Source organism: Ceratotherium simum, chromosome 3 (assembly GCF_057802395.1).
Source record: "Ceratotherium simum simum isolate JZ-2026a chromosome 3, ASM5780239v1, whole genome shotgun sequence".
NCBI lineage: Eukaryota > Metazoa > Chordata > Mammalia > Perissodactyla > Rhinocerotidae > Ceratotherium > Ceratotherium simum.
Window position 1 is genome coordinate 28,449,004 of NC_141902.1, and position 120,877 is coordinate 28,569,880.

At 46.5% G+C, this 120,877-nt stretch overlaps 8 protein-coding genes and 1 long non-coding RNA gene across 12 annotated transcripts; 4 read left to right on the forward strand and 5 right to left on the reverse strand.

Moving 5' to 3' along the window:
• Window positions 1-10,339: 10,339 nt before the first annotated feature.
• Window positions 10,340-17,009, reverse strand: LOC101406615 (purine nucleoside phosphorylase). The gene is made up of 6 exons (XM_087424315.1): window positions 16,873-17,009; window positions 14,299-14,468; window positions 12,287-12,390; window positions 11,910-12,085; window positions 11,606-11,796; window positions 10,340-11,011 (listed from the first exon to the last, which is right to left on the reverse strand). The coding sequence occupies exons 1-6, from the start codon at window positions 16,881-16,883 to the stop codon at window positions 10,794-10,796; spliced, it is 870 nt and encodes a 289-aa protein (XP_087280441.1). The 5' UTR covers window positions 16,884-17,009; the 3' UTR covers window positions 10,340-10,793.
• Window positions 17,010-27,403: 10,394 nt separating this feature from the next.
• PIP4P1 (phosphatidylinositol-4,5-bisphosphate 4-phosphatase 1) lies at window positions 27,404-31,166 on the forward strand. 2 transcript variants are annotated; one of them, XM_004421309.3, is made up of 7 exons: window positions 27,404-27,683; window positions 27,988-28,178; window positions 28,544-28,650; window positions 29,105-29,210; window positions 29,420-29,472; window positions 29,577-29,667; window positions 30,157-31,166. In XM_004421309.3, the coding sequence occupies exons 1-7, from the start codon at window positions 27,521-27,523 to the stop codon at window positions 30,298-30,300; spliced, it is 855 nt and encodes a 284-aa protein (XP_004421366.1). In that variant the 5' UTR covers window positions 27,404-27,520; the 3' UTR covers window positions 30,301-31,166. The 2 variants fall into 2 exon arrangements, with proteins under 2 accessions (XP_004421366.1, XP_004421367.1); XM_004421310.3 differs by having other exon boundaries at window positions 27,404-27,662.
• APEX1 (apurinic/apyrimidinic endodeoxyribonuclease 1) lies at window positions 31,083-33,698 on the reverse strand. 2 transcript variants are annotated; one of them, XM_004421312.3, is made up of 5 exons: window positions 33,610-33,698; window positions 33,176-33,301; window positions 32,783-32,970; window positions 32,028-32,220; window positions 31,083-31,888 (listed from the first exon to the last, which is right to left on the reverse strand). In XM_004421312.3, exons 2-5 carry the CDS (start codon window positions 33,231-33,233, stop codon window positions 31,371-31,373), a joined length of 957 nt encoding a protein of 318 aa, XP_004421369.1. In that variant the 5' UTR covers window positions 33,234-33,301; window positions 33,610-33,698; the 3' UTR covers window positions 31,083-31,370. The 2 variants fall into 2 exon arrangements, with proteins under 2 accessions (XP_004421369.1, XP_004421368.1); XM_004421311.3 differs by lacking the exon at window positions 33,610-33,698 and adding an exon at window positions 33,485-33,600.
• A 97-nt stretch (window positions 33,699-33,795) lies between these two features.
• Window positions 33,796-42,861, forward strand: OSGEP (O-sialoglycoprotein endopeptidase). Its single transcript, XM_004421314.3, has 11 exons — window positions 33,796-34,358; window positions 35,852-35,971; window positions 38,637-38,812; window positions 40,694-40,789; window positions 40,926-40,975; window positions 41,123-41,201; window positions 41,743-41,808; window positions 41,916-42,006; window positions 42,244-42,319; window positions 42,416-42,514; window positions 42,662-42,861. Exons 1-11 carry the CDS (start codon window positions 34,244-34,246, stop codon window positions 42,699-42,701), a joined length of 1,008 nt encoding a protein of 335 aa, XP_004421371.1. The 5' UTR covers window positions 33,796-34,243; the 3' UTR covers window positions 42,702-42,861.
• Window positions 42,862-47,111: 4,250 nt separating this feature from the next.
• Window positions 47,112-49,396, reverse strand: LOC106800099 (solute carrier family 12 member 3-like). Its single transcript, XM_014780543.2, has 6 exons — window positions 48,863-49,396; window positions 48,515-48,626; window positions 48,282-48,368; window positions 47,749-47,890; window positions 47,583-47,650; window positions 47,112-47,468 (listed from the first exon to the last, which is right to left on the reverse strand). The coding sequence occupies exons 1-6, from the start codon at window positions 49,023-49,025 to the stop codon at window positions 47,279-47,281; spliced, it is 762 nt and encodes a 253-aa protein (XP_014636029.2). The 5' UTR covers window positions 49,026-49,396; the 3' UTR covers window positions 47,112-47,278.
• Window positions 49,397-50,186: 790 nt separating this feature from the next.
• On the reverse strand, window positions 50,187-54,297 carry LOC101406864 (solute carrier family 12 member 3-like). The gene is made up of 6 exons (XM_087424362.1): window positions 54,111-54,297; window positions 53,650-53,780; window positions 53,484-53,568; window positions 52,993-53,144; window positions 52,066-52,189; window positions 50,187-50,578 (listed from the first exon to the last, which is right to left on the reverse strand). The coding sequence occupies exons 1-6, from the start codon at window positions 54,232-54,234 to the stop codon at window positions 50,559-50,561; spliced, it is 636 nt and encodes a 211-aa protein (XP_087280488.1). The 5' UTR covers window positions 54,235-54,297; the 3' UTR covers window positions 50,187-50,558.
• Window positions 54,298-55,668: 1,371 nt separating this feature from the next.
• Window positions 55,669-58,412, reverse strand: LOC147917496 (uncharacterized). 2 transcript variants are annotated; one of them, XR_015550021.1, is made up of 4 exons: window positions 57,831-58,412; window positions 57,110-57,366; window positions 56,005-56,285; window positions 55,669-55,834 (listed from the first exon to the last, which is right to left on the reverse strand). It is a non-coding gene; the product is annotated as an uncharacterized LOC147917496 (long non-coding RNA). The 2 variants fall into 2 exon arrangements; XR_015550020.1 differs by having other exon boundaries at window positions 55,669-56,285.
• KLHL33 (kelch like family member 33) lies at window positions 57,774-64,675 on the forward strand. The gene is made up of 4 exons (XM_004421315.3): window positions 57,774-58,592; window positions 62,069-62,993; window positions 63,109-63,276; window positions 63,386-64,675. Exons 1-4 carry the CDS (start codon window positions 57,848-57,850, stop codon window positions 63,936-63,938), a joined length of 2,391 nt encoding a protein of 796 aa, XP_004421372.3. The 5' UTR covers window positions 57,774-57,847; the 3' UTR covers window positions 63,939-64,675.
• Window positions 64,676-76,897: 12,222 nt separating this feature from the next.
• On the forward strand, window positions 76,898-113,487 carry TEP1 (telomerase associated protein 1). The gene is made up of 55 exons (XM_004421317.3): window positions 76,898-77,006; window positions 80,401-80,991; window positions 82,125-82,307; window positions 82,612-82,746; window positions 83,511-83,672; window positions 84,081-84,242; window positions 84,555-84,629; window positions 86,039-86,163; window positions 86,377-86,534; window positions 89,462-89,571; window positions 89,987-90,077; window positions 90,306-90,492; window positions 92,902-93,070; window positions 93,565-93,723; window positions 93,903-93,983; window positions 94,757-94,887; window positions 95,213-95,272; window positions 96,189-96,347; window positions 97,015-97,191; window positions 97,422-97,542; window positions 98,133-98,257; window positions 98,540-98,653; window positions 98,748-98,865; window positions 99,024-99,218; window positions 99,347-99,522; window positions 99,620-99,776; window positions 99,887-100,066; window positions 100,545-100,637; window positions 100,940-101,072; window positions 101,224-101,374; window positions 101,628-101,761; window positions 101,971-102,059; window positions 102,342-102,456; window positions 102,901-103,141; window positions 103,334-103,457; window positions 104,341-104,465; window positions 104,595-104,694; window positions 104,887-105,042; window positions 105,154-105,366; window positions 105,612-105,765; window positions 105,857-106,069; window positions 106,379-106,539; window positions 106,802-106,915; window positions 108,196-108,303; window positions 108,653-108,785; window positions 108,868-108,944; window positions 109,051-109,183; window positions 109,322-109,458; window positions 109,580-109,704; window positions 110,969-111,112; window positions 111,252-111,348; window positions 112,389-112,494; window positions 112,600-112,805; window positions 112,935-113,039; window positions 113,258-113,487. The coding sequence occupies exons 2-55, from the start codon at window positions 80,425-80,427 to the stop codon at window positions 113,378-113,380; spliced, it is 7,887 nt and encodes a 2,628-aa protein (XP_004421374.1). The 5' UTR covers window positions 76,898-77,006; window positions 80,401-80,424; the 3' UTR covers window positions 113,381-113,487.
• The last annotated feature ends 7,390 nt before the right edge of the window (window positions 113,488-120,877 follow it).

The window sequence follows — 120,877 nt, forward strand, 5'->3', positions numbered from 1 at the left end:
GGAACTTCTAAATTTTGGGAATTGCTTCCCTGGAAGCCACCACTGCTCAGGAGTAAGACACTGGCTCAGTCTTGAATCCTGAGTCAGGAATGTTTCCCCACCCCTATCCTGGCCTGAATGAATCTCAACACTACTCACCAGCCCTGCTCACTAAGGAAACGTTTCTTCATAGTTTGGTCTTCCACTTAAGTCAGGGAGAGAATGTGTGGGGCAGGTTTATTTTCCACTGCACACATTTTTCACTGTAGATCTTGTCTACAGTTTTATTTTGGGATTAGTTTGTGGGAGTCAATCCTGTGAGACTGAAAAACTCCAGATGCACAGGCGAAACTGAATGTGGACCTGTGAGATGAGGACAGGACCCACTGTGTTTGGATAGTTGTGCTGCCTCCACCTCCTGGAGCCATTCCTGGGCGGCCATCTGACCTTTCTGGATGATTTTGTTTTCTCAGTCTAAGCAAGAGAAATAACTGTAACTTAACAAATGTAATTTACAGGGACCCAATGGGGCTGGGAATAATAAAAAGTGTCCTTCGTGATTGAAAGATTAGAAGCCACGAGTTTAGCTGGTTTATCTTACATTGACTTCAGAGGCTTTTTGCCAGTTGAATTACATGTGGTTCCACTAAAACCTGTTTGACGACTACCTCAAGTTGAAATACTGCATCATGACAATTGTTTGAAAGTCTTTTTCTGTGAAGTTCGCTGTTTCAGCATTTTGTGGCCATTCTAAAAGAGTTGTGTTACTATTACCTATCAACCATTTCACAAATGGTCATCTTCCACTCCACCAGACACACAGGCACACACACACATGCACACACACACACAGACACATTTCTTTACCAGTGTTCTCTCTTTCTCACTCCTAGTGTCTAGGACCATTATGACCTCAGGGATTGCCAGCAATCTCTCCCTGACCTGACAGTCTATCTCCATACTTTTTCCTGTCCACACTGGAACTTCCAAGAACATGGATTTTCAGTCAGACAGATCTGAGTTCAAATGCTGAATCTGTCATTTACTAGCTGGATGATCTTGGGTATTTTAACTGAAGGTTCCTAATGCTTTGTTTCCACATTTATAAAACGGGGATATCATATCAGTCACCTCACAGTGTTCGATGAGAAAATGTAAATAAAGTGCTTAACACAATTCCCTGGCGCTTAATCAGCACTTTATAAATGCTGGCTATTATTTCTTTACATCTCCCCGAGGCAATGCAGTCCATTATAGGAAATCACAATAAATCAATATGGACTACAAGCTCAATTAAACGTGTCAACCTTTTCAGGGATAATTTCATTTGAAAAAAAAAGACAGGGAAAGGAGATGAGTGTTAAAGGAATGTTTCTCAAACAGTGGAAGCTTACACAGTGTGAATCTTACACAGCTAGTAAGAGAGAATTTTTTTGGAGTGTACTGGCAAGAAACCTCAAGAGTCATATGTCATTAGGTGATTTTTATCCTGTGTTTACCAATAAGGCTGGCCCTGTGTGCAGCCATGGAGACCTGAAGATGGTCTGAAGGATGGTTTGTAGTCCAATGCAAGTAAGCAATGCCCATCTGCCCTCCTGCTTCCTCACACCCAGGGCCAGGCTGACTCCACTTCTCCTGTTTCCCTCCAGTCACTGTTGGGGGTAGGGGATAATGAATAGAGGGCACAGTGCTTCCCGCCTTCCTAGGGTCTCCAGCACTGATTCCCCCTACATACATACACCCCTCTCCTGCTACCTCCTGAGTCCTTAGAGCCTTCCATTCCCATTCTCCCTATGACAGTATCTGGCAGCTGCTCAGCCTTGGACCTGATATGGCTCAGACAAAGGACCAGTGTGTGGAGTGAGGCTTGCCAGCACTCAGGGCTGAAACAATGCCAGTTGAGTGCATCCCTCTCTAGGTTTTGTATTCCTGGAAAATCTGCTGTTTTTGCAGATCCTTTCCCAGAACTGGGAGGTCAGAAGAGGAATGCAGATGCGAGTCAGGGAGTAGTTTGAACCACTGTGTTTGAAAAACTACTGTGGGTGCAAAATCCCAATAACAAAATAAAAAAATGCCTGAACTTGCTTATCCTTCTCTTCCTTCCTCACCAAGCCCTCAGATTTCCTTTTTGTAATTTCCTTCTCCTTTAAGGTCATTTTATAAAACGTTTTATTATGGAAATTTTCAAATGCGCTGAAGTAGAGAGAAGAGTATAAACCATCGCCACGTGCCTGCCACACACAACTTCAACAACAATCAACATTTTGCCCAACTGGTTTCATCTCTCCTCCCTATTTTATTATTTTTTATGTGTTCATTTATTCCTAGAGTATTTTTAAAGCTAATTCTGAGTTTATTTTTAATGAATTCTCCCTCTCTCCCGAGTTAAAGCTGGGAGTTGGGCAGAGGAGACACAGCTTAGTTTGTTCAGCCCCTCTCCCTGCTTCCCTAGCTCTCCATCACTGCCTCACAGTGGAAATCAGGCGCAAGTACAATTTCATAGCTTGGTGTTTATTCTTCTGGTATAATCTTGACGACCTTCTTTAGGCCAGACACTGTGCTAGGCAGTGAGTATAAGAAGAGCGCTAGGATAAGAAACTCTCAGATCAGTGGGAAAGAAAAAAAGCAAAAAGCTGTACTGTCTGTTTGGCCTGATTATTTATACAGTAGCAGCAAGAGTGTTAATTTACTGTATAGGCTTCCTTAAGTTTGCTTTGTAAGTCTAGAGCTATGTATTATTGACAAGGCCACAAAACTAACTTCTTTCTGGAAGTTTCCTTAAGGAATCACAGGTTGGACTTTTAAAGCCTCTATTATTTGCTATCTTGAATTTAGAAAAACCAAGCCAACGAAACTCTTTCCACCAGATTTCACCCATAATACCTATAAATTTGGGTAAATTGCTTTCTTCTCAAGGTCCCCACAATTTCCTAAATTTCCAGGCCTGTAAGGTGCTGATGTTCCCCACCTCCTGCAAAGCTGCGACCCTGTAAGTGAGGTCCTAGGCAAGTTTTCCTGAGAGGACTTTGTAGACATTGGTTCATCATACGGGATTAAATGAGCACCATTCTCAAAAATGACATTCTGGGCAAGGCCTTGGTTGCATAACTGATTTTTCCATCATATCCCAGTAAAAAGGAGGACAAATCCTTACTGAACCTGTGCAAATCACTTACTGTCATGACAAGTAAGGGAACTTGGTAAGAGTTTATGAATTCTTGCCTGGGATATGTGAATCAGAGAGAATCAGATATGATTTAAAAATGTTTATTTCACTTCAAAAAAGCAAAATCTAGTAATTTATTATGGATTACATGAGTTTAAGAAGAAAGAAACATTCTTTATATATTCAAAACAGAACATTAAAACAACACCAACATTAAGGTAGAACATTAAAACAATATGCCAAACAAATAACCACAAATTTCTCCTAGCAGTTCACTCAGTCCTACACAACTAATTCTTGTTCTGGTGGATCTTGATTAGCAGTCTCATGGAGCTGTCTGCTTCTTGACTAAAAAGAGTTCTGGAAATCTGGACTCAGTCTACTGGTTTGGTATAAAACTTGTCTAAGTGACATTAACTGAAAGGCCTTTATTTAAGAATCCACGCTGTAAAGCGTCAATAGCTTGAAGTATCTGCTACAGTCTTTTTTACGAGGCTCTGCGACCCTCCTTCTTTATTGAAGACACGAATTCTGGCCTGTAGTGTATAGCAGAGCCTGCAGGCAAGTTTAGAGTAAACCGAAAACTACCTGTAGGTGACAGAGCCTTAAAATGCCTGTGGTCAATTTATATCTGATAATTTTCAAACGTGAAAATTTATGAAGGTTCATAATAAGAATAATGCAACTTACAAGGAAATTTCGTTGTTTAAAACCAGATAATAAAGCCATTTCAAAAAGGTTTTTAGACAAAATGTCTCTAAAGATCATTATTAAGCCTATTTCAAAGAAGTCAGTGAATGTTACTTATGCCGCTTAATAAAAATGAATGAACATAATTTTTTTTTAAAGATTTTATTTATTTATTTTATTTCTCCCCAAAGCCCCAGTAGATAGTTGTATGTCATAGCTGCACATCCTTCTAGTTGCTGTATGTGGGACGTGGCCTCAGCATGGCCGGAGAAGCGGTGCACGCCCAGGATCCAAACCCAGGCCGCCAGCAGCGGAGCGCGCGCACCTAACCGCTAAGCCACAGCGCCGGCCCTGAATGTAATTTTTATAGAGAATACAACTCAGAATGTCAGTGAGCTGGCATCTTTCCTGGCAGAGGTGTAGGTTGTGAGAAGACAGAGAACTTGGCAAGAGGGATTCGTAGGTTAGATGTGATTTCTGGGAGCTCCTTCTGTAGAATTTGTTGATTCTGGAAGTTCCTGTTGCACCAGAGTCAGGTGGTTGTGATCTATTTTATTGATCATATGTTATTAACAAAACTCCTCCAACGTTACAGAAGCTGCCAAAATCACTCAGTTAGAAAGAACAAGACATAGTGTGGTAACTCCCCCAGAGGGTCGTCTGCCAGGTGGACCCGGGGCTATGCAGGGCCTGGACAGGTAAGAGCCCAAATCAGGGGAACTGCAGTGATGAGAGAGGGGATGAAAGGATTATAAGAGGAAAAGATCTGGCAGAGGTTAGAAGGGTCAGGTTCTGTGGGTTGTCAGATGGTTTATGTTAGTTCATTTTACAAATATGAATTGTTATGATTCTTAATAGTAACTAAAAAATATCCATCTTATATATGCAAGATTGTTTTGGGCATCAGTGGTAACCAGTTGTTCTCTAGATCCATGAGAAAATGACCTCAACTGGAACAGACTATCAGGGGCAAGGAAGAGAAAAGGAACAGTGTGTGGCAGTCAGTAGACCAGGGTCCCATTTCTGTTCTGCCACCCAACCTATGTGGCCTTATGTGAGTCGCTTATCATCCTGAGGCCTCAGATTTATCGTAAAACAGGAGAAGTAATTCTAGTTCTTCTTACTTGGTGGAGAAGTTTAAGGGTCATATGAGGTCATTTATGTGAAAATGAACTAAAATGTAAAGCCATCTATTTGGGTCCCTAGAGAGCTTAAGCACCACCTGTGTAAGGATTGGAAGAAAAGCCCCTTCCTCTGGGGGAGGTCAACTCTGTGCGAGGTCAACTCTGTGCCAGTTTGTACAGTTTGTTGAGCAGAGCATGGGTTAGGTTTCAGCCTCTACTGGGGTGGAAGAAGACTGCAAGGATATACACCAAAATGTCAATAATAGTCTCGATGAGAGTCTTGTATGTGTTTCTCTACACTATTATGTAAAACTTCTGTAATGAGCGTTAACACTTTAAGAGAACTTTTTAATTTTGAAATAATCAATGATGCAGAGGAAGTTGCAAAGGCAGTACACAGAGGTCCCGTGTACCCTTCACCCAGTTTCTCATAGTGGTTACATCTTACTTAACTACGGCATAATATCAAAACCAGAAAATTGATATTAGCATAGTGTGTGTGTGTGTTTGTGTGTGTGTATGTAGTTCTATGTCATTTTATTTCTTGTGTGGGTTCATGTAACCACCACTGCAATCAAGATACTGAACTATTTCATCACCACAAATATCTCCCTTGTGGTACCTCTTTTTAGTCATACTTGTATCCCTATCTGCACCATCCTAACCCTTGGCAACCACTACTATGTTTTCTGTGTTACATAAATGTTATATAAATGGAATCATACAGGACACGACCATTTGATACTATTTTCAAGTGACACTAAAGCAGTTAGCCATCACTTTAAGTTGTTTTAAGTATATACATCAGAATACATAATTATTGTTAAAAACTTCTCCCAAAACTTTTACCTTTTTTAATTTATCTTTTTTATATCTATTAGTTTACCTGTTTCCAACAATTATTTAGATTGTCTATGAAAACTATATGAGACATCAGACAAAATCAGCTATTAAGTTATTATTTTTGCCGACAAATTTTGTAATGGAGATAATATAAGTTTATTTGACTTATTAAGGCTGTACGTTTACATCATATCCAATGTTGATAACTCTGAGGACATGTCTATTTTAATTAACCCAGCAAACTTAAACAAGTTTTATTTACCAAAGATCATTTTACATCATGTTAACTTGAAAGACATTTGGGCTAGTTTTTATTACATTTAGAAATAATTTAGATAAGTGCTTATTTTAAGTCAATTAAATAGAGCTTTCTTTAAAATTTATATCATCCGGACACACACACATAGACATGTAGACAGGGTCCAGCCTGGTGGCACAGCGGTTAAGTGCACGTGCTCTGCTTCAGCAGCCTGGGGTTCGCAGGTTCGGATCCTGGGCGCACACCGATGCACCACTTATCAAGCCATGCTGTGGCGCCGTCCTATATATAGTAGAGGAAGATGGGCACGGATGTTAGCCCAGGGCCAATCTTCCTCAGCAAAAAAAAAAAGAGGAGGATTGGCATCGGATGTTAGCTCAGGGCTAATCTTCCTCACACACACACAAAAAAAACAGAAAAAGAAAAAGAATTAAAAAAAATTAAAAAAAAAAAGACATGTAGACAAACATGAACAGGGATCTTTAAAATTTTAGCCATGTATTAGGCACAAAACGCAAAGAATCTGGATCCAAATTAGGGACTGTTTAGATGGCTAAAGATTTTTATTAAAGTTTTTTTTCTTCTTTTTGCTGTAAGGATCATTTTTATAGCTGTTTTTAAAGTCATTTTATCTTTTAGAAACTTCCGTATATTAATCAAAGAATGCATTCCATTGTGAGAGGTTTTGAATCCTCTTTTTTTCCCCGAAGGTGACCCTTAGGGTGAAAGTATCTGAAACACAGGTTCCCCAAAACGGCCATTACAATTTTAAAATAGTTTGAAAGTTTACTCATTTTGACTTGCTTAATTTTAGATCTGGAATTTTGAGGAAGTTGAAGTAGGGGAGTTCAGCAGGAGAGGAGTGAGGAGCAGCAGATTTGGTTTCTTTTCTCTAGCATGTTTGTTTATTTAAATATTTTTTTCTTAAAGAGACAGTTTGGGATTTCTGATCTTGTTTGGAAGTCTCAAAAATTAAAATAGGCTTCCTAATGGTTGTTTAATTTTTCTTATAGCCAGCTTTTTTTCCAATTACATATGTAAATAGACCAGTTTGGGTAAACTGAAATGGCCCATTTGGCCCAAACTGGCCCATTTTGGCCATTTTAAAGTGAAATCTCTTTTAGTATGTTTAATTAACATTGTCTGAAGGGTGGATTTATATGCTTTCATAATGCCCACAATATATTTAAAATATAATTAGGTAAAAGAGATGTAATCATTTTACATAAAATCCATCATTCCTGGCCAGTCCTATGGAAAAGGTTAGTGCAAAGACAAAAACAAAAAACTGACAGATCCAATATCCAGTAAAAGAAAAATCAGATCAGTGCTTGAAGGGCAAGTACCTTGGCACTGCTGTGCGCGAATTCTGTTACTTACCAAAGACATCTTTTCAAGTGCCAAGTCTAGCTTCTTTCACCAGCAAAAGCAAAAGCAACCTCTTGAATGTGGATGATTAGGGAGACTAAATGACACCAGGAAGATTTTAGGAGGAAATCCGGAAGGGGAGAGGTCAATGGAAATCCTCGAGCAGAAAGTGTGAGGGAAAGAAGAACAGGGGACGTTGAGTTTTCCCCAATGACTGCTGGCAAAGAAACTGAGGAACAGAGAGAGATCTGAGAGGTCTAGAAGCAGTTTGTTAAGGAAATGGAGGAAGAGACCATGATAAAGTTTCTGTCACTTTAAGGCCAATCTTCTCTTGGGCATCCCTGACCAGCACCCCCACAAACCACAAACACTCAAAACTCAGCTTGCAGGGATCTAACCCTGCCTTTTACCATAATTGCAAGACAAGACTCAGAGACAGACTCTGTAACTTCAGAGAGAATTAACCCCAACCACAGGAGATCAGCTCTTTCTGTCACAGACACTACACAAACATACACTCAGTGGCTCCTGGGGGTGGTGGTGCTCAAACCCACCTCTTGTCACTTTCACAACACAGACACAAAAGGGCCCTCAGATGGGCATCAAGTCCCAGCAGTGACAAACTCAAACGGGCCTTGAGCCCTCACTGCCCAATGACTAGTCAACAGAGATTGCTCCTATTTGCCAGAGTCCAGCATCGGCTCTTCCAGAGTGGCTGGGTCATGCAATCCTTCCAACCAAATGGGGACTCTCACTCTCCTGAGCCAGGGTACCTCCAGAAAGGGATCTGAACCCTGAAGCCAGGCTCTAACAAGCAAACCTTGGGACTCGAACCCAAGGCTAGGGCAGCATTAAACCCTAGGTTCAGGTAGCCTGACTTAGTGAGACGACTTAAAGAAATAACTCTTATAGTTGTGCCATGGGGTTGGTGCCCCTTACCTCCATCAAGAGACCCTCTGAGCAAAATGCTCATTGTGGCCACTGGGTCCCCCAACGGGGAGGCGATGTCAGACCAGCAGCACCAACACCAAGAAGAAAGTCCCTCCCCGTGAGGCTTATCCCTCAACCTCTGGTAGCGTAAACCAGATGGTGGGAAGAACAGAGCCTCAGAGGGACAGAGGTTCCATCTAGGTTGCTAATTTGTTACTGGACCAAACGTGAGTCCCCTTCTTGGCAAGTTAATCAAACTATACCAGAAGTAGTTGTCACACAAAGCAGGAATTTTATTTGCAGCATGCAGCAAAGAAAATAGAGACTATAGGGAATAATTTCACAAAGCTACAGCTCCTCTAGCACGGGGAGGTGGGTACCCTTACTTGGGGTAGGGAATGAATATTCAAAGGGGAAGTTTCATCATCACATGTAGAAGTTGGCATAAGTTTGCACTTGTGTGGTTTGAAATCATGCCTTTACATACATTGCATGATCTAAAAACTGCTGCTTCTCCCCTCCCAGAAGAGAATTTAGGAGGTTAATGAGGGCAGGTTACTTAAGTACAACTCCCTCCCTGTCTGCGCAGGTATCATTCTTCTGGTTGCAGTCTGGACCAGTCTGGCCCAGTTCAGAACGGATGAGTCCAGGGCGAATGTCACTTAGAGCTTCTTCCTGGAACATAGCTGAAACCACATAAGCTCAAGACCCCAAAGTCATTAGAGAAAGGAATATCTGTACCTTTAAACAAGAGAATTAGGCCAAACACAAAAAAAGTTTAAAGTTTAGGCAAGACAAGAGAAGCAAGTCCATGGCTGGTGGCAGGTAGAGTAGTGGAGAGAAGGAAATCAAGAGGAAACATAATTAGGGCTTAACAAAGAAGTGGCAGCTATGAACAGAAGCTGAGATTGAAATCGAGCCAGGGCTCAATCTGCTCACTGCAAGATAAAAGGCCAAGCAGGTGGTGGTAGAGAAAGAACTTTAATAAGCCATAAGCCTGCAAATCAGAAGATGGTGGACAATCATCCTAAAAAAAGAACATCTTAAAGGGAACTGATTTGGAAATGACTTATATAAGCAAACAGGGTTAGAGGGGGACTCGGAAATGTCAGGTGACAGATGACCCTAGATGGTTGGGCGCCTCTCTGTAGCGGATGTGCTGAATGTGACATTCCTGAGGAATCTAAGAAAACCTCAGTTCCTTCATCATCTGGGACAGAAGGAACACTTTGGGCAGAGAACATAAATTTTTTGCTAACAAGTTATTCTTTCTACCAGTTACAGATTAGCTTGCCTAGGTATAGTTCTAAGCATTTTTCCAAAGCATATTGTGAGAATAAAATGGGAAGGGGCAGCATGTCATCTGCAGAGTGGCAACTGTATTTCACACTTCTTCATGGGTCACCTGTGCAAATTTGGGGGGGTTCTATGTGTTGCATGCAGTGGATCTTTAGTCTATGACATGTCAAGCTTACAATAGGTCATTTTAGCTTCTCAATAGTCCTGCATGATGCATAGTCAGGTGGAGAGCTGTCAGCAAGCTACTGTCTTATCAGTGGTCCTCCTGCTGTTCTGCAAGGCAAGCTCAGAAACTTTAATTACTGTTTCCTATGTTAACCTTGTGAGTACAGGCACAGTTTCATCCTAATCCAGAAAAACTTTAACTCCTTCAACCTCAGTTTCAAGATCCGTGAACCGAGTTTCAAGATTCATGAGAGAGCAGACAGGGGGTGAAACAATCGGAAGGCAAGTGACAGAAGCAGACTGGTCTGAGGGAAGTGGCCACGACGTGCCAGAAGCTAGCCATTCCTTCCTTATCATCTTCTAACATCTTTATCTTTCATCACTTTGCCTTACCTACCTAAGAACCTCATCTCAGTTCTTAGCTACTTGTCTGAGACACAGATAGTCACACAAGACATGTGGTCCCACGGCCCTTCAGACTGGTCTTTGCCTGTGTCCCAGCATTATCCCAAATGACACAAAAATGAAGACATTATTTCATCTTTCTCTTTATTCTCAAAGTATGATAGTATTAAAGTCCAAGAGGCATTGGGCTGGTCCTCACATGGTCTCCTGTGCTTTAGGGGACTCAGAACCGAGCCCCCAGGAATGTGAGAGCATCATCTCAAAAAGCTAGAGCAGTTACTGTGCCAAGTTCAAGGGTGCAAGTCACATCCTGGGCATATCCATGGATGTGTGGGAGGGCTTGGGCTCCAGCTCTTGGGGAAGAACTGTTCTGAGAAGATCGTGGAGCAAAAGAGGACCCAGCACCAGAAGGTCTGCTGGGAGAAGCGGGGAAAGTGAACGATAGGGGTCTTTCTTTCTGGTCTGCTACTGCCTAAGGGCAGAGGCACAGGACACAGCAAAGGGACAAGGCAGGTAGCAGCTACTTGGATGCCATGAGGGGGAGGCCAAACCACTCCAGGGCTGGTTAACTGGCCTTGCGAGGAGGTGGAACGCTGGCCATAAGAATGGAGACGAACCGTTCCAGTTTCTGTGCCGCTTGTCTCCCGGTCTCTAGTACTTCCTCGTGACTGGCCTTCTCATGGGTTTCATAATCCGTAATGACCTTGTTGGTGATGAGGGAGAAGCCAAAGACTCGAAGTCCACAGTGCCTTGCAACTAGCACTTCTGGAACTGTGCTCATGCCTGATGGGGAGAAAGAGAGACACCAACCGTCGGGATCCTCAAGAGACTCTTGTCCTCACCCTTTGGCCTAACCTCTATGCATCACCTCACTGACAATTTGACATCTCACAAAACATCCAAGGAAGCAGCTAAATTAGAGTTGAGCTTAGGTTGTTCAGTATTGCTTGAAGGAGTGGGGCCTCAGAGGGCCTTACACTTTTCTTACAAATATTACCAGTGCAATACTTTATTTCCATATCTGTCTGCGGCAATTGTGAAGCCAGTTCTAATGATGCAGTTCCATCTTCCAGCCAAGGTATGGAAGTGGCTATAATAATATTCATTAGAATAATCCTTAGAAACAATTATCAAATCAAGAGTAGGTCATTAGCATTACAGCTGTTAAAGCCCTTGATGCTGGGTGGGGAGGTCTGATGGGACAACACACCAAACCTCACTACCTTAGTATCTTTCTACAAGTCAATTTAATTCACTCTCCCTTCAAGTCAGATCCTCTCTCAATCCACCATCAGCTCTACAGTCTCTTACTTCTGCCCATCCCTATTTTACCAGATCCCTCCCTCTTCAAGCCTCCAGCCACATTCCCCTTCTCACCAACAGCATCCGCCCCCAGCTTCAGCAGCAGGTGACACTCTGCCACAGTCTCAAAGTTGGGGCCTGCCAGCGTCACATAGGTGCCTTCCTGCAGCTCTCTCTGCTCCCCCATTTGTTTCCAGACAACATGAGCCTTCTCCCTCATATCCCGGTCATAGGCATCAGACATGGCAGGGAAACGAACTCCAAACCTAGGGTATGCGTTGGATTATCTCAGATTAATGGAATACAATGAGCTTTCTGCTAATTCCCAGGCAAGTCCTTACAACCTACCCATCTATAAACAAAGGAACAAGATCCGCACCTTTCATCATTGGGGCCTCTGAGAGGGTTCTGACCAGAGAAACCAGGCAGGTTGATGTGATCACGGATCAGCATGATATCACCAACCTCAAACCTGGGGTTGAGCCCTCCAGCTGCGTTGGTGACCACTAGGGTGTCCACGCCCAGAAGACAGAAAACTCTCACTGGGAAGGTCACCTTAGAAGTAAAAGATGAAAGATCATAAACTGTTCTTTAAAATTTCACTAATCCACCCACACAGAGATGCACGATATACATCATGAAAGAGAAAAGAGGGGACCAAAAATCTACCTAGACCAGGTAGCTAGGTAACAAAATAGGATAGATGGCTCTCTGCCCCTTGTTCCAGAGTCATCTAGACTCACACCCTTGATTTACCTTCCAGAGCGAGTAGCCTTCGTACATGTGGAACCTGCCCTGCATCATCACACAGGCTCTGCCATTCAGGAACCCGAACACCAGCCGACCGGCGTGACCCGGCACTGTGTAACAGAGAGAAAGGGGAAACAAGGGGACGACCCTTTCATACAACGCATAGCCCCTGAGCACCTACTGTGCACCAATGCACTGTGCTCAACATGTGAGGGTACAATTAGGCAAAAGAAGACATTATCATCTCTGCTCTCAGAAAGTTTGAGTCTAGTGGGGGAGATAGAAATTAATCACAAGCTTACAAATAAGTGTATAAGTACATCCTGAGATTAGAGCTATGGAGGTAAGGATGTTCAACGTAAACATCTATCAAAGGAAGGACAGGCTTTTTAAAGAAATTTCAAAAGAAGGAGAAAGCCATACCATAAGAGAAGAGGAGTAAAAAATAGAATAAATGGGTAATAATGAATACAGTGAATATAGTAACTATAGAACTCTTTCTCAAAATTTTCAAAATTCTCAAAATGTATTTTCTTATTTATTACCCTAACTATATGCCTCCTCATTCCTGAAAGGGAGCTCATGGTGTATTCTAGCTTTCTAAAGAGGCTACTGAACAAGGGGGAAAGGGGCTGAGTTTGGATCCCTGCAAGTCTCTGTTATGACCCACAAAACAGTCCTGTGGGAATACATGCCCACGATGGGGCACGCAGGGGATGGGAGTAGAAAGATAACTGCCATCCAGACATAATAACCATAATTACCATTTCCCTTATCTGGCATTTCTCCTCTAATGGACATGGTCAACCTCTCCCTTAGGGAATGAATGGTCTGGGAGAGGGACCAAAACCAAGAGGAAGAGTTGAGGGACACACGAAGATACAGGAGCTTATAAAAAAAAAGTTACCAGTAATAGAGCAGAGGTCACAGAGTTAGGAAAACTCAAGTGGAGTATAAAAATAGGTTGATAAAATTTAAAAATTAGTCCACTTATCACTAAGTGCAATGCCCTTCTCGCTGGGGGTAGGAGTGGCAGGTGGAGCCAATGTCACAACTACCTCCCTTTGAAAACTTTGCCCTCTTTCTCTCTTTTTAGTATTTCCTTCTCCCACCCACCATCCCACCTCCCCACTCTAGTCTCCTAGTCTTGCTCCAAAGGATTTGAAAAACGTCTGTTAAAAGTTGTAACTCTCCAGAGAAAAGAGGAAGGTAGAAATTAGAAAAATTAATAAATAAACCAAGAGAAGTTAGTGATCTGAGAAATTAATCAGTAAACCAAATAAACTACCTTTGTACTTCACTTGCCCCTATTTCACCTGGCCCTTTTCTAAGCCTTAGCCTCAGAGTTTTCTGGCTGCTAAAAGGATGCTGGATACGCTATCCTCAGATCCCTCTGAGCTCCACTCTGCATGGGGGACATCTGCCCCTTTCCTCCTTCAAAGGGTCAGTGTGCATGAGGTCTGTGTATTCATGTGTTAACTGGGTATTTGTCTGCAAGAACACGGCAGTCTGTCTGCCCATTGTTGCTGCACACCAGCGTCTGCCTCATCCTAGGACTGGTGCTGGAGCTGGGAGGTTGGGAGTGGCAGGAGGACAAGGACGGCCTGACCTTGTCCTGGGAGGTTACAGGCACTGCTTTTTCCATGAATGCTGCATACTGAAAGAAATGAGGGGGGTGGGGGGGGTTTGTGTGCGCATGTGGTGACCACGGTGTGTGTGGGGGAGGAGCATTCCGGGGAGGTGTTGTAGAGCTTTAAGGAGCTCTGAATCATTAAAGCACAGGAAACATGTCATATAGGACCACTGACACTCATGCCCTGTCTATTGTGACATTCTCACCGGGCAAATTTCCTTCTCAAGCCATTCTGATTCCTGGTGGTTTTTTGACCTCTCTCACAACAGTTGTCTTTAGTCAAGTGCTATAGAGAATAACCAGGTCCAGGCACAGAAGCATTGCCCTCCCATCAGAATCGCATCAATATCCCTCAGTCCCCTCCCTCCCTCCCCCTGGCCAGTACCTGTACTTCGGGGGAAGTTTGGTATCTCACTGTAGTCAAAGCTCTGGGCCTGAGTTACTCGATCAGCCAGACCTCCCAACCCAGAACCACAGATCACTGCCACTTGAGGCCGGTGCTCGGTGTGGGACAGAAGCCACTGTGCCGTGGTCTGATAATCTTCATATGTGAATCTAGGAAAAAAGGAAACTCAAGGTGAGTTTCGCTCCCCTTCCATGGGCATCACAGACTAATGACCAGAAAGGCTGGCAGGTGTACCAAGGTGGCAGGAGATAGAGAAGCTGGCCAAACAGCTGCCCCAGAGGGGAGGCTCTCTCACCCAGGAGAGGCCACACTAAGCTCACCCACCCACCCACCCTCTCCTCCTTCTGTCAGAACCACTAAAAATAGACATGAAACGCCCTCCTCTCCTGGCAAACACTGATGATGCCTATGTCTCCACCACCCGCCCCCCAACTCCAGTTCTGTTACCACTGGCAGGTTTAATATCTCTCCTTCCGACAAAGATGAAGAGGAAGGGACCATCGAGTACAGACAAGTACAGTGACATAATCGAATCAAGGAGGGTAAAAGTGCTGGGCCTGAGGAGGCAGGCCCTGCAGTACACTCAGAACCGGATTAAGACCTTCCTTAGGGCAGAGACAAACCCAATACAACCCTCATGGTACCCTACCTGCCTGCTAAGGACATTCAAAGTGTAATTAAGACTAACTACCCTGAGGGCAAGGGATAAATCCAACTGCCTTCTGGACCCTCACCCTCCAGCTCCTCCCTCAGACAAATACGAAGGGCTAAATGTTTTGATTGAAGAAGTGATAGGAACACTCCTAGTGGAGGTCTATGTGTCAGTTCGCCTGGATCCTTCTTTCTGGGATCCCCAGACCCACACAGAGCCCTGTCAGATGGAATTGCAAGGGGCAATTCAAGCCTGGAGACTAGACAAGCTACCCCACACAAAAGCAGACCCCGTTCACACTCTGGTTGTCAGTGCTGGAGCAGAATCGACGGCAAAAATTTCTCACAGCATCTTCTTAAAAATAGATTCTGGAGCCCACCCCACCAGATTCATAATTCTGCAGAGAGGCCCCAGAATCTGTATTTTTTACAAAAGTGCCTCAGGTAATTCTGATTCAAAAACGAGGTTTAGGAATTTCTGGTCTAGATGGAAGCAGAACTCAACTTGGAGTCTAGTCCCAATTTTGCCTTTTTAGGCAAGTAACTTGTGCTTCAACTTCTTTCCTCAGATATAAAGCAGGGGAATATAATCAGCCCTGCCTATCTTACAGGGTCAGTATGAAAATGAATTAAAAATTTGCTAACAAGCTCCAAAGATTTTTGACTTCATAGATCATGGTTCATGTCCCCAGCACTTGAACCTTTCTTCCACTTTCCCCTCTTTCTCTGTTCTCCTCCCAGCCTTCCCCCATCTTCCCTTCTCTTCACCAACGTTCTTTGCCCTTCAGACCTAGGGACATACACTTCCCCAGAACCCATACATTCAAAGAATCAATCTAGAATTTTTCTCATAATTCCAGTCAAATTCTCTTACACCTATGAACACAACCAACCAGCGAAAATTCTTTTCTTCAAAAGCAGAACCTTTGAAACCAGATGACTCTACAATACACTGGGTTTCCCTCAGGGGAAGTAGCTGGGTAAGGGACAGGGGCGAGGGCAATAGAGCTGGGGTCACAGGATGATGGAGAAGAGAAGCAACGAAATGGTAAAAAGTTAATCAAATAACATCCTCAAGAGGTGCAAAGGAAATGAAGGACATGTGAAGCCTTGGCCACCTAGCATTTCTGGCCACAACTTATAGGAATTCCTCATTGGCCATTATTCCCCCAAGAATACCTTGGATCCCTGGCAACCAAAAGCCATTGTGACCCCTAACAGTGATGTCTTGGACAGGGATTTCCAGGACCAAAGCAGAGAAGCGTTTTCAAAGGAAGGGGGAGTGGGCAGGGTCTGCTGTCCGGTTCAAGGAATACGAGTCTCCTTCTCTCCTTGGAGACTCCATCCCCAACTTCATTGGCACTCCAGTTTGAAGGGAAGGGTGGTGTTGGCGAGGAACCTGAGCAATCTCTCCTCTGAAGGAGGAACTCCAGATATGGGCACCAAAACTCCCTCGCGGCTTTACCTAGACTCTAGGACAGGAATGTGTGAAGAGCACTTGCGGTGGGAAGACCTTTTCCTTGTATTGGGCGGCGAGGGGTACGCCTCCCTCCACACTCACACCCCCATCACGGGCGCGCGCCAGCACACAAACACACACACACAAACACACTGGCTCCTTTTACGAGTACACTACACTCTACCGACCTGTCCCCTTGCTGCTCCAGTGGCGCCATCCTGCCTCGATTCCCGCGTGCGTCCCTGCCCGCGCCGCCCGCCCCACTGCTCCGCCGCCTTGGCCCTGACAGCGGGCTCCTTGCCAGGCCTCTCTGCAACTCCAGGGCGCCCCCTCCCTCTCCCGGCTCCTTCGGGGCCCACAGGGCCGGGTTTCCAGGTCTCGGGGACAGCCATTCTCCCTGCCCAGGGCTCTCCAGGATTCCCTGGGCCTGGTGCCCGCCTTACTCGGTCTCCATGGTGCCGCCCCCGCTCTCTCGACGAGCCCACCCTTCTCTGCTCCGCTACACCGAGCTGCCGTCGTGGGTAGCGTCAGCACAGTGAGTGCACTGCCTGCCGTGTGCTGGCTTACATCCCCAGCCGGGAAGTCCCCAGCCAATGGCAGTCGAGCACGCGGGCCGGCCCTGTCGCCATGGTGACACACCCTGATCCAATCCCCCCAGGCGTGGCGGTAAACCCAATCCGAGTTCTTCCCCGGGCTGGATCCTGTCTCGCGCCCCACCTCACCCCGGGAGGGTCAGCATTTTCAAATGCTTGAAATCAAGCGTTTCATCCCTGCACCCATTCCGGTCCGCAGGGCCCCGTGTTTCCGGCAAGGAAGCTTCTGGAGGAAGAGAGCTAGAAGCCGGGAGGAGAGCCCGGAACCATCTGTCTGCAGACCCATTACGGTTGTGTCTACAGCAAACTGTGAGAGATCTGAAAAGAGAAAATTTGAAACCTTAGATCGTGCAACGCCAGAATAAAATTAAGTGAGCCTGTGTCTGAGCTGCTTCCTTGCAGGGTCGACCCAAGCAAAACTGCTGACATGGAGGTTACAGGATTTGTGAGAAGACATCGGGGGACTAAATCCAGGCCCAGATGGGGCGTAGAAAAAAGTTCTAGGGGCAAGAATTCCTGGATCCTGGACACTGACAGAGAAAGGATGGGGATGCAGTGAGGATGACACTGAAAAATGCAGACAATCCCTTGATTTACACAAAACTGGACGGAAGCAATTCACATAGCTGGAGAAGGACTCCTCCCAAGATGGAAATTCCTGAAACAGAACGACACATATAACGTCGTCGTAAGAATTCAGCTGTTTCTTCTCCCTGCTTTTACAAGTTTAACCAGCCTCACATAAAATCACAAATCAATGGCCCTTGCTTAGCTGTTGGAATCCTCCCTTTTCCACTCTCCTGAACTCTCATCTTTGCTGCTTGCCATTTTACCCACCACCATGGCTCAAGCCACTCTTTCCCAACCCTGTTTCTATCTGATTCATGGGAGAATTATTTATTGAGCATCAACTGTGTACCTGAACTGTTCTAGTGCTGGGACAGAAGAGTAATGACAATATATGTAAAGAAAAAAAAATAACTATAAAGAACTGAGCCCAGTGCCAAGTGAACGGTTTATTCTGTCATCATTATTGTTATTATTGGTTTATTCTTATTACTATCCTTTTTCATCCAGTAGTTTTAGCAAAAGTAACAACAGGGTGATCTAAATAAATCTTCGTGATCTTAGTAATGAGACTATGAACAATTGAAACATTGAAAACATGATTTTAAATGATGGATAAGATCAGTCACAAGTAAAAATCAGCCCAAGGAAATATCTAACTCTATTTGATTACCGAAAATCCAATCCCGTTTACACAAAAGACAAGATTAGAATGTGATTATATCTTAAAAAGTGCAAACAATTAATTTTAATGGAATCTGTCTAAAGTAGTGTATGTAAACCAAAAGGAGATGATCTGCAATATATTTACAACAGGAAAATTGGAGGACAATGTTTAATCTTCTGTAGTGTTTCTCTGGTGTCGTGTGGGGAAGAATCTGCAGTATGTATATACATAAACATTCTGGTCACCAAAGAAATTATGTGACAGGCAAGGGCAGTTTACCAGACCATACCTTGACCTCGGTGACATAACGTTCAGAACTACACAACATGCTTTATTCAGAATTCGAATTCAGCAACCAACCTTCCTCATAATCACTTGGATCCCCAATCTCTTTAATCTCGGATTTATCAGTGGTCCAGAGGGGAGTCTACCCTACAAGGCCCAGCAGGCCTCCTGAGACCACATCTTTATCTTGTGGTCTATCCAACAAGAGGGCCCAGGCTCCAGGTTACATCTAAGCCTACCCTGGGTCCCGTCCTAACCCTAACGTTGGTTTGTTTACATCTCTTACTGCTTTCCTCACAGGTTTTTGACCTTTGAAGGGTATGGATTCAGGTGTTGTGTGTGTGGATCTGCTGTACTGTGAACACTGGTAAACAGCACATTCTTAGTGGTCAAATATATGACATGTCTTAAATGTCTATTATATCTCTTTAGGCCATCTCAAGGCAAGTCCCCACACTCTATTCCTTTATGACCATTTTGATCTGTTTTCAACACCCCAGTCCAGAGGACTCCAATTTCTCAGTTTATACTGTGCCTAGTATCTCATTTTGATTTCAAAAGAAATACCTAACAGTTTTGCTTTTTAAGTAGTTGGTTCCTAACAACTTAGTAACCATCTGAAAAAAATAATACATACAAATTAAAAGAAAAGATATTTTTTAATTTTTTTCTTACATAGCCACAAATAGTTACTAATGGGATGTATGCACCTGTTGGGCACTGCACAACCTCTTGACCCTTGGAATCCAACACTGCTCCCTCATTTCCTGTTCTGTGCTGATTTTCACACAAGACTTACTTTTTTATCCGAGGGACCTCCTAAAACCCAGCTTCGCAAAGATATTTTGTCATGGAAAGCAATGTAGCACAATCCAATGTTCAAATTGTGAATTACCTCCAGCTAGCAGTTTGCATGGTATACAAGAGATGTCGAATATCGCTATGTTTCCCTTAAAATTTTAAGATAACCCATGGTACCCCTGTGAATTTACACCTTAGCACAGAGTTTGGAAACTACGGCCCTAGTTACTGCATGCTACCTCATTCCTGCATCTATATAGTGTAAATGAGTGGACTGTGTAATCAAACTACCTGTGTATGAATTCCATCTTCCCCCATTACTTACCAGCTGTGTGATCCCAGGCAAGTAAAATTCTTACTATGCCTCAGTTTTCTCACCTCTAAAATGGTGACAATAATAATACTTCCTGCTGTTGCAAGGATTATATAAAATGCCTATGAAGTGTTTAGATAAGTGCCTGGGATTATAGTAAGCACACAGTAAATATTGGCTACTATTATTCCCCGTTGTCTCTTTTTCTTTTTGACTTCTCTACGGCCACCTAACCATGAATTGGATCAGACGACAAACTAGAAGTATACCAGCCCATCAGCACCAACTCTAATCCTGCACTGTTCAAAACAGTAGCCACTAGCCACATATGGCTATTTAAACTTATTGAAATTAATTAAGGTGAAATAAAAATAAAAATTCAGTTCCTTAGTTATACTAACCTCATTTCAACTGCTCAATAGCCACATGTGGCTAGTGGCTACCATATTCATAGCATAGAAACATTTCTATCATCACAGAAAGTTCTACTGAACAGCGCTGCTTTTATCTTTTCTAGTCACTGCTACCCTGTATCCACATAAAAGAAGCTGAAACTTGTTTTATTCCATACTTTTAGAGTTCCTGTAGGCACGAGTCAAACAATCAACAACCTTAGAGTGATTATAGCTTATCACTGCCTTAGTACCCTTTCTTCTTTCTTTTTTAAATTTTTTGTTTATTGCAGTAACATTGGTTTATAACATTGTATAAACTTCAGGTGTACATCATTATACTTTTATTTATGCATGGATTACATCATGTTCTCATGTTCACCACCCAAATACTAATTACAATCCATCACCACACACATGTGCCTAATTATCCCTTTTGCCCTCTTCCCTCCACCCTTCCCCTCTGGTAACCACCAATCCAATCTCTGTCCCTATGTGTTTGTTTGTTGTTGTTAGTGCCCTTTCTTCTATCTTCTTATCACCTCTTGTAATTTCTGAGGGACTCCCATGTCCAGGCACATACTCAGTAACACACCCATCCTCCATGCTCAAGATCGAAGAAACTGAAGAACAGAAGCGACAGGTTCTAAGTCACTCAGCATTGCCTTCTGGAATGGGGAGATGTCTCCAGATAATGACTCCCAATGTCAACATTTATAGAAACAGTCTCAGCTTCTCAGGATTTTTTGGGCGAGAAATCTATTTTATTCATGCTCTCTCGACTGAAATTTCTCATTGTCTCTAGACCACAAGATAGATGTTCTCCTCTTTAAATACCTACCCCCCACCACCACCTAGAATCTTTGACTTTCCATTTTCTCCAATTCCTGAAATTAAAATCTTATTTTAGTTTAGTTCCCCCTGCCCCCTGGTTAAAAGGATCACTTTCATTTCTCTTTTCTAAGAGTGAGATCACTATATCCCTTTTTGTGCCTCACTCAGAGGCAGGAACAGAGTACAGATAAAAAGATTAACCTAACAGTCTCAATTCCAAAGACTTTGGCTCCCAGATAGGGAAGCTGACTATACCCTAAAGGAAAGGGCAAAGAACTGGGGCACAGGACAGGCATGGAACACAAGGGAACAAAGGCTCAGTGTAATAAATAGAAATTAATCCCTTAAAACTAGAACCCACTCTACTCTACCCTACCCATCTAACCCCCCCACACTACTCCTCAGCTTGGTTAACTTACTCTGCATGTTACCAAAAACATTCTCCACCCTGGAAATGGAGTAAGGGATTGTTCTGTTTTCACACAGGGTAAACCACCACTTTAGGAGAGGGGAAAGAGGAAACAGGGCATGTGGAAAAGAAATCAAATTGGGACACTGTGGGCCATAGAAGCCAGGCAGATGTTTCCCACCCCATTCTCTGCCCATCCCTGCAGAGGGGTAGTTACCGTCTGCTTGGAACCTGAAGAAAAAATGCTTCCAAATCTTTGCAGTGTCTTTCATGACATCCTCCTGTTATGGACTGTTATGGACTGTCCCCTCAAAATTCATGTGATGAAACTCTAACACTCTAACCCCAAGGTGACTGTATTTGGAGATAGGGTCTTTAAAGAGGTAGTTAAGGTTAAATGAGGTCATAAAGGGCCCTAATCCAATATGGCTGAGGTCCTTATAAGAAATGGAAGAGACACCAGGGCTGTGTACGCACAGAGAAAAGGCCACGTGAGGGCACAGTGGACGAGGTGGCTATCTGCAAACCAAGAAGAGAGGCCTGCCAACACCTTGATCTTGGACTTCAAGCCTCCAGAACTGTGAGAAAATAAATTTAAGCCACCCAGTCTGGTATTTTGTTATGGCAGCCCTAGCAAACTAATACACCTCCATAGCCTAATTTTTCTCAGTCTAAGTGAGAAGACTCCACCCCATAAGTAAGATACCTAGCACCAGGGGCAATATTGAAATGACTTACCTGTACAGTACAGGTACCAGCCAACCAAAACCATTGCCAGCCATAAACAACTGATGCCAGCCACAGTGGAGTGCCCTGGCTGAATATCCGCCCTGCTTAGGACTGCAGCTGACAATATTTCTTAGTACACAAATTTACCTCAAGATGGGGTTTAAGTTAATTAATTAATTGATAGCCATTTATCAAGCAACTTCTATGTGCCAGGCATTGAACATAGGAAGGGCTCCATTCCAAATACCGTGCATTCTGCCACCTCTGTCCTGGCCTTGTCAATCAGCCTAGCAGACGATGTGAGTGCAAAAGCATTAAACCGTAAGTCAGAAGACCTGGACTTTTAGTCCCATTTTGATCTCTCACTTAGCTTAAGTGACTCGAACTTACAGAGCCTCAGTTTCCATATCTAAAAAATAAGGAGTCTTGCCTTCCCTGTCCATCTCATAGTGGGTTTTGAAATAAATGATTACAAATATAAAAGTGCTTTATTAACTGTGAGAAAACTATATATATTATTGTTACTTTTTGCGTGTCTCTGCCAATTGACCTACTTAAGACACAGCTCAAATCCAAGTTATCCCCATGCACAGTAATATAATAATTCTTCTTCATTTTTAAAGTATTTTTAAAGTTTTATCTGGCTGCTCTGGCTAGAAGGGATTTCTTCTTTCCCTGAACTTGTATTACATTGTTTAATTCATTTGTTATGAAGCATGTGTTCCATCATAAATTTCTAGTATTGCTATTTTTTCCATGTAGTAAAAAATTACTAGTGCTGATATTTTAGACTGTGTATTTTTACATTATTATCTCTCCCTACCCAGAGTTTAATTTCTTAAGGAGTATCTTTCACAAAGAGTAGATATGTAGCAAATATTTGTAGAGGTATTGATTGCTGAAATTCTACCATTTATAGTAGGTTGGAAAACATGGCCACAATACTTTGCAGCTCCTCTCATCAAGGTTTGAAGTCCATTTCCCCACACCTTGAATCTGTGCAGGCCTTACGACTCGCTATGACCACTAGAGTGTGGTAGGAATGAAGGCCTAAAGACGCCTTGCAGCTTCTCCTTTCACCCTCTTGGACCATTGCCCTAAGTACCACCATGCTATAAAGAAGCCCAGCCAAGCCAGCACACACAACTGCCAGACATGTGAGTGAGGCTATCTTGGACTATTCAGTTGTTTCCAGTCACCTTGGACTGCATGCTCATAATGAGCCCAGGTGAGAGCAGTAAAAGAACCATCCAGCCAACCCACATAATCATGAGGAAAAAACATCACTTTGGGTGTTGTTCATTATGCAGCAATAGATAACCGAAGACCAGAAGAGATATTCCTCTCCTCCACGCTGATAGGGTTTTATGGCCTCTTTCATGGCCCTTCTCACAAATGACCTTGCTTTCTGGGCATGTATCTTCTGACCACTACCAGATTCTAATGTCACTGAGAGTGAAACAGAATTTACTGATCTAAGATTTCTCCTGAAGTACTCTGCCCAGATTGTAGGTAGTGGGTGGATGAGTCCATTTGCATAATAAGTAATGGCTCTTTCCAAGGGAGTTTTGGAACTCAAGTCCCACAGGAATATATTATAAGGCAGTTTCATCACAAGATCACTTGGAGAGTCACTGTGCTTCCCTTAACCGTGTCTCACACCTACGTGGGCGGAGGTTAGTCTGGCACTAAAAGGGATCTAGAACAGGACATATTCATGGATTATTCCATCACACTTTTCCTTCAGTGCCTCACATGCCTGTCAGAGAAAACATTCTTCCTATTGGTTAACATTTTCTTCTCTAGCCACACATCTCTCTATTTAACCTACAATGAAAACATCACCAAGAGCCCACACTACTAAAAAAATGAGCCATTCTGCTCATCTACCCCTCTAGGATCCTTGGTACTGTATCCAATTCTCCATCTCTCCCACATTTTTGTTTTCCCCAAAGCCCCAGTAGATAGTGGTACGTCATAGTTGCACATCCTTCTAGTTGCTGTATATGGGACGCGTCCCCAGCATGGCCAGAGAAGCGGTGCGTCGGTGCGCGCCCGGGATCCGAACCCGGGCCGCCAGTAGTGGAGCGCGCGCACTTAACCGCTAAGCCACGGGGCCGGCCCTCTCCCACGTTTTTATACAGATAAAACTAGATTTAAATGAACATTAAATATGGCTTTGGTGAGGGTGGGAAGTGTCTCAAAAGGACAGGTTTTGGAATGTATGTGTAACCAGGTGTACACAGTGAATGCACTCTGCCCCAGAGTGTACACTTGAGCACCTGTGTGCCAGAAGGAGCAGCACACTGGTCTGTCCCCCTGGAGAACTACAACCCCTTCCCCACTTTGTATCCAGAGGTTCCTTGGTTCTTTAAGTGTCTGTGGGCCCTAACTGGTGGAAGGATGTTTGCTTCTGAGAAGAAGCTGGTCTGGGAAAGCTGTGTGTGAAAATGAGAACCCAGGTGAAGTCTCCAGTCCCTGTAGCAACCACAAGTGCTAGATCAGCAGCAGTTTATTTATTATTAAATATTTGGGGTGGGCTGCCCTTTCCTCAATGTTAGGCACAGTGGTGAGGCTTCTAGCTACACTAGTCATGGTCCTCAGAGCTGTTTCTTCAATTCCTTGTTGCCTTCCAGATGTGAGGGCTACAATATGTGGAAAACCCAGCTGTGGTTCAGGCTCCATAAAGATCACATGAGCTTGAGGAAGTGCGCTGGCAGGGTACTCTCCCCAAAGGTTGGGTTCAGTGGTTACTGATAGACTCTCAGGGTTCTACTTTGGTTTTGGGGAAGGGGTAAGATAGAATTCTCATCTGAGGTGTTCCTCAGGAAAAGCCAGCCATCTCAGCATTATTCTCAGTCAAGGAGCCGTTACATTTTACAGACTTGAGCTAAAATGTTCCCATTCATAGCAATTAGATATTTCCCAAGAGCATGAGCTGGAACCATCTCCCCTGGACGTCCTAGTACTCCCTCTCTTATGACAACAGGGCCTTCCCCATCCTGTACTTGCTTAATTAAAGGAAATTACTTCAGTAACACTGGAAAACAAAGAAGATCTCTTTAAGGTGACTCAATTTTACTCTATCATCCACCATTAATCCCAGAATAATAGTGTACTCACGCTACACTTACATAATTAAGGAAATCCTCTTAAATTATCCTTTCAAATAAGGGACCATTCAACCTTAACTGTTTGTCCCTGCTCTACCCTGAAACACTCAACATAGTCGAAACAACTGTAGGGGAGGAAGACGATCCTCTACCCACTCTGAGTCCTTTCTGGCTGGGCTACAAATTAAATTGACATAAGACCGAATAGTAGAAGAAAATCAAACAAAGCTTTATAACATGTATACATGGGAGAGACCCAGGAGAAACTGGGTAACTCTCCAAAATGGTGGAGGTTTTCATCTTAAATACTATCTTCAGCTAAAGACAAAGGAGGATGTTGGCGGTGGAAGAGTCAGCTATGGGAGATTACCAGAAAAGCACAGTAAACAAGAGTAAGGTTAATATGCAGATTTAAGTCCTTGCCTTCTGCACTGATAAGAGTTTCTAGAGATAAGGTCATCCCCCCTTCTTCCTGGTACAGAGAGGGAGATGATACCTTTACAAAGGGAGATTTCCCTCATAAATATAAATGTCTCTTACAAAGCATAACTTCTATTTTTACATGGTTTTCAGAGCTTTGATAAGAATGGGCTTAGCAAGGATCCTCACAGTCTATCCATACCCAGAGTTATCTATGGTGATGGCCTGTCCTAGGGACAGGGCTTCTATCTTAAATTCTTTTAGGCAGTTTGGGGGAAGGCCAAATGTTCTTCCTGAGTCTTCTGAGCCTTTATTGTATTCAGCTAGAAATAATCCACACAACCAAGTGGCACATCTTGGGACAGCCTGCCCTGAGCCACATCACAACAAAGAAAAAAGTTCCCTTCAGCTAACAGTGGGAAACCTCCACATTTCATCTCTGTCTAGGTACCCATTTAGTAGAGCACCCTGAAAGGTTTGAAAATTACTCTTATCTGTTGTGCAAGTTGAGTCAGATGAATATGGATTAACAGGAGAGTGGCTAGGTGGATTGGTTTAACCATCTGAGTTGCTTAAGATCTTTTCCAATACTTGTCAGAATAACCTCCATCAGCAGTCTCCTGGGTGAGGGCAAAGATGAGACAAGTCTGAATACTGTCTCAGCTACCAAACAAGGTTAACTAAAATATCCTTGGACCTGATTGGTTAAGTCAATAAAAAACAACTTATCATATACAATGTGTTTAGGATGGGGGGGGGGCTCATAAAATTCAGTAAAACGATGAGATTTCCTTGCAGTGGTAGAGACAGACGCATAAAAAGACAATTTCATAACTTAATCAGGTGTGGAGGGGAGGGTGGAGTCTGCAACGAAGCTTCCTGAAGAAGCCAGTCTTGTGTCCTAGCCCAGAAGAGACTCCAGCGAGAAAGGCTGGGGTGACAATCTGAACGTTTTCATCCATTTCTTCCTAGAACATCTTTACTTTGACTTTTTACAGGTATTTCTTTTTTTTTTTTTTTTTTAAAGATTTTATTTATTCACCCCAAAGCCCCAGTAGATAGTTGTATGTCATAGCTGAACATCCTTCTAGTTGCTGTATGTGGGACTCGGCCTCAGGATGGACGGAGAAGTGGTGCCTCGATGCGCACCCGGAATCCGAACCTGGGCCACCAGCATTGCGGCGCGCGCACTTAACCACCAAGCCACAGGGCCGGCCCTACAGGTATTTCTTTGAGTAGAGCTGCTAACTGCTGCCTACCGTTCCTCCTCCTGCCGCTCAGAACAGCCCAAGCTCCCGCCTTTTTTCATTGCTCACCCTTGAGCCACGCCCCCGGGTTCTGGCGCTAAGTTGGGGCCAATAAAGCTGCGCCCCAAGGATCACAGGAAGAGGGAAGGGAAGCCTCCAGCCAATGGGAGGCCAAGTATTACCCCAAAGAGAGAGAAAAGTCTTTTAGTGTTGTCTTTGGACCAATGAGGAGCAATGATTGTGCGCCCGCCCTAGGCGCGTAACAGAGGACGCGCGGCTTCCCCAAGCACGTGACCCGAGACCTGAAGCAGCCTCGCCCCACCCCCTGGTCTGGAGGTAGCGCGATGGGCCACGCTTCCAATGGCTCGCAGCGCTTCTCGTCACGTGCAGTGTTTGCAGCCCGAGCAGCCTCCGGAAGGTCATGTGACAGTTGACGTTGCGCGACGCTCCCCAATGGAAAAGAAGAGCTGCCTTCACAGGACCAGGAATTGGTGTATCTCTGCGAATAATAGCCCGGCGGAGGCGGGGACCGCCTATCACGTGCCGCGGGACGGAACGGGGCGGGGCAGGCCACTGGTTGCGGGGCGAACTGGGCGGGCGGTGCGCAGGCGCCCTGGGGACCCGGTAGCGGCGGCGGCGGCGGCGGCGGCGGTGGTTGCGGCGACAGCAGCGGAGGAGGGAGCCGGATCCTTGGCCGAAGCGGAAGGTGGCGGTGGCGGCCATGGCGGCAGATGGAGAGCGATCTCCGCTGCTCTCCGAGCCCATCGACGGTGGCGCCGGCGGGAACGGATTAGTGGGGCCGGGCGGGAGTGGGGCTGGGCCTGGGGGAGGCCTGACCCCCTCCGCACCACCGTACGGAGCCGGTAAACATGCCCCGCCCCAGGGTAAGCTGGGGCGGGTCCGAGGTGTTCCTGCGGGAACGCTGAGAGGCGGGGAGGGGGCGGGTCCCATGCGCAGGTGCGGAGCTGTTGCACCTGTGACAGGGTGAGGCTTCCTTCCCTCCTTAACCGCGACCGGAGCTTGGGAACAGAAAGGGGTTCTGAGGAAGCTGATCGAAGCACGGATTATAAGAAGCCCGCCGAGCTTGGTCAGAAGGGTTGAGGACCAGAAGGAGTTCCTTGACCCCATGGAGCATCAGTGGGGGTGTCTGCAAATGATGCCGATTCTTCTTTTTACCTTCCTCTCCAGCATTTCCCCCGTTCCCCGAGGGGCACCCAGCCGTGTTGCCTGGGGAGGACCCACCCCCCTACTCGCCCCTGACCAGCCCGGACAGTGGGAGTGCCCCCATGATCACCTGCCGAGTCTGCCAGTCTCTCATCAACGTGGAAGGCAAGATGCATCAGCATGTAGTCAAATGTGGCGTCTGCAATGAAGCCACTGTGAGTTACACCTATCTATGAAATGGGCCCTGTTTCCTGGATCCTCTTTCTGATCTCTTAATTCTAGACCCTGACTTTCAGACGGTAGCCAAGTGCTCTTCATGAAATCCAGGTTTCAGTTCCAGGAGTTTCACACAGCCATTTCCCCAGAAGCCACTCACCAAAGCTAGTGTTGACCATCCCTCACCTTCATACCTATCGTGGATACTGAAGCCTAGTTTTCATTTGCAGATCTCATGTTATATGCTTTTTGCACATTTCTCTGTCCTGGCTAAGACCTTTTCTCTCCTCAGAAGGTGTTTTTGTAGGAAATGGAAGAGGTTGGGATTAGAGGTTTGCTTACTGATGTCCCCATTATTCTCTAGCCTATCAAGAATGCACCCCCAGGGAAAAAATATGTTCGATGCCCCTGTAACTGTCTCCTTATCTGCAAAGTGACTTCCCAGCGGATTGCCTGCCCTAGGCCCTATTGGTAAGAGGCATAAGGTGGGGAAGGGCATTTTCCCTAGTGAGGAAAATTGGAAAGCTAAAAAAAAGGATGAATGTTTATAGAGAAGGTAAAGGTGAGAGAGCCTGGTGTTTTTTTAGAAGGAGAAAAAGCTAAGGACTATGGTGCCTCTAGAATGTCATAGCCATCTTTCTCATCTCTCAATAAAAAGATTGGGATGAAATGGTTTCCTTTAGGAGAACGGAGAGTCTCGGGGACTGGGAGAATTATCCTAAAGTAAAAGAGGAATTAGAGACCTGAGGTTTAAACAGTGCTCTTCTTCAAGGATTCTCTGGGGTAGGGTTGGTGGGCAGAGCCTTAAATGCACAGAGAAGTAGATGAACTCAGAGAGGCAGGGAGTAGGGGATGTGAAGGAAGGATAGTGTGGGGATCCTTAGGATTAAGAATTTTTTGAACATAGTCTTTTTCTCCTGTACAGCAAAAGAATCATCAATCTTGGGCCTGTGCATCCAGGGCCTCTGAGTCCAGAACCACAACCCGTGGGTGTCAGGGTCATCTGTGGACATTGCAAGAATACTTTTCTGGTGAGGAGAGATATTGGGAAGCCCTGGAAAAAAGAAAAACAAGAGTAATCATGAATATATTTCTGAATGATGATAATGAATCCTGAAAAGGTCTGTTCTATGAGGACCTATTTCTCACCCTCTCCCTGCCCTAGGGCTCTTATTGAAGATGACTTCTACTATTAAAGCTTCTACTATTAATTGCTTTCTCCCTTTTTCTTTCTCCATAGTGGACAGAGTTCACAGATCGAACCTTGGCCCGTTGCCCTCACTGCAGGAAAGTGTAAGTGATTAAAGAGTGGCATCGTTGGGCTGGTAATGGGGTAATGTGTAGAGTGAAAACTACAGGGTCATTACAAGCGTCTATTTCTGTTTGGCTCCCCACAGGTCATCTATTGGGCGCAGATATCCACGAAAGAGATGTATCTGCTGCTTCTTGCTTGGCTTACTCTTGGCAATCACTGCCACTGGCCTTGCTGTGAGTAACCTTGATCAGACCCTTCATTCTTCAGCCTCATCTCCACAGGCTAAGATTTGGGAAATGGCTACTCCCCAAAAAAGTGAAACTGAGGGCTGGGTTGTTTTGTCTTGTTTTAATGTGCAGATGAGCTGAAGTTGAACTAACTGATAAACAGTCCTCACTGTTACTAAAGGAGTAAAAACCAGGCATCTTTTTTATGCAGAGGATAGGACAACAGAGAAATGGCTTAAATTAAAGAGTTGGTATTAGGAAACCTAAGATATTGAGAAAATCTGACAGTTGTCTAGGATTGTATGAGTTATGTTCCTGCCTAGGAGGAGGGAGATGAACAACTGGGCCTTTAAAAAGGTCCCTGAAGGTGCCTACATGTGGATAGGGAACAGGAACTGAAGCTTGAGTTCTGTGTTACTGTTACCGGGGGCTCCTAGAAAGTGGTGAGAGATCAGCAGTAACCCCATCTTTCTTTTTCTTCTTCACCTTCATCAGTTTGGCACATGGAAGCATGCACGGCGATATGGAGGCATCTATGCAGCCTGGGCATTTGTCATCCTGTTGGCTGTGCTGTGTTTGGGCCGGGCCCTCTATTGGGCCTGTATGAAGGTCAGCCACCCTGTCCAGAACTTCTCCTGAGCCCCATGATGACCCACAGACTGTGCCTGGCCCCTCCCTGGTGGGGACAGTGACACTACAGAGGGAGCCGTGGTAAAAGGCTCCCCAGGGCTTCTGTAAGAGGAGCCGAGCAGCTGCCTTCCTTTTCCCTGGGGAGAGGTAGGAAGGAACCAGGCCCTCACCTAGGTTTGGAAGGGTAGATAAGACCACTGCTGGCCATCTGCTTTCCCCCAGGGGTTGCTGTGTTTAGAGTGAAGTAGGTGAAATGTTGCCCTTAAACCTGGGCCCTAAAAGACGGTTCTAGCCTTGTTCTTCCTATGTGCTCCCCGAGAGCCATTCCTGTCCCTTACACATTCCAGGGCAGGGTCGGGGTGGGTAGCCCTGGGGGTTTCCCTCCCTCTTGTGCACTCTTAGGACCTTGCTGCTGCTATTGCACTTCACCAGGGGCTGGCTCTGGCCTCAGTACCCTCAGTCTCCTCTCCCCCCATTCTGTGTCCTGTGGGGGTGGGGTCAGCTGCTGCTCTGTACAGAACCACAGGAACTGATGTGTATATAACTATTTAATGTGGGGTATGTTCCCCTAGTCCTGTGTTTTCCCTCATTCCTCCTAACCTTACCTCTCAGTTGCAGTATTTAACTGGGCTGGGTAGGGTTCTTCTCTGTTGGGGGAGGTTAGGGACTCATCCTGTGCTTGTAAATAAATAAGGTTATGACTGTCCTTTTCCAGTTGTTAATCTATACGTATGAAAAGATGAGGGGAATTTGTAGCCCTACAAAGGGGTAGAATACAAAGACAGCAAGGCTGAAACTATGGCTCTTTATTTTCACATGGACAGGTCAAGGAAGTCATCAGTAGCTTTTGTTTAATGTAAAAAAAAAAAAAAACCCATCAAAAACAAAACCAAACCTCTGGCTTAAAACCTAAGTCTGTCACTAGGAGCCTGGTTGAAGGATTCATATTTTCACAAAGAAAATACAGTGCAGATTTCTCTAGAGAGCAGTTTTTAAAGAAGTTTGGGAGTGGGGGTAAGAAGTTTTAAAGCTAGTTTGGGGGGCTTATTTCCCAGGCTCAAAGTGATTTGGGGGAGGTGTCACAGTGCTAGGTATAGGGTGATGGGACAGTGGTCACTGCCCAGGGCCTTGGAACGGATCTTGCTGTCACACAATGCAGGTAACAGAGAGTGAGACAACAAAAAATAATCAAGGCGCCAACCAACATTTTTGGAGCGTGCATTCATCATATAGGTCCAAAAGGTGTAGGCATAGGCCGTGTCAGGGTAGAGATGCCGGAAACTGTCAGCCAGTGGCACAGCCTGCAGCAATTCCCCAAAGCCCTGACGCTCTTGTGGAGTGAAGCCAGCATTCTTTTTGTTTCCCTTGGGGTTACGAAGGTCAATTTCTTCATGAGCCACATTGAGATCCCCACATAGCACAAGGGGCTTGCGGGAAGCCAGGCCCTTCAGGAACTTGCGAAAGGCTTCGTCCCAGCGCTGCCGGTACTCCAAGCGCACCAGACCCCGGCCTGCATTAGGTACATAGGCTGTTACCAGCACAAATGCATCAAATTCAGCCACAATCACTCGGCCTTCCTGATCATGTTCCTCCTCACCTACAGAAATGATGAAACAATCAGCATAAAGAGGTATAAAAGGGAAAACAGAGAATAAAGGAATGAAGAATTGGGGCTCAGTGGGGTATTAGCAATTGGTTTGAAAGAGCTCAGGCGTTAGGAATCAACAGGGTCTCACCAATGCCATAGGAGACTTTGAGTGGGCACTGGCGGGAGAGCAGGCCCACACCACTGTACCCTTCCTTGTCTGAAGGAGCTGACCAGTACTGATGGGATAGTCCAGACAGCTCTTGAAGTTCAGCTGGTAGTTTGTTCTCTGAACATTTGGTCTCTTGGAGGCACAGGATATCTGGGGCTTCTTCCTTTACCCACTGAGTGAAATGACAGGTAGAAAAAGTATCATCAATTCAGCAGACATTTATTGAAGTTATGTTCTAAGTACTAGAGATACACAAGTGAGACAGTCCTTGTGGAAAAGGAGTGTAACAGTCTAGGCACAATATTTAAATAATTTAAACAATGATAAATTATGTAACTGCCACTGATGGAGGGAGGTAGGGAGAGTGGTACAGGCAACACTGAGATGTGGTTTTCTACAGGCAATGGATAGCCAGCTGAGATTTTTAAGCAGTAATTTAAATGGAGGATATGCTGGAGATAAAATGGAGCAAGTCCAGTAACAAGGTTTTTGCAACATGCTGGGGAAGAGATGAGGACATCAAAACAATGCTAAGGGAATTGAAGGAATGGACCTTTAGGAAATACAACTGGTATGAGTTGGTGAAGGCCCTCCTTGTGCCTCTCCCACAAGAAAACTATCAATAAGGGAAAAATAAAACCTACATGCTTGGGACTAAAATGAGAAAAGGCAATTAAACCCGTAGATCATTCAATACTAAAGGCTGTCTCTTCCCCTCCTTGAATTGCACTCACATCTAAACCTTTCTTCTTAATCCAGGCTCGAAGCCCATCCACATTCCAGGAGCAGATCTTGAGTGTGGCTGATTTGCCACTGGGTGAGGTTTTGTGATCTGGGGGGTCCTCATACAGGACTGGTCCCTCTCCCGCTGCCTCTTTTTCGTTTTTCTTTGCTCCTGCCTTACTCTTCTTCGCCTCTGGCTCTGTAAATGAGTAATACATAGTGATAAAACTTGGCGGTATTTAATTTTGATCCAGAGTTAACTACAGACCCACAGCCTGCAGTTGCCGCGCCTTTTTCAGAAACTCGGCAAAAATATATTTAGTCTGGCCTACTTCCGTTCATCGGAGCAATTAGAAACACCCCATCGCAGCCTCTAGGGAGACGGGCTCATTTCATTCTCTTACCAGTCTTGGGCCCTTCTCCGTCTTCTGCCACCGCTCCCTTTTTCCCACGCTTCGGCATCACTGTAACAAACGCCCTTCGGCACCCGTTCCACGTCGCCCACCGAATCAGTATTTTTACCGCGTTGCCTACAGACGCAAAGAAATCATGAAACCAGCTGAGGCTGAGGAAAAAACTCCTCCCTCGGGCGCCCTCGCACTAGGTCCCGCCTTTGAAACCATATTATCTCAGAATCCTTTCCCCGCCTCCGTGCACTATAGGCCCTTCAGCCCCTCACCCACAAGACTAGATCATTCTATACTGCCTTGTACCCTCCTCCCGAGATCTGCCCTCCGGCCAATCCAGGGCCTTAATTAAGGGTGCCGATTTAGGCTGGCCGATCAGACGTCCAGAGAAGCCCCTCTGATGGGCAAAGAAGAGCAACCCCGTATCTGACCTCCCCGAGTCCCAGCCTGGCTCCTCCTCACCCGAGCACAAAGAATGCAGCACGTTGTGGCCCCACGTGGGTAACTGGCGTGGTCACGTGTTCTGAGGTATGTATTAGGTGGCGGAGGAATGCTGGTGATTGGTTTGTCTGGCACCACATGACGGAGCAGCTCGGCCTTCCCGCCCTTCGCCCTGTCTCCCGGAATCGGAAGGACCTAACCCTCCATCCTCGGGCTGTTTATCGGTGTGCCAGATGCCCGACTCATTCTGCCACCTTGGCCGAAGACCCCAACACTGTGCAAGAGGGAGAAAATCAGTGGAGAAGCCTGGGCTGAACCGCGGGAGAGAGGCAGAAGAACGGATGGGAACGTACGGAGGAGATGCCGGCTCAGCGTCTCTGGCAGTTAGGAGGACAGGTCCTTGAAGGGGCCTTGACGGGTCGCCGTGACACGGGGGCGGGGCCGGCGCGGGCGCGCCACCGCAGGAGTACTGTAGTGTCTGTCTGTGCGCGCCGCTACCTAGCGGCGGCTTGCTCGTTGTCTTTCTTTGCGCTCCGGAATCAGCGACCTTGCAGGGCCTGGTGAGGGCTCCGCGGATCCGTTGGCAGCTAGGAGCCCTGCCGGCATTTTCTCTCAAGCTTGGCCATGCCTACGGTGCTGGGTTTTGAAGGCAGCGCCAACAAGATTGGCGTGGGAGTGGTGCGGGATGGCACGGTGCTGGCGAACCCGCGGCGGACCTACGTCACGCCTCCGGGCACAGGTGCGTGAGTAGTGGATTTGTAGTTTGCGGCGCGCTTCTCTGCACAGCATGACCTTCCTCCTCCTTAAACACTAGTGACGTAGGGAGTGGAGCGCATTGTCCGCTTCGTAGAGTTTTGATCCGAGTCTCTGAGATTCCGACAGTATTAACGTCACAAGGCTGATGGATAGAAGAGTCGCAGGCACTTGGACCTGGATCTTTTGGGTACATTCAGCTTTTATTGAGTGCCTTTTATGTGCTAATAATCAGCTGGCTGCTAGATACAAAAATAGGTCTTATGAGCCTGCTATGGAATCCGACATATAAACAGAACTTTACAGTATGGTAAATAGTGTAATATAGATGCAATCAAAATATTCTAGAATGAGAAGGAGTTTAAAGACTCTCAGCTTAGGTGTCAGACAGAACTGGCTGGCTTTGCAGTATTCATGTTCAGTATTTGTTTTTGGACTTCTGTTCCTTACTCTTAAAATGGGAATAATAATACAGTACCTGGGTCATTGGGTCTTGAGAATTAAAAGTACCAGGCACATTACAACTTGTAATAAATGTTATTTGTAAGTTATGATGTTACGTCTTGGCTATCCTCCTCCAAATTACCTGCATACATAGGAAAAGGTAATTGACTTGCATATACCTGAAAAGCCTCCATGAACAGGCGATGTTGTGACAGGTTACTCATTAACAATACATATGGGGCCGGCCCCGTGGCTTAGCGGTTAAGTGCACGTGCTCCGCTACTGGTGGCCCGGGTTCAGATCCTGGGCGCCCACCGACGCACCGCTTCTCCGGCCATGCTGAGGCCGTGTCCCACATACAGCAACTAGAGGGATGTGCAACTACAACATACAACTATCTACTGGGGCTTTGGGGGAGAAAAAAAGGAGGAGGATTGGCAATAGATGTTAGCTCAGAGCCGGTCTTCCTCAGCAAAAAGAGGAGGATTAGCACGGATGTTAGCTCAGGGCTGATCTTCCTCACAAAAAAAAAATAAATAAAATAAATAAAAAATAAAAGTAAAAAAAAAAACAAAAACCAATACATGTGTATGTTTAGCACTCACTCGTCTAAGCATTTTGGCACCAGGAATACAAAGATAAATAAAATAGCCAGTGCTTTGAGATGCTCATGGTTAAAACTTGGGAAACCACAGATAATTATAATGCTATAATAGTTATTTGTTAAATACAATGATGTGATCATGCACAAGGTTCTGTAGGCTTGCAGAGAAGATCTCCAAAGGCTATGAGATAGGTGTCACTTGAATTAAGTCCTGAAGGCTGAGTAGGAGTTGGGTATGAAGAAGGGCATTTCTGAGAGCTGTTCAGCATGGCGCAACAGGCTGGAAGAAGTATATCTGAAAACCTGGAAGACAGGATGCATGAGGAGAGTGAAAGGGACTCTTCTTACACTACTAAAATGCCTGTTTTTTACTTCTACCTACCTTTGCTATAGAAAAGCCCTATGATCTCTGACCTGTGTCCATCTCCTAGGATTCCTTCCAGGTGATACTGCCAGGCACCACCGAGCCGTTATCCTGGACCTGCTGCAGGAGGCACTAACAGAGGCTGGATTAACCTCCCAGGATGTTGACTGCATTGCCTACACCAAAGGTATGGCTGGGAGCATGGTCGCCAGTGGAAGAATATACAGGCATACCTCAGAGATATTGCAGGTTTGGTTCCAGACCACTACAATAAAGCTAATATCGCAATACAACAAGTCACACAAGTATTTTGGTTTCCCAGTACATATAAAAGTTATGCTTACACTGTACTGTAGCCTGTTAAGTGTGCCATAGCATTATGTCTAAAAAAAACAATGTACGTACCTTAATTAAAAAACACTTTATTGCTAAAAATTGCTAACCATCATCTGAGCCTTCCGCGAGTCATAATCTTTTTGCTGGTGGAGAGTCTCACCTCAATGTTGATGGCTGCTGACTGATGATGGTGGTGATTGCTGATGGTTGGGGTGACTAGGGCAATTTCTCTTTTTGGGGGGGGTGGGGCTGGGGCCCAAGACAAGCCCTGGCCAGGTGCTCACTGTGGTCACCCTGGTTCTGCCCCTTCTCTCTGAGGGGCAGTTTCTTAAAATAAGACCAACAATGAAGTTTGCTGCAGCAATTGACTCTTCCTTTCATGAATGGTTTCTCTGTGGCATGCAATGCTATTTGATAGCATTTTACCCACAGTAGAACTTCTTCAGAATTGGAGTCAGTCCTCTCAAACCCTGCTGCTACTTTATCAACTAAGTTTGTGTAATATTCTAAATCCTTTGTTGTCTTTTCAACAGTCATCACAGCATCTTCACCAGGAGTAGATTCCATCTCAAGAAACCACTTTCTTTACTCATCCATAAGAAGCAACTCCTCATCTTTTAAAGTTTTATCATGAGAGAAGCAATTCAGTCACATCTTCAGGCTCCACTTCTAATTCTAGTTCTCCTGCTGTTTCTACCACATCTGTAGTTATTTACTCCACTGAAGGCTTGACCCCTCAAAGTCATCCATGAGGGTGGGAATCAGCTTCTTCCAAACTCCTGTTGATGTTGATGTTTTGACCTTTTCTCATGAATCACTAATGTTCTTAATGGCATCTAGAATGGTGAATCCTTTCCAGAAGGTTTTCAATTTACTTTGCCCAGATCCCTCAGAGGACACTATCTATGGCAGCTATAGCCTTACGAAATATATTTCTCAATGAGACTTGAGAGTTGAAACTATTCCTTGATGCATGGGCTGCAGAATAGATGTTGTGTCAGGCATGAAACAACATTAATCTCATTGAACATCTCTATCAGAGCTCTTGGGTGACCAGGTGCATTGTCACTGAGCAGTAATATTTTGAAAGGACTCTGTTTCTTCTGAGCAGTAGGTCTCAACAGTAGTCTTAAAATTATCAGTAAACCATGTTCTAATACAGGTTTTGGATCATCCAGGCTTTGTTTTCCATTTATAGAGCACAGGCAGAGTAGATTTAGCATAATTCTTAAGGGCCCTAGGATTTTTGGAATGTAAATAAGCCTTGGCTTCAACTTAAAGTCAGCAGCTGCATTAGCCGCTAACAAGAAAGTCAGTCTGTCGAAGCTTTGAAGCCAGGCATTGACTTCTCCTCTCTAGCTATTAAAGTCCTAGATGGCATCCTCTTCCAATAGAAGGCTGTTTCATCAACATTGAAAATCTGTTGTTTAGTGTAGCCACTTTCATTAATCATCTTAGCTAGATCTTGTGGATGACTTGCTGCAGCTTCTACATCAGCACTTGCTGCCTCACCTTGCACTTTTATGTTCTGGAGACGGCTTCTTTCCTTAAACCTCATGAATCAACCTCTCCTAGCTTCAGACTTTTCTTCTGCAGCTCCCTCACTTCTCTCTGCCTCCACAGAATTGAAGAGAGGTAGGGCCTTGCTCTGGATTAGGCTTTGGTTTAAGGGAATGTTGTGACTGGTTTATCTTCTATCCAGACCACTAAAACTTTCTCCATATCACTAATAAGGCTGTTTTGCTTTCTTATCATTCATGTGTTCACTGGAGTAGCACTTTTAATTTTCTTCAAGAACTTTTCCTTTGCATTCACAACTTGGCTAACTATTTGGCTCAAGAGGCCTAGCTTTTGGCCTGTCTTGGCTTTTGACATGTGTTTCTCATTCAGCTTAAGCATTTCCAGCTTTTGATTGAAAGTGAGAGACATGTAACTCTTGCTTTTACTTGAACGCTTAGAGGCCATTGTAGGGCTATTAGTTGGCCTAATTTCAATATTGTTGTGTCTCAGGGAATAGAGAGACCTGAGGAGAGGGAGATGGGGAAGTGGCCAGTTGGTGGAGCAGTCAGAACACACACAACATTTATCAGTTAAGTTCACCATCTTAAACAGGCACAGTTCATGATGCCCCAAAGTAATTACAATAGTAACATCAAGGATCACTGATCAGAGATCACCATAACAAATATAATAATAGTGAAAAATTTGAAATATTGCAAGAATTACCAAAATGTGTCACAGAGACATGAAGTGAGCAAATGCTGTTGGAAAAATGGCGCTGGTAGACTTGCTTGACACAGGGTTGCCACAAATGTTCAATTTGTAAAAAAGACAATATCTGTGAAGTGCAATAAAATGAGGTATGCCTGTACCCAGGGTTTGGCCAGGTCAAAACAGCTTCTAGCTCACCGTTGCTACCACCACTACCCCTAACCCACCTCTCACATCCCTTACTTCCCCCAGCTCTGTTTTTCCCAATCTCTGTAGGATTCTAACTCCCATTTCTATCCCCATAGGACCCGGCATGGGTGCCCCACTGGCATCTGTGGCTGTTGTGGCCCGTACTGTGGCCCAGCTGTGGAATAAGCCATTGCTGGGTGTGAACCACTGTATAGGCCACATTGAGATGGGCCGCCTCATCACTGGAGCCACCAGCCCAACTGTGCTGTATGTCAGCGGAGGAAATACACAGGTATTTACAGTACCCCACCATTCCTTCTTAATTTCTAAGGCACTGTACCAGCAACTTTCATGTTCTGCCTGAGTAGCAGGAACAGCAATAACAAAGTGGGGCTCAAATGAACCTAAAATGTTATGCACTAGAAAACCCACAATAAAGTTTGTAACATTGCAGATTTGGGCAGGATGATCAGAACAATATGTGGTTATAAAGATTAAGAATTTCCAATTTGAAAAAGGAAAGAATGGTAAGGATTGAAGCCTTCAAAATAATGAAAGGATTTTCACTTTCATTATTTTGAGCTTATTTCTTTGATGAATCTTAGCAATTAAAAGTAAGGGACACTACCCAATTTGTTTCTTTAGGACAACTACATGTTTTGTTTTACGTTACTGGTGGTAAATGTATAAAAGTTGTTATTCTAAGAGTAGGGAAAACAAGGGCCAGCCTGGTGGCACAGCAGTTAAGTGCGTGCGCTTTGCTTCAGTGGCACGGGGTTCGCAGGTTCAGATCCCAGGCGCACACCGACGCATGTCTTGTCAAGCCATGCTGTTGCGGCGTCCCATATAAAAAGTAGAGGAAGATGGGCACAGATGTTAGCCCAGGGCCGGCCTTCCTCAGCCAAAAGAGGATTGGCATCAGATGCTAGCTCAGGGCTAGTCTTCCTCACAAAAAAAAAAAAAAAAAAGAGTGTGAAAACATAAATAACTTTAAAAAACACTTTATAAATTATAGATGGTATTTTAAGTTCATAAGTAAAGCCAGAGTTGTTTGAGATACCTGACAAGACCTTTTTAGGTTGGGATTGGAAAACTCCAGCCTTCCTTTTCCTACAGAACACCTGTTGGGGTTAGTGTGAGTAATAGGCTTTGTCCCCAGCTTATGAAAGGGTTATGTTCTAATACTTCATTTTGTGAAATAGTTATTAAAGATGAAGTATACATTCCCGTGAAATCGATGTGGGAGCTTTAACAGGTAGAGGGCTAGTAGCTGGTTGAGGCCTGAAGGATGACATACAAAGGTAGAGACTTGGGGTGTGGTGAGCTGCAGCAGAGGCTTACAAGAGTTAACTCAGAAGACCAGTGATAGAGGCTTCTCTTCTCTTCCTCTTCCGTTTTGAAGCCTGCCTAGGTGTAAAAAACAAGGAAGATGATTAGGTAGAGAGAAGTAGATAACAGAAGTGGAAACGCAGGATTTTGTCCTTCCCCTTTTGTTGCCAGCCTTTGCCAGCAGAGTAGGATCTACATCAGAAGGGAAGGAAATCCCCAGCAGCACCAGGAAGGGAAGGGGACTTCTTAGGGTCCCTAGGGAGCACTCATTGTCAGAAGCATGGAGCATATGTGTCAGTGGGTGATAACTATTCTCTGTGCCAGAAGGTGATCACATATGAAGATGAGCATAAGTTGATGACCAGTGCTGAGCTGAAGGGGCCATTAGTCTGACCCAGTATGAGATTTTTGAGTTTTCCAACTCTGCCTCTTCTCTTGTTTCCAAATACCACTGCCCTGGTAGGATAATCTAGAAGGACTCTGGTTCCCTGCCTCCAAGCAAGAAAGCCTGTTCCCTAGTCCATGCTGTCAAGACTGCTTTTAAGGGATAGGTCAGGAACCTCCAAGCTAGAAAAATGTATTTGAAAGGACAGTTGGCTTCTGCCCTGACCTAGACTATCTTCTGTGGATTAGGAATCTGCCCTGGGAATCCTCAGGGTGTATATGGGCTTCTTCTTAGATAAAAGCTATAAAAAATTACCCATTTAGGATTTGGGAAAGTACTTTTTTCTGTTTCTTATTGGAAGCTCTGGTGGCCCTGTTGATCCTCTGCTGTGTTCTTCCCCAAAGCCAAATGCTCCTCTTTACAGACTTGAGCTTTCATGGACATCCTCATCACCCTTAGGTGATTGCATACTCAGAACATCGCTACCGCATCTTTGGGGAAACCATCGATATTGCTGTGGGTAACTGTCTGGATCGTTTTGCTCGAGTGCTGAAGGTAAGCCATTGGGGCTGCAGAGAACATGAGATGTGGGTGAATTTCTGGGGAGTCATGGAAATAGAGGGAGAAAGTAGTAAATTAGCCTCTTATGCTTCCTGGATATCTGACTTCATCCTCTTTTTCCTTCTACTAGATTTCCAATGACCCAAGTCCAGGCTACAACATTGAACAGATGGCAAAGCGGTAAGGAGATACAAGGTGGAAGGAGGCTGACTGGTGGGGATTCAGGGATTTCCCTGTATATATATTAATGAGATTTGGGAGGGGCTTTGGACAGTGAGCAGCCAGCTGACTACAGGCTTAGCGCCTCATATACTCACTCCCACATAGAGGCAAGAAGCTAGTTGAGCTGCCATACACTGTAAAGGGGATGGACGTCTCGTTCTCGGGGATCCTGTCTTTCATTGAGGTGAGTGTGGGGGAGGGGAGGAGACGGGAACTTTCATGCTTTTTAATGAAGCATATCTGTTTTGCTCACCATTGTATTTCCTGCATATAGCATAGTACTGGCCCATATTAGATGCTGAATAAATTTATTTAGCAAATATTTATTGAACATCTGTGTGCCAGGCAACAGCGATACTGCATAGAGCAAAATAAAAATCCTTGCCTACGTGGAGCTTGGGTTCTAATGGGGGAGACAAATAAAGAAACAAAAAAAGGAAGAAAGAGGGAAATAATCAAATATAAAGGGTCAGACAGTGGTGAGTGCTAAGCAGGGTAAGGGGTTGGAGGTGCCAGGGCAGGCATTCATAATTATTGACTCTTGAATGAATGCTGCCCATTCTGTAGCTTCATGCCAGAGAAGGGCAAAGTGTGGTACTGGATGTCCTGGTCAGGTGAATTGTGGTGAAACACGGTGATCCTCCAAGTGCACTAATTTTTGCTCTCATGTCATCGCCCAACCAGTATTCGCTGTTTCATCTGTTTGTTTTCCCTCTTAATTACAGGATGCAGCCCAGCGGATGCTAGCCACAGGCGAATGTACTCCTGAGGATCTATGTTTCTCTCTGCAGGTAATGGACTAAAAAGCTAGGACAGAAAGTTGGGCTGAAGAAGCTTTTATATAGTAGAGTTAAGCTGGGATCCCCTCTGATGTTTTCACCCTGTCTGCCACCCACAGGAAACTGTGTTTGCCATGCTGGTAGAGATCACAGAGCGAGCCATGGCACATTGTGGCTCCCAGGAGGCCCTCATCGTGGGAGGTGTGGGGTGTATGTATCATTGAACAGTGCTCCTCTTTCCTATCATTGGGCATGTGCGTCTTCCTCCTGACATTCTAAATCCTAAGGGTTTGGGGAAATTATTAGTCTCATTTCTTGTCCTATGTTTCCCAGTCCTTGCCACCTAGATCCCTACTTCATTTTCCTAAATAAATGCACATGAGGTGTACAGCTGGACCGTGGAGAAATGGCTAAAACTAAGCTAACCCGACCCCTACCTCTTCATAGGTAATCTGAGGCTACAGGAAATGATGGAGACAATGTGCCAGGAACGTGGAGCCCGGCTTTTTGCCACAGATGAGAGGTAAAGGCCCTTCCCCTTTCTGGATTTCTTTTTTTTTTTTCCCAATTACTGTGATTTTCCACTGTTAGACCCCAAATTTCATTATCTCTTTCCCAGATTCTGCATTGACAATGGAGCCATGATAGCCCAGGCTGGCTGGGAGATGTTTCGGGCTGGACACAGGACCCCCCTCAGTGACTCTGGGATCACACAGAGGTGAGTACCCCTGTGGAGGGGCTGGATTGGATTATATGGGAGGTAGGCAAAAATCAGCAGGGAAGAGGGTCCAGAATCATGAGGGCAGAGAAGGATGGATGATGCTCAGGGATAGCCGTCCACCAGATTTCTCCTATTATTTCACAGATATCGGACAGATGAAGTAGAAGTAACCTGGAGAGACTAAGAAGGTTAAGAGGATCAAGGTGGATAGTGCCTAAGAGGAGCCCAGGGGACTCTGGTCCTAATCTCTGTCCTGAGATGGGAGTCCTAGCAAGGCTGTGGACTCCCCTCTCCCATCATTTGAACTCAAGATGACTCAGCAATAAAATATTTTGGAGTTTGTATGTTGGTAATCAGCTTGTGTTGTTCAGGAACAGTATAGAGTTGGCACTGGATAAATCCTTGGTGATGAGGTGAATGGATAAAGAGGCAGGGATCAGAGCAGCATCCTCTGCAAGCTGACTGCAGGTCGCCTTGGGGGCTGCTGCTCTGGAGATAAGATTGAGGGGATCTTAGGTACTATTGTAACATCCCCTTAATAATGGTATTATAACTAATATTATTTTAGTATCAGGCCTTGTGCTAACTGCTTTACAGTCATCATCTCATTTAAATTCTTTGAAGTAGATACTCAGGACTTCCCTCAAAATAGCCTGGAACCAGGTCTAATTTCACACTAATTTATAACTCAAGAGTAAAAGTGTTCCTCCTCCGTATACTTACCCCTACACACACTTCCGTTGGCAGCCTTGAAGGGAAGGCCAGGCCTACCCTACCACAACGACCAGAACTAATCTCATCATGCCCTTATCTTGTTTATGTCAATCACTACACAAAGCCCCGAACCACCAGGCCACCTCCATCTTTTACACTCTAATAACCCTTATTCTCCACCTCCCCGTCTACCTCCCTCTTCCAACTTCCTAAATTCTTTGCTCTCTGAACTAATAGCCAGTCATTAGCAAAATTTCCTATATCCTCAACCTCTTCTCTGAATGTTCCCTTTACATTTCTGCTCTGAGCCCTGGTTTCCCCTGAGGACTCTGCTTTTCCTACTGCCTCTGGTGGTGCACATTGTACCACTGGGCCTGGAGGCAGTGTGGGTGTCCTCATTTTTCCTCATATTATTTTCAGACAGTTCTCTTTTTTTTTGGTGAGGAAGATCAGCCCTGAGCTAACATCTGCCAATCCTCCTCTTTTTTGCTGAGGAAGACCGGCCGTGGGCCAACATCCATGCCTATCTTCCTCCACTGTATATGGGGCGCCACCATAGCATGGCTTGCCAAGCAGTGCGTCAGTGCGCGCCTGGGATGCGAACCCGTGAACCCCTGGCCGCTGCAGTGGAGCAGGTGCACTTAACTGCTTGTGCCACCAGGCTGGCCCCCAGACTGTTTTCTCTTATCCCTAACACACCTCAGCTTTGAAACGTATGTCATTAGACTATTTCGTGCCAATACCACTTCTCTCAGAAATCTTGGTGATTTTAATATCCATGTAGATCATCTTTCTTACACTCTGGTCTCTCAGTTCTTTGCTCCTCTGGTGATCTTGTCCTCCAGACACTCATTCCCTTGGTTATATTCTAGACTTACAACTGCTCCATATCCCAATCTCAAAACATTCCACTCTTCTACCATTACCTCCTGTCTTTCCAGTTCATTCCCTTTAGTGCACTGAATCCAGCAATTCATCCCTTCACCAGGACCTACAATCCATCCATTGATCTTCTTTCCTTTCCGCTGACCTCATCTTCCACATGTCTTCATGTCCCCCTCCAGCTAAATTCCAATCACCAGCACTTCATTGCAAACACGTATCTCCCTTGCCTCTCTTTTGCTTTTGTCATACTCTACTCTTCACCTACTTTACGCCTAGACCCATACAGCTGAAAGGGCTAGCGAAAAACAGCCAGGCTGACTTGTCTTTAAATTCATCACCATGAAACTTAAGTGATCCTTTATGCTCCCTAGCAATATCCCCTAGTCCTTTCACTTGCCTTCTTTTCTGATAACTGTTTCATATGTTCTGACCCCTCAAATCTCCACTATCTTCACTCATTCTCATCTTTCTTTGGTTCCCATTTCAGTGAAAAAATGGAAACAATCAGAAAATGTTCACAAGCTCCCACCACTACATCTAACCCCCTTCCAGCATTTATACACATATACTCTGCTTTCCCTCCTGTTTTTATAAACGAATGGTTCTCAACTGGGTCTGATTTTGCTCCCCAGAGGACATCTGGTTGTCACAGCTGGGAGGCAGTGCTACCAAGTAGAGGCCAGGGATGCTGCAAAACATCTTACAATGCACAGAACGGTCCCCCACAACAAAGAATTATCTGGGCTAAAGTGTTATTGATGTCAAGGTTGAGAAACCCTGCAATAAACAAACTGTCCGTGCTCCTGTACAAATACTTGTGCAGTAGATCCCATCCTCTAGCTTTTAAAGGACATTTCTCAATAATTTTCCCTTTCTTGTAGAGTCAGAATTTCCCTTTCTCTCCTGGATCTTACTATCAGCACACAAATATGCTATCATTTTCCTCATCTTACAAATATATAAACCCCCCAACACCATTTCCCCTTCCATTGTTTCCCATTTTTCTGCTCTATTTTATAGCAAAACATCTTAAAAGAGTTGCCTCCAGTTCCTCTCCACCAATTCCTTATTAATTTCACTCCACTAAGACTGTTCTTACCATGGTCACCAATGGACTTGCAGAAACCTAAATCTAATGGTATATTCTGCTTCATCTTTTTTTTTTTTTTTTTTTAATGAGGAAGGTTGGCTCTGAGCTAACATCTGTGCCAACCTTCCTCTGTTTTAGTATGTGGGATGCTGCCACATTGTGGCCTTGATGAGCGGTGTGTAGGTCCACGCCTGGGATCCGAACCCTCAAACCCCAGGCCGCTGAAGTGGAGCACGTGAATTGAACCACTACGTCACCGAGCCAGGCCCTTGCTTTGTCTTACATAGGCGGTCAGCAGCATCTGACACTCCCTCTTTGAAACATTTTCTTTACTTGGGTTTAGGACATATTCTCTGGGTGTTTGCCTTCTAGCTTGCTGGCTGCTCTTTCTTAGTCTCCTGTGCTGGTTTCTCCTCATCTCCACAACCTGTTAACTCTCTAGAGTTCAGTCCTTGGACTGCATCTATATTTACACACATACTTGCAGTGATTTCATCCAGTCTTATACATTAAAATCATTTCAGTGTGGATGACTCCCAGTTTTTCAGCTCCAACCTGGATTTCTGTCCTGACTAGCTGCCCATTGGCATCTCCACTTGGATGCTTAATAATCATCTCAAATTTAACATGTACAAAATTGAACTTACTTTCGCCCCAGCTTACTGCTGCAGTCTTTCCTATTTCAGTTAGTGACAACTCCATCTGTCTAGTTGTTCATGTCAAAGCACCTCAGTATTATCTTTGTCACTTCTCTTTCATCCCCTTCAATTTATGAAATCACGTTGACTTTACCTTCAGAATACATCCAGAGTCCCATTTCTTCTCACTTCCACTACCGCCACCCGAGACCAAGCCAGAATTATCAGTTTCCAAGATTATTGCAGTAGCTTGTCTTTCTGCTTCCACCATTGTCCACGTATAGTCAGTTCTCAACATGGCAGCCAGAGTGAATAGTGTTAACATGGAAGCCAGGTTATGTCACTCTTCTGCTCAAAACCCTCTGTGTTCTATATCAGAGTAAAAACCAGGGCCCTGTGAGACTCTCCTCAATCTGCCCAACCCCGTCCCACTTACTGCTTTGACCTCGTTTCCTGTGACTCATCTCCTTGTTCACTCTGCTCTAGCAACATTGGCCTTGTCTTCCTTAAACACTGAAGGTGTGCTGACCCTCAGGGTCTTTATACTTGTCCCTTCTACCTGGAAAGCTCTTCCCTCAGGTTTAGCTCACTCCATCATAGTCTTTAAATCTTTGCTCAACTTTTTTTCTCTTTAGTGAGGCCTTCCTGACAATGCTACGTAAAACTGCATTCCTCTAGCACTTTCTAGGCCCTTTCCCTGTTTTGTTTCTCTTCATTGCACTTACCACCTTCTAATCTAATACTTTTATTTATTAATTTATGTTCATTGTTTGTCTCCTCCCATTAGAATATAAACTCCATAAGGGAGGGGATTTTTATCTTCTTTTATTCATTGCCATGGCATCTCCCAGTATTTAGAATAGGATCTCACACATAATAGACCTTCAATTAGGGTTCACTGAATGAATGAATAAGTTAATGGGGAAGTAAACCAAAGAGATAATCAAAGGACTATAAAGTAAGACTTGGGCCAAAAGATAAAAGAATTGAGATTATATGAGCTTGGGAAAAGAGTAAGTTTCTGATGTCTTACTAAGTAGATAGTGATAAATACTTTTCATTTATGAAGGATAGACACATAAATGTGTTGACAATGCACAAAGACGTGGAGGTTTCAAGTCAGAAACTTTGGGATGGAAGATAGAAGATAAATTCCTCCCCTTGAATGTATTTGAGGAGAAGAGCAAACTCTGTTTCTGTAGGCTTGGAGAGTTAATTTTATAAATGGGCAGCAAGTATGTTACATTAGCCTCAGGGTTTTGTTTGTAACTTTTTATTAATATTAAGGGGTGAAATGGATCTTGGAGGGAGGACCTTCTTTAGCACTGTAGTCCCAGTTGGTATTGCGTAGTAGGGAAGTTCTTTCCTCAGGGAGTTTTGGGCTCTTGTCTGAGGCTTCCCAAGGGTAGCCTCAAAGTTTGTGGAGCCAAGAAATCATGGCTCCTTGAGTCCTAAATTGTGGGCAACTCTTCCTAGCTCAGTCTCTCCTGAGTCGCTTACTGCCAAGTCCTGCTGCTTTCCATGAATGAAGGCAATGGGGCATGTCAGGCCCCTGGACAGCATCTCCAGCCAGGTCATGTGGAGGGCCCCAGGGCAGGCTGACCAAGGGATGACAGGTAGGCTCCTGTTATGGAAGGCAGTGTGAGGCATGGAACATGTTCCTCAGTTTTTCTAGCCATCAGACTAGCCCTGCCCCTGGGATCTACACCCCTGCAGTTTGGAATTTTCCCAGACTCACATTACTATGAGGGCAGCATCCTGGGAATATTGCCATAGGACTTCATGAAGACACATGTGCCACTCCATCTACGTGGTTAGGAAGAACGGGCAGAAGACAAGGTGAGTGCCATTATCAGTTCCTACTCTGGGACAGTTGCCCCACTGCTGGCCCTGTTCATGTGTACCTGCTTTTGGTTCCCCTGTAGGTCCTGCTCAGAGATGTAGCCCGAAGGATCAGGAGTGTTGAGAGAGGTAGATTCCAGGTCCCCCTTTGGTGGTGGCTTCTGCAACCAGTGAAAGGCCACCAAGTCTTCAAAAGCCTTTTGGCTACAGAGAAAAGAAACCTCAGATTCAGCAAGAAGCAGAGAGTGTCTGTCGTCCCCTAAAATTTCTGTCCTGGGGGATTTAGGAAAAATAGGGCTTCTTCACTCTTCAGTTTTTCTCTATTTTGCTGCCTAAACTCTTGGGTTTCTTTCAAACTGGTAACCATAAACCCATTCAGATGTAGGTAGAGACTACATCTACTCTGTTGCAGCCAGAACTCCCCACTGCAGTCCTCTTTCATCAGACTTCAGCTCCTCCTCTCTCTCTCCCACTTTGCGTGCCAGAATAATCAGTTAAGTTATAGCTTGTCTCACACTTGCAACCTTACGTTCTTAGCTCTGAAGAAGGAAGACAGGAAGGGAAGAAGTGTATGGGGTAGCGGGCTGGTCCTGACCTCGTCTCTTGAGGTTTGCCCGTGAGCTCAGGTAGTACAGTCACATGTTGGAAGCCAAGCCTGAACCTTCTGAGGAGGGAATGTATCCTAGGGCAAGACAAGAGAGGAACTGGACATTTTGCCTACATTTCCCAGCTCCTTTCCTATCCCTCCATCTGTAGCAAGTGACCCAATACCCTCCCCTCCCCTTCCTGTCTTTAGGCCATAACCTTGGGTTTTCTTGAAGTGCTCACTCTTTGTGTTTCTCCTCCAGCTGCTCAGGGGGACTGCTCACAAAAACTCGTACAGGACATCGAGCCCATTTTTTTGTGTGTGTCAGTACATAGGGGATCAGCATAGTCAGCCCTGTGAAGATAAGAGGAGAGGAAATGGGCAGCCTCCCTGCCCGCCTTCTCTTCAGAACTGGGAAAGGGAGCAAAGTGTGAAGGCCTCTGAGGTGGGAGGAAGGCATTGGGTACTTTGTAAATGCAGAGTTTGTTCTCAAGTCCTCCCTGGTTTTTATATCCCCATCCTCCCTTTCCTCTTCTCCTCTGGAACTTGGAGAAGAGTTGGGGCTTTTTAGGGAGCCACAGAGTCTCTACCTCCATTCTCACAGAGCCCGTACACGTCCAGTGTCCGCCAGCCCTGCTTGGACTGGAATGAGGTTTGAGGCTGCCGGTGTAAGGATACTGCCCAAGAAGAGAGAGGAAAAGAATGAGACAGATTCCTTATCCAGCTGAGCAATTGCTCCCAACTCAATATCATACCTTCCCCTCCCAGAAGAAAATTGTTGCTATCCCAGAGAAATGTCACGTGGCTTCTCTCTCCATTGACTAACCACACACCCTTTTCTGTTCATTTTACTGGGTGCTTATTTCTTCTCTTCCCCACTGCCTAACTCTGTTTCAGGATCTGTTTTAAGATTGGTCTCCTCTTCCTTCTGAGTATCCATTCCTATGGAATCCAAAAACCTTGGGTTTACTGGGAAAGGTGGGGGGTATAATACAAAACAATGTTGTCTTTTTGCATCCTTCCTCGAGCCACCCATTCAGTGTGGACACCCCAAGTGCAAGCTAGTTAGACGTGAGGTAGTATCAGAATTGGGGTAGTGCCAGAAAGCTTGCTCTGGAATTAGACCACCCCCTCCTGGCACACCCATCCTGCTACTTTGTATCTCTTGATCCACATTTCTCCCACCTGATTAAGATACCTTTAAAGCTTTCCCTCCTCCCCTAAGGTTTCAGGAGAACTAAATATATAGGTAGGGTCTTCAAAGAAAAATTTATTTTTCTCACATTCTGGTACCTGATTCTCTTCGGTCTCAAGCCTTGGTAACGAACCAAGTGCACTTGCCTCCTGTGTCTGTCATTGACAGCCAATTTCTATACCTCCTACACCTTATCCTTCTCTTAGGCCCATCCTTTTCAACTCACCTAGAGCTTGATGTTGGGTAGCCAGGCTTAAGCCACCTTGCATCCTTAAGAGGCAGATGCCATAGTTGTAGTCAAAGGCATCACTTTATGGGGGTAAAAAAGAGATTAGGAGCAAGAGCTGAAGAGAGGGGAGCTCCCCTTCCTGGTAACACAGGTACTCCTGGGTAGCTGGAGGGAACAGGGCTTCACCATAAGGATATTTCCTCTTCCTCTGGTTCCTGATCATCTCTAAGCCCATCTTCACCTTTCTCCCAACACTTACTGAAGAATGCTGACATAGTCCTTCACAGCTGATATCGGCACCTCCTGCCAATTTTGCTTATATCCCCAAACCAGCAAATTGGGCTTCAGCTGGCCCAAACCTGCAACCTGAAAGGAGAGGCAATGAGGAAAGAAGGGGATGTAGTACACTGGGCAGGGGTGACAGAAGTGATGCAGTTTGGCAGGCTGACCTGCATGAGGCTCTGGGCCCCAGAATGTAGCCTGGGGGCAGATGTGACTGTGTAGCACGAACGAATCTTCCGGACATTTACTCAATTGACATGATTCTCAGACTCTTGAATGGCTTGGGGACCCTCAGAGGAGGAGGCAGAAATGTAGGCTGGGGACTGTCCCTCCCTTAAGGCATCCTTCTGCCTGCCCCTCACTGCTTTCCAAGTTCTCTGAGCTCCCTGTTGATCAACTTACCTATTGATCTCCCTTTTCTCTTCCCTCTAGTATGGAGCCTCGCACCTCAGTCCCTTCCCACTGAGAGTCCATTCCCACTTCACTTACCAAGACCACATTCCCACAGGTCATGAGACTCATGTTCTTGGTGAAGTCCCCCACAAAATCCACCAGGGTTGGACGCTGGTTGGGGGACCACTTAGCACCAGGCACCGTGGCCTATGGAGAAGAAGGCAGGGTTAGTGTTCAGAGCTGTCATCAGCTCTTCCCCACCCATTGGGGGATTTTAGGGAGAAACCAAGAGTATTAGAGAGGCTTCTCCGTCTCACTGCATGATGAGGGAAGCTGGGAATCCTGGTTCCTGTGGCATCTGTCCTGCTATGGAGCACCCCTTTCTCAGTCCTACTCTCTCTATCCCACTAGAATTCTGTTCCCTTCCTTTGCCTCCAGGTTTTAGGAAGCTGGTTTCCTCTTATATCCACAGCAGGGACTACAAACTCAAAAGCCTGCAAGAATCAGTCATATAATATCAAAGAATAAAGTGGGCCAGGTGGGAATAGTGGAAAATTGGAGAGAACCTTCCCTGTCCTATGTGACAGCAACTAAGTGTGTTATGTCGGGTGGAGGCCCAGGCCTACCAGATGCATATTAAAATTTGGCAATTAATTTTAAAAATTGTAAACACTGTCCAATCTGAACAAAAATCATTTGCCGGCAAAATCCAATCCAGAGGCCAGTTTTCAACCTGTGTTCTAGAGACTACCTCACCAGATGTTCCTGACGTGGTCCTGCACATTGGTCAGGCTCTCTAAGTAGGACAGCGCCACATGATAAGTACCCACCTGGAGAGCCCCAGTTCACATCTGTGCAGAGGAAGGGGTGGTGCAGAATGGTTAGAGGTGGGGCCTCACTTGTCAGGTAAGAGAGGAAACAAGATTTACTGTTGGTAGTTCTGGGTTTCTTACAGGGTCAGCCTCTTGCTGTAGGTCACTCCCTTACCCACCTGCCCACTTAGTCACCAGGTTTCCTGTGGAATGTATAGAGAAGCAGCAGGAGGATAAGCAACACAGCAATGAGTGCTGCCCACCAAGTGAGGAGGAACATGATGAGCAGGCAGAGCAGAGAGCCCAGGAGGGAGAGCCAGGGACTATACCAGTGGAAGGAAGGGTGCCAGCCTGCAGGGGAGAGTGAATGCAGCCCATCCCTTATCCAAGCCTTGGTACCACCCACCCTTGCACCCCAAGGATGTTCCTCCAGCCCTGGGCCTGACCCTAACACCTGCCTATACTAACCAGGCAACTGGCTAAGGGAGGCACAGAAACAGCCAAAGTTGACCAGGGCATAGGAGCAGAGGAAAAAGTTGGAGATGATGGGAGCAGTGGTGTTCAGATCAGCTTTGGGAGAGATGAAAGGTCAGACGGTCAGTCTCCAAACTGGAGCCGTGGGATCTGGGTCTGGAGAGTCAAGGACATCATCTTCTGGCTTCCCTTTCCCCACAGTTTCTATTCCCTACTCCCCACTCCACCTTCCACACACACCACCACCACCACCAAGTTAGCAGAAGTTTCTGTCCACTTTCAGGACTAGAGAGAGAGAAAATAGGCTTTAGGGTCAGGCCCTAAAAGCCAAAGCTAGGGCAGTGGGGGGAGTGTGGGGACAAGTGACTTAATGAAGCCCGATGGAGGGGGCGAAGGAGGAGTACTCACCAGTAAGGATGAAACCTACAGCAATGAGGAAGGTGAACAGATAGCCTCGCAGAGGTTCATGGTTCTTGACATAGCCTTTCCCGAAAAAACCAATGACTGGGTATAGTTTATCCTGGCACAGCCCCTATAAGAAGGCATGGCGATCATCGGGGTAGGGTCCCAGGAAGAAGGAGAATAATAGCCCCCTAGTCCTCTAAAGAGGTCGAAGGGAGCGGGAAGCACAGAGGAAAGAGTTGAGGGAGCTTAGGGGCCTTAACAGGAAGAAACGATAGAAGGAGTAGAGTGTGGTCAGACCCCTTGGAATGTGGGATGGAAAAAACAGAGGAGGCAGATGGCAGAGTGACATCTTTCCCAAACTTTGCCTTGATTTACGGGCAGACTTTGAATTTTGCTGTGTGAACTTGGATCCTCTCTTAAACACCAGCCAATTACAGTCATCTCCATCTCCCTAAGTCACCATCTAACTCCTGGTTTGCTGAGACTGAGCCTTCTTTTGCTCGTCCCCAAAAATTATCCTCTTGGGATGGCCCTGTCTACTTACATTCTCTCCTTTCTCCCCCAAGCCTCTTGGTAAGATATTAACCTGGAAGACTTTGGGGGCTGAAACAAAGCAGAAAAGGGCAGAGGACAGAGTGGCACTGAAGACCCCAGCAGACGTCGGGGGTCTCAAGGCAGACACCATGCTCATGGCCTGAGGAGAAGGGCAAGCAGAGGCAGAAATCAATGCATTCCAGAAGCAATGCGTTCCACCCATATTTTCACCTAGCTTTCCCAGAAGTTGCAGGGCATATTAAATTTTATCCCATTTTTGAAGGTTTTACCTACCCACATGAATCCACTTATGTCATTACTGGTTTTTGAGCCTCTATGCCAGGCAATGGGCTAGGTAAGATTTATCTGCCTGCTCTTTCCCTCTGGTTCACTCACCTGGTAGTGATTAGAGAGCCCATGGAGGCAGGACCCTTCCTCTCGACAACTGCTGAAATCCCAGCCGTACTGGCGCTCTGGCCTCAGGCAGCTCCCATTCCACACGCCCATGTCAGTCCTATTTCCTGAAGCATCTCGAATCATACAGGAGCCTGGAAATGAGATTGAGGACACACACTTCTTCATAGGGAGAGACCCCCATTCCAAAGCAGTAGGACTATCTAGGTACCACCAGTGCCAAAGAGGGGAATGGAAATGTGTGTGCATGAGTGGGGGACCAAATTTAATAGTCAAAGAACACCATAAAATTTATTAATGATATGAGGATGAGGACAAATGGTGAAGGAACGGGGGTGCTACTAGTAAACTACTTTTAATGTGATTGATGAATGCCTCTTGCTCATTTCATCACCTATACCCTAGCCCCTCAGAGAGGCACAAACCAGAGCTCCAGGTCACTCTGCACAGAAGGCAAGAGTAGAGGGCCTTACCAATGGTGGCATAGATACCCAGGTAGGAAAGTGTGGTCCACATGATGGCAAGGAGGGTTCCTTTGGGGATAGCTGTAGCAGGGTCCTGAGAACAAAAGTTGAACCATTAATGGAGAGAGAAGAGAGGAGACAGAGAGTGTGCTCTGTGCCTGGACATCCTTCTCACCTTGCGGTCCCCAGAAATATTGGTCCCAGGGAGTATCCCAGTGGCTGAGGAGAAGAAGATGGAAAACATACCAAAGAAACTACCCCCTGGACCACGCCGCTGTGGGACCATATTTTCCAAGAAAACGCTTCCTACGTAAAAGAACAGAGAGAAAAGATGGAGTTTTGAGGAGCACTTCCTGGCTTCCCTTCATTCAGCCAAGATCATTTACCCAGTTTGGTGTCAGTAATTTAGGATAGGCTGGGAAGAATAAGGGAATTTTGTAAACTGGCCACCCCAGGGACTTAACGGGACTCTGAATGGTCTGATGTTCAACTTGCAAATGACATACAGAATCAGAAGTCAAGGGGTCTTTTCTGAGGAGCTTTGGGCTAATGATGTCCCCTGCTCCAAGGGGAGGTGACATTCTGAGGCATTCATTCCCTTTCACACATTTCTCAGCCAGGTTCCCACTGTCTCACCGTGGTACCCAAAGAAGCCAGTGGCTTGTCGGCTGGGGTGTGTGGGGGGGAGTGTCCCCAGCCGGTAGTTGATAAAAGAGAGGAGGGTCAAGAAGAAGAAGATCATCTGGGCCTGGAGTACCATGGGTGACAAAAAAGAAAAAGAGAAATGTGAGTGGAAGGGGAGGAGTAACTGCTCCTCCGCCTCCTCATTCCTCATTCTCCTTGTCTCATCTTCACTCTCCTCTCCAATCCTCCCGTTCCCTCTCCCACCAGCCTCTTCCCATAAAAGAGTCTGGCTAACTGGATGTCTTTTTCCTTCTTGCTTCAAACCGCAAAGTGTCCCTTCCCATGCCAGAGGGGTGAATCTCAAGATTGTAAATATCTGGGAGCAAGAAACAGGGCATTTCTCATCTGGTAGTCTTGTCTAGTGCTCATCCCAGCAGATCCTCAGAATGAGTCCTCCTTACTTTCCCTTTGAGGAACTGATATGTGGAGTCTCTCCCAGCAGAACCGTCTAGCTTCAGGTCTGGGTTCCTGAAAATCTGCTCTACCGGCTACATACCCACACACTCCTACAATTCCTCACATTTGGCCCCTCCCAGATCTGTTCAGCTGGCACCGCCACCCCCTCAGCCTTCTCACCCCCACCTCGATTCCCCTGCACCTGCCTTAGACTCCCACTCCACACCGGCCAGCGCCACACCCAGAAGGATGGTCAAGATCACCATGCCCACCACCCGCAACTCATTTTCCAGATCCGTGTTCAGCAGCTACACCTCATGCTCCTGGAGCGGCAGAACACAGAGCTAGGGGGTCACAGAGACCTTATTGGCTGATTTGATGCCTCCATCTGATGCTTAAAATGAGTTGCCCAGGCTGGAGTCACAAAAAGTGCAAGCTGAGTGGTCAGCGAACTTGAGTAAATGGTGCATCAAGGGAGAGGATGGGCATTACAAGGGGCAGATCCGAAAGGGTCTCCACGAAGCCCACCGTGTGCATAGCCACAGCTACTGAGTTGGCAAAAGCGAAGATGATCCCTAGGAACCGCCAAGCTCCGGACCCAGGCTGCCCGAGATAAGGAAGTACTTGCCACCTGAATGGAGAGGAAAGAGGAGCCAGTCTGAGGTCTCAGCAATTCCTGACAGGACTGGGAGTCCTGAGAGAGAGGGTTGTCGCAACAAACTCACCAGCCTTGATTTTGCTGTTGGTGGAGATGGCTGCAATAGACAGGCCGGTGATACTAGTGACTGAAGCCCAGAGCAGGATAATGAGCCATGTGAGCCCTGGAATGGGTATGGGAATGGGGCTCCTTTAATTCATTCAGGCTGTGGCGGGGAATCCCTTCCTACTGCCCAGCAGAGTCCCAAACTCATACCTATGCCCGCCTGAGCAGTGATCCAAGGCAGCCGCAAATAGAGGACGACGCCCCAGATGTTGAGCATGCAGCGGATCTGGGGGAGCAGAGTGGTGAGGGAGGAACCGAGGTAACTCTCAGGTCCCTCCTCTCTCCCTCAGCTGCTACCCTCCGAGAATTCCTCTGGAGTGAAGTTCTGTCTCCCCCACCTAGATCCCCACCCTTTGGAAACCCTGAGCTCCCGATCCGTTACCATGACTCCCCTGACCCAGTCGAAGTACAATGGGGCCTTGCCAGGCCTGGCTCCAGAATTCTCTGGATCATCTTCTTGGGAGTGCGGCTGTGCGCAAGGCTCCTCTGCAGAGGCGGAAGCCGCGCCATCCCCTGGCTGAAAGAGACAGCACAGACGCAGCTGTGATTCCAAGACCCCTCCCCATCCCCTTGTCAGCAACCAGGAGGACGGCTAACAGACCTGGAGGTGCTATGGGGGGAGATCAGACCCAAGGCTTTAATGGAGGGTGGACGGACGATGGCCCAGAACAGCGGGTTTTATCCAACCTTCAGGGGTTCACTGTGGGGAATGGGTCTTTCGGAGGCGGAGCCCCGCAGAGACTTCAGAGACAGGCGGCTGCGGCGGAGACATCCCAGGACCATAGAGTTAGCATAGAACCCAGAACGCGGTCCAGTGTCCTTGTCCTCGTCGGCGAGGAGAGGGCAGAGGCTGCACTGGGGTGAGTCTCCGCCAGACGGCTGTTCCTCCTCTTCCTGGCGGAGGCTCAAGGTGCTGGCCTCGTAGTCTCTCTGCCGGGAGGCCATAAGAAGAGGCCGAAACGTCTGAGCTGGGAGAGACGGTGCAGACTGGTCACTATCACCATCGCACTATTTTGGAGAGTGCAGTCCGCGGGTTGGGCTCGCCCGGAAAACGCTATCCCGGGTCGGAGAGGGTACCCAAGCGGCAAATGGAGAAAGAACGGGGACAGCTCCGAAAACCAGAGGCGTGCTGTGCGGAGCAACCCACCTTCCCATTCCTCCCCAACGCGAACGCCGCCTCTCTCACCTGAGCCGTGAGGAACAATCTTGCTTCGCTCCCTGGTTAAACCCGCTTGTTGAGTCAATCTATCCAGCCTGGACTAGCCCTTTTATAGGCCAGGGAATCCACCCTAGCAGCCCTTGGCCCGTCCTACCTCCCGGGAGAGGGGAGGGAAGGGGCATTGCTGCGCTCTTTCCTAATTTCCTTTCCCATCAGGATACCTGGAACTGCAGTGAAAAGTGATTGCCCGGATTTAGGGGGTCTCAGAAGAAAGGGGTGTGGTCCCAGATAGAGGAAGTGGCCGTTGGTGTGCTGCCTCAAACAATGAGAATGCTTGCGCGCCCCCAGCCCATCCATCCAGTCCAGGACCCCGGTCCCCGCAGCAGCTGAGATCGCCTGCACGTTCCGTTGTCTGGGCCTCATCCCAGCGACCAAGGTGAGGGTTAGACTCCTCCAGACTCTTCTGAAGACCCAGGATTGCGTTTAGCTATCTCACCACCGACCCCTCCTCGGGACAGGAAGGATATTCTGAGCTGGGGTGGGTCACCTAGGGTCCGTAGCCCTGATTCCTGCCCCTTCACCTTCCCCCACCCTCACCCCCGCCTTAGGTGGACCCAGCCAGGTTACGTTTACCTTTATGTCAGCACTGTGTTGTTCGCTTCAGGGTCCCAGCTTCATTGCACAGAAAAATCGACAGTCAAAGCCCAGGACTGACCCAAAACACACACTTCACTCTTCTCGCCCGGTTCTCGAGGGTCTGCGCAGTCTGGACTCTCTTTACCCGCCCCCTTCAGCCGGGTCAGGTGAACGAAGACTTTCTGGCCTGGCTCACTCCGTCCGATCCGCACATCCTCCTTGGCCTCCGAATTTGCCTCGTTCAGCACCGTGACCTACAGGTGGAAGAGGGGACGAGGTCATCTCGGGACCAGGCCCAGGGGATTGAGTGTCAGAGTTCGGGCACCCGGAGCCCAGCTCCTAGCCCGCCAGCACCGGCTATAATTAGCCGAGCGAGGCTCCTGACCCGGATGCGGAGCGAGTTCCCTCTGCCTCGCGGTGCGAAGCAGAGCAGGCTCGAGTGCGAGGGCAAGCGGAACGACGGTGACTATTGGGATGGGGGCAAGATGGGAGGGGTACGGCCCCAGGTACGGGATCTTTACACATGCTACTTGAATTCTTCGCTGCACCTCCTGAATCCCATAGTTGCGCAGTATAGCCTAGCTGCTCGACCTTGGAATGGGGGGTGGGGGGGTAGACTTGAAGTAGGGAGAGGGACTGACATGTCGCTGGGCTGGACGCAGGGGTTCCTCGGGCCTCCAGGTCCAGCTCTGCCCACCCCCCTCTTTCCTCTGCTCACCTGCAGCAACCTGGGCCATGAGCGTCTCGGACTCCGCACATCGTCCCTCGGACCCGGCGCGCGTCTCTCTTCCGGTCCAGACAGACGGCCTTGACCTCCCTTCGCCCGCCGCAAGAACCCCCTCCTGGCCTCCGTCCCCGGACGAGGATACCGGTTTGCCCTCCTTTCCTCTGGAAGAGCCTGGCTCCAGTCCCATGGCCGCAGGGAACCTTCCCTTTCCAGCCTTATCCCTGGAAGAAGAAGAGGATGAGGACGAAGAAGACGCGGAGGAGCCCGAGGGGCTGTGCAGCGACGAACATCCGAGTCAGTTTTTCGCGGAGGCACAGCGGCTGCGGGAGCAGAGGTTGTTGCTGGACGAAGAGGTGTCAGTCGGGGGGCGAATATATGGGGTGCATCGCGTGATTTTGGCAGCAGTTAGCAGCCTCTTCCGAGACAGGCTGCTGGGCAGCGGAGGTCCGCGACCCCCCTTTAGCCTCGATGTGGACCCCGGGGCCTGGGAGGCCGTGCTGACCTTTGCCTATGAGGGGGTGCTGGGCCCCGCCCCGCTGGGGGATGTGCTGGTCGCGGCCGAGGCCCTGGGAGCGCCCCGGGTGAAAGCCGCTGCCCAGAGGAGACACCAGGGGGCTGGAAACGCCCGGAAAGATGAAAAGCAGCCCAGCCAGGCAGAGGAGCTGAGGGAGAACCTGCGCAGCATCGAGCTCCTATACCAAGAGGGCGCCGGGTGTGACCTGGAGCTGGAGGCAGGCGGCTGCCGGCTGCGGGGTGAGGGCCTGTGGAGCATTACATTACCGTAGGTGCATGTGCTACGGGAATGGTGTGTGCAAGCAGCAGGTGGTTTGATCCCTACCATAGTGGTTTTGATCCCTCTTGCAGTCAGAATTTCCCTGGGGTAGCCTTTGATGTCTCTCCTGACCCACTGAGAGTGGGGCATGCGCAGTCGAGTTGTTTTCCTCAGAGCACTGACAGAATTAGGCTGACCCTCCGCGCTGTGGCTTTTCCTGTGCCCAGTAACAAGGGATTTCCAGCCAGCTGGCTGGAGCTAAGGGTATAGTCCGCGCCAGAAGAAGCAGCAGAAAGTGATTGACTCAAACAGGGATTAACCAAAGGCTCTTCTTGGCATCTCCTATTTAGAACACAGGAAAAGCCAGGGGAACACCGTGGAAAAACCTTAGAGCTATGCTTTCATCTAAGTGTGCTTGACACCATGGCAGACATGGGCCTACTGCTAATGAGCAAGGTCTGGTACTGTTTTGCCAAAATCTTAAGGCTACCAGGCCATTGCACTTTGAAGCTAATTCAACTCATCACCAGGAAAGCTAAGGAAGGTTTAATAAGTTGAATATTATTCAGATTCTCCTAACATTTAGTGAGGTACTGGCTACCAGGAATTTTTACCCATGCCACATCTTTTAATTCTCACTAAAACCTGTGAGGTAGGTGCCATTATCCCTAGGTGCAGATAAAGAACATTAAACCCAGAGATGTTGACTGGTGAGAACCAGGATACAAGCCCAAATCTACTAGCTTACTACTGTTTTCAGAAAACTACTGTTTTCACTAAGCCATGCATTGCCTCCTATGCAGCCAAACCAAAGACACATAAGACCTGGCAAATGGAGTTGAAGTGCAGACATATAATAGTTTAACATTAAAAGAGATTAGTGTAGAGATTATCTAGTTCAGCTCTTAAACTTTATTGATAAAGAAATCAGACTTGAAGACATGTCCAAAGTCACACAGCTACTTCCCATTAGAGGAATGACTGGGGCCCAAAGTGCCTCTGGGACTCCCAGAAGGAAAAGCATCCTGTCTTAGGCAGCTTGGGCTGTTCTAACAAAAATACCATAGACTGGGTGATTTAACAGCAGAAATTTATTTCTTACAGTTTTGGAGGCTAGAAGTCCAAGATCAGAGTGCCAGCATGGTGGGGTTCTGGTTAGGGCCCTCTTCCTGGTTTGCAGAGGGCCACCTCCTCACTGTATTGTCACATGGCAGAGAGAGAGAGAGCATCTCTTTCACATCTCTTCTTATAAGGGCACTAATCCCTTTCATGAGGACTCCACTCTCATACCTAATTACCTCCAAAAGCCCCACCTACAAATGCCATTACATTGGGGATTAGGGCTTCAACATATGAATTTTGGGAGGATACAAACGTTCAGTCCATAGCAGATCTCTGTTTGTTATCTGATAGCACTAGATGGAGGGGGAATTTAAAATTTCATAGTTATAAAATTCTCACTAGGGTTTGGAATTTACACATACTTATATCACTCCTTTCATTTCCCTAAGAAGCATTCCACTTAAAATTCCAGGGAATAATGATGAGTAAGAAGGGGAATACAAGTGATTGTGAGCCTTTTCACTGTTGGCTCTGAGCTATAGGTTGATTGATGATATGGAAGATGAGACGGCTTACCTGCTTCAAAGAATGCAGATTTTCTCAGGCAATGTATATGTGAAAGCTATCACTGATGTTTACTACTTGGGAAGCCCCGAGCCACCTACTGCTTAAAAAGACAACGGAAAGCCATATTGACATCACCTCCCCTCTGAGAGGTGAACGTGCCACAATTGGTCAAAGCAGCCTGAGGTTCATAAGCCTCACTGAGAGCTTGGCCTTGTGTGATCTGCCTGAGAGGACTTCTAGAAGCATGTTCCCCCTTTTTTAATATGAAGCATTTCAAACACATAACAGAGTACAGAGAATATTAAGATGAACACTCACTCAAACACTCATCACCCAGAATTGACAATTAACATTTTACTATATTTGCTTCATCTCTTTATTTAATTTATTTTTTGCTGAAGTTTAAAGTAAATCTGTGACATTTCACTCATAAATACTTGGGGATGTGTCTCTTTAAAAAGAGGACATTTTCTCATAGAACCACAATATCTTTATTATATCTAATGGAGTTCACAATAATTCCTTAATATTGCCTGGTCCACTTTGAAATTTTCCCACTCATCCAAAAAATGTCTCTTAGAGTTGGTTTGTTCACTCCAGGAGCCGATCAAGGACTCTGCTGTACTCAGATGTACGTCTCTTAAGTTTCTCTACTCTTGTATGGTCCTCTGTCCCCATTTTTATGACTTCACTTATTGAAGAAACAAGGTTAGTTATCCTATAGAACATTCCATTTTCTCGATTTATATGAATTTTCCCTCATGGTTTTGTTTAACTTGTTCCTTTAGCCTCTCAATTTCCTATAAACTTGAATTTAGATCTAAAGGTTTGATTAGATTTAGGTAAAGTACTTTGGTCAGAATTCTCCGTACTTGATGCCAAGTACCTCAAACTGAGTTACATTTGGAAGCATATGAGGTCTAGCTGTTTAACAGCCTTTGTTAATAGGACAGTTTCAGTGTCATGAGTGCCAAGCAGATGAGTGGGGTACTGATACACAAGTGTGCTCATTGCAGCCTGACACCAGTGACAGTGGATGGTGAAGATCTGCCCAGACAACCTCTGCATGGGAAGAGAAAATAGATCACTTCCTTTCTCAAGGACTCAGTTTCCTTATCTTAAAAGGAGCAGTTGAACTAGATAATGTTGAAGGTTTCCAGTTTCAAATGTCATGATTCCATGAACTATACCGAGATGAGGAGGCGGATGTGCAGAGAAAAGCTGGAATACATGGGAAATCTTAAGCACTCAATCTTGGACAAGAGGAGATGGCAGTTAGATGAGGTTGGGTCACAGCCATTCCCAAGTGTGGTACCACTTTCTGAGTAAAAGCTAACAAAATGGCTGATGTCAGTGGCTCTTACAACTGTAAAGGAAAGGACTTTATTCTGTGCACAATATAGAGTGACCGACCTATACAAGTGGCACATTGGTCTTTGCAGTTTATTTTGTGCCCCCTTTAGCAAATACTGTCTATAACATCTTCTCACCTTGATCCATCAAGACTCTTTTTCTAATTGACCTGGATCAAAAAGACTAAAGCAATGTTTATCAAATTGTCTTCAGGCCACTAGCATGAGAATCGTGCAGGCTGCTTGAAAATGTTAAAATACAAATTCCCAGGGTCGCCATCCAGACCTACTGAATTAGAATCACGGGGATGGGTCCCTGAAACGTGCATTTGAACAAGCACCCCATGGTATTCTGAGGCACACCACAGTTTGGCCTGTGGTCTTGGGTGGTTGGCCCAAAGTTGGGGTTGTGAAGTTGGGATAGTGCCTAGCAGTTTGCAACACTCTGCATCCCTCTCTGCTTCTCCCTCTTGCAGTGCACCGAGCAGCCCTGGCCTGTGGCAGCGAGTTCTTTGGGGCCATGCTCCTGAGCGGGATGAGGGAATCCCAGGGCACAGAGGTGTCTCTGCACACCATCTCTGCCCAGGACCTGCGACTCCTCGTCTCTTTTGCCTACTCCGGGGTTGTGCGGGCAACGTGGCCAGGACTGCTGAGAGCTGCCCAGGCTGCTCTACAGTACCAGAGCTCTTCCTGCTTGGCCCTGTGCCAGAGAGCCTTGGCACGGGGCCTCAGCCCTGCCCGGTGCCTGGCCCTGTTCCCCATGGCTGAAACCCCTGGGTTGGAGAGGCTCTGGAGCAAAGCCCATCACTACCTCCTCACCCACATGCCCGCTGTGGCTTTGTGCCCCAGTTTCCCTTCTTTACCGGCTGCCTGCCTGGCTGAGCTCCTGGATAGTGACGAGCTGCACGTGCAGGAGGAGTTCGAGGCCTTTGTGGCTGCACGGTGTTGGCTAGCTGCCAACCCTGAGACCCAGGAGTCAGAAGCCAAGGCCCTGCTTCGATGTGTCCGCTTTGGCCGTATGTCCACCAGAGAGCTGCGGAGGGTACGGGCAGCCGGGCTGCCTCCGCCCCTACCCCCGGACTTGCTGCATCAGCTGATGGTGGAGGCTGAGGTTCCGGGTCAAGAGAGGCGGAGGGAGCCTGACCAGGCACTGGTAGTGATTGGTGGGGATGAGATGAGATCAGACATGGCCATGACACAGCCATCCCGAGGAGTGTGGTGGGCCCGGGCCTTCCGCTGCGGCGTGGGACTGGTTCGAACTGTGGAGTGGGGGTGGCTGCCTGCCCTGCCTGCCCCAGGGCGCTTCCGACATGGGGCTGCGAGCCTGGCAGGAAGTGAACTCTACGTGTGTGGGGGACAGGATTTCTGCAGCCGTACCAACACCCTGGCTTCAACTCTCAGGTATGGGCCCCCGAGAGTGGCAGGCCCCAAGGAGGGCAGCGGAGGGAAATTGCTGGTCCGGGCAACCACAGACTCCTAGGGTCAGTCTTCCCATTTCTTGTCCCGCTGTGTCCAGGTGGGACCCCAGTCAAGAGGACTGGGAGGAGATGTCACCTCTGTGCCAGGCTCGGAGCTTGTTTCCCCTGGTGGCACTGGATGGACTACTTTATGCCCTGGGTGGACGAGACAATGGTGTTGCCCTCAACTCTGTGGAGACCTATAACCCTGAGCTCGATGTGTGGAGGTGAGCAGGGAAGGGGGTGTTTCTAAGCATCAGGGAGAGAGTAGGGGACTTGGAAGAGAAGGAGAGTTGAAGATGATTGTTGCCTGATCATGTGCCTGTTCTCCCTTAGGCTAGCACCTGCACTTCCTGCACCACGCTTCGCTCACGCAGCTGCTGTTTTGGAGGGCCGATTGTTCGTGAGCGGTGGCTGCAGCGGGACTGGCCAATACCTGGCCTCATTGCTGCACTATGACCCCAAACTTGAGAAGCCGGGGACATTTCTGAGCCCAATGGGGGTACCTCGGGCTGGCCATGTCATGGCTGCTCTGGGAGGGCGGTTGTATGTAGCAGGTGGGCTAGGTGAGACCGGGGACCTGCTGAGCTTTGAGGCCTATGAACTAAGGACTGATAGCTGGTCTCACCTGGCCCCCCTGCCCTCCCCCCATGTGGGGGCTGCAGGTGCCGTGCTGCAGGGGGAGCTACTGGTGCTGGGGGGCTACAGCCACCGTACTTATGCCCTCTCCCACCTTATTCATGCTTACTGTCCTGGCCTGGGCCGATGGCTCTGCCTGGGAACTCTGCCAAGACCTCGGGCTGAGATGCCTGCCTGCATCCTGACACTGCCCACTGTGCAGCACACAGCTTTGGTTCCCACGCGGCACCAAACCAAACCTGCAGGGTGAGGGGGGAGTGGCAGTGGATGAGGGGAGGAAAGGATGAGAAACATCATGAGAGAAGGACAGAGCTTATGGGAGGAGGAAGAGAAGGCTTTATTCATAATAGTATTTTATTCTAGCACAGTGCTTTACAACTCGTAAACTGCCTTTCTATATGATCTTCATTGAGGAAAAGGTGGCTGCAGAATTCCTGGGGAAAGGGCATGGGGGAGGAGGATGCGGCTGATTACTTAGGCAAGGAGAGGAGACCCAGGAGCAGCTCTGCGACGTTTAGGGAACCTGGCATGACTCTTGGTGGGGAAGGTACATCTGGCTAGAAAGACAGTCAAGAAGCTCCAGTAGCCAAGGTGTAGGGGCCATGAGAGGATAGTCAGAAAAATGATGATTCTGACCCGTGGATCAAGGAGAAAAATGTGGAAAGGCCATCCAGGAAAGAGTTTGAGGAGTGTAGAGGGAAGGACTGCACTTGCTGAGCCCTTCCCTTTTCCAGGACTCGCTCCTCTCTGCTCTCCCATCCCTGGGAGGCCTAAACCCTCTGGACAGTATTCTTTCTCAGGTAACTCATAGGTCCAGTCTAGGATTTCCTCAGCGCAGACCCCGCAGGCTGCCCCTAAGAGCCTCTTGGTTTTCACTCTGAAGCAGAAGTTCCTGTCTGGTCGTGGCACAGCACGGGGACTGAGATGCCGGAGTGATGAGGTGGGAGCGCTGCATGTGGGGAAGACGAGGAGGGTGGAGGGAAAGGAGGGAGGCATCCATGGTGGAAAACGGGTGATACAAGGTTTTCGGGGACAGACTGGAAGAAGTCAGAAGCCTGAATGGCTTCTTTCCTTCCCTTTGGGGTGAATTGAGGGATCATGAGTGAAAACAGGGCAGTTGTGGTGTGAGGCCCTAGGTTGTGAGAGGAAGTGGCAGAGAGAAGAGTAGGAGGCAGAGAAGATCCAGAAAAATGGTTTTCTCCCTCTCTGTCCCTTTCCTCCAGAGTTTTTTTAATCTATTTCCCTTTTTCTTGGCTGGGGAAGATTGAGTCAGATGCTTCCTCCATCCTGCTCTTCCTTTTCTTCTTCTTCTTCTTCTTTCTTTTCTCCTTTCTCCCTGACAGTTATTAATTTCCTACTATTCAGGCACTATATGAGGCTCTGAGGATACAAAGTTCAGAGAGCTGCTGATCAGCAGACAGACTTGTAAACAAATACAAGTCCTACAGTGGACTTAGAGCTGTGGACACTCACCTCATACCTCTCATACCTCAGATTTAGAGGTTCGAGAGCCCAGAGGATGGTGGAGAGAACTCTGCCAGGGAAAGCTTCTGGGAGGGAAGGCATCATCAATGGTTGTCGTTTGAACTGGCTGTTGAAGGCTGCCCAGAAACTCTCCAGTCAGAGAAGGAAGAAGGCATTCCAGTAGGAGAAAAGAAGCAAGTGGGGCATGTAGTGCCCTGAGTCTCCATAGCAAAAAGGAAGTCAGTATTCCAGAGGCTCTTCAGAGAATTCTGCTACTGCTGTCAGCCTACTGTCTTCTCTGGGGCCTTTCTGAAGACAATGGCTTTCACTTAACAACGTTAAGTGAACAACTCCCCTAAATCTTTCCTATCTGGTAGTTTCATTGCTGACCCCTGAGCAGCCCAGGGCAAAGAAAGGCCAGGTCAATTTGCTATTGCTATTGTTTATTAAGATCCTCATGCTCTAAATATGAGATGAAGGAGACTCCCTTGCAACTTTCTTCTTCCTGTCCCGCAGGTACTTGACATGTTTTTGTTTATTTTTTTGAGATTTCATTATTTTATTAAGTTTTGTTCTATATTTATTTAGGAACATAGTTGAAAATGAGTAGGGGTAACTAGGATATATAAGAGAAAAGAGAAGAAATATTGAAGAAGACAAAGAAGAAGGAAATTAGAGGCACTGAGAAACTACAGGGATTGAGTCTTTAGGGTGAACTTCGGTGAACATGTTCTTTGTGATTTGTATACAAAGACAGGCTTAAATAAAGGTTTCACCATGATTGAATCCTTCTTTTATGACTCTCTGTATTATAAAAATCACTCAAACTCCCCTGTAATTTGGCTTCTATCTTCACCACACAACCGCCCTCCCTCACTGTGACCATGACCTACTTCTCAACAAATCAAATGATCTAAGGCCATCTTCATTCTCCCTCACCTTTCTGCGGGAATTGACTGACTTGAAAACGGGTGCTTACCCTCAAAATTTCTCCTCCCCTGACTCCAGAGGTAGCACGCTCTCTTGGGCTTTCTCTTCTTTCTCCAATGCAGAGAGGTGGCAGAAAGCCAAATCATCGTGTCCACGAGGGTGTGGCTCCATCTCAGGTGAAGCTGACAGCCCAGCCTAAAAGTATGCAGATGGGGGTAGTTAGTTGCAGAAGTCTCTAGCTTTCATTATTTAGTTTTTTGTTTTTTTGTTTTTTTTGCTGAGGAAGATTCACCCTGAGCTAATATCTGTGGCCGATCTTCTGCTATTTTGTACGTGGGTCACCCGCCACGATGGCCACAAGTGGTATAGGTCCACACCTGGGAACCAAACCCAGGTCCCTGAAGCAGAGCACACCAAACTTAACCACTGCCACTGGGGCTGGCCCATTATTTAGTTTTTAAATTGAGGATGGAGTGAAAAGAAAGGAGGAGTTCTCTGATTTGAAGCAAGACACTAGTCGAGGGTCTATTCTTCAGTGAGAGGCGCCTGATGTAGGCCAAGAAACAAGTTGTGGCCCTCGTCCTAGCCATGTGGACTGAGATTCGGGGTAGTATTTTGACCCCAGAAGGGAAGTGGAGTGAGAATCAGGAATTGGGACAGAAACCATTTCCTACAGAATGGACAGTCATGGCAATCCAGGACTTAGGCTATTGTGTGGTGAATGTTAGAGGCCCAAGATTCTTATCTTTGGTCAATCAGATAATGAGCCAAGGTGTTTTATATACGTAGCTCCCCCCACACTCTTCCTTCAGCCTCCTTTGTAGGTGAGGGTGGAATTTCTACTATTGCTCCCATCTTTTCAAGACTGACTCGGGAACTGGATAGGACTCGGCATGCAGGTTAATGTTTAGTACCAATAAGTGCGTTGGCTATGTGGGTCCTTTATCTATCCCGCTTTACGCTCCTCTTCAGAAAGTCACCTCTCCTCTAGCTCAAGCCTTAATGACTCACCTGGGTTCTAGTTTTATTTTTTTCATGAGCCCTCACCTCCACTTGGATGTACCACTATCCTCAGTTCAGACTCATCCCGCTTTGCTGGCACCATCATTTCCCCTTCTTCCTAGTAATCATCTTGAGCTTGTTCTCCTCTTATCTTTTTTCTTCACTTGACTCATCATGTAATTCTGACCTATTGAAATAGAAACCTAATTGGTCTCTTCTCCCAATATTTTCTCTATCAGATATATTATATGTATTATATCCTGGACACCTGAAAGATTGATAGCAGAAATATTTAAAAATGAAAAAAAAAATAGGAAGGTAAAAGTCACATGAAAATCCTACTAGCTGCAAAACCAAGCACCATCATTTACCCAGAAAGATGGTCCGGGCTGTAAAAGCAACAAAGTCCAACCAAAAGAGTGAAAAACTGCACAGACATATTGTTTAATAGAATCACGGTCTTTCAGGTTCAGAGATTTTGGAGATCATGTAATTAAAACTCTATTTATTTATTTATTTTTTAACAGTTTTATTTATTTATTTATTTATTTGTGAGGAAGATCAGCCCTGAGCTAACATCCATGCTAATCCTCCTGTTTTTGCTAAGGAAGACCGGCTCTGAGCTAACATCTATTGCCAATCCTTCTCCTTTTTTTTCCCCCAATGCCCCAGTAGATAGTCGTATGTCATAGTTGCACATCCTTCTAGTTGCTGTATGTGGGACACGGCCTCAGCATGGCTGGAGAAGCGGTGCGTCCGTGCACGGCCGGGATCCGAACCCCCTTAGCGGGGCACGCACTTAACTGCTAAGCCACAGGCTGGCCCTCAAACTCTTCTTTATACAGTGTAGGAAGCCAAGGCATGTGGCACCGTCTGGATAATGAAGAGGAAGGCTTTTCAAGAGAGCAGTCTCTAAGTGTCATATCTGTACCTAAGGACCAAGAGTGTTATTACAGTCATGAGCCCTGGAGTTTGGGATAGTCCTAAGGACCTCTAGGCACATTTGGAAGAGTGTGCCCTGGTAGTCTGTAAATCAAGTTCCCAGGCCACGTCCTTTTAGATCAGGTAGCTAGATGATGCCAAACAAGGTGGGCAATGTGCTGTAGTGACAAGCCCCTGAGACCATGAGTGCCATACAGAGGATATAAGGTTTATCCCCAGCTACTCCAGCCTGACATTGCTCCTGAGCTAGGGATGTGGGTTCATCTGGACTCCAGCTGCAGCCAAGGCATTTAGGGGGCTAAAGGTCTTCTAACTGTATACCAGCTTGACTCATCACCAGATGGGCAATCTGAACCCCAATGCATACTTTTTAAGCATACTGTTACTGACGAAAGCCAGCTCTCTCTTAACAGGGGAAGAACTGATTGCTTGAGATTATAGCTGACATTGTTTAAGTGCTTGCTATGTACTAGGCAGTGTGCTCAGTGCTTTATATACATTATCTCATTTAAATGCCAATACGACCCACAAAAAGTAGGTGCTATTATTATCCTCATTTTATTTATTTATTTTTTTTGGTGAGGAAGATTGGGCCTAAGCTAACATCCGCTGCCAATCTTCCTCTTTTTAGCTTGAGGAAGATTGGCCCTGAGCTAACATCTGTACTAATCTTCCTCGATTTTATATGTCGGTTGCCGCCACAGCATGGCTTGACGAATGGTGTGTGTATGTCTGTTCCTGGGATCCGAACCAGGGAACCTGGGCTGCCAAAGCAGAGCGTGCTGAACTTAACCACTATGCCACTGGGCTGGCCCCCTATTCTCATTTTAGATAAGAAAACTGAACCTCAGAGGAGTGAATTTACTCACCCAAGGTCACACTGTTTGTAAGTGTTGAGCATGTATGTAAACTCAGGTAGAAGGACTTCTGAGCCTACTTTCTTTATTATGCCACCTCTTCGATGTAGATCCACCTCCACAGAGTGGCAGGCTTTATTCCTGAAATTCATACTTGAACTCTACAAGTGGGAGCAGTTAGAGGGTATAAATGGCAGTGGAGGCTTAGAGACACTGTCCTGAGGAGTCTAACATCCAACTTCTGTAACACATCCTAGCTGTGAATTTCAAAGAGGCTCAGCCAGAGCAACGGATTCTTCCTTCCAGTAATCTGTTTCATTTAGTAGGATGTGTTACAAGTATGATACACCAGGTGAAACTTTTCAAATGGAGGCCCTTGACTGGGCCCTTTACAGTATCAGCATCATCTGATCTTACTGCAGATTCAAGCACCAGTCTCTTGCTGCATTCAGGGTTTATGAGATTATTTACCTTATTTTCTTCTGCAGCCTACGTCACACAGCTCATCAATAGCAGAGCAGGATTTAAACATAGATCTGTTGGACTCCAGAGTGCACGTTGAATTACTATACTATATTATACCATCTCCACCCCCATCTTAGATTACTCTAAATGGTGGCCAAGTATTCCAGGGACTATCCTAGTTCCCATATTTTGTTTCATTCTTCCTCCAAGCCATTAAAATGTTCCCCCAAGTCCACTATTTTGACATCCAAAGTTTCCTTCGAAATGCCCTGTCCACCCAGAAGCAGCACTCAAATCCTTTGTGAGATCAGGTGTCCTGATCATGTTTTAATATGATTACTTTTTTGACATGAGTCTGTACTCCTCAGGCAGGCCCCATCTTCCAAGATGTGTGGACTGCTGACACACTTTTTAATGTGTTCATGAAAAGGGCAACAGTTCATTTTAACAGTGGCCTTCTGTAGGCAATAATGCTAACAAAATGTCAGAGGGAGCAGGTGCTATTGTGGCCATCGCTGGACTGGGAATCAAGAGATTTGTGTTCTAGTCTTAGCTCTGTCTCTGACTGGCTGTTTCAACCTGGGGAAGTCATCTGAACCCTTTGAACTCACCATCCAGCAAGAAATGAATGAGCAGTTAGGAAAGTGACGATAGCTGTTTGTCTCCAACTGCTAAATTGTGACTAGCAAGCTACAGGCAGGATTGTTCAGGCTCTGTTTAGAGCCTCTAGGATCACTAGACCACAGCATGGAACTCCCCTTCCCAGGCCCTCACAAGAGGCAGTCTCAAGAGGTTATCTGATTGTAATATGTGTTCTAGCCCCTCCCCTATAGACCAGGTGGTTTCACGTTTTCTCTTTATGGATTTGCCAAAAGCTAAAGTAACAATGCCAGCCCCTCATCACCTAAATGGCTGCACCGGTCCAGCTGGTTTTACGGCAGCCTCCAGAGTGTGCCTAAGAAAGGGAACTCACAGGCTAGTGCTCTGATAATGAGGTTGGCTAGTGCCAGCCATAGTAACTTCTGTAGTTAATTTGCGTAAGTTTTTATTGTGGCTACAAATGTAGAATGTTGCCACCAAAAATGGCTTCTGACCACTTAGTCCATTCAAATATGTTTGCTAATATGCAAGGAGCAAGTACTGAAGTTACCCGTTGACTGAATTTTAGACAGCAGGGGTTATTTAGTGCTAATACTCTTTAACAAATGTCCCAAGAGGGCATGGAAGTTGATATTAAAGTTTTATGCAAAAGACAGAAGAATATACAGGAACAACATATTAAATCTGTTCATTGTCTTGTGTCAAGACCTCTTCCCAATACCTCTGTAGGCTGAGAAACAGGGCTGTTTCCCAGATTACAAAGACCAGATGTTAGGGCACAAGGGTGGGAGGGGGTGCTGAACTTTACAGATCACCACAGAGTTTCCTTGTAGTTGTTGACCCTAACTCTGGGGCTGGACAGCTCTTAGGGAAATGTGACCTTACTGCATACATCCCAGGGGTTGGTTTGGATGTTGATTAACTTGATGATACCAATTAACAAATATTTCTTGAATGAATGATGAGGGAGTGTAATCGATTCCATGGGTATGAGTCTCCTTGTCCAGGTAGATATGTTTGTCCATAGGTTGGCATCTACCTTAGCTAATCCACCTCCCAAGGTGAGCAATTCCATACATGGAACCATTGCACAGTACCAGTGTGTTAGGAATTAGGTGATTTAAAAGGGTTAAGGAGAGTGAGATGACCACAACACAATCCTATGTAAACTAGCCTTAAACATTGCAGATCTAGTGTTCCAGTTATCTAATGCTGAATAACAAACTTCCCCCAAACTTAGTGACTTAAAACAATGACCATTTTACTGTAATTCTCATGGTTTTATGTGTCATTGGTTTCACTTAAATTTAGGCAGGGTTCAGCTACATGATTCTTCTGTTCCATGTTCATTGATGGAAGTTACTTATTTGTATTCAGCTGGTAGATGGGCTGGTCTGGAGGATCCAAGACACCTTTGTTCATGTTTGGTGCCCTAGGGGGGATGGCTACGAACCTAAGCTCAATCAAAACTGCTAACTGAAGCACTTATATGGCTTCTTCCATGTGGCAGTCCATGTGGACTTACTGCTCAGGGCCCTCAGAAGGAGTATTCCAAGAGTTCTGGGTAGAAGGTGCAAGGTTCCTTTGACCTAGCCTTAGAAGTCCCAGAATATCACTTCTGCCACATATGTTGGTCAAGCAAGTCACTAGATCATCCCAGATTCAAGAGTAAGAAATCAGACTCCACTTCTCAATGGGAGGAGAATCAAAGAATTGGTGGCCTACTTTAATCTACCATACCTGGTAAGGGAGACAAGTCAGGGAAGGAAAGCTTACAGTGGAAATGTCCCTTGAAGGAAGGTGAACAGAGATGTTAGTACATGTCAACAGGCTGGAGACAGAATGCAAGGTTGTTTTGAGTCAGAGGAGTCAGAAAGAAGAAGGCCCTGTAGTTCTTGTAACCTGCTGATTGGTTTCTGCAGTTGTCAGATGGCCCAGAAGAGCTGCTCTAGGAGGCTGAGTGCTCCTGAGTAAGCACTTGGCCATGTATCACAACTTGTGTGATGATTTGAAGTTGGCAGTGGTTAGACTGAGCAGAAACACAAGCTGTGAACCTAAATGTAATTATTCATAAAGGAGAAAAAAATTAGGAGAAATCAAGGCCTTTATGTTCCCCGGGTGCTCACACCCTCTCAGCTTCTTATCAGAGGCCTGGCCTTCCCAGTTCAAAGTCTATTCCCTCCAGGAAGTTACTCAAGGTCCCTCCCCCACACAACCCTGTATTTCCTCCCTTAGTGGAATACAGCACTTCTCATAATCCGCCTTGTATTTTTGTGCCTTCTGCATGTGTCTGTCTCCTTCATAAGACCATGAAGCCTTGAGAAGAAGGTATGTTATATACATTTTACATTCTACCCTTTGTACTTGATAGGTGCCTAACAGATTTTTGTTGAATCAAAGTGGGGGAGGACAAAAAGTGTGCAATAAAACTGACTAGAAGAGGTGAGCAATTTTAATAATCATAGGGCCGTTAATAAAGGGGCTCCTAAGGGCTGAGGGGATGGCACTCCTTTACCCCAGAGAGGAATAAGTCTGGACACTACACTAATCAGTTGGACACTGCAGCTCAATGTCGCTGATCAATAGTTAGGGGTGTAGTCTGTATATGGAGGACAAAGGGAGTCGTCTTCTAAGAACTTGGAAATAAGGAAAATAAGATAGCTCCATGCGAGTTAACCCAGTGGGGAACAGAATGCCACCTCAGCTCTGGTATAGTTATTTGACTGGCAAAACTCTCTGATTTAATCAATGACAGTAATCTGAAGAAACATTGCTTAAACTCAAGAGATTGGCTAGGGCTGGCCCCGTGGCCAAATAGTTAAAGTTCCACATGCTCTGCTTTGGCGGCCCAGGTTCACGAGTTCGGATTCAGTTCGGATCCCATGCACGGACCTACACCACTCGTCAACCATGCTGTGGTGGCGATCCATAAACAAACTAGAGAAGGATTGGCACAGGTGTTAGCTCAGGGCTAATCTTCCTCAAGAAAAAAAAAAAAACAAGGAGAATGTCTAGTTTAGAAAAGCAGGACTCAAAGGAACAAATAATGGCAATGTGCATTTAGCACTGTTCACTGGAAAGAAAAGCTGAATTTTGACTTTGTAAACATCTTGCCAATTGAGAGATTTTCTCTGTTGCAGGGCAGAAATAGTTTATCTGGCTCCCTCAAAATCCAACTGAAGTATACTTTAGGGATCAGTCAGTGGCTCTCCGACTGAAACAGAATCTTTGGGAATTGGGCCCAGTTATATATATAATTCAGGTGTGGCAGGGCATTCTTATTAAACTGCAGTGGGGTAGGTAGTTACTGTCTCTGTCTGGGTAATCATTCTAGACCAGCGGTTTTCAAAATTTGGTCCCTGGGTCACCATTATCAGAGAACTTGCCAGAAATGCAAATTCTCAGGTCCTATCCCAGACCTACTGAATCAGAAGTTTTCGAGGTGGGGTGAGCAAGAATCCTAGTTTTACTCAGGGGTTCTTACACTTTAGCATATATCAAAATTGCCTGGAGAGCTTGTTAAAACACAGATTGCTGAGCAAGCCCTCAGTATTTGGAAATGCAGACTCCAGGACCCGTCCCGCGGCCTAGATCAGTGCTTCTCAAAGTTGAACATGAGTGGGAATAATGTGGGAATCTTGTTAAATTACAAATTCTGATTCAATAGGTCTGGGGTGGGGCTCAAGAGTCTGCATGTCTAACAAGGTGATGCTGACGTTGCTGGTCCACAGCCCACACTTTGATTAGCAAGACCCTAGGGCAGAGGTTCTCAAACTTGTCTGAATATTAGTATCATCTAGGGAGCTTCAAAAACTATTGAAGTCTTGGTCCTGCTCTGGAGATTATGATTTAATTGATCTGGGGCATGGGCTGGGTTTTGGAATCTTTTAAAGATCTCCAGCAGTTCCAAAGTCCAGGCCTTGCTCTCCTTGAATTTCTTTGCTGCTGCAGCCAACCAGAAAGTAAACTCTAGATCCTCCTCGTCAATCAGGAAGTGGTGGTCACAGCCTGCATCACCGGTCTCTTCAGATCAGATGCTTCAATGTTCATTGGACTAGCATGGAAGTGCTTACACATGCTGTTCTTTCACTGGTGGGGCAGGGAGTTCCCACAGAGAGCTACAGAGCAGGAGGCCCTAAGGTTGGGACATTTATCTAAGGTGTATTCCAAGGGAAGGAGGCCTTATAGATTTAGGCCTTCGAAGGAAAGTCCTATATGGACTCTCCCCTCTTCTTACTTCCTTCTCAATATATCCCCACTGTACTCTCCCTGCACAGCCTCTTCTTTCAAGTTTCCTAGGGCTTGTGTTCCCTCCTCAAACTCCTCCCCTTCCCCTATATACACCCTAGGAGGTGGTTCAGAAATTTGTGGAGGCTTTTTTTTATTTTGGCTCTCACAATGGTTAGGGTTATCCATAGACATTTAATGGGCAGGGCCCAAGATTGCTAGACATTCAGCAGCTGTGCAGGGCACTCCTACACTATGAGGAACATTCTCGCATCTCTGACAACTTTGAATGACTTGCCGGTCACTCAGGTAGTTGGAAAACTCATTGTAATTAGGATCTAACCTTATCTTAAACATAAACACAAAGCATTTTATGCATAGTTTAATATACACTGAACTTTTCAGGAATGCCACGACCATGAATATCATAGAATGACCATACCTTGCTTTGTTCAAAAATTTGCCAAAAATTATTCGTCATTTTGGAAAATCATGCCACATCAGCAACTATGTTCATGGTATTTGACTCACCATCATAACATCCCTGTATAAGCTGAATTTGTAGCTGTTACATTCAAGGTGGATTCTTTATAGAGAAGCATGCCTCTGAGTACCACATTATGTCTTCTTGAATGTCATGCCCAAATATTTACATAGATAAACACATAGTATTTTATAATAAATCACCTTCCTTCTACTATCTCTTTATATCTCTTTATACATTTTATAAATTTTTAAATTGTGTGTGTAAATGGAATACTACTCAGCCATAAGAAACGATGACATCCAGCCATTTGTGACAACATGGATGGACATTGAGAGTATTACGCAAAGTGAAATAAGTCAGAGACAGAAGGTCAAATACCGTATGATCTCCCTCAATAAGTAGTAGATAATGACAACAACAAACAAACACACAGAGACAGAGATTGGATTGGTGGTTACCAGAGGGGAAGTGGGGAGGGAGGAGGGCGAAAGGGATAATTCGGCACATGTGTGTAGTGATGGGTTGTAATTAGTATTAGAACATGATGTAATCTATGCAGAAATAGAAGTATAATGATGTAGGGGCCAGCCCCACGGCATAGTGGTTAAATGCATGCGCTCCGCTGCTGGTGGCCCAGGTTCGGATCCTGGGTGCGCACTGATGCACCGCTTGTCAGGCCATGCTGTGGCGGCGTCCCATATAAAGTGGAGGAAGATAGGCACAGATGTTAGCCCAGGGCCAGTCTTCCTCAGCAAAAAGAGGAGGATTGGCATGGATGTTAGCTCAGGGCTGATCTTCCTCACGCACACACACACATACACACAAAAAGAAGTATAATGATGTATACCTGAAATTTATGCAATGTTATAAACCAATGTTACTGCAATAAACAAAAAATTAAAAAAAAACAAAAAAAAGAAACTCTTCACTAAAAAAAATAATAATAATAAAATAAATAACTAAATGGTGTGTGTAGGTAAAATACATTATTTATAAATTGTAGTTCAGGATTGTAAAGGGGACAAAAACATTTGTTATAAAAAAGGAGTGTTGGCTCATATTTGGAAGATAAACAAACACCTAGATAAGGAGAACAGATTGGTGGTTACCAGAGGGGAAGGAGGTGGGAGGAGGGCAAAAGGGGTAAAGGGGCAATGCGTATGGTGATGTATGGAAACTAGACTTTTGGTGGTGAACACAATGCAGTCTATACAGAAGCTGAAATATAATAATGTACACCTGAAATTTACACAACGTTATAAACCAATGTGACCTCAATAAAAAAATAAAATAAACAAAAAAGGAAAAAAAAAAGAGGGAGAGAGTGTTGGGACTGATGGGGTAGGTGGTAAGGGGGCCATCTAAGGAAGGAAGGTGGGATCTGGCTCAATAAATGGAGAAGATAGGATGCCCCTCATTCTGAGCTGAAGCTCAGTTGTTACCTGAGAATGAAGGGACCCTTTCCAAGGAAAGGGATATTTTCCAGAAGACAGATAATCTGTCTTACCCCAGATAAGCATATTTCTCCTGCTACTCTCTGTTTGACCTTGCTCTTTATGAAATAGCACCAGCATTACTATCCTACAGGTCACTTGTCACTTTCCTGAGCCTGGTCCCACCTTCTGGAAAACAGTCCGCATTAGCCATTCAGGATGGCTCCAAATAGATTCTTCGTAATCACGGATCTCTCCCAGATGGACATTGGCCATGCTCTCAGTTCCCTCTGCCTCAATTCGATCGATATCTGCACCTGGTTACAGCCATTGCTGTAGACTTGCCCTCTCCTTTTATTTCTATTTTCACCAAGTGACTTTCGGATGAATTAAAAATTCAACTATCTTTGATACCAGGAAAAAAGGTGTCCAGTTAGGCAGCGAACATGCCAAAATCTTTTTTAAGAAACGGTTATGGAAGATATGACAGGAGAAAGGAGATGAAATTGAGCCAGAGAGGGGAATTGGCAAAGAGGGAAGCCTGAAGGGCAGGAGAAAAGAGCACCAGGAAGGAAAAAAAAAAAAGGGAGTGGGGAGAGACTAAACTCAGGCCCCAGCAGAAGCTGCAATGCCCTCACCACAGTCGCACTGCAGCCGGGCATCTCATCTCCCCGCGGGCAGCCCCAGGCCCTCGGCACCCAGCGGCCCCGCGCCCTGCCCGGACCTGCGCGTCTCCGCCCGCGGGCAGTCTCCTCCCCTCTTCCCGGCCGGCTCCTCCTCCGGCTTCCTCTCTTCCCACTAGCCAGGCGAGGAACCCGGGTCCGGCATCCTGCTGCCGAGAACCGTGAAGCCCCGCGTCTGCCAGCCACCTTCTCCAGCCCCGGGTGGCTCCGGGGCGGGTCCGAGCGCAGGTAGAAGCTGGCCCTGGCCCTGGGTCTAGGGCGCTGGGCTCGGCAGCCGGGAGCCGGGCGCAAGGGCCTGGCGCAGCCAGTTGATAACCTCCGGAGACTCGGGTGGGGCCGGCGTCGGGCGCGGTGCATCTGCCCGGTTCCTCCTGGCAGTTCGGGGAGGGGTCGTGGTGTGTGAAAGGGAAAGTGAAAAGGCAAAGTGAGAAAGCTAGAAGAGCAGGATGAGGGAAGGGGAGGGACAGTGGCTAGAGGGACACAAGCAAAGGCGGGAGGAAGAGCAAAGTGCAAATGAGTCTCTGCTCTGTGTGCTCCTTGGAAGGAGAGTAGCTGCCATAAGCACACGGTGGGACGAGCACCGTTTGTAATAAACGAAGCCTGGGGTGTGCTTAAACAGGACACTAGCATACAGCCAACTTCAAAGGGAGGTGGGTATTAATGTGTTAACACGGCGAGGTCTCCAAGACATACTAAGTGCTGAATAGTGTCCAAAGTATGTTCCTCTTTGTGTAAAGCAAAAAAAGGCAGGGGGTGGGGGCATATACATATATTTGTATATGCGTAGAAAGTGTCTGAAGCTGTTCATATAAAACTGTTAGCAGTCGTTATCTCTGGAGAATGGAACTAGAGATGGGGAGGCAGGGACTTTTACTCTTCTTAAGTCAATTCTGAAATTCCCCACTCCTTTCCCTGGGGGCTTACATAGTGCAAAGACATGAGTACAGGGCACAGAGGCCATCATTCTTGATGTAATGTGTCCACACTGATGTCCAATGAGATATCCACTGTCCTTTTCCCGTCCTGGATTGTCAGTCTGTTCAAGTCTTCTTGGAAGTATTCCACATTCCTGTCCATAAGCTCTTGCATATTAAGAATGAAGTGATTGACTTAACAAAATACTTATTCCTAAAATACTTAAATGTAAATAAGAGAAAACATTTGCCCAAATAAGTAAATACATTCCGAATGATATAAGTTCAAGCATTCTCTCAGGCAGAGGTTCTTAATTTGCAGTTAGTGGAGAGTCTACGAGATCCATGGATGGACTTCCTGAAAATTCAGTGCAAAATAGTATATACTCATGTGTTTCTGTGAAAAGCTTCCATAGCTTTCACCACATTCTCAAAAGCCTTTGAATCCCACAGACTAGGCATTGTAGAAACAATGACTAACAAGGCTAAAAGGGTCTCTGTCCTCAGGAACTTGTAGTCTGGTGGGACGAAAGACAAACAGGGAATTACAATACAGGGGATGTGTACTATGATAGAAGAGGTAGGGTGTTGTGAGAACGGAGAGAGGGCCACCTAAACCAGCTGGGTGCTGGGTGTCACCAAAGGCTCCTTCAGGGAATTGTCTATTAAATTGAGGCCTGCAGAGTGAGATGAAGGTAGAATTTGACCTGGCAAAGGAGGGGTTAGGGAAGAGAGTGGTCTTGGTGGAAGGAAGAGTGTTCCAGGCATCTGCCTGTGATAAGATCCAGAGTCAAGAGATACCTTGGTAATTCATAAGCTGAGAAGAGTTTGTGTGGTTGAAGCTTAGAGTTAGATGGGAGTAAGAGATGAAGCTGAGAGATGATCAGAAGCCAGGTTATGTGCGTGATGCTGGGCATACAGAGGTGAACAAGACAAAGGAGCCCTGACCCTCAGAGATTTTATTTTAGTAAGGAGAAACAGTGAGCAAGTAGGCAAATAAGCAAACAAGATAATGTTTTTATCATGATAAAATATGCCAGGTGATGTAGTAAATGGTGGGGTGTGTATCAGGGCGCTCCATTAGGCAGACCTACATTCTCTGCGCCACCTGGACTGGAGGGTTTCATTTTCTTTTTTTGGTGAGGAAGATTAGCCCTGAGCTAACACCGATTGCCACTCCTCCTCTTTTTTGCTGAGGAAGATTGGCCCTGGTCTGACATCCATGCCCATCTTCCTCTACTTTATGTGGGATGCCTGCCACAGTGTGGCTCAACGAGTGGTGCGTGGGTCCATGCCCTGGATCCAAACTTGTGAACCCTGGGCCGCCAGAGGCGGAGCACATGAACTTAATCACTACGCTGCCACCAGGCTGGTCCTGGAGGGTTTCAACAAAGGTGGTGGCCGGCAGAATGGAGAGAGCTGGATAGATTGGAGATACATTGAGGGAGTAGAATCAATAGGATTTGGTAGTTTACTGGATGATAATAGTAATAACAAATAACAATAACTTCCATTTATTGAATACTTACTAAGTGCCAGGCACTGCTCTAAGTGCTTAATATATTTTTCCTCATTTATTCCTATATCAACTCTGTGAGGTAGGTATTTATCTCAGTTTTATAGATGAGGAAACTGAGGCATAGAGAGTTTAAGTAACTAGCCCAAGGTCCCATCAGGATTCAAACTCAAGTCTGTTTCACTCCAAACCCCTGTAAGCAGAGGGGGCAAAGGAAGGGGAATGGATTTGGGGAAGAGGTATGAGTGGGTGAAAGATGATACATTTGGGAGCTATGGAGTTTTGGGAACCTTTGAGGTCATCCAAGTGCAGATGTCCAATGGGCAAATGGATAAATGAGTATGAAGCTCAGATAAGATCTAGGTCAAGGAATAAATTTGTGAGTTGCCTGCATAAAATGTTATTTGGACCACAGAGTAAGTGAGACCACCCTGGGAAAGTATATAGGGAGATTAGAATAGAACTCTAAGGAGCATCAACATTCAAGAAATGGCAGAGAAAGAACCCCCAAAAAGGTGTTGTCAGAGTTGTAAGAGGAGACCAGGACAGTAACACCATGGAAGCCAAAGGAAAAGAGTTTCATGAGAGAGTGATCAACAGTGTCATATTCTACTTGAGAGATGAAGTAAGAAAAGGGCCAACATGTGTCTTTTCCTATAGTAACAAGAATTCCATTAGTTACCTAAGAGGACAGCCTTGGAGGAACAGTGGGGGTAGAGTCCCATTTAGTTGGTTGAAGAGTGGGTAGGAGGCAAGAAAGTTGAGGTGGTGAATATAGACAGCTTGATCAAAATGTTTGTTCCTCTGGAGCTAAGAATCCAGAGTCCAGATTACAAGTGTGGCCCCTGTACTATGTTGGGGTCTCACCAATAGCCCTGGGCTCTCCTTTATGCCTTCATGAGAAGACATGTCCCTTTCCTCTCCAGCCCTTGGTTTTTTCTTTTTAAACTTCCCTGCTCTTAAGCTTCTGCCTTACCTTTTCCCTGCTCTTCTCCCTTAGAATACTCCTTGTGTTCTCTCTGTAGAGTACTCCCTGAATACATCCTTAGAGTGAACCCAGACCTGGAAAAAGAAACACTGTTTGTTCTCTGCCTGCAGGTCACTGGCATTACCAGGAGGGCTGTGAGAAAGATAGACTCCCAGTGCAAACAGTACAGCCAGGTGCTCATCACCTGTCTTTCTCTCCTTCTAGGCATATACCGGTGGGGCTCCAGCCATGGAGAAACTCCATGGGCGTGTGTCTGCCCACCCAGACATCCTCTCCTTGGAGAACCGGTGCCTGGCCACACTTCCTGACCTGAAGACCATGGAGAAACTCCAGGGGCATGTGTCTGCCCACCCAAACATCCTCTCCATGGAGAACCGGTGCCTGGTCACACTTCCTGACCTGAAGACCATGGAGAAACCACATGGGCATGTGTCTGCCCACCCAGACATTCTCTCTTTGACGAATCAGTGCATGGCCACACTTCCTGACCTGAAAACCATGCAGAAACCACATGGGCATGTGTCTGCCCACCCAGACGTTCTGTCTTTGGAGAACCGGTGCCTGGCTACACTCCCCATTCTGAAGAGCACTGTGTCTGCCAGCCCCTTGCTCCAGTGTCTCCAGATATCTCACCCAGTGCACGCTGATCTGTGCAACCTGAACACTAGCAACCACCTGCTCTCTGAGCCTCCAAGCTGGAGGGTTCCGTGCCTCTCAGAGGGCCTAGGCCTTCTGACCTGCCCCAAGGCCTTGAAATCCATCTCTGCCACAGAGACAGTTCAGGAAGCGGCTGTGGTAATAGTTCCAGGCACTCGTATTGACTCTAGCCATGTCTGTTGCATGCTTCAGTCCCTAGCTTTCAGTGCCACAGTGTCTCTCTGTGCTTCTCTGTGTCTGTGTACCTTCTCTCCTCAGAGCCCCTTCCTGAGGTGCCCTTTACCCCAGGGCTGTCTTCATCAGCATCATTACTCTTATTGAATATCTAGTTCAGAGATTCTGGACAATAGAGAGAAAATAGGCGCTGTCCTTAGAAACCCTCTGCTCAGGAGGAAAGCCAGCATGATATTGCAGTAGCAGAGTCAATCAAGTGCTTTTGAGGTCTTGACACATCTGCTACACCCTAGCCCACTCCCCTCTATGTGCATGTGCAAACACATGTCCACTTGTACACATCTGTATAAGCACATTTACTATATGGGTCAGAATCAGTAGAGAAACACACATTCCTTCTGTGTAGACTTGGGATTTGGACTGAGGGAAAGGCTAATCTGAGCCCTATACTGTCTCTGCCAATTGCAAGCCATATAACCTTGAGCAAGACTCTTAACCTTTTGAAGCTTTAATTTTTTCACCTTCAAAATGAGCTCTACCTCATTGAAAATCTACCTCACAGTGTCATTGTCAGGATTACAACTACTGCCATCTGACATCTATTCAGGGCTTTGCAATTTGAAAGAGTGATACATACATTATCCCAGTGAATCTTTTAACGACCCCTTCAGGTAGGTAGCAGGGAAGGAGGAAGCTGAGACTCAGAGGTTAAGCACTCTAAGGTTGGTGGAGGATTGATCTGGGACTTGGCCCTTTTTCTTCTGACTCCAGAATACCTTGATAGCATCATAGGAAGTGTGTTGTGAGGGTCCTCAAGCTCCTAGGCTGTGACATCAATAAGGAGATGAAAGCAGGGGCAAGATCACGAAGCACCCGAGCAAAGCCTCAGAAGGTTGAGTTGGGAGAGGTGGTGTGTGTGACAATGAGAGATCACTGTGTCCCACAGGACAGATCAGTACTGGGGTATGACGGGAAAGGAGTTTAGGTGCTGGGAGATAGATGTGGACTCTTCCTGTCCCAGGGAGCTGCTTTCAGATCTGTCTATGTTTGAGGGGCTATAGGTGCATGCTGTGATTAATAACTGCCACCATCCCCAGGGTCGCTGGTCCTCTTCAGAAGAGAAAAAGCCAGAAGAGAAAGAATGGGCAGAGGCTCCAATGCCTTTTTATAGTCTAAGCTTGGGAGAGGAGGAGGAGGTGGAGGAGCTGGCTCTGAAGCTTACCCCTGGGGACTCTGAGTCTTGTCCTGAGCCCACTGACCAGGCCCTTCAGGAAAAGAAGGTAAAAGTTCCAGAGTTGGGGAGAGGCTGATTGTGGTGGAGGGGGGATTGGGGTGGGGTCGGAGGAGTGGTGACCAAGGGCTGAACCAGATCCCCTCCACAGATGGAAGGGGAAGGAGGGGGCATCACCCAGCTCTTATTTCTGACTTTCTAGTTCCCTTTTCTAACTTCTTGGTTGGACAAACGTCTTCTTGAATCTGGGGTCTAGTCCCTCTGTCTTGATTTTGTAAGTCAGCCTGAGTGGGTTCTTAAGTTGGTCCATATCCCTCTCTCCTCCTTTCTTCCCTCTCGTTCCCAATTCCCAGATGGCTCTAATGAGCTTGCTGTGCTCTACTCTGGCATCAAGTGTAAACATGAAAGATGCAGCTGACCCTACCCAGGCTTCCCTCTTCGAAGTCTGTAGTGAACTTGCCCCCTTGGAACCTGAGTTTATCCTCAAGGTATTGTGGCCTGAAGGAGGGAATGAGAGTGGGAAGTGAGAAGGTAAGAAATGTGGTTGTGGTATGTGAGGGGGATAGTAACCAGCCTCATCTTGGAGGTGGAAGGAGCTTCACTTAGGAAGGGAGTGGGATCTCGAGGTGAGCCTGAGGCCTGGTCCCTGGTGTTGTCTGAGGAGTGGGGAGCATGGGACTGGGAAAGAGTATACTAGAGTTCATTTGTTTAGTAAGTACACAGGCTGAGTACACAATGCTAGGCCTTGAGGGTCATACCAACAGATATAATGAAACTTGGATCCGGCTCTTAAGGAGCTTATGATATTGTTAGAGAAGCAAAACACTCCCAAATATTATATAAATGCAAATACAGTAGCTGGATAGTGAATGTTTTGGAAGCAGAGAAGAGAGGAAAAATGTTTTCTATGAGGCTTTGGAAGATGGCAGGTTATTCAGCAATTTGAACCCTGGGTAAGTTTTTGATGGACATTGATGGCGAGAGGTCTTCCAAAGAGGGAGGGAAAGGGCCTGGTTGACTTTGGAGGTGCTCAGTAGACTTAGGAGAAGACATGCTACAAACGGGAATAAGGGTTAGATGCTGGAGGATGTGGTATGCCAAGCCCAGAGGCTTGGACTTCATATTTTATAGACAATATGGAGGGCTCAGGAAAGGTTTTATGCAGGCAGATTAGATAAGCAAGTTAGTTTAGGGCATGAGGCTGTGGGAGAAGAGGCTGAGATGCTGACCCCCCCCCCACCCTGTGCCCTAGGCGTCTCTGTACACCAGGCAGCAGCTGAACCTCCGGGATGTGGCCAACAAAGTCTTGGCCATTGCTGCTTTCTTGCCAGTCTGCCGCCCCCACCTGCGACGATATTTCTGTGCCATTGTCCAACTACCTTCTGACTGGATCCAGGTAGCTGAGTTCTACCAGGTATGGCACTCACTTTCCTGAGCTTTGGTCCTCACTTGGTTCCCTCTCCTTTGCTCGCTGCATCCCTGGAAAACGTTCTCAGATAGCTTGGCCTCACCTCTGGCAGGACAGACAGGACAGCTCCTCCCTGTACAGGCTGGGTTGCCCAACAGGGAGAATATGATGGAGAAGGGCTGGGCTGCAGTTTGAGAAAAATTGGTCTTATTCTGGTCCTCGTGTTTACAGTGAAGAAAACAAGAATCAGAGAAGTCTGCTGACGGGCCCAGTACCACAGAAATTGTAATTTTAGAGCTAGGTTGGGACTTGTTCCCTGTTCTGTGCTCTCATGTAACCCCACAGAGTGGTCTTGTTTTGTTTTGGAGGGTTTGTTTGGGTCTCCCTCCTGATGGTCTCTTCTCTCTCTGACAGAGCCTGGCTGAAGGAGAGGAGAACAGGCTGGTGCCGCTGCCCGCCTGCCTGCGTGCTGCTATGACTGACAAGTTTGCCCAGTTTGATGAGTACCAACTGGCTAAGTACAACCCTAGGAAGCACCGGGCCAAGAGTCGCCCCCGCCGGCCTCCCCGCCCTCCGGTCAGTCCCTCCCTCAACCCTGGTCATTCACAGCCCAGGCCCCTTTTCTCTGGAAAGGGAGGGATGAAGGAACATGCTGACCCCCAGGGGGTCCCACACTAAGCATCTGACGTGTTCCTACCACCCGGAACAAAGGGAGTCAGAGAAAGGCAGAGGACCTGGGTAGAGCTCAGGGGGCAGAGAGGGCAGGGCCTGCCTCTTTCCTGGCTGGCCCCCTTTTTGGTAGAGATGGGCCTTTGGGGCTATTGGAATGGGTCTCTCCAGGGACAGCCTCCATTTCTCTTTTTGAAACTACTTCTCCTGACCCTGCAGAAGACAGAGCATCCATTTTCTGAGACACGACATTTGCCAAAGTGCCTTGAGCCTCTTATAGATGAACAGAAGAAGGTGAGTGCCTTATACTGGGCTTCTATATGTGCATGTGCAATCTTTCTCAACTAATATTTGGAACAGGAATTCTGTTAGGTTTAGAAATACTAATAGTATATTGTTACTAATAGCACATGCCTGGGCACTTCTCAGCTGTGATTATGGGGTCAGGTTTTGAGACCATTTGGAAAGGCTCCTTTTTTTTCCCATTTTGCTCCTCTTGGTATTATACTTTACTGACAGGTGGCATGTCCAGCTGGACAAGTGAGATAAAAACATTATGAAATATCTACTTTCCATAGGAAGTTTTAAAAACACACCAAACAAAATTTTTCTACATTAATGACAAAGAAGGCACTGCTCTTAGTGGTTAAGAGCATAGAATCTGGATTCAGATCACCGGGGTTTGAATCCCACCACAGCCACCACCACCACCTGCTGGCTATGCAACCTTGGCCAAATGACTTAGCCTCTCTTGCCTCAGTTTCCTCAGATACAAAATGTGGGCAAGGGCAGTACTTACTTCATTGGGTTTTTGTGAGAATTAAATCAGTTACTATATTTAAAGTATTTCTAACAATACCTGGCACTGAATAAGTGTTAGCTGTCACCATCATCGTCATTAAAATAGATTATTAGAAAAATGTATATTAGTATTACAAGAAAACACATTCTCTGGGCCGGCCCCATGGCTTAGCGGTTAAGTGCGCGTGCTCCGCTGCTGGTGGCCCGGGTTCAGATCCAGGGCACGCACTGACACACTGCTTGTCAGGCCATGCTGTGGCGGCATCCCACATAAAATGGAGGAAGATGGGCACGGTTGTTAGCTCAGGGGCAGTCTTCCTCAGCAAAAATGAGGAGGATTGGCATGGATGTTAGCTCAGGGCTGATCTTCCTCACAAAAAAACAAAAAAAACCATTCTCAGTTGATCAACTGATGTTTTCTCTTCTTCCTTAATATATCCCACACTTAGCTCTTCTACCATAGAAGATTCTGAGGGGCAACTTCTTGCAGTTTTTAACTCCTCACAGCCTGCATTGTGCTGATGCCTCCACTTACCTATTCCAAGTCTCAGTGACTTAAATAAGAGCTTCTTTTCCCTTTCCCTCTCTCTAAGAGCAAGGTGTTCTCTGTTGGTTCTATCCCCATCTTGTTCTTCAAAAGCCAATCATCCTCTGTTAACCATTGATAGCTCAGTCTTGTGTAAATGAAACACAGTGACCACAAAGAGCCACTATCTTATGCTTACCACAGGGGCTCTTGTTACTGGATGTTTTTACCTCATGTTCCTACTCTTCACCCAGATCTACTTTGGGGAAAGAAATTACCTCATGGGTATAGGATGGTCTTAGGTTCTGCTTTCTGAAGAAAGTGTTCATGGTCATAGATTGAGTGACCCTTGTGGGACTTGGGGATATTTCTGCAGTTTGAGGCGTCCTACAATGCAGTGCCAGAGAAAAAGAATCAGCCAAGGTTCACCCTGAAGAAGTTGGTACAGAGACTGCATATCAAGGAGCCTGCCCAGCACGTGCAAGCCCTGCTGGGCTACAAGTGAGAAGATACACCTGAACGTACATTCCATCTGGGTAACCCCTTGACTTTTCAGCATCCATGGCCCCAATCCCTGATGTTCTCAACCCCAGCAACATTAGTTTGGGCAGACATGGCCTGTAAACATGACTGACTGGCATTGACTGACTCACCTTTCCTTTTCTGTGTTATTTTCAGCTGGCTTTGAAGTGATAAACTTTTCCTCTGTCCCAGATACCCCTCCAACCTACAAGCCTTTTCTCGAAGTCACCTCCCTGGGCCCTGGGATTCTAGCAGAGCTGGGAAGCGGATGAAGCTCTCTCAGCCAGAGACCTGGGAGCGGGAGCTGAGCTTGCGGGGGAACAAAGCTTCCGTCTGGGAAGAGCTCATCGGTAGAGTAACCTTGACCATCGTACTCCCTTCCTCTCTTTGCCATTCATGCCTCTACATTTTGGACCCTGACTAGAAGATTTCCATGGCATGATGCAGTTATTCTCTTGCCTGGTAGTTACGTCACTAAAAGTGATTGGATTTATGAGGTCTACCATTGACCACAGCAAGTGGACAGTGGTGCCTGTGTTGAGTAGCATTGGCATCATAGGTAGATCATTAGTCCAGATGTGGTTAGGTGGTACACAAACCTTCATCAACAGCATGGTGACAGTGGTACCTTCTCTCTGATTGTATTAACATCTGTGTAACTCATCCAAACAAGGTAGGACTGGCCCATGGCATATTGGAATCTCCACAGAAACAAATATTTAGGATATAGACATTTTCAGTCACTTGCCCACACTGATAAAGAAAAACAAAATTCAAATTGGGCAGGACCAAGTTACTTTCAATCTTCTTCTCTCTGTGTTTTCATTAGTTTATTTTTAACTATAGAAGTCTCTTTCTGTTCCATTTTGTTTTCTTTTACTTTCTCTTTCATCTTTGAAAATTTAAAGTCAACCTCTTTATGTTGAAAAATGTCTAATTGTAGACCTTTTGACCGTTTGAGTTGTGTAGACTTCGTGTTCTGGAGCTTCAGAAGCTCGATTGCTCAGAAACCCGAATTACGCAGCTGCTTATTACTGCTCTCACTGTGTGGTTGTCGCTGGGGATGTATGCGTCAGAATCACCTGGGAATTAAAAACACACACATACGGGGGCCGGCCCGGTGGTGTAGTGGTTGAGTTTGCGTGCCCCGCTCTGGCGGCCTGGGGTTTGTGGGTTCTGTCCCGGGTGCAGACCTATGCACCCCTTATGAAGCCATGCTGTGGCAGGCGTCCCACATGTAAAGTGGAGGAAGATGGGCACAGATGTTAGCCCAAGGCCAATCTTCCTCAGCAAAAAGAGGAGGATTGGCAACGGATGTTAGCTCAGGGCTGATCTTCCTCACCAAAACCAAACAAAGAAACAAAACACACACATACGCACACTGACGTATGCTTGACAACCTCTTCCCCTGTATTTGATTCAACATTGGGTGGAGGAGGATCAAAGGTCCTGGATGGCAGCCAGTATGTGTGGATTATTCTAGTATGCATCATCTCCACTTCCTCCTTCTAAAAATTAAAACTGTGTCATTTATTTTGGCTGAGACAAATGCCCATAGTCTAATGCAGTGGTCTCTAATGCAGTTTTTTGATCATATATTAAAAAAAATTTTTGGAATATACCAAAGTATATGTATATGTATTTTAAAAAATTTTATACATGCACTAATAAATTATGTACTTTAGGGAATACATAAAATATAATAATGTAAATATAAATATAAAGTAAATATAAATGAAAAAATATAAATATAAGCATAAAATATAAAGTAAAATGTAATTAGATATACAGACTTCTCTTTGGAGACCACAGGGCTCATTAATAACTCATCAACAATTTTTTGGAATGAAATCACTGAATTTCTCAATCTACAGGATAAAAATTTAATTTATTTTCTAGTATCATAAATATGATATTGGACTTAAGTTCTTATCAAAATGATCTAGAAAACCTTTCATACATAGCAACGGTTGAGAAAAACTTTTGAGTTGACAAAGGACACAATAATTCATCAGTTGTCACACCTCATTTACACTCTGTACACAACCTTGTTGTTCTACACAGTTTGCAAATCAGAATCATGACTGGAGAACCCCAGGGCTTCCAGAAGCCTGAAGGCTTCTAGCTATAATTCAAATAAGACTTACATTGTCTTAAAAAAAGGCCCCACTGCTCTCCTGATGAAAGCTGCTGATAGTGTAGGCTAGTGCCTGGGATGTGTGTCTGTGTTGGGGAGCTGACAGGCCTGGTCTCCAAAGTGATCTGAGTGAACCACTGGGGGTACCCAGGAAAAATATCCCACGTTCTATTTACGTTTGCCTTTATCTAAAGAAAGAAAGAAGTTTTCCAATATTCACTCTACAGATTGAACCCCTCTAGTCACTTTGTCCATATGGTATATGGTTATGTGTCACACATATGATAGTTGAGCTTTATTGGGTAGGAGTTCCATAATATGAGGCCATTGGTGGTGCCTCCTCACTCTTTTTGGTTTCTGCATAATGTGACTTATTGCAACTTAACTTCGAATTGTAAATGGATTTAGAATTATTATTCAGTATTAACCAAACTAACCCTCTAAAGTTGACATAAGCCTTAAAAAGATTATTTTTTAAAAACTATGACATGAAGATAATACTAATATCACAGGGACAAGCAAACAATAAGAGAGTGACAGGTGAAATTCTGCTTCAGTGCAAATCTTTTTCACCTATATTTAAATGAAAAATAATGGCTATTTAATCATATGTTGCGAGAAGTTTGCTAGAAAACTTAAAAAGTATCAAGAAGACTATTTGAAATATGGATTTACACTCACTATTATTAATGGTGAACCTTACCTTAAGGGTGTATTCTGCCTTGAAATATTAACTTATTATTGTACTACATGTATACAATTTATAGATAAACTTACACTAGGAAATTTGTCTTTTAGCCATCTAAAAAGTTTGGAAATCACTATTCTAGATTAGAGAATATATTTTGCCAGTTGAGCCCAATCTCAGGACTGGAGCCGACAGAGAAAGTTATAACCTAAGTTGTTTTTTGAAACAGCCATCCCATAGACGGTGTTGTATAAATTTTGCTCCAAACTTCAGGCCGCCCTGTTTCTATTTTTTCAGACCTTTAAAACATTTTGAGTAGGGTAGATCGTATGTAAGCACCTCACTCCCTCATCTTGAGTTTTCTACATGGCCTCTGAGCTTCTTGCCCGGGTTCTGACCTCCCTCACTCATCCTCCATCTGCTTCTCTCACCCTACGCCTGACCTTCCACAGACAATGGGAAGCTTCCCTTCATGGCCATGCTTCGGAATCTGTGCAACCTGCTGCGGGTTGGAATCAGTGCCCGCCACCACGAGCTTGTCCTCCAGAGACTCCAGCATGCGGTACGTGTGAGGGGCAGGTAGCCAGGCTTTTCCTAGTGGCTGGGGAAGGTCATGGCCGCCACGCTGTTTCCATGTGGGCTGTAAACAGGTATGAAGATACAGGTAGAGTGGGGGATGCAGGTCTACGGGTTCATCAGCTCTTTGAGAGATTACAGTATAAGAACTTTCCTTTATATTTTCTGAGATCAGTGACTTCCCAAGAAGAGGCACTTCTGTGATTTAACTGACTTCAGAGGGACTCTGATATAAAAGAAACAGGCTCTTTCTGTTACTTCCTCTCCTTTCTTCTTTACCTCTTCTCATATTCTCACATGACGACTTTCTTTTTTCTTTAATCTTCTCCCCCTTTCTCTGTATCTCTTCTCTAATATCCATTTTGTCCTTCCTCACCTCTGCTTTTCACCTTGCTTTTCAGAAATCGGTGATTCACAGTCGGCAATTTCCGTTCAGATTTCTTAATGCCCATGATTCTATCAATGACCTTGAGGCTCAGCTCAAAAATAAAGGTATTATCGCTCTTCTTCCAACTCCTGTTTGTCTCTCTTGTCTGAGAATAGACGAGACAGCAGCGCTGGGATTTTTCAGCCTCTTGCCTTCCTGTGTCGGGGCGTGGGGTGGGCAGAGGTCAGACACATGTCAGCCCCAAGGGTGGGGGCGCAGGACGGGTACTGATGGGAAGACAAAACGAGGGAATAGAAGCTGCCTGACTCAGATATTTACCTCTTGCCACACAGCATTGCCATTTCCTTCCAACACAAAACTGATGAGGCGGATAATGATTAGAAACTCAAGACATGTCAAGAGGCACGCCTATCAGAGGCAACTTTGCAACCCAAGTCGTCAGGAACTTCGGGCAGCAATGATGATGCCTGTCATGTACGAGCAGCTCAAGCGGGAGAAGTGGAAAATACACAGAGCCAGGTATATGCGTGTGTGCGTGTGTGCTGCCTGGGAGCAAAGGGTGGGCACAAGAGGCACCCTGACAGGGCTTGGGAGTCACCTGGGAACCCCAACTTTTATTCCATTAAGGCAAGCTTGTCAGTCATCCCAATGGCTCAGACTTGCCTGGTTCCAATCGTCTCTTGCACAAGAAACCTTGTCTTTAACGTTGTCCTATAGAGAGATCATGAAACAAAATCTATGTTCGGGCCTCCTGTCTACTGTCTGTGATTGTTTTATTGGTTTCCGTGGATTCCGTGAGTCTGGGTAGCGTCTCCCTTTCTCTTTCTTAGTGCATGCTAGTGTCCTCTCTGCTTCTACTCGGGTTCGCGTTTTTCTTTCTTTTTCTTCTCTGTGTTGTGTGTTTGTTTTTCTTTTGGTCTCTCTCTGTGTATTTTCTGCCCCATTCACTTTCTTTTTTCTTTTGATACATATAAAGATAGTTATCATCAAGCAGGCTCAAAGACAGACATCACACCTGTTCTGTAAGCTTAATGAAGTCCCCGTACTCTATCCTTTCAGATGCTTCCACAGTATCTTCATTCATTTTCATTCAAGACAAAAGCAGGGCTCCTCTAACCTTCCAGAAGGACTCAGTGGCCGGGAATCTCCTGAATCACTGAGTCAGTGACTGAACACAGGGCCATTAAGAATCAAGCCCAGGGCACAGTCCAAACAGTATACCTTTGCTGCCAGTAAAGTAGCCACTAGCCACATGTGGCTACTGAATACTTGAAATGGGGCTGGCCAGAACTGAGATGGTGCTGGATTTTGAGGACAGAATCAAGACGGTTGTAAAATATCTCGTTTATAATTTTTGTGTTAATTACCAGTGGAAATGAAAATATTTTTGTATATATTAGGTTAAATTAATGTAATATTAAATTAATTTCTCCTGTTTCTTTTTACCTTTTTTAATATGGCTACTAGAAAATTTTAAATTACATGTATAATTTTAATTTAACTTAATGTCATTAATTGTAATTTAATTCTATTGGATGGCACTGGTAGAGACTACTGAATTCTCTAGATTAAAAAAATTTTTATGAAAAATTTAACATGCACACAAATAATGAGAATAGTATAATGGCCACCCATAAAACTGTAATGGCCATATTCAATGATAATCTAGATTTTACCATACTTTCCTGATCCCTTTCTTCTTTTTCTTTTTTCCTTTTTTTTTGAAGATTTTTTAAAAACAAATACCAAATAATATGACACATTTTATTTCACCCCTCCCTACTTCTCTTGTGTCTCTTCAAGCAGACATTTTCTTTTATAATCAGAATGTCATTAATATACCTAAGAAAACTGAAAATAATTCCTTGGTATTATCATTTATTATCTAGTCTATATTCTTATTTCTCAGTTTTGTCTCAAAAAGTATCATTTTTACAGTTATATTCAAATCGAGATCCAAACAAGGCATACACATTACATTTGGTTATTAAGTCTCTTAAATCTTTTTTAATTTTTGAATTGTTTTCATGCCTTTGACTTGCTGTGGAAACCAGGTTCAGGGTTCCCACAGAATGTCCCACATTCTAGATTTGTCTACTTCCTTGTGGTGTCATCTAACTTGATTCTCTGTTTCATGTGCCCTGAGCATTAACTCTAAAGGCTTGAATAGATTCAGATTTAACTTTTTTTCCTGCAAGAATATTTTATAGGTGATCCTTTGTACACTATGAGTGAGACCACCAGACATTTTTTGCCTCCTAATAGGATACAGGATGAGGAGTCACAAAAAGTCTGGTGGTCCCACTCATAGTGATGCTAAGATTGATCAGTGCTCTTAGGTGATGATTGCCTGATCTCTCCACATAAAGTTAATGGTTCGTCCATTGATGATCTTTGCCTGAACCAATTGTTTCATTAGCAGTTGCAGAATGGGGGATTTCTGTCATTTCCCACATTTATTAGCTGGCGTTCTAAAAAGAACCTCCCTAATCAACTAAAGCTATTTAGTTACCCTGACATAGAGATTGTATTGGAAAGATGAGATGAATGTTCAACTCTTTCTCCTTTAATTGCCAGTTTTCAGAGTAAGGAGTTAGTATTTGTTCTTTAAAATACAATTTAAAAATATGTAGCAGTAAAATCTTGCCTCATGAAGTAAGCGTGGATTGATATGGTAAGCATGGCAAGCGATTTCAGAGAGTGAGTCTACAGAAGCCTTCTCCTCTCCAGCCTTGAGAATGGAGGAGTCCCATAGAGTGGGGACAAGGGGAAGCTCTGTCCCAGTTGTCTCTACCAGCATTGGAAGTGGGCTGTGGAGAGGGGTGAAGACTCAGTCCTTGAGTGGCAAGTTCTCATCTTCCTACCTGCCACAAGATGGCAAACAGAGAAGCCCCTGAGCCCTTCTGTCTCTGTCTTTCCTGCTTACAGACAGTGTAAATATGACAGTGAGATGCTGGCTCGGTATCGACAGGCCCTGGAAACAGCTGTGAACCTCTCCGTGAAGCACAGCCTGCCCCCGCTGCCAGGACGCACCCTCTTGGTCTATATGACAGATGCTGATGCAGACAAGCTCTGTCCCAAGAGCAACCCACAAGGGGTAAAAAAAAATAAAAAGGTGGGGTGTTGGTAGGATGCTGGGGATCCTGAGAGGTATTATTCGCAGTCCTGGTTCTTACAAACAAGCATGCAGAACTGAGATAAATGACATGCATTTGCTTCCTAGTATCAGACCTTGGTTCCTAGGAACAATTCCTAGAATGTGGTCTCAAGCCTGTTCATGGATTATAGTACTAACATTGCACATTTGGCTGGTATTTAATCTTCTCTAAATTTCTGTCGCTCAAATATGTCTCACTTTCACCTCCATACATCCCATTGTTGAATTTGGGCAGAATTTGGGTTGAATCTGGCCCCTTTCCACCTCCCTCCCCATCAGCTCTTCCTGAGGGCTGCTGAAGCTGTCCCCTCGTAACTGAGGATTTTGTCCCCTTTTCTCTAGCCAATGGAGGTGTTTGGCCTCCAGGGCTGGATGGGCAAGAGTGGATTCCAAAATAGGGGAGCCTTATTGTATCCTGATGCTTGTCCAATCAGCCCCCCCTGAACTATGTGCTGCTGTTGATGGGAATGATGATCGCGCGGGCAGAGCACGCGGATCTCTTGCTGTGCGGAGGCGGCACTCTGAAGACCGCTGTGCTTAAGGCAGAAGAAGGTATCCTGAAGACTGCCATCGACCTCCAGGCCCAAGTCCAGGTCAGGCACCCACCCCCACTGGGCAAAATATATGAATGGACACAGGCCTGGGAACAGCCTGAATAGTCAGGAAAGGCCTAGATGTACACAGTTCTGAAGGTTTCCCAAGCAGACTATGATATTTGTTGCTTATTGATCATCTTCCATGCAACCACGTAACCTGAGCCTCTTTCCTTCAGGAGTTGGATGGAAATTATTATGAATTTTCCCGGGATACTTTTGGGAAGTACTTGCTGTCTCTGGCTGCCCAAAGGGTCCCTGTGAGTACTGCCTAGTCCCCCAGAAACCCTCCCTCCCCCACATTTTCCTCCACAACTGATGTATCTCATTTCTCAAAGCTAACCTTTCAAACTCTGTGCAGTACCCAGGTCAGCTCCCTGCTGCCTGCAACTCCCTACCCTATGGTGTGCTGGTAAATGTTAATCAACCAGCAGTCTGGAAAAATAAGTCATCGTTAATAGCATTTGCTAATTTCCATGGTGTAAATACTCCTTCCATGGCTGATTTCAAGTGACCAACATGATGTCAGTGAAGACAGAGTGGGGAAGAGATGCCCAGTAGTGCACTTTTATATAGTAGTTCCACAATACAGATAAAGTAGATGTTAATAAGATCAAGAATAGATAATGGTAAAATGTGGTAAAATAATTAGGAAGTGATGAGTTTTGACTATTTATTACCTTTGCTTTTAATAGAGTTTATTTAATTGTCAGTTTATACAATTTAATAGTGGCCACATTTAACAGCTAGCTCACAAAATTCCTAAAGATTTGGCAGTCAGCTCTTGTGAGCCTGAAGGAGCCAGCTATAGCACCTGGCTGCCCCTCCCTACCCTCTGCTCTGATGGCCCTCCAAGTCAGGGTGAAGTGGCTTCCCCCATCCTGATGGTCTCAGGAGAGGCAGTTTCCATCCCTCTCAGAGTTCTCTCAATCCCCCAATCCTCAGAGATCTCTTCTCTTGATGTCCTGAGCTCTTTAGCGTCTCTTTTATCCCTCTGTCCCCCTGTCTCAGCCCATCCCCTTTCATCTTACAGGTGGACAGGGTCATCCTCTTTGGCCACATTTTGAATGACAGACTGATAAATGAGGCCAAACAGCTTTTCTGGCAGCATGTGAATTCCAAGTGCCTCTTTGTTGGTGTTTGCCTAAAAAGGATATATTACATGTAAGGATGCTCACACTCCTTGCTCAGTGCCAGACTATAGTGATCCGTATTTCCTCTCTACCCTACTGAAGCGTGGGACACTCCCACTTGCCAGGCACCTCCGCATCTCTGCCTCTTAGGTCTATTGCACTTTAAGTGCTAGAACCTTCTCTGAAGTCTTCAGCCTAGCTCTAAACCCCTGTGGGAGGTCCACCCCGGCCCCAGCCTAGCACATATCCCTATTGAAAGTGCAGAGGTGGGGTGTCCGTCCTAGGGTGTTAGGGGGCAGTGACTCTGTGTTCCTGGCACTGTTTCTGATGGAGAGTGCTGCTTCTTCCTTTGCCAGATTTTCAGATGCCAATCCCAATGATGTGACACTCCTAGGCTGTACTGATGGGATACTGAAGTGAGTACAGGACGAGCACCGAAGGGGTTTGGGGCTTTGTTAGAACATCTTTCAGAGATTATCTGTGGCCTCTACTCCATTCACTTCCTTTTTTAAGCAAGATAAAAGTTTATTCCTCTTTTACCGCTGTCTAGGCATAGCAACAACACAGTGTTACAGGGACCTAGACACCTTCTATTTTATCGCTCCACCATCCTCAAACATTTTGCTTCCACCTCGTGGTTCAAGATCGTTGCTCCAGCTCCAGCCATCATTTTTATATTACATCTAGTAGGAAAGAAGAAAAGGAGACCTGGGAGATTGCACTGTTTGCTTTTAAGGGAACAACTCAAGGGTTGGTCACATTACTTCTATTCGTTCTCTGTGGCCTCTGTTCCATTCTTGATCCAGAGAAAACCCCATGCCAAATTTATTTATTTATGCCAAATTTACATAAATCTTTTTACTTTGTCTTTCTCTCTACTGCTAGCCTTCCCATTTACTTGTGTTCTCCCCTGTCTTTTCATTTGGATGCCACCCATTGCCCCCGATTCCTACTAGGAAGCCTCGTGCACATTCCTCCTCCTCCAGGGAGCTTTCCTGGCTAGTACAGAGCTGATCAAGCCCAGACTAGGATGGCCTTAGTGTTTACACCTTCACCCAGCCCCGTTGCCCCTGGCCCAACAGAAAGCCTGTGATAACCATGCACAGCAGGAGGGGCTAGAGCTGCATTTCTTCTCTGTTCCTTCATTCCTGTGGCTCTGCACCCTCGTTTATTTTAAGTCTATAGTCACTGCTTATGGTGCCCTGCTTAAGGAGCTCTAGTTGACTGGGTGATGTAACTGAGCCATACCTTTGTCCCTTGCCCCCTTGGAAGACCTTCCTGATTTTGACTCTAGTATTCTGCTCTCATTTATTTTGTCACTATTTATGTCAGGTTCATTGCAGAGCGTGGGGCTTCCCGTCTTCTAGAACATGTGGGCCAAATGGACAAAATAGTCAAGATTCCACCACCCCCAGGAAAGACAGAGGCCCCATCTCTCCGGCCACTGGAAGAGAATACTCTAAGCCCCTTGGCTCCTGTTTCCCAGCCTGGGTCAGTCTGTGTTTCTTTGCCTTTGTGAAATAGGAAGGGCTGGGGTGCTGCCAGAAAAACCTGGAAAAACTCAGGTGACTGAAATTCTGGCTGTTGAAATGCTGCTTGTTCTATTCACTGAGGTGTGCTTCCTCTTTCTCAGGCAGGGGTTTCTCGGACACAGGAAATTGTCAGATTGTGAGCGTGCACCTTTCTCTTCTGAGGAAAGGGATTAGAATGTGAGGCCGGCAGCAGGCACCGTGAACATGTAGCCAGGGCTCAGGCAGAAGGCTAAGGAGTACAGGCTCTGGCTTTCTCATCCTAGCTTTGCCAAATAGTAGCTTGAATCTTGGGCCAGTTGCTTAATTTCTTAAAACTGTAGTTTCTTGATCAGTAAAGTGGAGATAATGATTGTGCTTACCTCACAGTGTTTGCATGAGCGTTCCATGGGCAAATAGTATGTGCATAATAATTATTAGCTGACAAAGGAGGGGTGCATGAGAAATGGCAAGGGGGGGTTAATTTCCAGGGCTCTGCAGTTGAGGCTTTGAGCAGGTTATTCTCTGGAGGCCTGCTAGCCATCCTACCTGGTTTGTGCTCAGTGCTGAAGGGCAGTCACAGCCATGTCTGTGGAATTGGGTTGTGGGGCTGATCCTGAGACCGAGCCCAGCCCTCTACATCCCCCCAGATGGCGCAGCATCCGGCTTTTCATTTCCTCCACTTTCCGGGACATGCACGGGGAGCGGGACTTGCTGCTGAGGTCTGTGCTGCCAGCTTTGCAGGCCCGGGTGGCCCCTCACCGCATCAGCCTTCACACTATTGACCTGCGCTGGGGCATCACCGAGGAGGAGACTCGTAGGAACAGGTGTGGGGGCCACAGAGAGGAGGGGCTGAGTCAGGGATGAGGGGCTCGAGTGGTAGAACTGAGGTGGGCAGGGTTGGGGCTGTGAGAACGGCTGAAGGCCGAGGGCAGGGGTGCTCCTTGGATGTGAACAAGAGCAGCCTGCCTTCACTTTACTCAGTTGTGAGCAGGGCCCCACCTCCCCATTCGTGCCTATAGTCCCTGATATGGTGTCCCCATAACCGTGCCTGCAGACAACTGGAAGTGTGCCTCGGGGAGGTGGAGAACTCGCAGCTGTTTGTGGGGATTCTGGGCTCCCGCTATGGCTACGTTCCCCCCAGCTACAACCTCCCTGACCATCCTCACTTCCGCTGGGTAAGGCAGAGGCCAAGGTTGGAGCAGGGTCTGGGGAGGAAACCAAGGTTGGGGCAGGGGTGGTGAGAAGCCATGTCTGTCAGGAACTCCGGGACTGTGAGCGGGCAGGTCCTTGAGACTTCAAGTGAAACACAAGCAGAGGTTCTGTGAGTGGCCAAGTACTAGATGAGAGAATTCCTTTGTGAAATACCTCTGGGTTGGCCAAGGATGCAAGAGGTAGGAGGTAGGTCTGTTTACGTTTTGCCATCAGAGGGATCTGGGTTCTGATCTTCTTTCTGTCATTTACAGATAGTGTGGCTTTGTGGGAAATGGCTTATCCTAACCTAGCCTCAACTTCCCCATATATTAAAGAGAAAAGTGATGTCTACCTTGCAGGGTTACTATGAGAATTAGAGATCTATTTTTAAAAATGCTCAACACATGACAGGCATTCAATAAATGTTAGCTATTAGCTACGTTTTATTGGCTCGTGTCTGGAGGGAAAGAGGAACGTTACTGAGATGAGGGAGCCCTGGGGTCTTGGCACGTCTCGAGGGAGGGGTTAGCGTGACCTAGGACTGGACGTGCCTGTTCTCTGTCTCTTCCTGCAGGCCCAGCAGTACCCTTCAGGTCGCTCTGTGACAGAGATGGAGGTGATGCAGTTCCTGGATCGGGGCCTACGCCTGCAGCCGTCTGCCCAAGCTCTCATCTACTTCCGGGATTCCAGCTTCCTCAGGTACCTTCTGTTGCCTCCGGGCCTTGCTCTCCACAGAAGGCCCGACAGGCTCAGTGGCCGTGTCTTCTCTCCCCAGCATTCAGAGTATAGGGGTGGGGGAGCTGGAAGAGAGAAACAGGGCTCAGAGAGCTTGCCTTTGCAGCACCAAATCAGCCCTGCAGCTGAAGTCAGGCGATCTCCACTTGAGGAGTTTCTGGGACCTACAGCCAGGTCTGTGCTTGGGGGTAGAGAGAGGCTGGGGTCTGAGTCCAGCCCCACTCTTGGGGTATCTTTGGTGTTCAGCTCTGTGCCAGATGCTTGGAAATCTGACTTCACTTCTGAGTCTGAAGAGGCTGCACATCGAATCTCAGAACTGAAGAGCTCCCTGAGCAGACAGAAAGGGATTACCTGTCGCAGGTAAGCTGGGAGAGATAGAGAGCCCCTGCACAGAGAGATGTGGTGAAGAGAGCCGGGTCTGCTGTGACTCTGCTTGTACTTGCTTTGCCCACAGATACCCCTGTGAGTGGGGTGGTGTGTCAGCTGGCCGGCCCTATGTTGGGGGGCTGGAGGAGTTTGGGCAGTTGGTTCTGCAGGATGTGTGGAATATGATCCAGAAGCTTTACCTACAGGTCAGCTGGAGCACTGGTAGCCAGGGGAATGGAGAGGGGTTAGGGTGGTCTGTGTAGTTCTGGGTGGGAAGTAACTTGGTGGGGGCTCTGTGAGTTTTAGGCCTGGGGGTCCTGAGGAGCATGGAATCATGGATAATCAATGCCCCATGTGTCCTCAGCCTGGGGCCCAGCTGGAACAGCCAGTGTCCATCCCAGATGATGACTTGGTCCAGACCACCTTTCAGCAGCTGCAGAAGCCATCGAGTCCTGCCCGACCACGTCTCCTTCAGGACACAGTGCAGCAGCTAATGCTGCACAGAGGGAGGCTGAGCCTGGTGACCGGGCAGTCGGGACAGGGCAAGACTGCCTTCCTGGTACAGAGTCTCAGAGGCCTTGGCAGGAGGGAGGAAGGACTGTGTGGGCTAAGGAGGGCTGAGGAGGTGGGGCACAGGGAGTTTGTGCACATAAAATGTGACTGTGTTTTCTGTTTCCTTCCTTGCAGGCGTCCCTTGTGTCAGCCCTGCAGGCTCCCGCTGGGGCCAAGGTGTTCCCCTTAGTCTTCTTCCATTTTTCAGGGGCCCGTCCTGACCAGAGTCTTGCCCTCACCCTGCTCAGGCGCCTCTGTGCCTATCTGCATAGCCAACTGCAGGAGCCGAGTGCCCTCCCCAACACCTACCGGTGTGTATCCCCCATTAGCCGAGCCTTGTGGATGCCACGTGACACCACCCCTCCCCTCCCTCCACCACTGACCCTGGTCCTTCCCCTCCCCACGCAGGGGCCTCGTGTGGGAGCTGCAGCAGAGGCTGCTGCCCAAGTCTGCTCAGTCCCTGCAATCCGGCCAGACCCTGGTGCTGATCATCGATGGGGCCGACAGGTTGGTGGACCAGCATGGGCAGCTGATCTCAGACTGGATCCCCAAGACCCTTCCCCAGGTGAGTGTGAGAAGGAGGTGGGGGTGGGATGCAGTAAGGAGGAGCGGGGCCTCTCCAACATTGCTCTCCTATTCCTTCCTACCTCCCTGCCCTTTTCCCAAATGTCACAGCGGGTGCACCTGGTGCTGAGCATGTCTACTGACGCGAGCCTAGGGGAGACCCTTGAGCAGAGCCAAAGTGCCCATGTGGTAGCCCTGGGCGCTCTGGAGCCGTCTGCTCGGGCCCGGCTGGTGAGAGAGGAGCTGGCTCTGTACGGGAAGCGGCTGGAGGAGTCGCCTTTTAACAACCAGGTTGGATCTAGGCCTGGGCTACTGGGTGTTGGGGGAGAACCAGGGAGCTGTGAGGACCCAGGGTGCTGAGGCTGCCCGCTGCCCTACACAGACCTGCTCCTTTGTTTTCTCAGGAACTCTGTGCCAGGGGAAGTTGCTAACAAGATAACTGTGATTCCTTATAATATCACCCAGCCTTTTTCCCCTGGTGAACCGCCTCCCAGGGCCTGTCTGGCTGAGGGGAGGAGTAAGCTGTGGTTATCGTGTTGTGGGGGCTGAGCCCTGGGGGTTTCCCTGAAAGAGGGGCTGGCTGGGCAGAGCAGTGTAGGGAAGGGATGGCTGGGTCCTAAGGTGATGCTGTTGGGTGATGCCTGCTGGGGACGCTCAGAGGAGGAGGTACCTTGCAGTGGTCCTGGTGCTGGGATGGTGGGCAGGGGGCCAAGGGCTGGCTGTAGGCAGGCTCTCTGGTCCCCATGCTGAGTCCCGTGAGTCTCTTCAGATGCGGCTGCTGCTGGTGAAACGCGGGTCAGCCCTGCCGCTCTACCTGCGCTTGGTCACCGATCACCTGAGGCTCTTCACACTCTATGAGCAGGTCGGTTGGGGGTGTAAATCCTCACTCCCCATTTTCTAAGTCCTAATCACATTTCCCATTCTCCATTCAGCGTCTTTCCTGTCCATCCCTCGCCTTCTCCCCCTCATCCTTTGCCATGTCATGATCACCTGTTTCACATCCTCACCTTGCCCGTACCTGCTTCTTCTCTCTCACCCGTTTCTCTTTCCTTTTTCTTCGCCTCCCAGGGCTTCTCCTGCTGCTCCCTCCACTCCCCACAACCAAAGCTGGCTCTCATCCTCCCCCCACCCCACTGGCTGAAGCCCATCTTTCTCCTCTGCCAGGTGTCTGAGCGACTCCGGACGCTGCCCGCCACTGTCCCCCTGCTGCTGCAGCATATCCTGGGCACCCTGGAGCAAGAGCATGGCCCCGATGTCCTTCCCCAAGCCTTGGCCACCCTTGAGGTCACACGTAGCGGTCAGTGTTTGGGGTGGTTTGGAAGGCTAAGGGCTCAGGGTGACCTTGGTTCAGTTGGGGTCTCAGTGAGCAGTGCAAGGAGGGACCATGTGTCACAGGGATGGGTATGCTGTGTGGTTTGGCGAGGACCTCGGAGAGCTCTGGTTTTCAGGTCTGACTATGGACCAGCTGCATGGTGTGCTGAGTGCATGGCGGATACTTCCCATGGGGACCAAGACCTGGGAGGAAGCAGTGGCTGCTGGTAACAGCGGGGACCCCTACCCCAGGGGCCCATTTGCCTACCTTGTCCAGAGTCTGCACAGGTACAGGTGCCCCCAGCTGAGCTCGCATCGACCTCCTGTGCTTTCCGTCTTTGAGGCTGGCCCCCATGAGATCTTTCTTCATCCCACCCTTGCATTGATATAGCCCCTGACACCTGTCTCCCAGATTTTGAAGGGGCTGTCACTCAAGTTACCACTGTTTGAGGTGGGAATGGAGCCCACAGCTGTGCCAGGATGCTCACTCACAGGCCTCCTCCCTCTCCCCTCCTGCCTTCTTTCCCTCACACGAGGACAGTTTGCTGGGGGAGGGCCCCCTGGAGCGCCCTGGTGCCCGGCTCTGCCTCCCTGATGGTCCCCTGAGAACAGCAGCCAAATGTCGCTATGGAAAGAGGCGAGGGCTGGAGAAGACGGCACATATCTTCATCGCAGGTGATTGCAGTCCAGCTTAACCCTGGGGCACTGAGTGTGGGGCCTGGACCTGGAGGCCAGGACCACCCACTGGTGCTCCCCATCAGCTGTCTCCCTCGTCTACCACCCCAGTGGGTGGATAGCTCTTGCTGTACCTGAGGGGTGGGATCTTTGAAGATGCTTCGGCACTGAGCCTGTCTCAATGTCTGTTCCTATAACCACACCTGCAGCTCAGCTCTGGAAGGCATGTGACCCCGATGCCTCAGACACCTTCCGAAGTTGCCCTCCTGAGGCTCTGGGAGACCTGCCTTACCACCTGGTGAGTCCTCACATCCCATAGGCACCTTCTCCCGAGCAACTGCTTTGGCTGTTCTGAGGCCCCTCTCTGCCTTGACCACCACTACCATCACCACTGCCATTAATTACTCTCCTCCCAAACTCCCTCTATGCTTCTCCTTTCAGTTTTGCTGCCCTTCTCCTTCAGGTCCTTTGTCCCAGCTCCTAGGTCTAGGTCCCAGTTGCACAGGCAGGGTCTAAGACAAGACTATCCCTCCTCATCAGCCTGTTCACGTCCCTAATGAATTCCATATGACCTTCCCAGGTCCAGAGTGAGAACCATGGCCTTCTTGCAAAGTTTCTCACCAATCTCCACGTGATGGCTGCACACCTGGAACTGGGTCTGATCTCTCGGCTCCTGGAGGCCCATGCCCTCTATGGTGAGATGAGTCACTGGATGGCTTCTTCTCTGAAATATGGGGCTCTTGGTTGTGTTCACGGGGGGCCTGCTCCTGGGGAGGTGTAACAGAAAGAATAGTTGAATTTCCATTCCAAGTTGAGAATGCCAAGTGTGTAAGCAAGTGACTCCCAGGAGACCTTTTGCCTAGATTTCTTAGACCAGAGGTTCTCAACCTTTATTCAGTGAGCATAAACATTCCTGGGAAACTTCCTCAAATTGCAGATCTCCAGGTCCCCAGATTCTTGTTCCCTAGGTCTGGAGTGGGGCCCAAAGCTTTGTCCTTTTAACAGCTGTTCCTCATGTGGGGCCAGAGGGCCATACTTCGAGACTTACCGTGTCAGACATGCCATATAATTGTTTTTGGTGCTGGGGTTAATGGGGGTCCAGGCTGGCTCCCCAGTGATACTCTACATCTCTTCTATAGCTTCCTCAGTCCCTGAAGAGGGACAGAAGCTTCCTGAGGCTGACGTTGCTGTATTTCACTCCTTCCTGAGGCAGCAGGCTCCAGTCCTCAGCCAGTACCCCCTGCTCCTGCCCCAGCAGGCAGCCAACCAGCCTCTGGACTCACCTCTTTGCCACCAGGCCCCCCAGCTCTCCCAGCGATGGCACCTCCAGCGCATGCTACGATGGCTTAACAAACCCCAGACCATGAGGGGCCAGCAAATGTAAGACCCTTGACCCCAGACCCTGATGACCCCCCAGAGAGCAAGCGGCAGCTCTTTCTGAAACTAGAGAATAAAGGACAGACCAGAGTCACAGTCAAGTGGAGATTCAGTCACAGAAATGCAAAAATGAATTCCTGTTCACTTCCTTCCCCTCATTCTTCATTTCCTCCCTTTCTTCCCATTTTTCTCTAGCTCCAGCCTGTCTCTGGCAGTTTCCTCATCCCCGACAGCGGTGGCCTTCTCTCCCAGTGGGCAAAGAGCAGCTGTGGGCACTGCCAGTGGGACCGTTTACCTGCTGGACCTGAGAACCTGGCAGGTATGATATTCAAAGCAGGGCAGAGTTTACCTTCCGAAAAGCCTCGCGGGATGCCCTCAGGCTCTAGACCAGCCAAACCCACCTGTTATCACCCTGATTCATTCAGCAACTTGACTTCCCTCACATCCGATCAAAAGCTCTTGGTCAAAAAGTTAATCACACGGCAAATATTTGCCGCCGGCATTCCATTCAAGGCATCTTACTAAGCATTGCAAGGAACACGGGGCTTAGGACATTGTCTTTGCCCACCAAGTGATTGGTTTTGTTGAAAGATAAGACATATAAGATACAAAGAAACCAAAACATAGCCATGTGACATAGATAAGAGCTGAGTGAGTTGTGCAGTTACAGGAGGACATAGGATGGAGAAGGGCAGGCAAGTGGGTAGAGTGAGAGATGTAGGGAGAATGTTTCCTGTAAATTGCTAGGAATGAGAGCAGCAGAGGATACCTAAGGGAGGTAATAGTAGATTAGGCTGGAGAGGTGGGTCCCACAGCAACAACCACTCTCTCTCCTCTTCCCACCCATATCACCCCTACCCATGCATATACATGCATGTATATATGCATGCACCTCAGACCCATCAAAATCTTCTGTGACTTGGGGATATGTATGGGGTTTGGAGGAGGGGGGATGTGGCCCCACTTGGATCATGAGGCCCCACTTGACCCTGAGCTTGGCCTAGGTCTGGAGTGGGGCCCAAAGCTTTGCACTTTGAACAGGTGTTCCTGGTGTGGGGCTGGAGGGCCACATTTAGATTTATGTAGAGAGCCAAGGGCTCCAGCCCTTCTCACCTTGGCCTCCTTTTTGGTTGGGGGTCAGAGTGGCTGGACAGTGGGGTCAGGGGAATGTCCTGAGCATGCTTCCCCGCTCGCTCCCACAGGAGGAGAAGTCTGTGGTGAGTGGCTGTGATGGAGTCTCCTCTTGTTCATTCCTCTCGGACAATGCCCTCTTTCTTACTGCCTTTGATGGGCTCCTGGAGCTCTGGGACCTGAAGCACGGTTGTCGGTAAGGGAGCCTCCCCCATGTCTTGGAGTGAGGGCCTTCCCTGGTTCTCAAAAGCCCTGGAGGGAGGGGAACAAAGAGGGAGCCAGTGGCCGCGAGCCCGGGGGCCCTGATTTTGTCTCCCTGGGATAGGGTGCTCCAGACCAAGGCTCACCAGTACCAAATCACCGGCTGCTGCCTGAGCCCAGACAGCCGGCTGCTGGCCACCGTGTGCCTGGGGGGATGCCTAAAGGTAATGACCAGGGGGCTCCAAGTCAGCCCAATGAAGTTGTTCTCTTAGCGTGGCAGAGGCTGCTGACTGCTTGGCTTGGGGAGGCCTTCCCTGCTGAGGGCAGGAGACTGGACAAAGTGGCCCCTGGATCTCTGGGACTGGGTAGCTCAGGCATCTGTATTCAGCACCCTGATGTTCTCCACTCTCCTCCAGCTATGGGACACAGTGCGTGGGCAGCTGGCCTTCCAGCACACCTGTCCCAAGCCCCTGAACTGCGTTGCTTTCCACCCAGAGGGGCAAGTAGTAGCCATAGGCAGCTGGGCTGGCAGTTTCAGCTTCTTCCAGGTGGACAGGCGCAGAGTCACCAAGGTGAGAAGATCCTGTGTAGCCCTGGGGGAGGAAGCACAAGAGGGTGGGAGTGCCACTTGGGCCTGTGTTGAGAGCAGGCCCTGACATTTCAATTTCTATCTCCCCGTGTAGGACCTAGGGGCCCCAGGAGCCTCTGTTCGTACCTTGGCCTTCAATGTGCCTGGGCGGGTTGTAGCTGTGGGCCGGTTGGACAGGATGGTGGAGCTGTGGGCCTGGCAAGAGGGGGCACGGCTGGCTGCCTTCGCTGCCCACCATGGCTTTGTTGCTGCTGCCCTTTTCCTGCGTGCTGGGTGCCAGTTACTGACGGCTGGAGAGGATGGCAAGGTCAGGTTACAGAGGGCTGGTGGCTCACAAAGAGAGGGCAGCAAAGGCAGGGAATATTTGGGTGAGGGTGGGGCCTTTGTTGAGGAGGCTGGAGGAGCTTGGCTGGTGCGAGGCACAGGGAGAGGGATGTCAGTGTGTGCATGGGCGGCTTTCAGAAGAGTCTCTGGAAGGAGGCCTTTAATGGGGTGGCTGTAACTCTGGGGGTGGGAGTAGGGTTATCTTTAAGTCCTTTTCTCGGCCCTCAGGTTCAGGTGTGGTCCGGGTCTCTGGGTCGGCCCCGGGGGTGCCTAGGTTCCGTCTCTCTCTCTCCTGCCCTCTCCGTGGCTCTCAGCCCAGATGGTGATCGGGTGGCTGTTGGGTACCGAGCAGATGGCATTAGGATCTACCAAATCTCTTCAGGTATGGAAGGGAAAAGGGATGGGATGTTTGAACCCCCTCCCCTGACCCCCTTTCCAAGTGTCTTCCTCTCTTGTTTTCTCTCATTCCCTAGGTCCCCAGGGGGCTCAGTGTCAAGCTCTAGATGTGGCAGTGTCCGCACTGGCCTGGCTAAGCCCTAAGGTGCTGGTGAGCGGTGCAGAAGATGGCTCCCTGCAGGGCTGGGCGCTCGAGGACAGCTCCCTTCAGTCCCTCTGGCTCTTGTCCAGGCACCAGAGGGCTGTGCTGGGGCTGGCCACCTCCCAGGAACTCTTGGCTTCTGCCTCAGGTACTGCTGGACAGTACACAGGGTAGTGAATCATTGTTCCTTTTAAATATGCTAATACTTTCCTCCAATTTATGTGTGTATGTATGCATGAGAATACACAAACGTACGTAATTTTTTTTTTACAATTTTCAAAGTGCTTTTAAATGCGCTTATATTGCATGATCAGTCTAGACTGGTTCTTCTCCCTCCCTAACCCTGATTCCCTTAGACATCACCCTCAGCCCACATGATTGCTTTTGCCTTTGGCCTCCCAGGCCTGTCTTACTTCCTCTTTCAGGGAATCTTCCTCTCTCCCTGTTTCCAATGCAGAGGATTTCACAGTGCAGCTGTGGCCAAGGCAGTTGCTGACGCTGCCACAAAAGGCAGAAAACTTTCCCTGTGGCACTGAGCTCCAGGGACACGAGGGCCCCGTAAGCTGCTGTAGCTTCAGCACTGATGGAGGCAGGCTGGCCACTGGGGGCAGGGATCAGGTGAGCCGCAGAAGGATGCAACCCCTGGCCCTCCTCCCCTGGCCCCAGCACCCCCAGGCCCCACAGCCCCTCTGGTTCCTAGATTCCTGAACAGCCCATTTCCCAATTCTTCCTTGGCTTTCTGCTTTGCCAAACCTCCTGCACTGGATGTGTGCGGCTCCCTTCCTTGATAATTTCCTTGAAACGTCTTGCCTGAAGTGGCCCTGGTGTTCCTACCTTCCTTCTATGGTCCTGACGGCTCCCTCTCTTGGGACCTATCCAGAATCTTCTCTGCTGGGACGTGAGGACAACCAAAGCCCCTGTTCTGATTTGCTCCTTCTCTGCCTGTCACCGTGACTGGGTCACTGGCTGTGCCTGGACCAAACACAACCTACTGGTGAGTGAAGGGCTGGGGGGGTGGCACAAAGCTCAGCAGGGTTCCTGGGGGAGGACAACACTCGCATCTCATCCTTTTCCTAACACCCATTTATAATAGCGTTAGCTAACATTGATTGAGCATTTAGTATGACCCAGGCATTGGAGTAAAGTCTTTGCATACATTGCCTCATTTCATCTGTACAACATCCTATAAGGTAGATACTACTATTATCTCCGTTTCACAGACAAGGATGTTGAGCTCAGATAGATTATAGAACATTTCCACGGTCATGTCAGTGATGAAGCTGAGCCAGTAAACTTTCTGATAAGAAAGCCCATGCTCGCCAGCTCCGTGGCTTGGCGGTTGAGTGCACGCGCTCCACTACTGGTGGCCCGGGTTCGGATTCCGGGCGCGCACCAATGTGCCGCTTCTCCAGCCATGATGGGGTCGTGTCCCGCATACAGTGGCTAGAGGGATGTTCAACTATGACATGGAACTGTCTGCTGGGGCTTTGGGGGGAAAAAAAAAAAGGAGGAGGATTGGCAATAGATGTTGGCTCAGAGCTGGTCTTCCTCAGCAAAAAGAGGAGGATTAGCATGGATGTTAGCTCAGGGCTGATCTTCCTCACGAAAAAAAAAAAAAAATAGAAAGCCCATGCTCTTAACAAGAACACAGAACTGTCTCCCCAAGGGCTTAGGATGCCCTGACCCTGCAGGTAAAGGGTACTGCTATGATTTCTTTGGTCCTAAGACAAAAATGAGTCTCAAATTATGCACTCTGGGTTGGTGAAACCTAGTTTTCTAATGCAGAGTTCTCAGGTTGTTCTCAAAAAGAGATGAGAAAGGAGTGAGTATCATATCAGTTGAAGAAACTTGTCCTAGTCTGCCCTACCCCTGCCTTCTGGGAAGCCAGGTCTTTCCTTGGCATTGCAGACTTTTCACCTTTGTCTGGGTTTGTTGACGACATTGTGTTAATAACAAGAACAATAGCTACTGTTTATTAAGGGTTCACTATGTACCAGGCAGTGTGCAAAGTCCTTTATATAGATGCATCAGCGCCACAGCAACCACATCAGATAGGTACACTGTCATTATCCTATTGAATAGATGAGAAACCTAAGCTCCGAGAGATGGACCTGCCCCAGGTCACAGAGTAAGGAATGGTGGAGCTAGGATTTGAACCCGGGACAGCCCATGCTCTTAATCACAAAGCTTACTGCCCTCCACCTGACGTTATAAACTTACAGAAATGCTGGCGGGATACTGCTAATCCCACTCCTCTAACCTGTGACTCTGCAGGTCTCCTGCTCCAGTGATGGCTCTGTGGGGCTGTGGGACCCAGAGTCGGGACAGCAGCTTGGTCAGTTCCTGGGTCATCAGAGTGCCGTGAGCGCCGTGGTGGCTGTGGTGAGAAGGCAACGGAGAGCTCACTGGGGGTCTCTGGGAAGCATAAGGGGGCTTTGGGAGACTGGATGCATTGGGTATCTAATCCCAAAGGCAGAAGAAGTATAAAGAGTGAGATGCTTGGGCCTAGATTAGACCAGGATTAGGGTATTGAGGCTATGGGTCGGTGTGAGGGGAGGGAGAGCATGAAAACACAGCATCTTAGTCTCATGACCTCGTGGTGAGATTGCAGTGCTGAGCCACCCAGCCTCATTGTCCCGGAGTTCTCCTTGCTCTTTGACATCTTCTAAGCCCCTAATACTTCCCATGTCCTGCTCTTGTGACTCTGCTGTCATCCTTTGCTCTGGGGCAGGAGGAGCACGTGGTATCTGTGGGCCGGGATGGGACCTTGAAAGTGTGGGACCATCAGGGCGTGGAGCTGACCAGCATCCCTGCTCACTCAGGACCCATCAGCCACTGTGCAGCTGCCCTGGAGCCCCGTGCAGGTGACAACAAGTCAGCCACCTTCCCTTCCCTGCTGCCTCTTCCTTTCTCCCCTTCTTCTGACTCAGTCTCTTGCCTTATCAGCTGGCCAGCCTGGGTCAGAGCTTCTGGTGGTGACTGCTGGACTGGATGGGACCACACGGTTGTGGCATCCACTCTTGGTGAGTTCCCTGAAAGGCCTGGGGTCGGGGAAGGTGGAGAGGGTGTGTGGAACAACCTTCTATTGTGTCAACCCCCTACTGTCCCATCTCCATCCTTTCCTCCTAGGTATTTCAAACACACACCCTCCTGGGACACAGTGGCCCAGTCAGTGCAGCCGCTGTTTCAGAAACCTCAGGCCTCCTGCTGACCACCTCAGAGGATGGTTCTGTACGGCTCTGGCAGGTACCTAAGGAAGCAGGTGAGTAACTCGTGGAGAGAGGCAAGGTATGAAAGAGGGGTATGTTAGTGGGACCAAGAAGGTCAAAGGTAGGCTGTTATGTCCTCTTGTATCCCAGCAGTGGTCCAGCTCCTAATGAATCACTTCCTTCTTCTCCAGATGACGCATACGTACCCAGGAGTCCTACAGCCATCACTGCTGTGGCCTGGGCCCCAGATGGTTCTGTAGCAGTGTCTGGGAATCAAACTGGAGAACTAACCTTGTGGCAGGAAGCTAAGGCGGTGGCCACAGCACAGGTGCGTTGGGGCCACCTCAGTTCTTTGTCTATGTGAACTTGTCTATGTATTTAATGATACATGCCTGGGAGAGGACGGAGGGTTAATCCTGTCTCCTGTGAAATGAACTTGTATTCACCAGGCTCCCGGCCGCATCAGCGCTCTAGTCTGGTACTCGGCACACACCTTGATTGTTCTCAGTGCTGATGAAAAAGTCAGCGAGTGGCAAGTGGAATGGCAGAAGGGTTCCACACCCAGAAATTTCAGGTGAAATGAGGCAGCTGGGTTAATGTGATAGGAACAGTGTCTCCTTACACCTAGGATTTTACTCAGCTCACTCAATAGGATGTTAGTTATTAGGCAGAAAAAAGTCCCTGGGATGTTCTTTTCTGTTCCTCATCGTGTCAATTTAATTTTTTTTAAATTTATTTTTCCCCCAAAGCCCCAGTAGATAGTTGTATGTCATAGCTGCACATCCTTCTAGTTGCTGTATGTGGGACACGGCCTCAGCATGGCCGGACAAGCGGTGCGTCGGTGCACGCCCGGGATCCGAACCCGGGCCGCCAGCAGCGGAGCTTGCGCACTTAACCGCTAAGCCACGGGGCCGGCCCCATCGTGTCAATTTAAATAATTATCAAGTGCCTACTTTATGCTAAGCCCTGGGCCAGGCAGTGTGAACCAGATTGAAATGTAGTTTTTAATTAAGGAAGCTCACAGTGGAGGAAATGTGCATATAAGTAAACCACCAACAGTATTCAGAGTAATTAGTGCTCTAATGAAGACATAGATATATATAAAATTCCTGGGATTGCAGAATTTGAGATATTTACAGTTTACAAAAGAGTTGCTATTTGAGGTTGGGCTTAAAGGATGAGTAGGAGTTTTCTGGACCAGTAAGAGAAGGGAATGGTGTTTCAGGAAGAGTAAGTAGCATTAACAGAAGCCATGAAGGCAGGAGAGTGCATGGTGTATTCTGAGTATAGCAAAGTCTTTGGGTTCTTGGTGGGAGTGGGGGGGGCAGGGAATTAGATTGAAATGATAAACTGGAGCGAGGTTGGAGAGAGCACAGTGCTAAGAATTTTGAGCAGAATAATTATCTGAATTTTAGAAAGAGAACTCTGGTGGCAGTATAGGGAATGCATAGTAGTAGAGAGATACTAAAGGCAGGGAGGCCACTTTTACAGCTGTTGCTATAGTCCGGGGGGCATAACGTGGGCGCTGAGGATGAGAAGGAGAGAGAGAGGTTCAGACATGTGTTACAAGTAGAATCCACAGTGTTTATTGGGCAGTCAGAGGTCAGGAAGGAAGGAAAAGACATGAATGTTAGAGATTCCTAGTTTGAGCAAGTAAGGGAATGGTGATGATGAATACTGATGTAAGAAAAACAGAAAAAAAGAACAAAATTAGTAGGGAAGGTAAAACATTTTGTTTTATACTTCACTCCTGAGCAATTCATGGGGAACTGAGGAGCCTGAGAGAGATGCACTAAAGTGGGGTCTTTCTCTGTCCATGTACCTTTTTTGAGCTACAGTCTTCACCTGAACCGAGTTCTGCAGGAGGACTTAGGGTTCTTGACGGGTATGGCCCTGGCCCCTGATGGTCACTCCCTCATCTTGGCCAAAGCGGATTTGCAATTACTGAGCATGAAGCCAGGGGATGCTCCCTCTGGAATCTGGTAAGATCCAAAATGCTGTTTCCTCTCAGGCTAGAGAAAGAGGAGAGGTGGGTTAGTGGTTACCCTGAGGTTGGGTCTAACTTAGAACAAAACACTGGGGTCTTAGAGAGGCTCAGCCTCTCTCTTTCTTATAAACCAGGACCAGCTTCACCGAACATCATATGATGTTGTCCACCCACCAGGACTATGGTGTGTTCGTCCTACAGCCAATGGCCCCTGGAGCTCTCTCTGTCTTAGTAAGTACTGTTTGGGTGTGTGTTAAACATTTGCCCAGGATCAATATTTTAAAACCTTGGGGCCATCATGGAGGATAAGAGGAGGAGAAAGGCAGTTAGTTCCAAATCCCCTTCTCTTCCTTCAACTGGAGCAGCTCTACTTAAGAGCGTTCTATACTGGGTTTCCCTTTAACATTTCATTGATATAAAAAAGGATTCTAGGGCCGGCCCCGGGGCTTAGCGGTTAAGTGCGCGCGCTCCGCTACTGGCGGCCCGGGTTTGGATCCCGGGCGCGCACCGAGGCACCGCTTCCCCGGCCATGCTGAGGCCGTGTCCCACATACAGCAACTAGAAGGATGTGCAAATATGATGTACAACTATCTACTGGGGCTTTGGGGGTGGGGGAAGGAGGAGGATTGGCAATAGATGTTAGCTCAGAGCCGGTCTTCCTCAGCAAAAAGAGGAGGATTAGCATGGATGTTAGCTCAGGGCTAATCTTCCTCACAAAAAAAAAAAAAAAGAAAAGGAAAAAAAAGGATTCTAGCATTTAAAAAAATCATGGGAAACCATAAACCTAGGAGTTTTCTTAATTGCATATTTTTATGTCTCTCTTGTCTTGCCACTGTTTTAGCAGTGGCTGTAACAATGCAGAAATATCTCATAGACATTATGTTGGGCAAAAGAGGCCACACACAAAAGAGTATGTACTACATGATTTCACTTAAATGAAGTTAAAGAACAAGCAAATCTAATTTATGGTGATAGAAGTCAGAATATTGTTAGCTCTTGGGGTTGTGGTGCTCTGGTATTGACTGCAAAGAGGCTTGAAGACCACTTTCTGCAGTGATGGAAATGTTCTACAACTTGATCTGGGTGGTGACATGGATGTATACATGTGTAAAAATTTATTGAGATGTACATTTAAGATTTGTGCACTTTACTGTATCTAAGTTACAGTTAAAAAAGGAATCCTAACCGGCCTAGAGCAGAGAACAGTTGCTTTGGCTGGGTAGGGTTAAGCAATACGAGTACGCTGAACAAAATGATCTATCCTTTCACAGAGGCAGAAGGAATCAGGAGAGTTTGCAGAGACACTTGACTTCTGTGTGAACTTAGAGAATCCTAGTGGGACCCTAATATTGGTAACTCAGGCCAAGCCTGAATCTGGTGAGTGGTGATGGGAGGACCAGAGGAGCTCAGAGATGGCCTAGGGAGGATGGTGGATCCTTCGAAGCCTGAGGCCTCACTCTAACTCTGCTCTTGAAATGGTAGAGTCCTCATTTTTGTGTGCCGGCTCTAATGGGATGCTATGGAGCCTGGCCAGATGCACGCCTGAAGGACAATGGGCCACAGATAACATCTGGCAGAAAGAAGCAAAAATACCTGAAACTCAAACTCCAGGGACGGACCCATCTATAGATACCGATGTGGATGGCTGGCCCAGAACCACAAATCTAAAGACACGGCAGCACAGAAAGGTGAGTTTGAGGGAAGGGTCACAAATACAGGGGAGGAGGCTCTAGGTCTGACCCAGCAGACTTTGATGCTTCCTGGACTGAGGAGGGCCCTCTGAGAACTCACTGTACCGCTTCCCCTTCCTTTCTGAGATTCACTCGGGCTCTGTCACAGCCCTCCATGTGCTGCCTGAGTTGCTGGTGACAGCTTCAAAGGACAGAGATGTTAAGCTGTGGGAGAGACCCAGTATGCAACTGGTAAGCTTGGGTATGCAAGGAGGGCTAAAGGGATGTCACAAGAGAGCAAACTTGGGGTGAGAAAGGACAAAAGAGCAAAGTTCTGTTTTCTTATATCTTTCTTGCAGTAATGTGCAACTAACCTGTTTCTAAATAAAGGCATTAATGTGAGAGAAAAACAAGTTAGTAAGACCCTAGTCATGTAGCTCTCGTCATCCCTGTTTTTGTTCCCATTGTAGCTGGGCCTGTTTCGATGCGAAGGGGCAGTGAGCTGCCTGGAACCTTGGCTGGGTCCTAACTCTGCCCTGCAGCTTGCAGTGGGAGACGCGCAGGGCAATGTGTACTTTCTCTCCTGGGAATGAAGATGCAACTACTCAGCGTAAAGGTACCGGTTGTGCCAGAGATGCAAAGCCTGAAGACGCCAGTGGTTACTTTCTTGATGAAATTATAAAAATAAAGTGTCAGAAAATCTCAAGTGTAGTCCTGCCTGCGTTCTCACGTGGATTTGGACCAAGAGGGAAAAATATGGACATTCTAATGTTTCTTTTTGGATTTAACATTAATCCTTATTAGAACTGCAAGAAAGGGAACCGATCTTTAGTAGATATTCTTTGAAATTATTAGAATTCTTGTGTCGTTGCTGGCTCCAGGATCTTTTTTTTTTTTTTGGTGAGGAAGATCAGCCTTGAGCTAACACCCATGCTAATCCTCCTCTTTTTGCTGAGGAAGACCGGCTCTGAGCTAACACCTATTGCCAATCCTCCTCCTTTTTTCTCCCCAAAGCCCCAGTAGATAGTTGTATGTCATAGTTGCACATTCTTCTAGTTGCTGTATGTGGGACGCCGCCACAGCATGGCCGGAGAAGCGGTGAGTCGGTGCGCACCCGGGATCCGAACCCAGGCCGCCAGTAGCGGAGCGCGCGCACTTAACCGCTAAGCAGCAGGGCTGGCCCCTCCAGGATCTTAAGATACCATTCCTGCCGGGAGGAGCAATGAAAGTGATGTTGGCCAGCACTTAGTTTGAATAGAGAGCTAAAGACCTCTCACTTGGTCAAGAAAGAATAAGGGGAGGAAGAGTGAGTCAACAGTGCCCCCAGTCAGGGCACTTAGCAAGAACTTCGATAGAACTTGGACAACACTAGGTGCCTCTCACAGAAACAACCTCCCATCTACTCAGCACTAACTGCCCAGATGAAAGGTGGGAAGCCAGGCGCTGAAAGCAGAATGAGTCTTCTGGCTTTCACAGCCCCTGACAGAGCCAGCAGCAGCCACTTGACCTGCAAGCATTAGTCAATATAGTAATTTGTATTCTTGGAAGAGATCACAAAAGCCTCTCTCTCTCAAATTGAAGTTCACAGATTAAAATGAGTTGAAAGTGGAACAATCATACTCATGGACTTACCATGGACTATGATCCTCTTAAGTAAAAGTTCTAGAACCCTCTTATTTTCCTATAATTCTATTTTATGGAAGAGGAAGTTCTCTGAGGCCCTTTTTTTCTAAGGGTTAAGGGCCTTTTGTGTCCAAGAATTCAAGGACTTGTATATGATAAGACAGGGCTATTACAAGATTTTGTCCTGGGTTGATAGGATTCTCTCAGAGAAAATACCACTGCTCTCTGGTTTTGGGGACTTGGGGACTTGAGGGGTACTCAGTTTTGTTCTCACTTTGCCTTGATTCCAGGTTTTACATGAAGAAATCAGGTGAGGGCCCTTACCTTATTTTTACCAATGCCTCGTGGTCTCCTTCAGCCAGAGGATAAAGACATAGGAATGCCATCAGCTGATAAGTCTGAATCATAGGTCATGCTTTTATCTTTTCTCCTGTGCCTCATACCAGGGCTCTAAATATACCTTGTAGACCACCTCCTCCACATGTACCTTGTGACTAGAAGTCCGAGTTAAGGTAATTTGAAATTTATGATTCATAATACTCCCAGAAATGCTACAGAGAACCATGGCCTGGCAGTATCCTAAAAATAGCTGGTTTCAATCTTTTGCCTTTTGCTCCCCTGAAATCATGAACCAAGGACAGGAGGAAGCCCTAGATGTCTGTCTTCCATGCTCTAACAATTCTACGCCAGCACCCCAGCTAAGGCTGGAGGAGGGGGAATGGAGAAAGTTAAGCAAAGACTAACTTGCTCAATAGACTCAGCCTGGTTGACCAGGTCCATTTGCAGGTTTCTTTGTGTCTTTCTTGGAGATATCTAGCGAGGTCATATTATAATTGCTGTGAGTGAAGATAAGAACAGACTTTAGGTAAAAGTAAATATGTCCCCAAGGGAGTTGAAGGGAAAACCAATTTAGGTTTCACGTTAAGCATCTTCTGAGTTCTTGTCATTAAACAGAATTTCAGTGTCTCCCAGTGCCTGGATGAGTTCCACAATTATAGCCACTGGGTTGTGGGATTATAGACATTGGAACAGTCTTCTTCTCCTACCCATCCACAAAAGCACCATATTCATATACCAAATTTTTATACATCTGTTTTTACACATCTATGTACATTTTGTTTTTGAAATCTAGAGCAGAGCTACTCAAAGTTTGGCTTGTGGACCCGTGCCAATCCACAAATTGTTAATGGTTCACAATGAGATAAGTACAGAAGTTGAGAGCATTTAGAAACCGTTATAGGAATTTGAAAAGTAGTATATCTGACAGATTTAATAGTAAAAATTGAGGCTTATATTTTGTATGCTTTTTATTTCATTTTCCTAGTAAATCATTTTTATTATATTTTACAAAAGTATTGTTCCACGACAGATCAGAAATTAAAACAAAGAAACCGACAACTGGTCCTTCATCACGGAAGGTTTGAGTAGCCACTACTCTAAAGAGACTGGGTAACAAAGTGGCTAAAAGCATGGACTTGGAACAAGACTGCCTGAGTTCTAATCTCCATGCCTCCCTTGCCCATCTGTGAAACAGAATAATAATGGTGCCTACTTCGTGGGGATACTGGGAGGATTAAAAGATTCAAGATGTGTAAAACACTTAGAACAGTAGCTGACACTTACTGGTATGTGTCCAGTAAGTGCTAGCTTGACTGTTCTTTTACTTTTCCAACAGTGCAAGTATCACCTTGTTACTCTTCCTCAAAAATGTCTTTATTATTGGTATATATTTAATCGGTCAGATGAAATCTGGACTCAATTCTTCAGTTTTCAAAATGTATATATGGGAAACTGATATTCTTTCAAATACTTTATATTTCCATCCAGGACAATGGGTATGTTTTGTATCAGTTAGAATATTGAACTTATGACATGGTAACAATCCCAGAATCTCCACAGCGTAAAATAGCAAAGATTTATTTCTTACTCATGCCACATTCCCAGTGAGGGTCAGTGAGGGGCCTGTGCTCTACTTTGCTCACACTTAGAGATCTGTGCTTCGATGGCTGCAAAAGCAGTAAAAAGGAAATATATATATATAAAAAAAAAAACCCTGTTGGCTCTAAATCTTCTACCTGGAAATAAAACACATCATTTCCACTCGTATTTTATAAATATGAGCAAAGCAAGTCACATGGCCCTACCTAATGTCAAAGGGAAGGGAAGTATCATCCTACATGTATTTGGAAGGAGAACCAGGAACTAGACACTACACAGTTATACCCCCATAGAACCTATTTGTGGTGGTGCTTTTCCAGTAGAATGGCTCTTAATTTTTTTGAATCATTTAAGATTTATAGGACAGTGTGCCTGTATACCTTTCACCAAGCTTCCTTTAATGTTGACATCTTACATAATCATGCTACATTTATCCAAACTAAGAGATTAACATTGGTACAATATTGTTAACTACAGATATGATTTGGAATTTCCCAGTTTTTCCACTATCCAGAGTACCACATTGCATTTACCCATCGTATCTCCTTAGTCTCCTCTAAAATTGTGAGTTTCTCCATCTTTCCATAACCTTGACACTTTCGGAGAGCTGGTTAGGTGTTTTGTGGAATGTCCTTCAGTTTGGCTTTGTCTGCTGTGTTCTCATGAATAGACTGAGATTATGGATTTAAGGGAAGAATACAAGAGATAATGTGCCCTTCTTGTTACTTCGTATCAGAGGCACATGATATCAACGTGACTTATTATTGGTGATGTTAACCTTGATCACTTTTAAGGTGAAAGTAATGTTTGCCAGGTTTTTTTACTGTTCCTTTTCCATACTCCATTAGAAGCACGTCACTAAATTCAGCCCACACTCAAGGGGAGGGAATTAAACCTCCAGGAGGGAGAGGTAGCAAAGAATTTGAGGTCATATGTTAAATCACCCAGTAATTAATAAACTTTGAGGTAGGTTTTTGAGACCATGCAAATGTCCCATTTCACTGATGAATTTTAGCATTCATCCATCAATCGTGACAGCAGCAAGTATTACTGTGGTTTTCTAATGACTTTCTATTTCCCTTAGGCCTTCTACATTAATTGAAATTCTTCTGAAAGGAATATTGATCCCTCTCCCCCATTTTTTCATTTATCAAGTCATTCACTTATATTACTATGGACTCATGAATGTCTATTTTACTCTTTGGGAACCTCCTGAATTTTAATACTCAAACTTCATATGTATATTTCAATTCATCATTTTTGGCCAATATTTTTAAAGGAAAAATATATATTTATATCACAAAAATTCAGTACATTTTTTAAGATATAATTCATTTTCACCCTTTTAAAGTGTACTACTAGTGGTTTTTGGTATGTTCCAGCGTTCACCACTAATAGCAACTATCACCACTAATTTCAGAACATTTTCATCACCCCAACAAGCAACATTGTACCCATTAGCAGTCACTCCGCTCTCACCCCTTTCTCCAGCCACTGGCAATCGCTAATTTGCTTTTTGTCCCTATGGATTTGCCTATTCAAGACATTTCAGGGGCTGGCCAGTGGCTTAGCGGTTAAGTGCGCACGATCCGCTACTGGCGGCCCAGGTTCGGATCCCGGGCATGCACCTACGCATTGCTTGTCCGGCCATGTTGACGCCGCGTCCCACATACAGCAACCAGAAGGATGTGCAGCTATGACATACAACTATCTACTGGGGCTTTGGTGAGAAAAAGGGAACGAAAAAAAGGAGGAGGATTGGCAATAGATGTTAGCTCAGGGCTGATCTTCCTCACAAAAAAATAGATAAATTAAAAAAAAAAAGACATTTCATATAAACAAAGTTGTACAATGTGCGGTAGTTTTTGTGGCTTCTTTCACTTAGCATGTTTTCAAGGTTCATCCATGTTGTAGCATGTATCAATACTTTATTCCATTTTATGGCTGAATAATATTCCATCATATAGATATACCATTTTGTTTATCCAGTCATCAGTTGATGGACATTCTGGTTGTTTCCATGTTGCTTAAACATTCATTTATGAGTTTTTCTGTCAACATTTCTATTCAAGTTTCTTGGTTATATACCTAGGATAGATTGAAATTGGTAGATCACATGGTAATTCTGTTTAACTATTTGAGGAACTGCCAAACTACTTTCCTAAGAAGCTGCACCATTTTACATTCTCACTAGTAATTCACTAGGGCTCTAATTCATCCACATCTTCACCAACACTTGTTATTGTTGGTCTTCTTTATTATAGCCAAGGTAGTGGGTGTGAAGTGGTACCTCACTGTGGTTTTGATTTGTATTTCCCTAATATCTAATGATGTTGAGCATCTTTGGCTCATTAGCCATTTCTATTTCTTCTTTGGGGAAATGTCTATTCAAGTCCTTTGCTTGGTTTTTAATTAGGTTATTTGTCTTTTTGTTAAGTTGTAAAAGTTCTTTATATATTCTGGATACTAGATCCTCATCAGATTATGATTTGCAAATATTTTCTCCCATTGTATACGTTGTCTTTTTACTTTCTTGATAGTGTCCTTTGAAGGAAAAAAAGTTTTACATTTTGATGACAACTAACTTGCCTGTTATTTTCTTTGGTTGCTTGTGCTGTTGGTGTCATATTTCAGAAACTATTGCCTAATCCAAGGTCACAGATTTCCTTCTATGTTTTCTAAGAGTTTTGTAATGTTGGCTCTTAATTTAGGTCTTTGATATATTTTATTTTTGCACATAGTGTGAGGTAATGTTCCAAACTGATTACTTTGAATGTGGCTATCCAAGTTGACTCAGCACCATTTGTTCAAAAGACTGTTATTTCCCCCATTGAATACTCTTGGCATCCGTGTTGAAAATCAATTGACCATAGAGGCATGAGTTGTTTATCTCTGGACTCTCAAATATGTCATCTTTATGCCAGTACCACACTGTCTTGATTACTATTGCTTTGTAGTAAGTTTTGAAATCAGGAAGTGTAAGTCCTCCAACTTTGTTCTTTTTTAAGATTGTTTTGGCTATTCAGGATCCCTTTGCAATTCCATATGAATTTTAGGTTTGTCTCGCCCATTTGTGCAAAAATGGCTGTTGGAATTTTGATAGCAAGTGCACTGAATTTGCAGATTACTTTGGGGAGTATTGCCATCTTAAGTCTTCCAATCCCTGAACACAGAATGTCTTTTCACTTATTTAGCTCTTAAATTTCTTTCAACAATGTTTTGTAGTTTTCAGTGTACAATTTTGGTACTTATTTGGTTAAATTTATTCCTAATTATTTTATTTTTTGATGCTATTGTAAATGGAATTATTTTCTTAATTTCCTTTACAGATTATTCATTGCTAGTGTATAGAAAAACAATTGATTTTTGTATATTGCTCTTGTATCCTGCAACCTTGTTGAACTTATCTCTAATATGTTTTTGAATGTGTGTGTGTGTGTGTGTGTATGTGTGTGTGTGTCTGTATTATTTGAGCCTTTTTATATAAATTAGATCATGTAATCTGGAAATATAATTTTACCTCTTCCTTTTCAACTGGATGCCTTCCCCCTGCCCCATCTTTTCTTGTCTTATTACCATGGCTAGAACCCAATACACTGTTGAATGGAAGTGGTGAGAGTGGACATTCCGGTCTTGTTCCTGATCTTTGGGGGAAAGCTGTCTTTCTATGGGTTTTTCATAGATGTCCTTTATCAGGTTGAAGAAGTTCCCTTTCATTCTTAGTTTGTTCAATATTTAACATAAAAGGGTGTTGGATTTTGGCAAATGCTTTTTCTGCATCTAATGAGATGGTCATGTGATTGTCTACATTGGTTGGTTTTCATATGTTGAACCAACCTTGCATTTTTGTGATAAATCTCACTTGGTCATGGTGTATAATTCCTTTTATATGTTGCTGATTTAGGCTTGGCAGTATTTTATTTTGAATTTATATTCTTAAGGGATACTAATCTATAGTTTTCTTTCCTTGTGACATCTTTATCTGGTTTTGGTTTCATATTGCCTCATAGAATGAGTTGGGAATTATTCCTTTCTCTTTTTTTTTTGCTGAGGAAGATTGGCCCTGAGCTAAATCCGTTGCCAACCTTCCTCTCTTTGCTTGAGGAATATTGTCCCTGAGCTAACATCTGTGCCAACTTTCCTCTATTTTGTATGTCGGATGCCGCCACAGCATGGCTTGATGAGCAGTGTGTAAGTCCACACCTGGGATCCAAACCTGCAAACCCCAGGCCACCAAAGTGGAGCATGCGAACTTAACCACTATGCCACCAGGCTGGCCCCCCACTATAGATCTTTTTGCAAATAACAATACTGCTGTGACATCATCTGTGCAAACAAGCACATCTGTAATTTTTAGGTCAAAGGGTGTGTACATTTTAAATTTTGATAGATATTGGTAATCTAGTCTCTAAAATGTTACAAGCTATTGTTTTCATTTAAGTAACCTTCACTGTTATCTAACTGTAGTGTGTGTGTGTGTCTGTGTGCGTCTATCTGTGTTGCATGTGCTTACAAATAATCAGGAAGTC

Excerpts from the sequence above, each read along its gene's own strand:
- LOC101406615 (XM_087424315.1), bottom strand. Across the intron at positions 12,391-14,298 it reads AAACTTCCCCCGAAGTACAG|TGCCGGGTCACGCCGGTCGG; the intron begins GTACTGGCCAGG and ends TCTGTTACACAG. Across the intron at positions 11,797-11,909 it reads AGAGGCCCCAATGATGAAAG|GTTTGGAGTTCGTTTCCCTG; the intron begins GTGCGGATCTTG and ends CGCATACCCTAG.
- LOC101406864 (XM_087424362.1), bottom strand. The coding sequence starts at position 54,234 with ATGGTACTCCAGGCCCAGATGATCTTCTTCTTCTTGACCCTCCTCTCT. Across the intron at positions 53,569-53,649 it reads ATATTTCTGGGGACCGCAAG|GACCCTGCTACAGCTATCCC; the intron begins GTGAGAAGGATG and ends TTTTGTTCTCAG. Across the intron at positions 50,579-52,065 it reads TGTAGGTTTCATCCTTACTG|GCCACGGTGCCTGGTGCTAA; the intron begins GTGAGTACTCCT and ends TCTTCTCCATAG.
- OSGEP (XM_004421314.3), top strand. The coding sequence starts at position 34,244 with ATGCCTACGGTGCTGGGTTTTGAAGGCAGCGCCAACAAGATTGGCGTG. Across the intron at positions 40,976-41,122 it reads ATTGAACAGATGGCAAAGCG|AGGCAAGAAGCTAGTTGAGC; the intron begins GTAAGGAGATAC and ends ACTCCCACATAG. Across the intron at positions 42,515-42,661 it reads GACTCTGGGATCACACAGAG|ATATCGGACAGATGAAGTAG; the intron begins GTGAGTACCCCT and ends ATTATTTCACAG.
- LOC106800099 (XM_014780543.2), bottom strand. The coding sequence starts at position 49,025 with ATGATATTGAGTTGGGAGCAATTGCTCAGCTGGATAAGGAATCTGTCT. Across the intron at positions 48,627-48,862 it reads CGGGCTCTGTGAGAATGGAG|GGCTGACTATGCTGATCCCC; the intron begins GTAGAGACTCTG and ends TTATCTTCACAG. Across the intron at positions 47,891-48,281 it reads GGCAAACCTCAAGAGACGAG|CCAAAAGGCTTTTGAAGACT; the intron begins GTCAGGACCAGC and ends TTTTCTCTGTAG.
- PIP4P1 (XM_004421309.3), top strand. The coding sequence starts at position 27,521 with ATGGCGGCAGATGGAGAGCGATCTCCGCTGCTCTCCGAGCCCATCGAC. Across the intron at positions 29,211-29,419 it reads ATTGCAAGAATACTTTTCTG|TGGACAGAGTTCACAGATCG; the intron begins GTGAGGAGAGAT and ends CTTTCTCCATAG. Across the intron at positions 29,668-30,156 it reads TCACTGCCACTGGCCTTGCT|TTTGGCACATGGAAGCATGC; the intron begins GTGAGTAACCTT and ends CACCTTCATCAG.
- TEP1 (XM_004421317.3), top strand. The coding sequence starts at position 80,425 with ATGGAGAAACTCCATGGGCGTGTGTCTGCCCACCCAGACATCCTCTCC. Across the intron at positions 93,984-94,756 it reads TGGCTGCCCAAAGGGTCCCT|GTGGACAGGGTCATCCTCTT; the intron begins GTGAGTACTGCC and ends TTCATCTTACAG. Across the intron at positions 102,457-102,900 it reads GGAGGCCCATGCCCTCTATG|CTTCCTCAGTCCCTGAAGAG; the intron begins GTGAGATGAGTC and ends TCTCTTCTATAG.
- KLHL33 (XM_004421315.3), top strand. The coding sequence starts at position 57,848 with ATGAGCGTCTCGGACTCCGCACATCGTCCCTCGGACCCGGCGCGCGTC. Across the intron at positions 58,593-62,068 it reads AGGCGGCTGCCGGCTGCGGG|TGCACCGAGCAGCCCTGGCC; the intron begins GTGAGGGCCTGT and ends TCCCTCTTGCAG. Across the intron at positions 63,277-63,385 it reads CCTGAGCTCGATGTGTGGAG|GCTAGCACCTGCACTTCCTG; the intron begins GTGAGCAGGGAA and ends GTTCTCCCTTAG.
- APEX1 (XM_004421312.3), bottom strand. The coding sequence starts at position 33,233 with ATGCCGAAGCGTGGGAAAAAGGGAGCGGTGGCAGAAGACGGAGAAGGG. Across the intron at positions 32,971-33,175 it reads CGGAGAAGGGCCCAAGACTG|AGCCAGAGGCGAAGAAGAGT; the intron begins GTAAGAGAATGA and ends ACTCATTTACAG. Across the intron at positions 32,221-32,782 it reads TTAAGAAGAAAGGTTTAGAT|TGGGTAAAGGAAGAAGCCCC; the intron begins GTGAGTGCAATT and ends CATTTCACTCAG.